We start from the raw sequence: 144,179 nt of genomic DNA on the forward strand, positions 1-144,179 counted from the left end.
TGATTGGTTAGGATCTTTGGGATTTCTACTGGGCTTAGTACTTATCCCACGTGTAGACAAACTTTTCAGGTACAAGGCTGGCGGATTGTTCATGACTTGAAATCTATTAATTGTTGGCCCCGGGGCCCTTTATTTGTTGGCCAAGTGCCACGTATTGTATAAGGGTAAATCCCTTTTGTTTATTTTTATTGTTATTCAATGTAAGTCTAAGGACATTGTACCATGTCTTATTTATGTATTATCATCATTGTCGTAAGAGAATGTTAGTACTTATTTTGTACCTGTTCCTGAATGGATGCAATCTTTTAAAATGGTAATAATGAAAGGATTTGGTAATGGATTTGGGTAATAAAAGACAGTGCGTTTCAATTTTTTTGAACAATAATGCCACGATGTGTTTCTGTTTCAGTTCCAGTATCATCACCAATGATTATCGCTGCAACTTCTTTGCAGTTGGCCTAATATATTGTCGTTCAACTCTGGAGTTTAAAATACACATATGTAGATTCAATACATTACGATCCCACAACAAATCTCTGGTACTTCGGAATATTTTCACATAGGGATTAACTGCATTTAACATTTCTTGTAAACCTTCCAATATTGACAAATTAACGTCCGAAATATTTGTATTGGTTTGACCCATCACATCAAGATGATTTTGTAATTCATGTTCTGTATTATATATATACAGTTGGGTAAACTTAGGTTTCTAACAAGGAGTTGGTAACAGTGACTCTATTTTATGATAATTTTCCCCGCTAATCTAAAATGCATATGGACCTTTTCTATTTGAAACTGAACGATCTACTTTTCCATCCATTGATGTGAAAGACAACATTGAATTATATATTCTAATATTTTTCATAAAACTTGCATCCTCAATTGTGCATCTAAGAAGTCAGGAGCGTGTAACAATAGAGGCAAAAGGACCTCCCCGGCTTGACAACATAATGTGAATTTTGGATTAGTTTTAGAACTATCCTTTGTTTTCTCATCTAGCTACATGATGACATGACATTGAGGATATATGAATGTTTTGTTACTAAAGTTCCATCTACTCATTACGCGTTGTTTTCTGCGACGTGCAACAACTGCAACATCTAACAAATATAACATATGTAACATAATTACATGTGCCATATAATAAATATGCCAATAAGTCAATGAATTGATAATAATGTTGGTATATCCTTTTATAGAAAATAATTCCATTAAACCTTTAATTATTGATTATGCCAATAATTTCTTAATCTAAGACCATTCGTTGTTACTAAATATTTTTTCCTAAAATATAATTGTTTTCCTTCAAAACTTAAAAAAACAAATAAATAAAAAAAATAATAATAATTTAAAGTGGTTGCAATGAGGCCATCAACACATAAAGCAATTAACGGTTATCTATTTTAAACCCATGTACTATACTTAAAAGTTCTTGTCATAATGGTTTGTTTATGAGTTTTTAAAAAAATACAGAAAGCGCAAAGTAATTTGAAATATTACAATCATAATGACAATGAGAAAAAAGTTTAAAATCTAACGTTATTTTTAAGTAGAAAGATACAATCATTTTTTTTCAAAAAAATACAATCAATTAAAAAAACACAAGTGCAAATTTTTTAAAGTGATTATTATATATGTAATGAGATAATGTATATTTAAATTGCAGAAATTGACATTATTTTTTCAAGCTAAATTATTATAAAATAATTCTTACCTTGTTGTGGAACAATATTATTATTTATCGTCATTGCGGCTTGTGGCACATCTTCATGCAATTGAACGCCCTCGGATATGGGATTTATGACTATTTTATCATTAAAAAATCATAGTAAAATATAAAAAATTACAATTCCAAAACAAACTTATGTGAAATAATACAACGAAAATATAATGAGATAATTATAAAATTGTGAGTCATGTACAAATAATACGTAAAAATGAATAACATAATAGTTTATTCATTCCTTATGGTGGATGAATATTAATATTTGTTGTCATTGTGATTTTTGAAACATCACCATGCAACTAAATATCCTCAGATATGGGAGGCATGACTATTCCATCATCTAAAATTTAATTGAAAAATAATTAATTTATAAATTAATATTTAATTTAAAGGTTCATGAATTTCAAATATTAATATCTATATATATTACGATTTACCTTTTGGTAGGACAATATTATTATTCACCATCTTTGTAACTTCCGAAACATCTTGATGTATGTGAACATCCTCAGATATCGGGAACACAACAATCCCTTTATTTAAATTTGCATGAATAAAATATATAATGTCAAATCATTTATTATTTGAAATAGAATCACCATGTGATTGTATTCAAAAAATATAAATATAATATTTTTTTTTTCAAAAAACACAGATTAAATGAAATGTAAAAAATCACAATTAGTTAAAAAAATAAAATCACCGTGTGATCAAAACAGAGTGCAAAAACACACAATCACATATTTTTTCATATATATATATATATAATAAATTAAAAAAAAGTATTGAAGTCAATTGGTAATTAAAAAATACAATTATTTTTCTTCAAAAAACATAATGAGTTAAAAACTCAATCACGAATTAAGTTAATTAATAGTTAAAAAGCACGATCATTTTTTTTATAAAAAAAATACAGTGAGTTAAAAAATTAAATTACAAAATATAATCTAATCTAATCATTATCATCAATAGTGCGTACTTTATGTGAACCTAATGAATACAATCTTTTTTTTTTTTATTTCAAAAATTATAGATTAAAAATACAATCACCGTATTAAAAAATAAGTTTAGTCCAATCACAATCACAAAATACAATCCAATCATTATCACAAAATACAATCCAATCATCATCAATCAAACGGAGAATAAAAAAATACAATCACATTTTTGCTCATAAAAAAAAAAAAAAGCAATGAAGTCAATTGGTAATTAAGAAATACAATTTTTTTTTTTTCAAATAGCACACAAATTAAGTTAATTGATAGTTAAAAAGCACAATCTTTTTTTTTTTTTTTCAAAAAATACAGTGAGTTAAAAAATCCAATTACAAAATACAATTTAATCATCATCAGTAGTTGGTACTTTGTGTGAACCTAATAAATATAATCTAATTTTTTTTTCAAAAAACATAGATTAAAAATACAATCACTGTGTGATTGTATTCAAAAAATATGAATATAATCTTTCTTTTTTTTTCAAAAAACACAAATTAAATGGAGCGTAAAAGAACACAATCATTTAAAAAAATAAAATTAAAGTTTAATCAAAACAGAGCGTAAAAAAACATAATTACATTTTTGCTCATAACAAAAAAAATAAAAATAAAATAAAGTCAATTGGTAATTAAAAAATACAATTATTTTTTTTTTTTCAAAAAACATAACAAGTTAAAAACCCAATCATAAAAAAAATACAGTGAAAAATGGATACAATCTATTCATCATCATCAATAATACAAACCTAATGAATACAATCTATTTTTTTTTTTCAAAAAACATAGATTAAAAATAAAATATTGAAAAATAAATTAAATCCAATAAAAAAAATACAATTCAATCATCATCAATCGTTAGGATTTTATATGAACCTAATGATTACAATTATTTTTAATCAATTTAAAAATATAATCACCATATTAAAAAATAAATGATTTACTTACATATTTTGAAATGTTTTTCTTCCAAGATTCTAAAAAATAAATTAAGTCCAATCACAATTAGAAAATATAATTCAATCATCATTAATAATTAGTACTTTATGTGAACCTAATGAATACAATCATTCTTAATCAATTTAAAAATATAATCGCCATATTAAAAAATAGAGCAAATTACAAACACCTCCCTCGAGGTTTGGTGAAAATACAGATTCTTACCTGAGGCTTGAGAAATTACATCCCGCCCCCTGAGGTTTATATTTTCATAACAAATTGTCCCCTGAGGTTTTTATTTTCATACAGATTCCCCCATAATTTCTCCTAAATTGTTATGAAAATTTGACCATCAGGGGGCAATTTGTAATTTCTCAAACCTCAAGGGGAATCTGTATTTTTACCAAACTTCGAGGGGAGTGTTTGTAATTTGCCCTAAAAAATAAATAATTTGCTCACAGACTTTGAAATGTTTTTCTTCCAAGATTCTGTCTTATTCTCTTCTCTAAATTGTTGCGTAATACTGCTGTCGCTGCATAAGGCTACTACGTATTCTCTCTCTCTCCCAAACTTTAGGTTGTCGTGATAGGGTTCAGGTTAATAATCTTTAGGTTGTTGCGATAAGGTTTACGTTAATAGCTAAGCAGCGGGCAAGGGTAGAGAAGTTTTTTTTTTTTTTTTGAAAATTAAAAAATTAAAAAATTAAGATTAATATATTAGAGCTTTCACAAGACTTATGGGTTGAAAACACTTTTTTCTTATATAACTAGTGGTCACCCGTGCGATGCACAGGATTTTAAAAAGTCAATAATTACTATAAAAAAATTTGCTATTTATTTATATTTCTTAATATTTTTATTTGGTTTGTGTATATAAATCTTATTTCACATAATTAAAAATATTTAATATTTCACATTATTGAAAATTTTAAAAAGTATCATACATTAGTAAATCATCACATATATAATAGCTAATTTATCTAAGAATTACTTCAGAAAACCAAAAGTAGATTAACAAAGGCATATTATAATTAATCAAAATGACTAATATATTAAATAAAAGTAACACTAATTTTGCTTAATCAATAGTAGATATTACAGTAATCATCTCATATAATATAATAAATTAAAATAAAATTAATTTTAATTCCCATTATATTTAGTTAGTGCGTGGTAAAAAATTTTTACATGCTATTTGTTTTTTCGTTATATTGATTCATTAAACACAAATAGGTTTGAAATGATTATAAAAAATTTCAAAAAAAAATGTTTGAAAATGCATTATACTTGAATTGACAAACATAAAGAATATAAATATTTAAATTATTCAAAAAAAAATTAACATTTTAAATATGAGATATCTTCCATTTACTCAAACTCTGAATCTAAATAAATAAATAAATAATTTAAACAAAGAAGAAATTTGTGGTTTAGTTCTCAAAGGAAATGAGTAACTAAAAATAAATTTAATCATGAATTATTTCAATAGGATAATCAACAATAAAAAATCAACTGATGAATACATTTAAAGTATAACCCATATCCAATAAATTTTGATTCTTCATTTTCAATCTAACATCTACAATAAAAAAAAATTAAACACAAATAATCAATAAGTGAGAGAGTTATAAATTGAAAATAGCAGTACTTTTATAAATATAAAAAAAAAGAATAAAATCTCAATTAAATGACAAATTATTAACAAAAAGAAAGAAATAAAGAAAAAATACAGATTGTAACAAAAAAAAAATTTTAAAATAATAATGTTCATTTATATGAACTCACTTTCTTAACAAATGCAAAAACTCATGCAAGTACACATTTCAAATGTAAAGTAAATATTTAAGATTTTTAGGCACCGAAAATGGATTAGAAATGGCTCAATGTTGATTGTTTTCCCCCCAATTTTCTGTCCATGGTTTCTTTTGCAGGAACTTGTTTTTATATTAAAAAGATTGTGTTTAAACAAAAGATATATATGGAATTTTATCATGTTTAAAATTTGTATGGATAAGTAATTGATGATTTTAATAGATAAAATATTAAGTTCCACTTAAAGATAAACTTTAAAAACAGTAAGTTGAAATATATAGAAATTCTATAACAAACTAACAAAAGGTAAATATAGATCGTTAAAAAAATTATCATCTTTTTGGGATATTTATATCCCAATCTTATTCTTTTTTTTATTTAAATATTTTGTTATCTTTTATTTGAATTTTCATTAAATAGTTATATTTTTATTTTTGTATATTTTTTCATCTATATTTATTTGTTATTCATATATACATAATTACCTTTTTATTTTAAAAATCATTTGACTCGTAATATTTTTTTATTTAAATTTTTTTTAATTGTTCATATATAAATTGTTAACTTTTTTATTTTTATAATTAATTGACTCGTAATATTTTTTATTTATTTATTTATTTTTATCTTTTATTTGACTCTTTATATTATTTTGTAGTTGAAATTTGAATAGTTATCTTTTTATTTTATTTATTTTAGATTATGTTTAAACAAAAGATATATATGGAATTCTATCATGTTTAAAATTTGTGTGGATGAGTAATTGATAATTTTAAAAGATAAAATATTAAGTTCCACTTAAAGATAAACTTTAAAAAGATTAAGTTGAAATATATAGAAATTCTATAACAAACTAACAAAAGATAAATATAGATCGTTAAAAAAATTATCATCTTTTTGGGTTATTTATATCCCAATCTTATTCTTTTTTTTATTTAAATATTTTGTTATCTTTTATTTGAATTTTCATTAAATAGTTATATTTTTATTTTTGTATATTTTTTCATCTATATTTATTTTTTATTCATATATACATAATTACCTTTTTATTTTAAAAATCATTTGACTCGTAATATTTTTTTTATTTAATTTTTTTTTAATTGTTCATATATAAATAGTTAAATTTTTTATTTTTATAATTAATTGACTCGCAATATTATTTATTTATTTTATCTTTTATTTGACTCTTTATATTATTTTGTAGTTGAAATTTGAATAGTTATCTTTTTATTTTATTTAGTTTATATTTTTATCTCTACCTCTTTGTTGCTCATATTTAAATATTTATCATTTTATTTAAATATATATAATCCTTTTGGCTTTTGAGATTTAGATAATTGACAAATGATTAAAAATTAAGAAAAGTGGGAGGGGAGACTTGAAAAGTGACACATAGGAGAGAGAATCCGTAAGAATTTAGTATTAAGAGTTTGGAGAATTCTCATACTCCACTACATTTGTTTATATATATAATATAGATATATAAATTTGATACAAGGATGCTGCTTGAAGAACCGCACCAATGATATGGGAGCGTCTCTATGAATAGGAATTTTAACTCTAAAGTAAAGCTTCCTCAATCTTTAAAACGTTTCTTAGAAGAAGACAACAGAAACCCACAAACAAAGGAGTTTAATGCTTTCAATATTCAATCACATGTTTACTATTGACCCAAAAAATACTCTTCTTTCTCCATTCACTTGGTGGCAAAGAGAAGATTACAAATTATAATAAAATACTGAATTTATTTATAAATAATACATTTGAGACAAAAAGAAAGAAAATTTTCGAAATTAAAAAGAAAGAAATCATGTACCCAAATTAAAGTGCATCATTATAAAATCATCAATGAGGTCCGAATATCCGTCCCAAAAACCCTTCGATAAAAAACCCTCAATTGGATTTGGATGCCCATGGCCCATGAGTTGGAAATTTGACAAAAGATCACCACACCATTAGCTAAATTAAAACATTAATTAAGGAGTTGAACTTTTGGATTGTATACGTTGTTTGCATGTGACAGGGTATATTGGAGATTGGACCCGTGACAACCCATTTCACTATTTTCATTATGTTATAAAAAAGCAAAGCTTTATAATACAAGCAATCAAATTTATTGGGAATAACAATAATGGGATATTCATTTCCATTGCATTAACATAATGAGAACATCATAAAAAATGGGTTTGTGCCTCAATTTGAGGAGCATTATGAGATCATTTTTATGATCTAAACCGTTTATTTTGTAAAATTTATTGAGTACTTTATGTCTACCAAAAATTATATTAATCGGATATCAATAACTATATGATTGATAATCAAAAAAATAAACATTAAGTTTTTCTTTTGAAAAATAGCATAAAAAATATGCAATTCGATCATATAGTTATTGATATCTGATTAATATGATTTTTGATAAGCATGAATTACTCAACAAATCTTATAAAATGAACGGTTCGGATCATAAAAAAATAAGCTCATAATACAGTTCAAAATGAGGCACAACAGTCACTACTGTACTGATCCCAATTCCCACAAATGGATCATCTTAGTAGAGAAGGGAATTTACTGCTCTCTTTACTTATTAGGGTTTAAATATCCTATCATTTAAGAAGAAGTTCAACGGTATAGATGGATCAATTAGTTTCTCCTAATTTAACTTGTAAGAATGATCCTAAGGTCCTGTCTTGGGGACATTAAAAAAAATGATAATATTATTTTTATAACAAATCAAAACACATGTATGTAATTATCAAATAGGGTTAGTCCATAGTGCATGCTAGTCAGCTGGAGCATTTAGAGACGGCTAAAAATGCCAGATATTGCGCCCTACTTCGTGGACGGCACTATTTACACTGATTTTTGTGGTTCTCGTGAAGTCTTCGCCTACCCACCACCAGGTACCCACTTATACAAACTTATCCACGATCCCATCACAGTCATATAAAATTGATTCTCTCGGTTACATTTGTTCAATTAATTATTTATTTAAGTACAACCTTAAATGGAAAGCCAAATTATGATCCTTGACTTGAGAAATTTGAGCATTAACTCCTTTGGTATTGTGCTGAGTAACATTGCTAGTTTTTGTTTTTAAGGATCAATAAGTGTTATTAATTAGATTTATTTATTTATAAATTTTATTGATAAATTTATTACTGTAAATTTATTCATAAAAATAAAAGAAATTGATAAATTTATCAATAGAACTTAATGGTTAATAAATTTTAAAAGTAAGACCTATTAGTAAAAGAAAAATTATTATATTAATCTTTCTTGAGATTTATATATATAGTAACTTATACTAATTTAACAATATATATCACATTCCCTACATATTTGAATTCACATAACATTCATCTCTTTGTTCATCAATAATTTGTTAATATTATTTCTTTTACATGAAGACATATTTGTCCTTTTTTATTCTTACATTTTTACACCATCAGTATTAATTTCAATTCCTTTACCATTACTACAAAAGAAATTAGTATAATTTTGTTAAAATTGTAAAATTTGTTGAATATTTCCTAAAGTTTAGTGGAGATCAATTTAATTTACCCCTTTTTAAGAGTGGAAGGACTGACGAGAAGTGATCACCAAAAAGAGAGAGTGGTTAGATGGGATGGTCAATGGGTGGAAGAAACAAATCAAATTTTGATTTTATTTATTTATTTTATTTTTTGATGAAAACATGCCTTTTATTATACCAAATCGCTTCCAGCATTTGCTCCACCCAAAAAAAAAAAATTTAAAAAAATAAATAAATAAAGAAAAATGATTAGAAACTTTAATGGGAGTGAATCTCACAGTGATGTGATATTTTGACCTTGAATTTATTTATTTTATTTTTTTTATTCTCTGCCACATTATTAGAGCTCAATTAGAACTCTATGCTCCAAAATTAGAGGGATATCATTGCTCAAAAAAAAAAAAAAAATGAGAGAGAGAGTGAGAATAATACAAAAGAAGGAAAGCAAGGTAATGCTCTCCTTAAAATCAGAAAGTACTTGCAAATACCTCAATCAAATACTTCTGTTGTCATCAACCTTATCAGGAGAAGTCATCGGCAAAGGAAACAAAATAAAATAATCATCTTAAAGAGTACCCAGAAAATTAAGATATCTATGAAATTGGATTACAAGAAATGAAATGAGAAGTGATTACATGGTTTCTTGGTATATAAGCATGCAATGGATTTGTTCAATCTGTTGCTAATTATCATTTCAAGAAACAATAAAATAGATTCACATTGAAAGAGAACAAAGATCGCCAATTATACATGAGTCAAGTGTCCCTTTTAGAGGATATGTATCTACTATGATTTGTGATCAATGGCTAAATGTTAAAAACTACACTTGTCCTATTGATACTCACTCTCTATCCACTTCCAGCAATCTTTTTCTTCAAAGCTTCAATTTCATCAGCTAGTTCCTTTCTGCTCGACTGAGAAAAACATGTTCACTTGTCACAATGATATACCTCATGCCAAACATCATTGTGAAATATTTAAGTATCAGAATATCCCATGTCTAAATTTATAACCCATCAAGGTTGCCATACTCACAAGCTCTCTACTAATTTTTACACCATCCAATAGGGTCTGAGCATCAACAGTCTGTCAATCATGGAGCTTAAACTAGATTCAAACATACACATTGCTAAGTCTTTCATATCCCTACTTCTGGGGAGATACTAAGGACTTGTGGGATTCTGGTTTTACATGCCCTCGGCTAGAAACAATCAGAAGTAATAGCCAAGAGAATATAAAAATATCAGCCGAGTAAAAGATGATTTTGCAGGAATTCTATGGAAACTAGTTTGGGGAAAAGGCTACATCTTGAAGTATTTGTAATATCAACTTGGAACAATGAAAATTGTTTCACAATATCTGCAATGTACTGTCCAATTCGTGGACTATCAAATGAAATGAAATAAATTGGGATGCACGTGCTTAATGAAAAGACATCACTTAATTTGAAATATGTAAAACAGGACAATTAACTTTATTCAGATAGATGGCAATCGGATAAAGTAATTTGGACATGAAACATGTTAATTTGTAATGAGTTAGTTTTACCTTAAAGAGAAGGTACCGGTAGACAAACCATCCAGTATATCCAAGCCCAACCAATTCCATGATTTTTGGAAGCTGGTTTTATTTCATAATAGAGTAATAATTTAGAACAGTTTAGTGAAATATCCAGAAAGAAATTTGACTAACAAATAAAATTTTGATTGCAGAGCATGGGAAAAGCATTCATCGTAATTTGCTTCAATTTATTTACCATGAAAAATTTCTTTAATTTAAAATTAAAGGGTGAACTCAATCAAATCACTTACCAAAGGGACTGAGTTGATAGAATCAATAATGACGGAAGACAACCAAATAGCAAATATTGCCCCACCTCCATAGAGAATGAGTGCAGACTTGTTTTCAAGTGCATCCCACTGTCAAATTAAAGAACAGAACAGGATTTGAATGACACAATGTAACCAAATGTTGAAAAAAATGAATATCCAACCAAATGTTGAAAAAAATGAATATCCTCTCTTGAGTCAAATCTGTTTGCTAATTTCTCAAAGAACACAGTTTAATAAAATTAACAGGCCATGAATTGATCAAGGGGTGAACATTGAACCCATGATTTTTCTCCGGACATCAATCAAGAACAAAAACTGGAGTATTTATGGGTCTACATTTTTAAAGAAATAAAAGCAGTGTTCCATTGTACCATGACATGGGTAATGTGATAGGAGATCAGGTAACTGTGAAGAGTGGAACAAGTCGTCTCTCACCAGTGATAACTATCAAACATCCCAGAAATATGAACTCTGATATGACACACCATGGTTTATACAAACAGATTATGGAAGGAATGGGAAGCTACCTTTTCCTTCAAGTCCAAGAACACCTCTCCCACTTCACCAGAACCAGATGTCTCCTCTGAGGAGGATGCTTTAATCTGGAACAGAGCCAACCTGTTGGAAGCTGTTTCAGAGGAAAATTAACTTGTGCAAACAATTTTCAACAGCCGACATTCCAAGACAATTGTGGAGTTCCATAATCAAAACAGTTAAAAATCGCATGAACAATAAAGTTTCCTGTCACAGTAAGAGATTTAACATCCAGAGTCATCCTATTAACATGGGCTTATGCGTCCTATCTAGGAAATGGAACCACATCAATAGTTCATTTGATTTTTGGTCAGTCAGCAAAGCAAGAAAATAGACCAGTGCAGAAAGTTTGCATTGAAAATCTGGCTGTTAAAAATTGGATTTCAACTTTACTGATAAACATAAGAGTTGAGACTAAGCAGAAGCAACAGCACAAAAGGCCACAGACAAGCAGATAACCAACTACATTCATACACTGATGCCCAAACATATTTAATTTAAGGAGAAAAAAAAGCATAATTATATTTCAGTTCAAGCATCAGTGCACTTTTAGCCTTCATTAGACAGCTTGATTTTTATTCTTGTTTGTATTATTCTAGTCTTCAAACTTGATTGGCACTGCTCAAATATATAAATTTTAAGAGTCAATTAATAAGCTTATGCCATAAATGAAAAACCTACCATCCTATTCATTGAAGACCAAAGATAAATAATTTTGTGGTGTTTGAGAGAGGAAGACTGGAACATGTGGCATAATTAAATCAGTCTCCCAAACTTTAATGACAAAAAGGTGAATTGGTATTGATGGAGGCCACTAGGTGCAAAATTCACATCTCTTAGCATATCCCTAAAAAATCACATGCCCAAGGTTCCCAAGGTTTCTATAAAATTGGAGGCATCTAAAGCCAACACACAATCAATAAAAGTAAAAAATACCCTGACATGTTTTGAAGTTTAGACATGGCTTATAAAAGGCAGGAAGAGCATTATATGATTCGACTTTCCATGCTCAAATAGATTCAGATAAGGACTTCATAGACAAGAGCAACTAACATTTAAGTTAGGCTACAAGACTGGTGCTCATAATTCATGAACTGCACTTGAGCCTTAGCTCCACTGCGTTCATCTAGGATGTGTTTCTTAAGACATGAACCTGATGAATTGTGGGGCTGCTGCAGCCTGCCGACATTTATCAAGATTGGCATTAATTGGGTTAGGCATCCACATTGTAAACTGCAGTTCCATAAGCCTCCTCTTTTGTTTTATTTTTTTGTTTTTTAATTTTAAATTTCATGTTTGTTTGTGGTAAAAGCTCTTGAAAATATCATTATGACATCGGTTCAGTTTTGCAAAGACTGAAAGCTGTGAAGAATTTGCACTTGTTGCCAGGGGTGGAACTCGGATTTCGACATGGGAAGGACCAAATTAAGAGAAAAATATTTTCACGAACTAATAAAATGTTTATATTTCCAACAAAATATGAACATGTTTTATAAGTTCAATCAAGTGAAACATATTAAGATTATAGATTAATTTACTTCATAAAAAGTGAAAAATAATCAACTTTAACAAAAGATGAATAAAAGAAGTTTAATTTCGCTTTTTAGCTTGATCACATATCAAAGTGCAATTCAACGCTCTTTCAAATCTCAAAAATCATTTAAGATTGATTCAAAGATAAATTTCATTACAATTTTTCTTTCAATGTACAAAATCGACTAAGAGTTGAGACGGATGATATTAATGTTCAAAACCACATAGTCAAGACAGCTAAATTTCATTAAACTTCCCATTATGTGCCTCACAAAATGATAGTACCGTGATAAGTGAAGCATCCCATCCATCATCTTACAATTTTTAAAAATGATCTTTAGTTGATGAAACAAGACAAATGACATTTAAAATGCCTTGAATTTTCTGACATTTAAATCGACCGGATGGGAGGTAAAAAACTGTGTAAAAAGAAAGATGAGGCGGAGTTAGATTTTCTTTGTGTGTATGTTGCTCAAATAATATGACTATGATAATCACATTATTTTACCATATTTTATATACCATGTGATGTGTCACCACTATATTTTTTTTATCTGATGTGTCACCACTACATCGGTAACAGATTTAAGTGGTGGGACCCGTTAAATTAATGAAATGATAACATAGATGGTATACAAAATGTGATAAAATAATACAGTCATCATAACATTATTGGTTCGTAAAAATGGAACCAAAAAATGATCGAGGCTTTTTATCTTTGATAAACTAAAAGATTAGAGCAATCACGCGAGCCTAGCTGCTGAATCCTCCTTTTGGTTATTTCAGGAAGGCTCAAGACTAATAATTAGCTCCAACATACTTGATAACGCCTCGCCGATTTAATTTTCTGCTACTGTAGCTCACTTTTTTTAATTATTTTATTCTTCTTCATTTCTGTATTCATCTATGACAATAGTTTTGAGGAAAATTATTAAATAGTTTAGAAGACCATCTAGCATTGTTTATGTGGTGCTCTTACCAAATGAGCAATGACAAAACACATCATGTAAGTTACTTTTTGCCTCTCAACAATTTAACAAAGGTGGATCAAATCCTCTCATCCATAAAATTTTTTGCTATGCTTTTAGTTGGGAGCATCATGTTAATAATACTACATGATATTCTAGGACTGTTAAACATATGATAATTTTTTTAAAAAAATAAAATAACTGTTAAGAAATATGACTGTTGAACAAATATGATTGTCAAGAAAATATAACATTGTAATATTTGAAAAAATAAATAAATAAAGAAAAATAAAAATATTTGAAACAAAGATAGCCAGAATAGAGAGAGTTGTTGGTGTGTATACTGAAAAATGACTAGCTAAAGTAGCTTTTTGAGCTAGCATTGTTGGAGGCCACTTTAAGGAACTCTATTTTTTACATATATATATATATATATATGGTTATGCGAGCCCCTCAATAGTTCCGCACCGACCTTGCTTGGCCAAAGAGCAATTGTAAATAGCTCTTATGTTTAGACACTATAAGGAATCTTTCGATAGGCAAGAAAAAAAGGATATGATGAACAGGTTTCTGGCTAGTTAGTGATGGTCATGACTCATGATGATTTCCTATTGCTGGCTAGCTCAAGTTGTTTACTGTAAGTCAAAATGGAGCATACGCCATGGCATTAGGCTAGTTCATTCATGCAAAGACAATGAGAGAGAGAGAGAGAGAGAGAGAGAGAGAAGTTTCTCCATGTTATCAAAAGAAAGAACAAGACTAACTTTTAGAAGTTCATGAGTCCTATTTCTATGGCAGTTGGAGCTGAAATCTTTAGGTAGCGCCTCTATGTTTGGTTGGAGGATTTGATGAAGGAAATGGAAAGGGATTGGAAAATAAAATGGAAAGGAAAAAGAATTGATAGAATTCCAGAATTCCAATTCCAAGCTATGTTTGGTTGAGTTGGAAAATAGAGGAAGAAAAGAGCCTAACTGAACCAAAAGACAAAGTGGGATTCACTCTCACTTTCTTTTCCCTCCTCCCTTGCGTTTTCCATTATAATCAAACAAACAAAAAGTAATGGTCCAACCAAACACAACCTAATTCAAGATTTTATAAAAGAGGAACTCATTTCAGGGTGCTTTCAGGATCAATTTAATCACATGCATTATCGAAAAAATTTAGTTGAAGAAAAGTTCAATAAAACGAATTGAGGGAAAAATATATATATATATATATATATATATATATATATATATATATATGAGGAGACATCCAGAAAACCTATTTAGCTCAAAAGCTATGGTTGAAATGCAGAAAATTTTGAATTGTTGACATAGATTTCTCTCTCAATAGCTTGAATTGGAATTCCAGGTCTATCATTCACAATTCTTCCCAATGATTTGAAGTTGCAATTAACTTATTCAAGACTTAGAATTTGCGAAAGCAATGCATAGAAAACGCAGTGTATATATAGAAATTGTGTGTTGGACGTTGTGAATTGCCGTTTGATAGGGAGGGAAAGAGCTTGTAATACCTGAGAAGTGGATAAAGGAAGCTGAGGCTGAGGCTGAGGCTGAGGCTGAGGTAGACAAAGGAGGAGGAAGAGAGCGAGAAGAAAAACAAGGGAAAGCAGGGCGGTGTGAGTGTAAGGACTTGCTGGTAGTAGAGAGCCGACGCACTGACACTGCTTCTGCCATAGAACAAGCCCCTCCTCCTGCTCCTCCTGCTGCATACGCTGTTTACAATATGTGAAAGATTTATATTAAAATTTTTATATTTTTTAATATTTGGTCTTACTGAACAACCAATAAGCAATTCTAAATAAAGCCGTCAAATAAAATCTATAAGTTAAGATTTCATTTGGATGCTAAACGTTTTACATTTTGGAATATGAGCTGACAATTTTGTAGATCCAATTTCACTTCATTCTGGACCATTAGAGGAGTTGTTGGCCAGATTCAATCTGTTCTTTGAGTCTATTGCGTTCCAAGTTGTAAAATCATTTTACTAAGAAGTTATTTATCTCAAGGAAATAATTTACTTAATTTGCGGAGATTATAAGAAATTATTTAGTTCTCTTGCAATAATGTTCTATTCCAATACAATACAAAAGTAAATTTTTATAGTTTGAAAAATGCTACGTCCCTCCTTATACAGTAGAGAAAAGTAGGGTAGACACTACTCCTATTAAGTTAAGGCCTGTATAAGCTCCAGCAATCAAACTAAAGTGCTAACGCGTCTTATCTTATTAGTAAAGCAACCTTTCACCGTTATTGAGGAGATATAAAACAATCAACCTTACTAATAAAGCGGCAACAAGCACCTTATTTCTCAAAGTCAACTTTCTCGCTTCTTGCTTTAGAAAGATTGTAGCTAGCGCGCTTTACTAATAAGATAGAAAGGGCTTACGGTGTCACACACATCTACTCAGAATTTTTTGAATAGTATGTTTGTATTGTAGAAATTGAATTGATGTAGTGTAGGTCCAAGTATAAAATAAATTAAAATCATAAATTGATATTTTTAGATAAAATTCGGATAATAATTTTAGGACCGTAGTATTACTATTATAGTTTAGATTAATGATTATCAATTTGAAACACCTCTTGGACTTGCTTTAGCAACCCTCAATAATTTATTAGAAATTACCATTCACACTACTAGGATAATTGCAAGCCACAAAAATGTGGCAGATTGAGAAACTAGTTAACAAGACCTGAATTTTTTATTTAGCGGAGAATAACTCATATTGCACAAACTACATGAAATTATGTGCTCATTGCCTAATGTATGACGTGACTAGCACATTGATGATACCACATGAGTAAAGTTAACTTTGCTTTGAATTACAAAATGATAACCATTTGTTCAAGGAAGCAAGTTGACAATATATTATTGATAGCTCATGAACTAAGATCAAGAGAGCAAACTGAGGAAAGAATCTAATATATCTCTTATTAAAACAATATTTTGAAGTACACGGAACCATATAAGCCTAGTGATACAACATTTGGAGTTATGAAAAGTTAAAAATGTTAATATTTAATACCATTTTACAGTGGCATTCCATCTAAATACAGAATGGATCAAGAAGTAAACTCTAATGCATAAGATCAGCTAGTCTTAATGTATGCCTGTCATATTACATTGGCACAAGCATGAAAGCTAATTGTTATTACATGTAAATTTATGGGAAAAAAAACAAATATGTATGCAATTCCCTATCCAGGCAAATCAGCAATGTTGCTGTGGAGTATGGACCTAGCTAGCTAGCATCACCAATCATCTTGAAACAATGCCTTAGAAACAGAACCAGAGGGGTTACTCTCATTATGTTTCTTCCCCATCATTGGGGTCTCACAGACTATATCATGGTTTCCCCTGTGTCGTTCCTTCCTCTTTGATTGCTTCTGCAGAGACTCAGATTTCGCTCTCATTGCCTTGGGCTGCTTCGGGGCCCAAACCCTCTGCAAATCTGGCACCCAAGTTCTGAAAGAAACAAACCTGCGAGCCCTTTCTCTCATCTCCTGAGCCTCACTTAACTTACGGGCATGATCCTCTCTCTTAACATTGCAGGGACTGTCCATGTCATGTTCCAGTGGTTGGGAAGACTCATCTTCTGCTGAGATTGATTCATGAATTCTAGTAGTTTTAGCTGTTACATACCTGTCTTTATCTCTCCACGAGTGATTGCTATCCTCACTGTTGAGTAGCAGAATCAAGGATTCATTCTCATCAACATATGGCAACAGATCCATTTGTGCATAGATTTTATTTACCACATTTCCAAGAACATGATGATACCTGAAAATTTATGCATTCAAACATCATTTAATATGACTGGTTCTAACTTCAGGTAATAATGCGATGCTCATACTGTTGCACAATTAAAATATAAAAGAATAAATAAATGAAGCTCCTCTTCATTCTGAAATAACTAGAATGAATAGAGACTAAATTTTGGCTGTAACTGCTCATATACAATCATAACAATGACATTGAATATCTCTAGGACTGTAACATCAGTGTGCTTTAGCAAGTATTGGCAGCATATGAAGTGAATGAAATATGAATAACCAGCCCATATGCAGAAGCAGCAGCTAGTAGAACCAGATGCATCCAGAGTGCTTTTGAATTGAAAACTACAAATTTGTTTTAAACACTATGCTTTCAGTAACAAAATTGCATGGATTACAGTCAGTTTGGGTTTCTAGAACCATTTCTCATGTGAAACAGAAATATTTTTATCATTTCCTCATTGACTAGCTCTTTATCAGAGCCACTTCTACATCCAAGTTCCACAAGATCCACATAAGAAAAAAAAAAATAGTTAGCTCTTTATACAACTCATTTAACATGCGGATCATTTAGCTCTTCATCAGATCTTTGGTTAGCTCTTTCTCAGACCCATTGCTCTGGCTCATGTGAAACTTGGGTGCAGAAATGGGTCTGACAAAGAGCCAATCAAAGATACTGTGACACAGAAATGGAGAAATAAAGAGCTGAGCAGCAGACCGGCTGAAACATAAATATACCAGCTGAAGCTGAGCAATGAACAGAAACTTGGGTGTAGAAATGGGTCTGATAAAGTTCGTTTCTGTTACTGTTGTTACATAGACAACATAATTTTATTGATAAATGCTAGAGACCCACAATTTTAGACCCACAATAATGTGTCAAGGGAGTTGGGCACTATATGGTTGAGTGTGTGACAAATCAAAAGTTGACACCTATCATGCCACATCATTATGAGTCAAATTAGCGGAACTTTTTTAGGAGGTCTCAAACATTTTAGACTTATTTTGAAATTGCCCTCACTAACTCTTAATGTGAAACTAATTGTAATCAATAGATCAAGTTTCTACATTAGATCAAGTTTCTACATTCAGAATGCATGTATTTCTCTATATCTATGTTTGAAAGCATTATGTCAAGTTTCTACGCTTACATATGTGTAAAACACATACATATGTGCTTGTGTGATTGGTCTGTCTTCGAAAAAGAATGAAATCTCCAAGTGAAGGTATTAATATCAAACTGATTTTAACAAAACAAAATGAGAAAGAGATGCTAATATATGCTTGCAAACCAATGTGTCCCTACAGAAGTAACAAAATGAAAAAGAGATGCTAATATATACTTTATCTGAAAACAGCTATAAAATATGGTAGTATAATTCTAACAGAGACTATGGTGCTTTTTCACTTTATACCTCATTTTGATGGTTTTTTCGACATAATCATAAAGGCTCAAATGGCCGTGAAAGCCTCCTTCCACAAGGTACTGAATGATTTCTAAGAGCAAGCAAATCTGCTTCACAAGCTTGCGTTTTGTAGAAGCTTCAACATTCTCTGCAACCTCTGACCGGAGTATCTCCATACGAAGCAAAATCTGCAATTCATGTCTTGCACTAATTAAGGAAAATGCCACAGCAAATGGAGCTAAATTGTTACCTCCAGAGAACTTAGTTTCTTAACAAAGGCACCAATGCATGATAAATAGATATAAAAATTAATATAGTATTAAGATAAATATATATATATACATAAAAAAGATTTTAAGGATACTCTCTAACTATAATTTCCGAAACAAAACTGGTAGATCCTGGATCAGATGCTGTAAGGGCTGGATCATTATCCTTGTGCTTCTCCTTCAATTCCTTGGGCTCCTTTAGCAGAAGTTTTATTAGATTTCCAGCAACTATCTTGCCAGAAGAACCATCTGATTTTACCAATGGGGTTTGACTCTCCATGCTATTATCTGATTCATTCCTCTGGTATAACCAATAAATGGACAAGTTCACAATTCTCTCTGCCAAGATCTGCAAGTCCACTCCTTTGGATTCAAGACCATCTTGAATCTTCTTAGGAAGATTACCGAAAAAGGCTTCCAAAGTTTCTGAACAAGAAACTAAAGAAGATCCCTCCTGTATTTTAGAAGGTCCAGTTGGAAAATATGAAGGGATTGGTTGTTTGCTTTCTTGGTCTGTTCCAACTAGTCTTTCACCTATCTCTCTTTCAATATGTTGACATGACTTGGATTCATCAGGTACGGTTAAGCAACCATAGCCAGACTTCTTCATCTGTTTCATCCAGCACTTCAAAAACTTCAACTTCTTTGATTTACTAAATCTTCTGGCAAAGTAAGCCTCCTCCAGCTCCAATTCAAAGAATTCAAATGCTGCCTTACAGAAGGAGATCCAGGTGAGGTCCTGGTACACATATTTTTTGTTCTTTCTTCTATTTTGATCACTTAGCGGGACATTATTTTTTGATGTCAAAGCTACTGATCCACGAAATTCAGGTTCCATCACATGCCAATCATCCATAATAGAGAGAATAGCCAAATGAGCTGTAAAAGGCTTGAGCATACCCAAGAATGAATCCCCATTTCCTTTTGAAAGAGACACCAAAGCTGTGTAACCTTTCCTACAGAGAAAACTTAACAGAATTTGCCATATAGGTATGGTTTTACTATCAATGAACTGACCCGTTTCACTCGATAGTACTTCAAGAACCCTATCAGCAAAGAAACTGCTACAACATTTCTTTCTACTTTTCCCTAATTCTCCTGAGTGTCCTCGTATTAAAATGAGATTAGACAAGCAGCCCTCACTTCTCACATTCTCATTACATTTCTGAACAGATTTAATATGAAGATTTGTAATTCCATCACCAAAATGATGCCAAAATCCTTTATCTTGTTCAAGTGATTCACTTTCCGAGTTTCTAAATTCAAGGGTATGCATAATATCAGCAGGCATAAGTCTGGGTAGCTCCTTGAAATTGAGCAATTCAAGATCAGAGCACTTGCATTCTAAAGGCTTTCCACTCACATCCGAGATCTCAAGAGTCAGCTGTGCATGAATAGGTTTACAAAAATCAGTAAAATGGAGACAATTGAATGAAGTTCCAATCATTGGATAAATCAATCCAAATGGAATAAGAGCAGAACCCAAAATGATCGAGTCAGTAGAACAAAATCCCCAACCTAAATTCCTAATCCCATTCTCGAGAAAATTCTTAAATCCAAATTGCAACACAGATTCATCAATCTCCGCATTTTCTTCATTACACTCCACATCAAACTTAACATCAATCCAACTACAGTGAATATCTCTGTTAGCGTACGCATCATTCACAGCACCAAAAAAATCATGAAAATTCTTACAGAATGAATCTACATCACTCAACAATTCATTATCCATACCCACATTCATAAATTCAGATAAACATTTCAACGATCTACCAATCGGCGACAGCAAGAGAACCAAATTGGATCGAACAGAGGGAAAATTGTTCAACCTACCTGAAAGATTTTCACTTTGTGCATCCCAGGCATAATCGTGCGCGACCTGAAGCAAAGAACCGGCCACATGCGAGGCACGAGGAGGTGAAATCGCCAATTCAGTAGAAATTGGGGAGTTAGAGAGAGAAATGAGGGTTTTGGAGAGAGAATCGAGTGTTTGAGAAGGGCGGCTGAAGGAGAGATGGATGGTGGAGGGTTTGTGGAGGAGGCGGTGGAGGGAGGAGGAGGAGAGGAGAGGGGAGAGAGAGGAGAAGAAGAGCTTGAAGGCGAAGAGAGAGGAAGAGAGAGAAGGGAAGAGAAGGAGGGTTTGGGAAGCGGTGAGGATGCAGGAGAGATATGGGTTAGGGTTTTGGAGGTGAAGTAGTGGGTAGAGATCTATGAGAAGGACTATGCGCTCTGTTCGAGAGTAGTTGTAGTAGTCTATGGTTTCTGCCATTGAAGAGGAGATCTGGGATTTTCAACTGTTAGGTTTGAAATCTGGCAGCAGATTGAATAGAAAGGAGGAGGGTGGTAGAGAGAGAATGGGATCAATCAGAGTTGAGAGAGAGAGACAGAGAGAGAGAAAAGAGTTTGAATGATGTTGTTTGGCGGGAAAGCATAGAATTGCGCGCCGGCCAGCACGTGATAAAAAAAATTAAGGTAAATTACATTGGCACCCCTTGAGGTTTAATCTAATTACTACTCATTTCCTGATGTTTTGAAAACGACAATGCTACGTAGCTCAAATTTTGTGGTTCAAAAGTGGCTCAAATGGCCAAAACGACGTCGTTTTGAGTAAAGAACAACATAAAAATGGCCAAAACGACGTCGTTTTGGCCATTTGAGCCACAAAATTTGAGTTATGAGACATTTTCCTTTTGAAAATTATATTTTCATTCCTGTGATTAATAGTTTCATTTCACAAACCCTTGCTTATATAAAAGGTTGTCCTAGTAGAAAAATAGAGGAATTTACATTAAAAAAAAAAAGTAAAGGAAATGCAAAAAAAAAAAAAATGATAAAGTAAAGCAAAGCAAAAAAAGAGAGAATGTATGAGTTCAATGTATTCATTCGGTCTAAATAATTGCAATGACGGGGGGTTAGTGTAATTTCTCAAACGTCAGAGGGTGATATGTATTAAATTCAAACCTCAAGGGGTGTAAGTGTACTTTACCCAAAAAATTAAAATAAAAATAAATAAAATAATGCTAGGGATCAAAAGTTCATGGGTTAGATTAGAAGATTTTGGAAGGAATTTAGAAAGAGAAAGAGAAAATGTGTGTGAAATTAGATAAAATATAAATATATTTTATTTATATTTTACCTACTTTTTTCGTTTCACTTTTTAAATTCCTCCTCAAATCTCTCAATTAAACAAGCAAAATTTTTATCAAATATTTTACATAGATATGGGATTCGCATGAAACTTATAGGGTGTGAGTCACACATCTATTTGGACACATTTAGTAAAAATTTTAATAAAACTTTTAAAATCATTAACATTTTTCCCAAAAAAAGAAAGAATTTGGAAGACTTTAGAAATGGAAATTTGAAAAGATACTAAAAAATGAAAATCAATCAAAATTAAACACACGACTTTTCATAATAAATAAAAAATAAATAAATAAATAAATTATATTGGCTTGTTTGGGAATAGCTGCTTATTTGATTTTTTTTGTCACAATATCATTTTATTTTTATATATATCTTTCTGTAAAAAATTAAAAAGTCACTAATAAATAAACCAACCTTAAGACCATCTCCAATTGTTCACCAAATCTATCATCAAATTCAAATTTGATGAAAAAGATGTGTTTTCTGTACTCCAACGGTTGCACCAAAACAGTATCATATTGAGAAAACATCAAACGTTTTCACCAAACTGAGGATGACTTGCCCCTTTCAGCACTTTACTGTGCATAGCCGTTGAGTTGGACCCACCGAACGACCCGTCGGATGTCCAGTTGGATGTTCCCCCATATGACCACTTTAAAGCAAAAATTTGTGAAAATTTACATTGACAGGTCGACCCACAAGGCGACTACTGTGCATTATTTATTATTATTACTTTTATCTTTTCATCTTTGAATTGGAAAGCTTTTTTTTTTAATCGCCAAAAAAAGAGAAAAATATAAAAATAAATACATACAATAAAGACAAATAAAGAAACTCAAGCTCAGATAAATTCCCAAAAGCAGGTGAAATTGATCTATGGAGGTTATTATAAAAGGCTCAAGTGCTTTCATAAACTCACTCATGACTTCCAAAATGCTTCCATCAATGTCTCTCTTCTCTCTGCTACTAATTAGAAGTGTAAAAATGGCCCGTGGGCAGCCCGAAACTCGCCCGCGGGCCAGACTGGCCCGACCCGTTTAGACCTGGGCCCAAGCCCAGCCCGAGGCCTTCGGCCTGGGCTTGGACCATCGTTTTAAAGCCAGGCCCGGCCCGTGGCCCAACCCATCGGCCCGCGCGCGAGGCCCAATGTTATTTTTAATGAAAAATAATAAAATTTTGGTGAAAAAATCAAAAAAAAAATGTTTAGGCTCACCCAAAGACCGAGCCTAGGCCCAGGCCCAGCGACTCGGCCCACTGGCCCGTCCAAAGCCCGAATATCCCTAGGACTGGGCTTGGGCCTGGGCCTAGTTTTTTGGACCGTGGACCGGGCCAACCCAACTTGATTTTTTGCCAGAGCCCGCAAGGCCCAATATGGGCTCGACCCTGCCCGAGCCCGAATGGTCCGGACGGGGCCAAAATTACACCCCTACTACTAATACACCCTCTGTTTGGTTCCTTAGAAAATTCAATTGAAAACAGAAAGAAAATTGTTAACTTTTGTATTTCTGTGTCGTTTCCCTTTCATATCTCATTCGCATTTTTTTCATAGCGAAATAGATAATAAAGATTTAGTGTTCCATAAGATTAAGATTTGGATTTGGATTTGGATTTTCTCTCTCTGTCTCGCACTGAAGAAAATTCAAGAAGATCAAGACGAGGACTGTGAATCAGTGGATTAATTCCCATTGGAGAAGCCTTTTTCTAATGTGGGTATTCCAATAGTTTTTTATTTCATGCTCAGTCTTTCTGAGCAAACAAACAACAATGGCAGAACACAACAATGGGAAAAAATTTAATTTTGCGCTTGGCGGTCGACCCCCCGAACGTTTGTGGTTTGATGAAAGCACCGTTGGAGCGTTTGATATCAAATAAAGAAATTGGTCATATTTTTACTCAGATTTGATGAAATGTTTGGTGAACCGTTGAAGATGCTCTAAACCAATCCAATCAAATACCACTACAAAAATTTCAATTTTTTGCGACGGCAAAATGTCGTCGCTGATACTCCTAATGTTGTCTCAAAAAACTTTTAGCGACGGTAAAGGGGGGTCACAACAAAGGACGTTGCTAAAATGTTTTAACGATGGCAAGATGCCGTCGCCTTTTTTTTTGCGACGGAAAATATTGCTTTTTGCGACGGCATGTTACTGTCACTTATGCTATGTAAAAAATTTAGACCTTTTGTGACGGCAATGTTGTGCCGTCGCTAAAATTTGTATTTGAGATGGCAAAAAAGATGCCGTCACCAAAAAGGTTTTTGTGTTGCAACGGCATGACCCCTGTCACCAATATCTTTTGCGATGGCATTGCCTATGTCGCCAAAAAAATACAGTTTTAACTGTAATGTTTTTTGAGATGGTGTGGTGCCGTTGCAAAAAAATAAATAAAAAATAAATAAATAAAAATTGTTGTAAAATTATTAAATATATTCAAATTACCTGTATTAAATGGAAAAAAAATATTGAAAAAAAACCCAATAATTGCATAAATAATACAAAAATTCCTATATAGAAATAACAATCTCTCCATAATAAAAATATTCTTGTATTCATAACTACACATCAACAAAATTACCCCATTATATAATGTTGCATAATACATATATAATGTTTAAATACATAATGTTGTTCACAATTCAAAATAACATAAACCTAAAACAAAAGTTTTCCTCATCATTCCCCGTGGATAACAAAAACAAAAGTTAGTCGCATTCTTCATAGGCATGCATTCCACAAGAAGCAAACTCCTACACGAGAAATATCTGAAAACAAAAAACAAAAATAATTAATAACAATATAATTATGTGTTAATATGTTAATTACAAAAAAACATAAAAATCTAACTACTATACAATTACAAAGATAATTAAGTAAATAATTTTACCTAGACTAAAGTCTGGTTCTAACTCCTAAACCAAGAACCCGATTTGAGTCCCGTCTTCTCCCACAAGTCTCTCGTGCCAAGGCGGTCGTGTGTGCCAAGTTTTGTGCTAATCCAACGTCGTTTGGTGATTTTGGGGCGTCAACACGTCGAATTCTAAGTTTTTTAATAAACTAGTTTGTCTAGACCGAAATCCAGCTCTAACTCCCAAATTGGGAACCCGATTCAAGTCTCGTCTTCTTCCATAAGTCTCTCATGCCTAGACGGTCGTGTGTGCAAAGTTTCGTGCTAATCTGATGCCGTTTGGTGATTTTGGAGCATCAACACCTCGAATGCTAAGTTTCTTAAGAAACTAGTTTGCCTAGACTGAAATCCGACTCTAACTCCCAAATCGGGAACCCAATTCAAGTCTCGTCTTCTCCCACAAGTCTTTCGTGCCAAAGCGGTCGTGTGTGCCAAGTTTCGTGCTAATCCGACGCTATTTGGTGATTTTGGGATGTCAACACCTAGAATTCTAAGTTTCTTAATGAACTAATTTGCCTAGACCGAAATCCGACTCTAACTCCTAAACCGGGAACCCGATTCAAGTCCTGTCTTGTCCCACAAGTCTCTTGTGCCTAGGCGGTCATGTGTGCCAAGTTTTGTGCTAATCCAATGCCGTTTGATGATTTTGGGGGCGTCAACACCTTAAATTCTAAGTTTCTTAAGGAACTAGTTTGCCTAAACAGAAATCCGGCTCTAACTCTCAAACCGAGAACCCGATTCGAGCCCCATCTTCTCCCACATGTCTCTCGTGCCTAAGCAGTCGTGTGTGCCAAGTTTCGTGCAATCCAACGTTGTTTGGTGATTTTGGGGCGTCAACACCTCGAATTCTAAGTTTTTTAAAGAACTAGTTTGCCTAGACCAAAATCCAACTCTAACTCCCAAACCGGGAACCCAATTCGAGTCCCGTCTTCTCCCACAAGTCTCTCGTTGAGGGGTTTTTTTTGTCCATGATGGGACGAGGTTTTTTTTTTTATCGTTGAAGGGTCTAAGTCTATGGCTTTAAAGTTAAAAAGGGTAAAATGATATTTAGTGATAGTTGGGAATTTTTGGGTAAAAGATATAGGCTTTTTCTTCCTCATGCTGCTTAAGTATCTATGATCTTTCTCATTCTGTATCTGTAGGTAAAATTTCAAAATTGGATCAAACAAAATTAATACCTAAAATATTTAAACTTTTTTCATTGTAAGAACAAATTTATCACAGTAAACTAACCCTTGCAATGCCTTCAGGAGATGGCATTCCCAATAGATCAGTCATCAAGTCCAATTGATGGACTACATTTTTCCGGGAAAGAGAGGCTTTCCAGTTAAAAGTTTTGAAAATATGCAACCAATGCTCCATATATCTATTGCAGGAGTGTACTAAAAACAAGATAAACCACCATACATAAGCGTCAAAAACAAAATTCATCATCCAAAAAGTTCTTCAAAAGAGAGAGAGAGAGAGAGAGAGAGAGAGAGAGAGAGAAACTTTAAAAGGGGGTTGCTTCAAGGAATTGAAAGTGGCAATAACTCTTACACCTTAGAAAAAAGGATCCATACAATTCAGGAGCCCTATACCATCTTGTTGCCACATAATCCTATGAACAAATCAAAGAAGGCAATCAACAACAGAGAAATTGCTAGCAAACCTTTGCAAGTATATTTGTACATGTTATTAGCTCGGCCTATAAGTAAGTACAAGTTAATGGGGTTGAAAATTTAATCAAAGAAATAGATACGAAACTTCCAGTCCAAAATATAGCAGTGGGGGTATCATTAAAGGCTACTCTTGCAAGACCAAAGTCACATATCTTAAGTTTGCAATTAGCATTTGCTAAGATGTTCTTTGGTTTTAGATGTCGGTGAAAGACATTTGTTGCAAAACCAGTCATAAAAAGTTCTAAGTCAGAACTGGGAATATCATACAAGTTATTATATGTTCTATATACAACCAACTATGTAAAGGAAGTCATAAAATTGGTTAATGAGTGTAGACGTCCCTGAACGTCCCGGGAGGGGAATCCCGTTTTGTTCATTTGGGCTCACTACAGTTCAGGACTCAATGTCACGGTCCTGTATCTAATCTCACAGAGTGCAATGCAAGACCGATGAGTCATCAAAGAGTCCAAATCTGGCAAATCGTTTTTGAAAACAGATTTTTTTTGAAAAAAGTGCCAAACATGGACTGCTTTGTCAGATACAGAGTCACCACCTAAATATTTTATTTTGGAAAATTTAGGAAACTCTGACTCATGCCTAAGGCCACGTGTCCGTCATCACCAAAGTTGCCTCGGCTCGGGAACTTGGGTACGATTAAGGAAGGTCACTTCGTGAGCACCCCCGCTCGCCCGATCAAGGATCGGCCTTTACTAACCATGATATCGAGTTTTGAAAACATTATGTGCTCTTATTCCGGTTATTAGCCTAGATTTACTACGTGATGCACACAGCATACAAGTATAGACCGGATCGCTTGAATTGGAACAAAACATTTCATGTTTTTTTTTTAAAGCGGTTTGCTATTCGCAAGTAGGCTAAAAGTGCAGATTTTGCCACCCTCGAGTGGGCTTAGAAAAGATGGTTTTGCCACTATCTAGTGGGCTTAAAACTCACAGTCAATGCATTATCTCAATTCAGATAATCCAACCTTCACCCACAGGCATTTAGGCAGATATATCACATAAGCAGTTAGCCGCATCGTAATCATGCTATCATGGAAGTCACTCACACGCATGCAAGGATGCTAAAGCATAAAACTTACCGAGTACTCCAAGCCAAACAGAAGCTGATTAGAAATCATGCATGAATCCTAACTATGCTGGAATGCCTAATGCAACACATGCAAAAATGCAACTACAATAAGCTCGGTTATTCTAAAGATGGCATGTGAAATGCTACAACTAACAAGTATTCAACTCGGAATTGAAATACAATACAGTTAGTATGATGCACCGAGCCTGGTGCATGCAGGACAGATGAATGAATGCAAACATGCGAGCCTAAGTATGCTAATTGAAACATGCCCTAATCTAACCATCATAAGCTGATAAATAAAAGGGAGAAAGACGTGAGGTTAGAAGACATACATCACACACACACACACTTATTACAAAATTGCCCTCCTCGGAGGGTCCGAATAAATAATACAATCCGAATAAATAATTGCAGTTCGAATGAATGATTAAATATTACAAAACCCTAATTAATTAGCAAATTAACTAGGAAAGCAAATAAACTAGCATGTAAATTCATGGACCGCCTCAGCTCTGTTCCGAATGATGAAAGATGCATGCTCAAGTTGCCTTGTGCAGAAATCCATTGCGATGCCCCGATTCGCCTCTGTTTGCAATTAATCCCAGAATACTGTGTAAGGCTTTAGAAAGTTGATGATTTTTGATTTGCTGCAACAGAGAGCAAAAAAGGGGGGCATGGCAAAGTATTTTCACATATGTATACACACCTCGATCCTCGTGCCACCAATCACGCATCTTGATGCACGATGGCCGAGGAGTCGAATTGCACGACTCGATGTGAAATGAATGCACATATAAACACAACAAGGCCTAGACTCCATCATGGTTAACCCGAAGTGCCGGCGACCGGGAATTGAGACACGTTCCGTCACTTGGAGTACGAAACGTCCCTCGTTTCTTATGCTCAGGCTAACTCCTATCCCAAACACAATGCAAATGAGATGGCATACACAATGCGACTAACATGTAACCTAGCATACGCAATGTCATGGACTAAAATGGCATACACGATGCACATGATGTAACATGGCATACACAATACTCTAACATACGCAATGCTATGGACTAAAATGGCATGCATGATGCACGATGGACTTACACCAACATGAGTGGACCTCAGCCACACCCACATCAGTGGCCATATGATGGAAATTAGACAACCGAAACACATGCAAACATGCACAATGCAAGGGATCGATCCTAAGGCATCGAATGCCATTCTACCAAAGCATGGAAAAGGATGCAATATGGCATACAAACACACAAATTTCAGCTCTAAAACATGGTATAAAATGATCCCGAAACATACAAACATGGCACACAATGCAAGCTAGGGGGCCCGGGTACCGAAACTAGTGAAGTGCGTTACACTAGAGGTATCTGAAACAATGCACTAATGGAAAAATCAACCCCAAACAGACCCTAGGCATGTCTGAAATAGTGGGGAAATGGCCTACAATGATGGCTCAGAATGCAGCGAATTGGAGCTTATTCAATGGTCGGTGTAGACACCCCATTTTTGACCGACCTTAAGACTCAGACATCACCGATTGAACGCCCAGTGACGTTGCATATCGTGCTCGTTCAGAAGTCTCAGAGTCGCGGCCGTGAGCCCTGCCTCCGGATTTCTGAACCCTCTTCTGTGCCTTGTCTCGGTTTGCGAACCAGACTCGGTTTTCTCTGTTTCTTTTCCCGCGAGGAGGGAGAGGTCCCGTAGACCATCTCTTAGTGGCCGTGGGCTACATTTTGTGGCCGCAGGCCATTTTGCCCATTTCGGAGTCCGGTTTCCGATTTTTCGGGACCGTTGGCCGTGTGCCTCGGTTCGGGACTGCTTAACCATCTCCATTTGCTCTGATTTTTGGCATACATCTTATTTTCTCCCTTTTGAGGGACACTGGGGTCTGAGAGACCCACTTCGTGCCCGAACGCCACTTTCGGTGCTTAACAGGCAATTTTCGGGACCCCGAACTGCGCGTTTTGGCCCCCGAGCATTCGTTTTGCATCGGTTTTTGTTCATTTTTGGCAGGTACCTCTGTTTTATCACCGGGAAGGCTGTAGAAGGGTGAGAGGCCAGCAATTGTTTCAACAACCAGTTTTTGCTCCTCCGGCGCCCTCCGACGCCTGTTTTTCTCACTTCCGAGCTAGTGTTGAACACCCTTGGGCCACTTTCTTGAACTTTGAACCACATATTTGTGATGTACACACATGGGAGGACCCTAAAAGTTAGTGGTCGGCCACTAATGTTTCTTGACCCTTTTGAACCCCTCCTTCCGAGCCAATGTTGAACACCTTGGAGCCATTTTCTTCAACCCCAAACCACATATTTGTGATGTACACACATGGGAGGACCCTAAAAGTTTATGGCCGGCCATTAATTCCATTTGAACCTTTTGACCACCTCCTAGAAATGGCTTGTTCTCTCTCCTGTTTTAGAGTTTCCAAATTCGAACCACAGGGCTGTGAAGAGGAGAGTTGGGAGGCCACCTTTTTGTGGTGGCCGGCCACTAAGTAAACTTGACCCTTTTGACCCCTAGCCGGCCGGCTAGGGGGGGTGGCCGGCCGGCCACCTGCAAGCCCAAAAGGTGGCCGGCCATATTCCTTGAGTTACACACTTTACAGCTGTATAGCTGTTTCCCCCAGAAAAGATCTCAATCCGGGGGATATTTTGTGGGGGAAAGCCTTGGTCCTTTTCCCCCACCCTTTCCTTCCATACTCCCTCTCCTTTTGATCCTTATAACCAGCCTCCAACACTTGTATTAGGGGTTAGAAAAAATCACCTTCAAGGTTGCATACAAAGATCTCCCTCCATCCCTCTCTTTCAAGCAAGAAACTCCAAGTCCTACACCACCATTTCTTCTACACCACCAACCTCCACCCTTCCATCCTCCATTCCAGAAGTTTGAAGGTGTTCTCCAAGGCCTAAGGGTGCTGCAAACTCAAGCCAAGAAGCATCCAAGACTTGTCTTCAAAGGTAAGTCCTATTTCTCCTTTCTTGGGTCCATTTCTTGTATCATTTGTAAGCCATACATGCTTATTGTTTTGAGCTCCAACCAAAACTGAAAAGGTCATTTTTTTGAGCTCATTTTCTTGTTTCATTGAGGGCTCAACCCTGTTTGAGGCCCCCATATTGCACTTGCTTCAATATCTCCTTGAATGCTATTTTCTTGCATACTTTGGCAGCCCATTATGCTTCCATTTTTGGGCATTTTACAGAACTAAAAATAGGCTTATTTTGAGTCCCTCTTCAACATTGAAGAAGGACTCAACACTATTTGGGACCTCCATGCTATACTTGCCTTTATATCCCCTCTTTGGTCCCCATTTTTGCATGTTTTGGTATCCTATTATGATTTGGTTTTTGGCCATTTTACAGAGCTAGAAAAAGTCTTATTTTTACCTTCTTAACATGTTTTATTAAGGGTCTTTGCTCATTTGGCGAATGTTTTGTATATCTCATGTTATAGTCACTTTTGAGCCTCATTTTGCATTGCATTTCTAGCATGTTTGTATGCTGTTTTGGGTTTTTTACAGTTCTGTAAATATGCTTATTTTTGGTCCCTCTTTAATTTTTTAGAAGGGAATTTTTCATTTTGGGCTGTGCATATACCACTTGCCTCTTTGGCCACCTTTTGGCCCATTTTCTTGCATAAGAGCTTAGCCATATCTGTGATTGTTTTTGGGTTTTTTACAGTTCTGTAAATATGATTATTTTTGGTCCCTCTTTAATGTTGTAGAAGGGAATTTTTCATTTTGGGCTGTGCATATACCACTTGCCTCTTTGGCCACCTTTTGGCCCATTTTCTTGCATAAGAGCTTAGCCATATCTGTGATTGTTTTTGGGTTTTTTACAGTTCTGTAAATATGCTTATTTTTGGTCCCTCTTTAATGTTGTAGAAGGGAACTTTTCAGTTTGGGCTATGCATATACCACTTGCCTCTTTGGCCACCTTTTGGCCCATTTTCTTGCATAAGAGCTTAGCCATATCTGTGATTGTTTTTGGGTTTTTTACAGTTCTGTAAAGTGGCTTATTTTTGGCCCCTCTTCAATGTTGTTGAAGGGCTCTAACCTATTTGGAGTTAGCAGCTATGAGTTGCTTCATAATCTCATGTTTAGGGCCATTTTTGCATGCCATTGTTGCCCTATCTTTGCTTACTGTTTGGCCATGATTTGTACTGTAAAAATGATCATTTTGAGGCTGCCTTGCTTCTGTATTTTCATCTCGTGTACCAATTATGCATGCTTTGTATAGCTGTAGTTCATTCTATGCGCCTAATTTGCATTTCGGGAGAGATTCCATGCATCGGGTGTGTTTTCGCCTCATTTCGAGGCTGTGTTTCCCCCACATTTTATTGCTGAAAATCCATTATCATGCTTGCATATCATTTTCCATGCTATTGCATTGCGTATGCCATTGCCTCGATTTGCGTGCCCGTGTGCACGCGTTTCGAGGCACTTCATTTTCATCCTTCGACCTCTTATGTGAGTGTAGCTGAGGCTCTCTCATGTTAGTGTAAGTCCATGTTGCATTCTATATGCCATTTTAGCCATATTGCATTGCATATGCCATTGCCTCGGTTTGCGTGCCCGTGTGCACGCATTTCGAGGCACTTCATTTTCATCCACCGGCCTCTTATGTGAGTGTGGCTGAGGCTCTCTCATGTTAGTATAAGTCCATGTTGCATTCTATATGCCATTTTAGCCATATTGCATTGCATATGCCATTGCCTCGGTTTGCGTGCCCGTGTGCACGCATTTCGAGGCACTTCATTTTCATCCATCGGCCTCTTATGTGAGTGTGGCTGAGGCTCTCTCATGTTAGTGTAAGCCCATATCATATTTTCATGTCATTTGCATTGCGCATGTCATTTTCTCGATTTGCGTGCCCGTATGCACGTATTTCGAGGCATCTCATTTTTACAGCATAGTGCATACTAGGTTGTATCTTAGATCACATTCAGTCATTTTCTCGATTTGCGTGCCTGTGTGCGTGCATTTCGAGATATCTCATTTTCATAACATTGTGCATATTGGGCTGTATCTTAGTTGTATTCATGCATATTGCATCGTGTTCGGGATAGAAGTTAGCCCGGGCACGGGAAATTAGGTACGTTTCGTACTCCGAGTGACGGAACGTGTCTCAATTCCCAGTCACCGACACTCCGGATTACCCATGATGGAGTTAGGTTCTTGTTGTGTTTACACGTGCATTCATTCTATATTGAGCTGCACATTTCGACTCCTCTGCCATCATGCATCGATATGCGTGATTGGTGGCACGAGGATCGAGGCATGCATATATCTGTGAAAATACATTGCCATGCCCCTTTCCTGCTCTCTGTTGCAGCAAAATGAAGAATCAGCAACTTCTTGGAGATTGGCGCGCATTTCAAGAAAAGGTGTAAACAGAGGCTAATTGGGGCATCCCAGTGGATTTCCGCGCAAGGCGGCCCAGACATGCATCATTCATCAGGAGCAAGGCAGTCCCTGGCTTGCACGCCAGTTTTACAGCTTTCTTAGTTAATTTGATTAATTAATTAGGAATTTGTATATTATTTGGACTGTAACATTTGGACTGTAATATTCTTTTATTCGGGACTGTATTATTTATTTGGACCCTCTATGCGAGGGCATAACTGTAATAAGTGTGCGTGTGTGTGTTGTATGTCTTCCAACCCCACGTCTTTCTCCCTTTTATTTATCCGCTTATGGTGGTTAGATTAGGGCATATTTCAATTAGCATACAGTATGATAGCATGTTTGCATTTCACTCATCTGTATTGCATGCACCGGGCTCGGCGCATCATACTAACTGCATTGTATTTTTCAATTCTAAATTAAATACATGATAGTTGTAGCATCTCATATGCCATCTTTTAGAATAGCCGGGCCTACTATAGATTGCATTTTTGCATGTATTGCATTAGGCATTTCTGTATACTTAGGATTCATGCATGATTTCTAATGTAGTTTCTATTTTGGCTTGGAGTACTCGGTAAGTTTTATGCTTTAGCATCCTTGCATGCGTGTGAGTGACTGCCATGAATAGCATGCTTACCATGAGGCTATATGCTTATGTGATATATCTGCCTGAGTGCCTGTGGGTGAAGGTTGGGTTACTTGGATTGGAATAAATCATCAACTGTTTGTTTTAAGCCCACTAGATAGTGGCAAAACTATCTTTTCTAAGCCCACATGCGGGTGGCAAAATCTGCATTTTAAGCCTACTTGCGAGTAGCAAACCATCTTTCAAATAAATAAACATGAAATGTTTTGTTCCAATTCGGGCGACCCAGTCTATACTTATATGCTGTGTGCATCACATAGTAACCTAGGCTAATAACCGGAATAAGAACATACAATGTTTTCAAAAATAGATATCATGGTTAGTAGAGGCCGATCTTTGATCGGGCGAGCGGGGGTGGTCACGAAGTGACCTTCTCCAATCGTACCCAAGTTCCCGAGCCGAGGCAACTTTGGTGATGACGGACACGTGGCCTTAGGCAACGAGTCAGGGTTTCCTAAATTTCCCATTAAAAAAACATTTAGGTGGCGACTCTGTATCTGGAAAAGCAGTCCATGTTTGGCACTTCTTTCAAAAAAATCTGTTTTTCTCAAAACGATTTGCCGGATTTGGACTCTTTGGTTCAGACTTAGAACCGAGACAAATTTGAGAGTCCTGAGCTGTAGTGACCCCAAAATGAACAGAACGGGAGCTCGTCTCTCCCGGGGCGTTCGGGGACGTCTACAGTTTCTGGCGACTCTGCTGGGGATTTAGAGAACTTGACTCGAACTCATGATATCTGTTTTTGACTACACTTGTGTGTTTCTTTGCATTGCATTTGCATTGGTGCGCCTAGGACACCGTGTTCGCCATCTGCTATTCCTGAACGGTTTGCCGGAGGCTTGTCTTGTCAAGGCATGACCATAAGGCTGACCGGTTGTGGGCTCTGCCAGTATGGGAACACAAACCCCGGTTCTACAGGAATGCATGTATCAGTTTGCAAGTTTAGGCATCAGGCCTGCGGGCATTACTATCAGTATTTAGGAGTCAGCTTTACCTGTGGGTATCAGACTCAGATTTGGGGCAGAATTCAGTAGAGAGTACACTCACTCAGCTTTGCTCATGTGGGTTATCGTGAAATCAGGCTGAGGTGCTGTCTGTTTTCTCTTTTGCTAGGTAGTCTTGGAACCATAGCTTCAGAAGGCTTCGATATCCCCCGGGTACATTGGACTAGTGCCAATAGACTTTGTTAGGTCAGAAATTCAATTCAAGGGCAACCAGTGTTCTTTTGCTGAGGCGAGGTAAAGAAAAGCCGGTCAGGGCTCATTGGTTCATCTAATCCGTCAGTCGCCAGTCACATCACCTTTGTTCAGGCTCAGCAGACCGTGATGGCACAAGGTTCGGAAGAATTTGTGGCCGTGATAGCAGCGCTAAATCAGGGAACTGCCATGCAGGCCGAAACCAGTATTGAAACGCAGCGCCCATCTGGGGCATCTGCCTCACATCCAGCTTTGGGACCCCAGCCGAACTTTGACCCAATTCCGCCAGTTGAAGATTTGCAGGATCCAAATCCTCGAGAAGGGTTGGCTCAAGCTCAGGTGCTCAGACCCCTAGTGCAGCCTAATGAGAGAACTCAACCCTTTCATGTTGATGAGTTCAATCTGACTGCAGTGAAAATTGCAAACCTTGAGAAGCAATTCAAAAAGGCACAGGGCCTTAACTCCATTCCTGACATTGAGGATGGGCACACCGAGGCTGCCATCCGGCTCTTAGACAGATTCAAAATGCCATATATCGACCGTTTCGACGGGTCTGGAGATCCAATGGTACATATCCGACTTTTCTTAGATGTCCTAAAGCCGATGGGTCTGACTAAGCCACAGAAACTCTCTCTGTATGGAAGAACCCTGTCGGGTGTAGCAGCCACTTGGTATGCCAAATTGGAGGATACAGTGAAGCAAAACTGGGAAGAACTGGCTGAGGCCTTTGTCGATCAGTATTCCTACAATACCCAAGTTGAAATGACCATCCAAGAGCTCGAAGCAACTCGCCAGAACCCAACAGAGCCTTTTGTAGAATTCATTGCAAGGTGGAGAGCAAAGGCAGCACAAATGACAGATCGTCGCCCTTCTGAGAGGGATCAAGTGCAGATGATGGTCCGAAACCTCGAGCATGATATGTTGCAAAAGTTGATAGTCACTCCACTATTCACTTTCAAAAGTTTGCATGAACTGGGGGTTCAAGTCGAGAATGCGTTCAACAGCGGGATCATTCCCAGGACAAGGGAACTGACAAAGAAGGTGATTTCAGGGAGTACCAACGCTGGTAGTAGCGCTATTCTCAAACCCACCGAAATCAATACAGTCACCACAGCCAACCCTTTTGCCAAACCAAGCATAGAAACAACCGGCCCAGTCCGAGCTCAGGGTAGAACTTTCACCCCCCTCTATATGAGCCTGACTAGCACACTAAAAGCCTTGATGGAAAAAGGGCATCTCAAACCCCTCGATCCTCAACCTCTTCCCGACCCACTCCCAGCCAGACATAACCCCGCCAAGTACTATGTGTACCATCAGCAGCGCGGTCATGGCACTGACCGTTGCTACCGCCTTCGTCATGAGGTCCAAAATCTTATCGACAACCGGACGATAGCTCCACCTTCAGACCCTAATGACCAAACATCTCCTGCCTACCTCAATCACATCCACATACTGCCGTCCACCTTTGACCCCAGCATATACATCACCCCGGCCCATCTACCCAAGCCTGAGGTGTTTATCCCAGAAAGCATGGACTTATGCATGATGGGTGCACCTGAACCTCAACCATCTCAAACCCGTGAACCCACTACTTCTGAGTTGATGGGAATGATTAAAGATCTTCAAAAAACCGTGACGGATCTGGCCTCCGGGACATTGGCTCCATCATCGACCACACCACATACCGGGAACTTCATGTCAAAAGACTCCCCGATGTTGGGACGGGCTGCATTTGAGGAAAGCCAATCCCTTGGCGGAGTGGAGGTGAGTGGAAGGAACAAGATAGGGGCGGACATGGATCCCAATGAACGTCTTCTGTTGGCTGTTGAGGCCTTGAAAGCCGAGGGACTGAACAAAGAGCAAGTCCTCGCAGTTGTTGCAAAAGCTGTGGATGACACTTTTGCTGCTCAAGTTGGGGGCGGTCCGAATCAAAGGGAACATCGGGAGAAGGACTGTCATACCAGAGACAATCCTGCTATCTCTAATCCTCCACTCGGAAGAGATTGGCAAACCAGGCCAGCACCTGCCAATCCCTTTGCTGGTGCGCCCAGTAAAAATCCACAAACCTCAAAATACCCACCTCGAGGCCAGAGGGTGTTCGCACCACTATATATGTCTCTATTAGCGGCCTTTAGGATCTTGATTAGAGAAGGGGATTTGAAGCCCCTGGAGCCGCAGCCATTACCAAAGAACCTCCCTCCCTCGCACAACCCAGCCAACTACTGTGCCTTCCATCAGCAAGCTGGCCATGACACTGACATGTGCTTTCGTCTCCGCCACGAAATACAATATCTGATCGACAACGGGGTCATCCCCGCACCAGGCCCTACGAAGTCTATCGGCACTTGATCAGTGAACTTGGGGGATAATGTGATGTGATTGGAGGGATGAACCACCTGCGGGCGGCGCTCAGTTTACTCCAGATATGGTGGATGGCATGCACTGTTTTGAGCATTTGCGAATGCTAGCTTTTGTGCTTTCTGACCTGGGTATTGGGTCAGTCTTGTTGTTTTGTATAGAGTCAGTCTTTTCTTACTGAGTCAGTAGGGTTTGTCTTGTTGTATCGAGTTAGTCCTGTTGTACAGAAGTCGGATGATTCCGGGGGTGTTACCTCGGATATCATTATTTTGTTTTGCGTCTGTCTTTTCGCTTCCTTGTGAGTCTGTTTCTACCTTGGAGCCAGTTGTACCAACAGATTTGAATGAAACAGCAGTGGTTTTTCACGCTTTGTGCTTGCTTCTGCTTTGTGCCAGTTGTGCTAGAAAGTTTGAATGAAACAGCGGTACTTTTCGCCTACTCTTCTGCACCCCAAAATCATTCCATTAACCTAAGTTTTTCAAAGTTTTTGAACACTACGGTGAAAATGAAGAGGAAGGGATTCCTCGGGTTTTGCAAAATTTTGATCAATTGAGAGAAAGAGAGGCATGCTAAGCCCTTAATGAATGAAATCATGTTTGTTAACGTGAGTACTGGGAAGGATCCTGGCTTGATCCAGATTGGTTCTACACTATCTTCAGCGCGAGCGATTTGTCGCTTTCTTAAAAATTTTCAAAAACAAAATGTTTTGCGCGGTCCTGCGAAGACTTGTGCGGAATCGCTCTTGAGATTGTGCAGCTTAGGATCGCTCTCAGCCTCGAGACTCGAGCCCTTGCTTTCAAACCTTGGGCCCATTCAGAACGTTCAACGGTCAACTACAATGTGAGGCCTGTGTGGCCAGATTCAAAGCAGCCCTCGAACAAGAGGCAAGGAAGTCGGGTCAAGAAGATCAGGTCTCATCAGAAGAAGTTTACGAAGCTAGAACAGCAGCCATTCTCCTGGATTCAGATGACTTCGGAATCTCAAAACCATTTGACATGGACTTGTTATACTTTTACCCCTTGAGAGGCTCGCTGGGCCGAAAACCCGGAAGGGCGACCCAGGCAAAAGTTAGAGCAAGAAAAAGAACAAAAAGAAAAAAAGAGAAAAGAAAAATGCAAAGAACAAAAAAAAGAGAAAAAGAAGAAAAATGAAGAAAATGAAAGAAGAAAAAGAAGAAAAAAAAAAAAGAAGAATGAAAAGATACAAAAATTGAAAAAAGAATAACAAAGCTCGCAAGGTCGAAAACCCGCAACGGGCGCCTTGGCAAAAGTTAGAGCCTAAAAAGGAGAGGTTAATACCCGAGTGTACCTTAACCCCGAACTACGTAAGGCTTGATTCCCATCATTGGGATACGTAGGCAACTTCATTCTGAAGTCCAGCCCTAAAACACTTCAAATTCGATCATGTCCATGTAATGGTTCTGATAATCTTTGCCTTCTCTGTATCCGAGAGTTCGGTTGCAATTATCACTTCGAGGACTGATTATAACGCGCTGCGGTGCCATTCAGACAAGGGACAACTTTCCGTTGCCGTTCAACGCGCTGCGATGCCGTTCAAACAAGGGGCAACTTTCCGTTGCCATTCAATGCGCCGCGGCGCCTTTCAAACAAGGGGCAACTTTCCATTGCCATGCAGCTCTCTTCGAGCAAGGGGGCAATTTTTGTCCAGATCCGAGGTTGTACGTCTCAAGAGTAAGTTCCGCGCTTGTTAAAGCATCGGCCGTTTGCGAAAATAGTCTTTGAGAATTTTTACTGAGGTTGACTAATTTTCTCGAAAATTATTTTATCTTTTCCAAGAACTGGACCATTTCTTGGACCAAAAAAAAAAACAAAACAAAACAAAAACAAAAAAAAAGAGGGAAAAATTTTCAGTGCTCATAGCCTGACTTGCATGATTTTCAAATCAAAAATTGAAAAAGCATGTTAATCTAACTTTCATGATTGGTCAAAATTGTTTTAAAACCAAAATAAAAAATGGTCAAAATGATGAAATAGGGGCACAGTTGAGTCAGATGTTCTGTCTTCCTCCTGTTGTCAACTTACTTGCCAGAAAGGGAACTCTACTTGCCGAAAGGGCACCATATTCGCCAGAAAAAGGCACCACCGAGGCTGATCACAAAACGGCTGAAGGTTCCCTCATCCTCCAAGCAACAAGGTATCAAGCCAAGTGCGAAGCACGAACCGGAATGGGACAAGATATTCCACTCCTTTATCTAGACAAGTCTGATCACGTCCAAACTCCCCAGCAGAGCATCGTCAACCGATGTCAACAGCAGATTTGCTACACACCCAATTGTAGCGCAGCCCTTCTTTGGAAGAAATTCACTGTTGTGAACAAGAATCAAAAGCTGGTAGAATACCAGGGGCAAGGGCCCACGACTTCCTGTTTATCCATCAACCGCCCAGGGGAGGGTTTGAAAAAAAAAAAAAAAAGAGAGATTGAAGAATAGAGAGATGTGCGATGAGAGGAAAAGTGAGAAGAGGGCTTTTTCAGAAAAACAGAGCTTGAGGGCCGAGTGATGTGAGAACCACAAATGAGAAAGGGTGGGAAACACTACCCGGCGAAACAGGCTCCATGTGCACATTTGAGTCTTGTGTTTTATTTTGTCTGTCTCGATTCTTGTTGTGAGTCGCTTCGAGTGTTACTCGATGTGTTTAGGTTGTTTACCTTTTGTTTTCCGTTGCTGAGTCTTTTTCACTGTGCGCAGTCGTAGGCTCAATACCCGGTCGAGAGCTCATTTATCAATTTCAAAAAATAAAATCGTTTTGTGCTCCGAGTGCCGTGCTGTTCTCCACATTTGTGCAAAACAGAATTGGTTCTTTCATAAAGTCGCGGGGTTCAACCCAGGTCATGTCAGAACAGCAAAACTAGGACCTATTTGAAGCTATATGAGTTCCGGACTGCAAAGCAAAAGAAAATAGGGAAAATTTTGAGCATCTGAGTGTGTTTCACCTTCAGAAAATTCTGAGATTGCATTCCATATGTACCTCTTCAGGCCTTGTCAGTGCTCTGAAGAATGAGTGTGCCTCTACTCCAAGCTTAAGCATGCTTCAAGCCAGAACGGCAATTAAAGCAGCAGCAGCAGATGTTATCTCTCGTCAATATGAATAGGGTGTGCCCTTTTTGAGCTGAGTGTGTTGCAAAATCCTCTAAGAGGTAAATCAGAGGCACCAGAGTACGTATTTGATGCTCCTCTACTACATAGAATGTGCACTTTCATATACACTTCTGTGACATGCGTGCCGCGCATCGTTATGATTCATACATAGAATATGCTTGCTTTTGATTTTGCATAGAATTTGCTTTCAATATTGCATAGAATATGCTCCTATTTCTTGCATAGAAAATGCTCGTATCTTTTGCATAGAAAATGCACTCTTCCATACTTGCATAGAAAATACACCTCATTTGCATAGAACATGCATTCACTCGCACTATCTTGTGCACTTACACTTTGTATCTCACTAGCACTGTTTAGTGCATTTCAAAATCAATCGCGCTGTTTAGCGTATCGCACTGTTTAGTGCATTTCAAATCAATCGCGCTGTTTAGCGTATCGCACTGTTTAGTGCATTTCAAATCAATCGCACTGTTTAGTGCATTTCAAAATCAATCGCGCTGTTTAGCATATCGCACTGTTTAGTGCATTTCAATCGCGCTGTTTAGCGTATCGCACTGTCTAGTGCATTTTCAAATCAATCGCACGGTTTAGTGCATTTTCAAATCAATCGCACTGTTAAGTGCATTTCAAATCAATCGCACTTTCTTGTGCATTTCAAAATCAATCGCGCTGTTTAGCGTATCGCACTGTTTAGTGCATTTCAAATCAATCGCACTGTTTAGTGCATTTCAAAATCAATCGCGCTGTTTAGCGTATCGCACTGTTTAGTGCATTTCAAATCAATCGCACTGTTTAGTGCATTTCAAAATCAATCGCGCTGTTTAGGGTATCGCGCAGTTTAGTGCATTTCAATCGCGCTGTTTAGCGTATCGCACTGTTTAGTGCATTTCAATCACACTGTTTAGCGTATCGCACTGTTTAGTGCATTTTCAAATCAATCGCACGGTTTAGTGCATTTTCAAATCAATCGCACTGTTTAGTGCATTTCAAATCAATCGCACTGTTTAGTGCATTTCAAAATCAATCGCGCTGTTTAGCGTATCGCACTGTTTAGTGCATTTCAATCGCGCTGTTTAGCGTATCGCACTGTTTAGTGCATTTTCAAATCAATCGCACGGTTTAGTGCATTTTCAAATCAATCGCACTGTTTAGTGCATTTCAAATCAATCGCACTATTTAGTGCATTTCAAAATCAATCGCGCTGTTTAGCGTATCGCACTGTCTAGTGCATTTTCAAATCAATCGCACGGTTTAGTGCATTTTCAAATCAATCGCACTGTTTAGTGCATTTCAAATCAATCGCACTTTCTTGTGTATTTCAAAATCAATCGCGCTGTTTAGCGTATCGCACTGTTTAGTGCATTTCAATCGCGCTGTTTAGCGTATCGCACTGTTTAGTGCATTTTCAAATCAATCGCACGGTTTAGTGCATTTTCAAATCAATCGCACTGTTTAGTGCATTTCAAATCAATCGCACTGTTTAGTGCATTTCAAAATCAATCGCGCTGTTTAGCGTATCGCACTGTTTAGTGCATTTTCAAATCAATCGCACGGTTTAGGGCATTTTCAAATCAATCGCACTGTTTAGTGCATTTCAAATCAATCGCACTTTCTTGTGCATTTCAAAATCAATCGCGCTGTTTAGCGTATCGCACTGTTTAGTGCATTTCAATCGTGCTGTTTAGCGTATCGCACTGTTTAGTGCATTTCAAAATCACTCACGCTTTCTTGCGCATTGCACTGTTTTGTGCGCCTTACTTGCATTTTGCGCGCATTCCATCGCGCTATCTTGCGCATCTCACCTGTACTTGTTAGTTCATTGTATCGCGCTATCTCGCGCACCTTATCTGTTTAGCACTGTTTTGTGCATTCACTCTGCATCGCACTGTCTTGTGCACTCCCTGGTCTAGGAGACCTTAAATCCTCTAAAAGTGCAATTCCTTTGGTGTTTGTCGTGCTCGAACGACTTCCGGTGGTCCGGTATAGCCACCTGCCTGTGCTTGCAGTGAGTTCCTAGGAGACCAACTGCGACGGTGGAAACTAGAGTTCGAATGGCTGATGCCTAAAACGTAAAGGTTCGGGATTTCCGAGACTAAAGTCTGGTTTAAATACCCAGAGGCGTGTCCTCGGCTTGAAATCTGTATGGAAGCCCCATAGGTTGAGATAGCGTGTATGCACCTCAATTCTGGATACTGAACCAACCTAGTCTGTCACCCCGTTGGAGAATAGGGAAAGCTGCGACCATAGTCAGGGAAAAGTAGTACCTGTGGTTCAACCAAGAAGAAGTGGGAGATCCCCAGCACCATCAGGCACGATATTGTATGTACGGTTCATTTGAGGCTGGTGCGACCAGACGAATCGCGCAGGTATCGTATCTTCTCCGTGTAAGACGCGACGAGGATTGAATAATTCTCTGCATTCTTAACTGTATAAATTGTAGTTGTTGCTTTGCATTCTTGCTTAAAATTGTTGCATCTACTTGCGAATACTTGCTTCATTACAACTTGCTGCATTTGCATGATCACAAGTTATGATCAGCTACTTGCATTGTCGGTTGCATTTTGCCCCTGCCTGCGGGCATGCCTGTGGGCACATTTCTTCGCTGTTTTGTATGTTAGTCTAAGTCTTCGGCCTTGTCAAAAATGGGTCGTCTCTGGGCTTTGACATTCACTCCCGTCACTTGTGACTTTCGAGTTCTGTCAAAGAGGGGCAACTGTAGACACCCCATTTTTGACCGACCTTAAGACTCAGACATCACCGATTGAGCACTCGGTGACGTTGCATATCGTGCTCATTCAGAAGTCTCAGAGTCGCAGCCGTGAGCCCTGCCTCCGAATTTCCAAACCCCCTTCTGTGCCTTGTCTCGGTTTGCGAACTAGACTCGGTTTTCTCTGTTTCTTTTCCCGAGAGGAGGGAGAGGTCCCGTAGACCATCTCTCAGTGGCCGCGGGCTACATTTTGTGGCCGCAGGCCATTTTGCCCATTTCGGAGTCCGGTTTCCGATTTTTCGGGACCGTTGGCCGTGTGCCTCGGTTCGGGACCGCTTAACCATCTCCATTTGCTCTGATTTTTGGCATACATCTTATTTTCTCCCTTTTGAGGGACACTGGGGTCTGAGAGACCCACTTCGTGCCCGAACGCCACTTTCGGTGCTTAACAGGCAATTTTCGGGACCCCGAACTGCGCGTTTTGGCCCCCGAGCATTCGTTTTGCATCGGTTTTTGTTCATTTTTGGCAGATACCTCTGTTTTATCACCGGGAAGGCCGTAGAAGGGTGGGAGGCCAGCAATTGTTTCAACAACCAGTTTTTGCTCCTCCGGCGCCCTCCGACGCCTGTTTTTCTCACTTCCGAGCTAGTGTTGAACACCCTTGGGCCACTTTCTTGAACTTTGAACCACATATTTGTGATGTACACACATGGGAGGACCCTAAAAGTTAGTGGCCGGCCACTAATGTTTCTTGACCCTTTTGAACCCCTCCTTCCGAGCCAATGTTGAACACCTTGGAGCCATTTTCTTCAACCCCAAACCACATATTTGTGATGTACACACATGGGAGGACCCTAAAAGTTTATGGCCGGCCATTAATTCCATTTGAACCTTTTGACCCCCTCCTAGAAATGGCTTGTTCTCTCTCCTGTTTTAGAGTTTCCAAATTCGAACCACAGGGCTGTGAAGAGGAGAGCTGGGAGGCCACCTTTTTGTGGTGGCCGGCCACTAAGAAAACTTGACCCTTTTGACCCCTAGCCGACCGGCCACCTGCAAGCCCAAAAGGTGGCCGGCCATATTCCTTGAGTTACACACTTTACAACTGTATAGCTGTTTCCCCCAGAAAAGATCTCAATTCGGGGGATATTTTGTGGGGGGAAAGCCTTGGTCCTTTTCCCCCACCCTTTCCTTCCATACTCCCTCTCCTTTTGATCCTTATAACCAGCCTTCAACACTTGTATTAGGGGTTAGAAAAAATCACCTTCAAGGTTGCATACAAAGATCTCCCTCCATCCCTCTCTTTCAAGCAAGAAACTCCAAGTCCTACACCACCATTTCTTCTACACCACCAACCTCCAGCCTTCCATCCTCCATTCCAGAAGTTTGAAGGTGTTCTCCAAGGCCTAAGGGTGCTACAAACTCAAGCCAAGAAGCATCCAAGACTTGTCTTCAAAGGTAAGTCCTATTTCTTCTTTCTTGGGTCCATTTCTTGTATCATTTGTAAGCCATACATGCTTATTGTTTTGAGCTCCGACCAAAACTGAAAAGGTCATTTTTTTGAGCTCATTTTCTTGTTTCATTGAGGGCTCAACCCTGTTTGAGGCCCCCATATTGCACTTGCTTCAATATCTCCTTGAATGCTATTTTCTTGCATGCTTTGGTAGCCAATTATTCTTCCATTTTTGGGCATTTTACAGAACTAAAAATAGGCTTATTTTGAGCCCCTCTTCAACATTGAAGAAGGGCTCAACACTGTTTGGGACCTCCATGCTATACTTGCCTTTATATCCCCTCTTTGGTCCAAATTTTTGCATGTTTTGGTATCCTATTATGCTTTGGTTTTTGGCCATTTTATAGAGCTAGAAAAAGTCTTATTTTGACCTTATTAACATGTTTTATTAAGGGTCTTTGCTCATTTGGCAAATGTTTTGTATACCTCATGTTATAGTCACTTTTGAGCCTCATTTTGCATTGCATTTCTAGCATGTTTGTATGCTGTTTTGGGTTTTTTACAGTTCTGTAAATACGCTTATTTTTTGTCCCACTTTAATGTTGTAGAAGGTAATTTTTCAGTTTGGGCTGTGCATATACCACTTGCCTCTTTGGCCACCTTTTGGCCCATTTTCTTGCATAAGAGCTTAGCCATATCTGTGATTGTTTTTGGGTTTTTTACAGTTCTGTAAATATGCTTATTTTTGGTCCCCCTTTAATGTTGTTGAAGGGAATTTTTAAGTTTGGGCTGTTCATATACCACTTGCCTCTTTGGCCACCTTTTGGCCCATTTTCTTGCATAAGAGCTTAGCCATATCTGTGATTGTTTTTGGGTTTTTTACAGTTCTGTAAAGTGGCTTATTTTTGGCCCCTCTTCAATGTTGTTGAAGGGCTCTAACCTATTTGGAGTTAGCAGCTGTGAGTTGCTTCATAATCTCATGTTTAGGGCCATTTTTGCATGCCATTGTTGCCCTATCTTTGCTTACTGTTTGGCCATGATTTGTACTGTAAAAATGATCATTTTGAGGCTGCCTTGCTTCTGTATTTTCATCTCGTGTACCAATTATGCATGCTTTGTATAGCTGTAGTTCATTCTATGCGCCTAATTTGCATTTCGGGAGAGATTCCATGCATCGGGTGTGTTTTCGCCTCATTTCGAGGCTGTGTTTCCCCCACATTTTATTGCTGAAAATCCATTATCATGCTTGCATATCATTTTCCATGCTATTGCATTGCGTATGCCATTGCCTCGATTTGCGTGCCCGTGTGCACGCGTTTCGAGGCACTTCATTTTCATCCTTCGACCTCTTATGTGAGTGTAGCTGAGGCTCTCTCATGTTAGTGTAAGTCCATGTTGCATTCTATATGCCATTTTAGCCATATTGCATTGCATATGCCATTGCCTCGGTTTGCGTGCCCGTGTGCACGCATTTCGAGGCACTTCATTTTCATCCACCGGCCTCTTATGTGAGTGTGGCTGAGGCTCTCTCATGTTAGTATAAGTCCATGTTGCATTCTATATGCCATTTTAGCCATATTGCATTGCATATGCCATTGCCTCGGTTTGCGTGCCCGTGTGAACGCATTTCGAGGCACTTCATTTTCATCTATCGGCCTCTTATGTGAGTGTGGCTGAGGCTCTCTCGTGTTAGTGTAAGCCCATATCATATTTCCATGTCATTTGCATTGCGCATGTCATTTTCTCAGTTTGCGTGCCCGTATGTACGCATTTCGAGGCATCTCATTTTTACAGCACAGTGCATACTAGGTTGTATCTTAGATCGCATTCAGTCATTTTCTCGATTTGCGTGCCTGTGTGCGTGCATTTCGAGACATCTCATTTTCATAGCATTGTGCATACTGGGCTGTATCTTAGTTGCATTCATGCATATCATGCATATTGCATCGTGTTCGCGATAGAAGTTAGCCCGGGCACGGGAAACGAGGTGCGTTTCGTACTCCGAGTGACGGAACGTGTCTCAATTCCCAGTCACCGACACTCCGGATTACCCATGATGGAGTTAGGTTCTTGTTGTGTTTACACGTACATTCATTCTATATTGAGCTGCACATTTCGACTCCTCTGCCATCATGCATCGATATGCGTGATTGGTGGCACGAGGATCGAGGCATGCATATATCTGTGAAAATACATTGCCATGCCCCTTTCCTGCTCTCTGTTGCAGCAAAATGAAGAATCAGCAACTTCTTGGAGTTTGGCGCGCATTTCAAGAAAAGGTGTAAACAGAGGCTAATTGGGGCATCCCAGTGGATTTCCGCACAAGGCGGCCCAGACATGCATCATTCATCAGGAGCAAGGCAGTCCTTGGCTTGCACGCCAGTTTTACAGCTTTCTTAGTTAATTTGATTAATTAATTAGGAATTTGTATATTATTTGGACTGTAACATTTGGACTGTAATATTCTTTTATTCGGGACTGTATTATTTATTTGGACCCTCTGTGCGAGGGCATAACTGTAATAAGTGTGCGTGTGTGTGTTGTATGTCTTCCAACCCCACGTCTTTCTCCCTTTTATTTATCCGCTTATGGTGGTTAGATTAGGGCATATTTCAATTAGCATACAGTATGATAGCATGTTTGCATTTCACTCATCTGTATTGCATGCACCGGGCTCGGCGCATCATACTAACTGCATTGTATTTTTCAATTCTAAATTGAATACATGATAGTTGTAGCATCTCATATGCCATCTTTTAGAATAGCCGGGCCTACTATAGATTGCATTTTTGCATGTATTGCATTAGGCATTTCTGTATACTTAGGATTCATGCATGATTTCTAATGTAGTTTCTATTTTGGCTTGGAGTACTCGATAAGTTTTATGCTTTAGCATCCTTGCATGCGTGTGAGTGACTGCCATGAATAGCATGCTTACCATGAGGCTATATGCTTATGTGATATATCTGCCTGAGTGCCTGTGGGTGAAGGTTGGGTTACTTGGATTGGAATAAATCATCAACTGTTTGTTTTAAGCCCACTAGATAGTGGCAAAACTATCTTTTCTAAGCCCACCTGCGGGTGGCAAAATCTGCATTTTAAGCCTACTTGCGAGTAGCAAACCATCTTTCAAATAAATAAACATGAAATGTTTTGTTCCAATTCGGGCGACCCAGTCTATACTTATATGCTGTGTGCATCACATAGTAACCTAGGCTAATAACCGGAATAAGAACATACAATGTTTTCAAAAATAGATATCATGGTTAGTAGAGGCCGATCTTTGATCGAGCGAGCGGGGGTGGTCACGAAGTGACCTTCTCCAATCGTACCCAAGTTCCCGAGCCGATGCAACTTTGGTGATGACGGACACGTGGCCTTAGGCAACGAGTCAGGGTTTCCTAAATTTCCCATTAAAAAAACATTTAGGTGGCGACTCTGTATCTAGCAAAGCAGTCCATGTTTGGCACTTCTTTCAAAAAAATCTGTTTTTCTCAAAACGATTTGCCGGATTTGGACTCTTTGGTTCAGACTTAGAACCGTGACAAATTTGAGAGTCCTGAGCTGTAGTGACCCCAAAATGAACAGAACGGGAGCTCGTCTCTCCCGGGGCGTTCGGGGACGTCTACAGTCGGTAAATGAGGCATACATGCCCGACTCTCAAACGCATTTAAAGAGTATAAAACATGACAATATGGCATTCAAACAAGCTCTGAAATATGATGTATAATGGGTCCAAAACATGAACACACCTCAGTATATGCATGTAATGGACCCCGAAACTCAAAGCTAAGCAAGTGTATTGAACCACAAGCATGCAAAACAAACACCATTCGACCATGAGACCCAAAAAAAGAGCTAGGGCAGTCCAAAATATGCACAAAATCAGTTTAAGGCATGGCCAGAATGTGCTAGAATCAAGGGTCAACAAAGCATGCAAAGAAAGCTAGTGAACCATGATTTACACTATAGCTATATGAAGCACATGAGGGCTCACCAAACCAGCCAAAAACAGAAATATGCCATGCTAAAATATGCCCAAATAACCACTGAAACTCAGTCAATGCATGTTAGAATAAGGTGCTCCTTTGAGAGGCCAATAAGAGGGTTGTTCAACACATGCATGATGGACACATGAAATGGAAAAATGGCCTCTGGAAAGAGGTTATGAGGGTCCTAAAACCCACCAAAAAGACCCTGAAATTAGTCTAGGAAGCATGCAAATGAAAGCCCTTTGAAGGCCTTGGATGAGATTGCTCTACACATGCAAAATAGACACTTCATATGGAAAAATGGGCTCTGGAAAAAGCCAAGGAAGACCTTAAAACTCACCAAATAGGGCCTGAAATGTGGCTTCACAACATTCAAGTAGGAGCCCTTTTGGAAGGCCAAAAGGGCCAACAAACAAGACAAGGAGAGAGGGGGTCACCCCCCTCTGATTTTGGCTCTCAAAATAGTGTGCTAGCCACTAAAAATCCACTGGATTTCAGTGGCTAGAAGGCCAAAAAAAGCATGAAACAAAGGCCTAGATGCAAGGCTCAAAACAAGATGCAAACAAGCATACAAGGGGGTAGATGACCTTAAATAGAAAAGTGTCCTCAATCAAACTTCAAGAGGGGCTCAAAATAAGACTCTTTTCAGTTTATGACAAATCTCAAAAATGCTTGCAAGTAAGGCTAAGATAGGAAGCAAAATAAGCCTACAAAGAGGGATAGAGCATACAAGGAGGTAGGTGACCTTAAACAGAAAAGTGTCCTTAATAAAACTTCAAGAGGAGCTCAAAATAAGACACTTTTCAGTTTAAGATGAAACCCAAAAATGCTTGCAAATAAGGCTAAAGAATGAAGCAAAACAATGTCAAAATGGGAGAAATAGAGACTTACCCTTGTAGAGAAGACCTCCAGCTCTTCTGGACCAAGATGGTGAGCCTTCAACCTCTGCAAATCAGTTCAAAGATGCTTGGATGGATGGTGGAGGTGTTGTGCTAAGGGTTGGTGTGCAAATGGCCAAGAATAATGGAGTTTAGAGCTTGGGATGGAGAGATATGGAGAGTTGTATGCAAAGTGTCTTAACCAAATTCTTCAACCCATGCAAAGGAGAGAAGACCCTCTCTTATAGAAGACAAAGGGCCAAGGCTTCTTGGAGAAACCTCAAGTAAAGGGTGCAAGCTTCTAAAAGAAGCTAACCAAAAAGGTCAAGCTTCTTGAGGAAGCTAGACCAAAGGGGTCAAGCTTTCTCAAGAAGTTTGACAAAAGGTCAAGCTTCTCTTAGAAGCTAAGCAAAAAAGGCCAAAGCTTCCTTAAGAAGACAAAAATAGGGTCAAAATCTCGGAGGATGGGTCAAATGCTTCACAGCTGGCACAGTTGTGTTGCACTCAAGAAGGCCAAAAAGCAGAAGGTAGACCGACCAGTTCAAGTGGTCGGCCGACCAGGGTTCAAAAGGGTCAATGTGAAATGCTGGTCAGCCATACTAGAAAGGTGGCCTCCCAAATGAGTACAACACAACTGTATGGTGGGAGACCAGAAATTGTGGCTTAGGAGAGAGAAAAACCAGCTTTCTAGTGAGGTTCAAAAGGGTCAGGATGAGAAGCTGGTCAGTCTACCCATATTGGTGGCCTCCCAGATGAATACAACACAATGGTGGTATGAGAGACCAGAATTTATGACCTAAAAGTGAGGAAAACTAGCTTTCTGTCAAGAAAATCGGCTGAGGAGAGAGAAAATGGTCTCCAAAAGAATTGCCAGTCTCCCACTATAGTACCACCTTCCAAACAAAGAAAATAGGGTTCATACCAAAAATGAACCCTAACCGATGCAAAACGAGGGTTCAGGGGCCAAAACACACAGCCCGGGGCCTCGAAAACAGGTTGTTAGGAACCGGAGGGGGCGCGCGACCACGAAGGTGACCTCTCAAGCCATAGTGTCCCTCAAAAGAGAGGAAACAAGGTGTGTGCCAAAAACCGGAGCAAACGGAGGTAGTTAAGCGGTCCCGAACCGAGGCACACGACTGACGGCTCTGAAAACCGGGAACTGGTCTCCAAACGGGAAAAATGGCCTACGACCATGAAACGTAGCCTACGGCCACTGAGAGATGGTCTACGAGACCTCTCCCTCCCTTTGGGAAGAGAGAAACAGGACCTGATTCGCAAACCGAGGCAAAGCACAAAAGAGCCCCGAAGTCCAGAGGCAAGGCTCGCAGCCGAGACTTTGAAACCTCAGAACGAGCACAATATGCATCATCACCAAACGCTCAATCGGTGACGTCTGAGTCTTAAGGTCGGTCAAAAATGGGGTGTCTACAGTTGCCCCTCTTTGACAGAACTCGGAAGTCATAAGTGACGGGAGTGAATGTCAAAGCCTAGAGACGACCCATTTTTGACAAGGCCGAAGACTTTAGACAAACAGGCGAGATAACCAAAGATGTGCCCGCAGGCAAGGGCAAAATGCAGAATGATATGCACCAAGCCGGACGTAACTCATGATCATGCAAAGCAGCAAGCTGTAATGAAGCAAGTATTCACAATAGATGCAACAGTTTTAAGCAAGAATGCAAAGCAACAACTACATTACATGCAGTTTAAGAATGCAGAGAATTATTCAATTCTCGCCACGTCTCACACGGAGAAGATACAATACCTGTGTGGCTCGTCTGGTTGCACCAGCTTCAAATGAACCATACATACAATATCGTGCCTACAAAAGAGAGAGACTAAACAAGCACAACATAGTTAGCAACATATGTTCAACGCTATATCGAACGCAAACGATCATGGTGCCGATGAGAAAGTGCATCGCAATGCAAGAAGAAACGTGTGTGACAACGCAAGTTAAGCATGAAGGCATAGCAATACCAATAAAACGTGCACAACAATGCAAGTGGTGTGCATGAGAATGCAAGTGACGTGCATAACAATGCAGGATAAGTACAACTTCGAATGCACATTTGACACAAAACAACGGGCAAAGAAATGCAAGTTTCGACGAGGGTGACTCAATTGCAGCCTCCGGTTTACCTGCCGGAAGGGTCACAACGTACTCAAAAAGGATACATCTTGCTTTTGACAAGTAACGATGAAACACGCATCGAAAGTTGGAGTTGAAGTTCCCGCGGAGGGATTTCGCGACGAAAAGTGCACTTTTCTCATACTTTCTTGGGTGCCGGGGACTCCGATCACTACCAAAATTTGCAGAGAGCTCAAAGAGGCATTGGGGACCATCTTGGGAACACCACCGACAAGGTTTGGAGGCCACCGACCAAGTTTGGTGAAGAGAGTGGTCGGTCTACCAGAAAAGGTGGTCGGCCGACCACCTAGCCCAAAACAGGGGCAGTTTTGTCCTTTCACCCTTGTTTCCTTAAATACACACGGCCAAACACTTTTTGCTCATAACCTCAAATCCGAAATCATCTCCCCTTCCTTCCTAGACCATTTTCTCTCTCAGATTTGCGCTCTATATGCGTTTTCCAACGCCCCATGCAAAGTTGTTTCGCGAAATCTTTCAGTTTTCTTCACTTTGGACCGATTAAAATTTGATTTTGGAGCTTCTTTCCCCATTTTCACCACTTGAGGTAAGTTTGTCTCAATATTTGGAACATTTTCTCGGGATTTGACTTTTGTTGACTTTTTTCCTTTTCCCGAGAGTTGACTTTTGTTGACTTTTTCCAATTTTGGCTCATTTTGCTTATTTTTGCTCCTTTTTGCAAATTTCTTGAGATGGTGGGTCATTTCCCTCATGGCGGAGGTCCTCCAGGTGCAGGGGGTGAGCCAGATATCATGTCTTTGGCTCTGAGGGTTCAGCCATTCGATCCCGAGAGGTATCACCCTCGGGAGCATATCCTTCCCCGGGCCGTCTTCTACCATTTTACCGATTTTGATGATTGAGCACCTATGGATCTTCTATTACGGGAGCCGGAGTCCCACCTTTCTCATCAAGCACGGGAGGTATGTACTTCACTTTTACGTTTTCCGCAATGTATTATGCATTTTCTGTGCATTTCATGCTTTCGCTATGTTTATCTGCTCATTTTAGCACACAGCTTGTTCTGAACACTTAGTCTATCACATAGTATTCCGTTTGCATCTTGAACACACAGCATAATCACTTGAATTTTTGAACACGCAGCCCACATATTGATTGTGAACACACAGCACACACTCGTTGAGAGTTAAACACGCAGCCCAAACTGTTGAATTTCTGAACACACAGCCCATTGTTGATTGTGAACACGCAGCACACACTTGGTAAGAGTTAAACACGCAACCCAAACTGTGAATTTCTGAACACGCAGCCCATTGTTGATTGTGAACACACAGCACACACTTGATGTTGAACACACAACTCGAACTTTGAGATGAACACACAACCCACTATTTCTGAAGTCTGAACACGCAGCCCGAAACACTTGATGTTGAACACACAGCTCGAACTTTGAGATGAACACACAGCTCACTGATTTTGAAATCTGAACACACAGCTCACACGCTTGACGTTAAACACACAGCTCAAACTTTGAGATGAACACACAGCCCACTGATTTTAAAATCTGAACACACAGCTCACTGATTTTAAATGAACACACAGCCCACACTTGATGAAAGTTGAACACACAGCCCAAACTCTGAGTTCTTGAACACGTAGCCCAAATTTGAGGTGAACACATAGCACACACTTGTGTTTGCACGTAGCTCATACACTTCCATTCTGAACACACAGTTCATATACTTCATGTTGAACACACAGCTCACAGCATTGTATCTGATTTGGTTTGCACACAGCTCATACATTTTATTTGCACGCAGCTTATTCATTTCATTCTGAAGCTGAATACATGTGTTGATTATGAATACAGGTGTTTTCTAGTGTTACACGAGGATATGGCTCCATCGTTGCGAGGGAGTGGTACACAGAGCTCCCGGAGGCCGTTCGTGATTGGGTTGACCAGGCAGGGTTCGGACCCTTCTGCACGGAGATATCTCGTTATCCTGCTAGCAGGACGTTGATGGGCACCCTTGTAGAGAGATGGTGGGACATCACAAACTCCTTTCATTTCTCCGCTACCAGGGACATGACTATGACCCCGTTCGACTTCGCTGTGCTGACAGGCCTTGACGTGGGAGGCTGGTCGATCCCTTATGACGAGGACATGGGCGAGTGAGAGGCTGCCTGGATTTATCTGTTGGGAGCTCGCCCACCGATTGACAGATCATCGGGCAGGGTCTGGTACACTTGGTTTTCCACACATTTCAGGGGGACCGAGCCCGAGACTCCCGAGGAGATAGCGCAGTACACTCGAGGGTTCTTGATGTTCCTCCTCGGGACCACTTTGTTCTCCGATAGGAGGAACACCATCGGACTCTATCTGCTGAGTGCTCTGGTGGACCTATCGCAGGTCAGTCGGTATGACTGGGGTGGCGCCGGCTTGGCTACCTTCTATTGCTACATGAGTGCGACCTCCCGCGGACGGGGGAACATAGTCGGCGATTATTGGAGAGCCTGGGAGGTACTTTTCTGCCCTCATGATTTACATTTTTGCTTTTCATTATCTGTACACTGCACACACGGCACACTTTACATTCTGTACTTTGCATTCCGCTTTCAGCATTTCGCATTCTCTGTACATTCTGCATTCACATTCTGCACTCAACATTCTGTATTCTAATGGCTATTGCCCTGTTTTCCACAGCTGTGGATTTTCGCGTACTTTCCGATGTTGGCCCTGGAGCTCGAGGTGGCGGTGCCTCTCACGATCTCTTACTCGCTTGTATTCGAGGGCCAGTATAGGCCGAGGGCCCGAGAGACTTTGCCCTACCTGCGGCAGTATTTTGACACAGTGCGGACGACCGAGGTAATTCAGAACTCTCAGTTCTCCATGTTTTCATTTTTGATTCATCTTGCACATTTATGATTTCTAATCGGCTCATGCATTGGTTATCTGCAGATTACATGGCAGCCCTGGGCGCCCTTGGGTGGAAATACCCGATTTCAGCTTGCTAGGGGGTGGGCCGCTTCCCGGTACAAGATCTTATTTGAGGGGCCCGTTGGTAGGGCCTGGTTTCTGGGGGACCGCTTCATGCGTCAGACTATGGGCTACCCCGAGCAGAGTGTCCCCGCAGCACCTCCAATCGATATGCGGTCTACTGAGGGGCTCACTTCCCAGGATGTTGAGTCGGCTATGCTGGGCACAGATGTACTTCTGCATTTGGAGGAGGGGGAGTACGTGACCTACCGTCATACATACTTGATGCCTCCATTGACAGGTGTCTGTACTCCTACGAGGAGGTCTGCTGGCATGCCATTATCGAGTCGAGCTCGGGCTGTAGATATCCCTTCTACTAGCAGGGCTGGTACATCTAGAGGTGGGACTGGACTGGTTCCCCTGATTCCCTCGACGTATCATCAGGCCAGATGGCCAGATATCCCGACTGAGTTGACAGGATGGTGATACGGGACTTCATACCCGATTCTGATAGAGCCCCCTATGCTCGATCACCGATACGTCAGTGATCCTGACTCACCACCGGTATGTTCCACTGCTTTTTGTTTACCACTCAGGTACTTAGGCATTCATGTACTCATTGATGACTTGAGCTTGTATCTGCAGCCTACCAGGGAGTATACGGAGGGGTTACTCGGTTTAGTAGCCTCACTCGAGGGCATGGTCCTGCGGAGAGAGACGCAGTTGTCCATCGTCGGTGTCCCTGTACTCTTTAGTTTTCTTGCATTTATCATACTTCTGATGACATGCTGAACTTGAATATTTCACTGCATTGATTGACTGTATGTGTAGAGCACATCCGACACACACCACATTCATGTACTGTATCTGCATATACCCACTCTTTGTAGCTTTCTTGCATCTACATTTGATATACATACTTTGGCTGATGTATTCAAATTGCGCTCTTTCTTTTCAGATGCCTCCGCTACATACTGGGCACAGGCCGGGCTATCCAGGCCTTCTCGGAGAGCTGGGAGAGGGGGTTCGACTTGCGGCCAAGGCGGACGCAAAGCACCTATCATAGAGGAAGAGTTCAGCGAGGAGGAGGAGTTTGCACATCCCCAGTCAAAGACATCCGCTGACAGAAAGGATGACTCTGGTTCCGGTTCCAGTAGTAGAGATGATGCCGAGGAGGATTCCGAGGGCGACGACTCCGATTTCGATGATGATGATGGTGCAGAGGTTGTTCCGCAGAAGAGGACGAAGAGGGCCTCTTACTCCTGTGCTTGATAGTTGTTCCTGCTTTATTTGCCTTTTTACTAGTAGTTGTAGCATATTGTACACTTTTAGGCAGTTTTATTTTCTGTAAAACTTGTACCCTTGTTGTAAAAAGTTGTAACAAAGGAAGCATGATGGAATGAACAGCTTTTTGAAAAAGTGTTGCATTTTATGTTCTTAGCATTGTATCGCATTATTTTGCATGAAAATGAGATTGAATGGAATTGTGCACTGAAAATTGCCAAGTCAGGTAGTGAACCGACAGAACAAACTAAACAACTTAACTTACTAAGAAACAACAAAACCTTAGCAAGTTTACAACTCAATAAGCAAGACACAACAATGTTGATTAAACAGAGAGTAGCAACTCGATACACGAAACTCGATGACTCGATAAACAAGACTCGATAAATAAAACAACTCGATAAACAAAACAACAACTTGATAAGCAAAACAACAACTTGATAAGCAAGACTCAACAATAACTCGATAAACAAAATGCATTTCGGACGATCGGAGTGACGGAACGCATCCGAAACAGAGGAAAACTCGCACCTTCAACACTCCCGATGCATGGAAATGCTAGGAACCTTCTTCTAGAGGCTAGGGCAAGACCAAAGCCCCACTTCTCTTCATGGACGACCATCAGAGGGAGCTGGCCGACCAGCTTTTTTCATTAGAAACCAAAGGGGTAGTCAGTCTACCAGAAAAGGTGGTCGGCCGACCACCTAGCTTGGTAACCACCAAATTGTTGACACGTGTCCCCCGAACAGTGCCTTATCCTCTTTAAAAGTCCTAGCTTCGTGGTTTATTCATTTCATCTCAGTTTTGCATCAAAATGGAGGCGTTCCTCATCCAAAATCTCACAGCTTGGATTGTTTCTCTTGATGGCTCGGAAAAGTTAAACTTCTAGAGCTTCGGCTTGAATGCACTATTCATGCTGGGCCGTACTCCGCTGCATCTTCCTTTTCTCCATGCCGCGGCAAGGTTTTGGAACCCGGTAACACACGTCTTTAGCTTTAGCGGGCAAGAGATGTGTCCTACTTTTGAAGATTTCCAAGTTTTGATCGAATCCGAGCGCAATGAGGAGATCTTGCCTCAACTCCGATTTGGCCATGTCCAAGCCCTAGGACGAATGTATGGCCTCACTTTGCATGATGCCCGATCATTGGTTCACGATGGGGAGCTGGACATCCCAAGCTTGGTTCACTGGTTTTCTGATGCTGGTGACCGCGGCAACCATCATTGGCAGGGCTATCGGCGACACGCGTTTTGCCTATGCTTGCTATCTCATTTCTTGCTTGCCCCGGGCTCCAGTGGATTCAGTGTCCAATTGATCGAGGTTGCCCAAGGTTTGAAGGAGGGCAAGAGCTGCATCGCCATGACATTGGCTCAGACATTGATGGGCTTAGATGCTTTTCACCGTCGGGAGACGGCTAGGCTTGCGGGGAGCCCACTACTATTGCAGGTAATGTTTCCCACCCAATCTCACATATGTGTAGCTCACATCACTCGACCCTCAGGCTCGGTTTTTCTCACAAAACCCTTTTATTTCTTTTCTCTCATCGTACATCTCTCTATTCTTTATTCTCTCATTTTTCATCTCTCCCCAGGTGTGGTTGATGGACAAGTTACAGATTGTGGAGTCTTGCCCAACATACTCAGCTCGTGGCTACTTTTTCCGACAACGCCTGGTCGATGCCCTGGATGAGGGGGTGGTGGTACAACTGGATGTACAGTTTATCTGCAAACCGTATCGCTTGGTGCTGCCCTTGGCTCAACCTGCCGGTAATGAGTTACAACATGACCCGTCAACTTGGGATTCAATTGATTGGCATGACACACTGTGTCTTCTATTTTCCGTTTCGGTTCTGGCGCCAGTTCGGACATGATCAGACTTGCCCGCCAGAGGGGATAGAGTACCTTGCTGCATTCCCAGTCCGAGGCGCACAGCTTGCCCAGTATGCCACAACATGGAGGACTAGAGAACTTCTGGCCCTCGCTCCCACTTTCAGTTGCACTTTGTCTGATGAGTGCTTGGATTAGCTCAATGAAGAGGCACAAGAAGGGCCCACTTTGGCATCAGAGGCTTCGACCAGCTATGGGAGGGGACGCAGGAACACCTGACTTATCTATGTCCCGGATTTATTGCTTTATTAGTACTTTCAAGTTTTCTTTATGAATGTAATAAAAAACAACTTCAATTTGTATGCAAGAGTAGGAGAACTCTGTATTGAAATCAATGAAATTGAAGGTTGTGGGTACTGAAAATTTTCCACTTTGGTCAAAAAATGGTCTAAGTTGTAAAAAGATTAATTTTGAACAGAGTCAACTTTTATTAAAACTTTTCAAAACCATTTTCGATATGGATCAGAACTGGACACGCCTGAAACCTGTCACTGAGATGCACAACCTCGGATCCTAGCAATTGGAAAGTTGCCCCTAGTCTGAATAGTACCGCGGCACTGCACAGCAACGGAAAGTTACCCCTAGTCTGAAAAGCACTGCATCGGGGATCATAACCGAACTCTTGAATGCTGAATAGACAAAGATGGCTGAGATGATCAAATGGACAAAGTTGATCGGGGAAAAGTTTATGGCTGAACTTCAGGATGAAGTTGCCTACGTATTCCAAAGATGGGAATCAAGCCTTATGTAGTTCAGGCTCAGGTTCACTCGAGTATTTTCACTCTCCTTTTACACTCTAACTTTTGCCAAGGCCGCCCTTTGCGGGTTTTCAACCTTGCGAGCTCAGTTTTTGTAATCTCAAATTTTCTGTGCTCTAACTTTTGCCTAGGTCGCCCTTTTCGGGTTTTCGGCCTAGCGAGCCTCTCAGGGGTAATATTTCTTCAACTTGTCCATGTTGATCGGCTGTGAGAACTCTAGGCCATCTAGGTCCATCAGAACCACAGCTCCACCTGACCAGATAGACTTGATGATGTAAGGGCCAGTCCAATTAGGTCTGAACTTGCCCCTAGGGTCGTGGATGGGAGCTCGGTTGTCCTTGAGCACCAAATCTCCTTCTTTTAGATTCCTGGACTTAACCTTCTTGTTGAAAGCCCGGGCAATTCTGCGCTAATAACCTTGAACATGGTACAGTGCTTTCAGTCTTCTTTCATCAAAGAGCATGAGTTCCTCAAATTTGCTCTGCTGCCAATCTGCTTCGGCTATCTGACACTCAGCTAGTACTCGGAAAGACGGAACCTCGATTTCAATAGGTAGAACGCCCTCCATCCCATAAACCAATGAATACGGAGTCGCTCCAGTAGAAGTTCTAATTGAAGTCCGGTAGCCCCACAGAGCAAATAGCAGCTTATCTGGCCAATCCCGGTAGGTTTCCACCATCTTCTGCAATATGTGCTTGATATTCTTGTTGGCGGCCTCAACCGCTCCATTGGTTTGCGGCCGGTATGTGGATGACTTATGAAAAGCCACGTTGTATTTCTCTAACAAGTCAATCACTTCCTTCTTGAAGTGGGAACCATTATCTGAAATGACCTCATTTGGGACCCCATAACGACAGATGATGTTGTTTCTGATAAACTTTGCAACGTGCGACGCCTTTAACACCGCATAAGATTGGGCCTCAACCCACTTCGTGAAATAATCTATCGCAACTAGGATGAACTCATGCCCATTCGACCCCTTCGGAGTAACAGCCCCGATCATATCGATTCCCCAAACCGAAAATGGCCATGGCGAAGTCATATTGTACAGCTTCGACGGCGGAATGTTCATGCGGTTTGCATGGATCTGACACTTGTGGCATCGCCGAACAAAGCCGATACAATCCTCCTCCATGGTCGACCAATAATAACCTCGTCAGAGGATCTTCCGCGCTAGCATTACCTCGTTCATATGCACATCGCATTCCCCTCCATAGATGGCCTCCATAAGGCGCTTTGACTCTTCAACCTTAACGCACAGCTTATGCATTCCCAGATGACCTCTTTTATACAATTTAGCTCCGCAGATGATGAACTGAACGGCCATTTTTCTGATTTGCCCTTTTATCCTTGGCATTTACCCCTAGTGGATATGCTTCCTTCTCTAAGAAATTCCAAATATCGTAATACCAGGGGTTCTCATCTTGAAGCTCATCTATAGCAGTAATCGACTCGTACGCTGGCACAAATTTCTGGTCGATAATGACTGGATGCATCCGGACTCCAAACGGGATGTCTATCATAGAAGATAGAGTTGCTAGTGAATCTGCGAACCTATTATTTTCTCTTAGTAGATGAGTGAAGTTTAGCTTCTCAAACCGAGGAATCAGCAGGTCCAAGGTTTGGTGGTACATTATCATCTTTTCCTCTTTGACCTTCCAATCCCCCTTAGCTTGGGATATAACAAGGTTCGAGTCCCCAATGACGTCCAACTGTCTTGCCCCTAGTTCCAGGGCTGCTTCTAAACCAACAATGCATGCTTCATACTCTGATTCATTGTTCGAGACTTTGAATTGGAGTTTAAATGCTAAAGGGTTACGGGAATTATCGGGTGCTATCAGCAACACCCTTATCCCATACTTATACTGGTTCGACGCTCCGTCAAAGTACATCGTCCAAAACTCATCTTCGATATGAAAAATGGCCTCATCTGGGAATAAGTACTCAACTGCTTCACCTCTTTCCACTGGATGATCGGCTAAGAATTCTAATACTGCTCTTCCCTTAACTGACTTGCGCGTCACATTATTCAGATCAAATTCGGAAAGCAACAGCAACCAATGAGCTAGCCTACCCGTAAGTGCCGGTTTCTCGAAGAGATATTTGATGGGATCTAGTCGTGAAACCAACATTACGGAGTGAGCTAACAGGTAGTGCCGCAGCCTCCTAGTAGCCCATACCATGGCTAAGCAAGCCTTTTCCAACGATGTGTAACGAGTCTCATACTCTAGCACCTTCTTGCTCAGATAGTAGATGGCTCTCTCCACTTTGTCTTCAGATTCTTGCGCGAGCATGCAGCCCATTGTAGTCTCAGTTACTAAAAGATACAAAATTAACGGCTTCCCTGGCTTAGGTGGTGACAGCACAGGTGGGTTCTGTAAGTATTCCTTGATCTGTTCAAAAGTAGCTTGGCATCGGCCATCCCATTGGACTTTCTTTCCTTTCTTCAGGAGGCCAAAAAGTGGTTCACAAGTCAAGGTTAATTTTGAGATAAACTGTCTTATGAATTGCACTTTACCTAGAAAGCCTCGCACCTCCTTTTCAGTCCTTGGTGGTGGCATTTCTAGGATGGCCTTGATTTTGGAAGGGTCGACTTCGATACCTCTCTGTGTAATCAGAAACCCCAGCATTTTCCCTGCTGTAGCACCAAACGTACACTTCTGAGGATTTAGCCGCAATCGGAATTCTCTGATCCTTTGAAAGAACTTTTGCAAGGCAGTGTAGTGGCCCTCTCTTTCCTTGGACTTGACAATCATGTCGTCCACATACACCTCAACCTCTTTGTGGATCATGTCATGCGATATCGTGGTCGCGGCCCGTTGATATGTAGCTCCGTCGTTCTTTAACCCAAACGGCATCACTCTGTAGCAGTATGTCCCCCAAGGGGTGGTGAATGTAGTCTTTTCTCGGTCTTCAGGTGCCATCACTATCTGGTTGTAGCCCGAAAAACCATCCATGAACGAAAGCAAAGCATGCTACGCTGTGAAGTCCACTAACTCATCGATATGTGGCAAGGGGAAGTCGTCCTTTGGACTAGCTCTATTCAAGTCCCTGAAATCCACGCATACCCGGATCCTACCATCCTTCTTTGGTACCGGGACGATGTTGGCCAACCAAGTTGGGTATTCGGATACCAGCAGGAAGCCTGCGTCAATTTGCTTGGTGACCTCTTCCTTAATCTTGAGAGCCCAGTCCGGGCGGATCCTCCTGAATTTCTGTTTAACAGGTCGGGCCTCGGGGTCAAGAGGGATCCGGTGTTGTACAATCTCAAGATCGATTCCAGGCATGTCTTCATAGGATCACGCGAAAACATCTTTGAAATCTTTTAATAAAGCGACTAAGCGCTCGCGTTCCTCTGAAGACAACGTGGACCCGATCTGGACCAGCCGCGGGTCCTCCTCAGTACCAATATTCACAGTAGTGATTTCATCCATTAAGGGTTTGACAAATCTTTTCTGCTCTTGTTCAATTAAGCGTTGCAAAACCGGAGGAATTTCTTCCTCATTGTTTTCATCAAAATTTTGAAAGTCTAAGTTAATGCAATAAATCAAGGACACAAAAAAGTACTCAGAAATCACAGCCACATCATTCTCATTAAGCACATCCAAATTGTCTGATTCTTCGGTTACAATAGACTCAAAAGAGAAAGAAAAAGACGAACTGGACAGGACTATGGTATCCGGGTTATCACCCCTAGGAATACCGGACTCAGACTCAGTCGAGCTGGAACCTGATTCCGACTCAACAGACTTGGTGGAATCCGATTTCGGCTCACTACCTGACTCGGTGCTGCTTGACAAAAATCCCTCTTCATACTGTCAAATGAGAGAGAGCGCGATAAATGTATCCAAAATGTTTGCTGATAGGCTCGTAGCCGTTTCATTCCCGATCACGCATACCAAGAAGTTATCCCCCAGGCACTTCTGTTTGATCGGAGGATCTGAAAGTAGACACGCCAGCGCTACCCCCATTTCACTTTCGGCATCCTCAGACTCCACTTTCTTGCTCTGCTCAGCCTCAGCTAATGGGTTTGTCTGCTCTTCGGCAACGTCATCCACGGATAACTGCAGGTACTTCCTCTCCGCGTTCAACCATGGTTCCAGGAAGCCACAAAATGGAAAGTCCTCCCCCTTCCGGACAAAGCGTCTGTTTAGGGTACCCTGGATGGGCTGGTGCATTAACTCATATGGCTTCCTTGCCTTTTTTGCTCTGGCTCTCCCAGCTATCTCCTTACCTTTCCTTATCCAATCCTCTTTGGTGGGCAGATAACCCAAGCCAAAGGTGTATGGGTTGTGTGGCACTTCGGCCAACGCTGCAACGCCCTTCCGGCCGCTCTTTCCCAATCCCATCACGGGGATGTGTTGAAGCTTGTTCATGAGGTATACTGATTGAGCACTGACATACACCCCCTCATTAATAGCCAAAATGTTCTGCACGACCCGGGCCTCAGCCAGAGTGAAACCGAATAAGAACATATCCTCCATGCCGTGCTCAATTTCCAGGACCGGTGTAGACACCTCTGGCGGTGGATGGATCGATGAATTCCCAAAAACAATGGCTACTCCCTTCCTATGGGGGTATTTCACCATCTGATGTAAGGTGGACGAAACTATCTTTACCAGGTGCAACCACGACCGCTCCAAAAGTAGATTGAAGGTCGCAGGAACTTCTAAGACGTAAAAGTCTATCTCATGCTGTCCCGGCCCAACCTTGGTCTGAATTTTCACAGTCCCCATTACTTCTCTGCTTGTGTTATCATATGCTTGAATCACCTGGGCTATCGGCACAAAGTCTGTGGTCTTCAAACCGATTGCATATACAGTCCTTGCCAGGCACACATTGAAGACGGACCCTGTGTCGACAAGCACCACGGGTATCCATTTATTTCTGCACTCCACAGAAATGTAGAGTGGCTTGTTATGGTTCGCACCCTCAGGTGGCAATTCTTTGTCGGAGAAAGTCAACATCGGGGTAGCCCCTGCCAAAAAAACTAAGCCCACCAGCTGTTCGGGCGTGGTGTCTATTGAGAGCTTGGCCTTGTCCATGGCCGATAAGATAGCTTGTCGATGCACTCGCGATGCCATAAGAAGTCCCTAGATGGAGATGTCTGCTTGTATCTTTTTCAACTGTTTCAGTACAGCCTCTTCTTCGAGTTGTTTCTCTTTCTGTTTCTCGGCCTCCTTATCCTTCCCAGACGCCTCTGGCTGTCTAGATGTGGGGTCTTGAAATACTGCCTGCTTCTAATCATATGATCGACTTCGCTAATGTACCAGGTATTGTCTGGCTGGTTGCTTCCCCAATCCTTATCCGTGTGGGCAAGACATAGATCATCGTCCTCCCACCACATTCCATCGGCAACCAATAGACACCTGTCTGGCTCCGGTACAATTATACTCGTAGTACTTTCCGTCCACATGCTCGCAGCATTCTCTATCCTCATGCACACAGCATTTTCAGTTCCCTCAGGGGCCTTGGCTTTTCTGATTCTCTCAAACTCTTCGACTCCTTTTTGTTCCAACTGCTTCAGTACAGCTAGTTGCTCTATAATTCCTGTATTCAAAATGCCCAGATCCTGAGCAAAATTCTTAGCACCGGCGCTCTCCGGCGATGCATTCTGATTTCTGGCCCTTCCGGCCACAACTGATGTTCTTGCCTCTGCCGGGCCCTGTTCCAACTGAGTTTCGTCGACAACATCTGGTGGGTCATCTAGCTACCCGGTTACCTCTGCTGACTCCTCAAAATCTAACTAGTTGACTATCATGCTCTCTAGATCTTGTTCATTGAAAAATTAGAGGTTAGCGAAGTCCCCTTTCACAACTGCCAAGTCATCTATCCTCTGACAAGATTCATCCCCCTGTATCACACAAAGCTTTGCCCCTGCCGGTAATTCCACATTTGGCCCAACCTGGCCTACTGATAGAATGTAGTCACTCGGACTGTATACCTCCTCAGCAAAACTCCCAGATTCCTTGAATTCTGACTCAACAATCCCATTCTGCCCTGAAATCTCCCATATTCTGTCTTTGACAGTCACCACCATTGGTCCGGGTTAGGTTCCGGAGATGTCCAGCATGCACAAGTCAGTGCAGTCAGGAAGGAGCACCCCTGGCTTGGGTAGGTGAGATAGGGTGATATATATGCTAGGATCGTAAGACACGACCACAGTCTGGATAAAGTTGATACGTTTGGGGGGTGGAACTTGGTTGTGCGACGGGAGAGGGTTTATTGTGACATTAGGTTTTTCGGGAGGCACAATCACCTGCTTATCAACGAGATCCTGAATCTCGTGACGCAATCTAAAACATTGGTCAGTGTCGTGACCATGTTGTTGGTGATATGCGCAGTATTTTGCTGGGTTATGAGAGGGAGGGAGTGGATTTGGCAATGGCCTCGGCTCCAGGGGCTTTAAGTGCCCTTTCCTGATTAATAGCCCCAGAGCCTTGGACAGGGGCATATATAATGGGTAAAGGTCCTCTGGCCTCGAGGTTGGTATTTGGTGGTTTGTGTGTTACTTCCGGACGCACAGGAGAAAGGTGTAGCTACCATGGGTCTTGGAGGGGGAATGGTGGTCACCATGCTTACTTCTGAAGCTCTAGCATTTGCGGCATTGCTGGTGCCTGTATTGTTGTTGCGGTTGAAGTTTCTTCTGGGTTGCTCTCTGTCATTATCAATCAAGCCTTGTTTCAAGGCATCCTCAATCTGTACTCCCATCTCGTGTAGATCTGAAAAGGTAGGGAAGGGGAGCACGATCATTTTCTGCATCAGCTTAGGCTGGAGATTGCGCACAATCATCCGGATTTGATCTTTATCGGTAGGCCTTAGGGTCATCATTGAGGCCTTCGCCCTCCACCTGGCTACGAACTCCGAAAAGCTTTCCTTAGGCTTCTTCCTTGTTGTCTCAAGATCACGGGTTATAATCTCGATTTGTGTATTATAGGAGTACTGTGCAATGAAAGCCTCGACCATCTCATCCCAGCTTCGCTTAACATCGTCTTCTAATTTTGTGTACCAGATAGCGGGTACACCCGACAGGGTCCGGCCGAATAATGAAAGCTTCTGCAGTCTGGTGAGGCCCATCGGCTGTAGTACATCTAAGAACAACCGGAGATGCACCATGGGATCCCCAGATTCGTCAAAGCGGTCGATTTGTGGCATTTTGAACCTATCTGGCAGCGTCACAGCCATGTCGGTGTACCCGTCCTCAATGTCCGAGATAGACTTCACCCCTTGGGATTTCTTGAACAACTTCTCAAGCTTGCTCAATTTCAACACGGTAGGGTCGACCTCGAACTCGAAGGGAGAGTCCGGTAGATTGGTAGGTGTTTTAGATAGCTGGGGTAAAATTGGGGGCGGAGCCGGCCCTACCAAAATGTCCGTACCTTCCTGGACATTGGGTGTTTCCCCGAGTGTCTGAACCCCTGGTGGTGGAGGAGCTTGGTGTGAAGTAGATGCCCCGGTTTGTTGTTGCAGCCTGGCAATTAACTCTGCCTGCTGAGCCATGATCTCGGCCTGTTGTTTGCCAAATTCATCTCGACGAATAGTGTCCTGTTGCATGGCTCTCATGGTCACCTGCATCTGACGCATCATTTCCTTAACTCCTGTCGTTCCTGCCATACTGCCTTGATCTATCTGAACTACCGATAGGTCTAACTCTGAAGTAGCCTCCGGAAGCGTGACCTGACTGTTCAAAGTCCACTGATCTGGCAATCTCTGCTCGGATACACTGTGTTTCTCGGCCTCCGTCTGATAACCGGGGGTAGAGAGTGGAACACTGGTTGTCCGTCGACCGGATCCTCAGATCGATTGAGTCGGCGACCTCTTGTCCAGAGTGCTTGGGGAATATCTGTTTGGTCTGAGGCAATTGTGCTAAACTACCTAGCAAAAAGATAAATAAAGCAATAATAAGGAAATAAACAACTAGACAAACGGACAACATAACGGCTTTAAATAAATACACAACACACAGTCGATAAGCTGAAAATACTGTTCTCAAACACTGATCATTATCCCCAAATCACTGCCTCCAAAACTGAATTTCAAACCCGCAGATAGCTGATTCCCAAAATACTGATCTGGTGCTCGCAGGCCAGATACCCAAACTTGCAAACTGATACATGCATTCCTGTAGAGACACACTTTAAAAGCACATAACAAGCAAGTGAGAGCCAAAACACCCCTATGTTGGGGTAGGGTTTCCCTGTCCTATTTTGTCAGGAGCTAGGGTTTCACTACGCACGCAGCGGTTTCAAACAACCTATAATCGGGTAAGCAACCTGTCCTAACTTTGGAATGGTCACTATGGATTCCGAATATGCACTAGGTCGAAGGTCAAAAAGGGTGCCCTGGTAAAACCGAGGTTTATGTTCCCGTCGTGGCAAAGCCCGCAACTGGTCAGCCTTATGGCACGCTTCTCGAAGCGAGCCTTCGACAAACCGTTCAGGAATAGCATACGGCAAACACGGTGTCCTAGGCGCACTAATGCACATGCAATGTAAAGAAACACATAAGTGTAATCAACACAAGATATCATGAGTTCAAGTCAAGTTCTCTAACCTCCCCAGCAGAGTCACCAGAAACTGTAGACGTCCCTGAACGTCCCGGGAGGGGAATCCCGTTTTGTTCATTTGGGCTCACTACAGTTTAGGACTCAATGTCACGGTCCTGTATCTAATCTCGCAGAGTGCAATGCAAGACCGATGAATCATCAAAGAGTCCAAATCCAGCAAATCATTTTTGAAAACAGAATTTTTTTTTAAAGAAGTGCCAAACATTGACTGCTTTGCCAGATATAGAGTCGCCACCTAAATATTTTATTTTGGGAAATTTAGGAAACCCTGACTCGTGCCTAAGGCCACGTGTCCGTCATCACCAAAGTTGCCTCGGCTCGGGAACTTGGGTACGATTAGGAAAGGTCACTTCATGAGCACCCCCGCTCGCCCGATCAAGGATCGGCCTCTACTAACCATGATATCGAGTTTTGAAAACATTATGTGCTCTTATTCCGGTTAGCCTAGATTTACTATGTGATGCACACATCATACAAGTATAGACCGGATCGCCTGAATTGGAACAAAACATTTCATGTTTGTTTTTGAAAGCGGTTTGCTACTCGCAAGTAGGCTAAAAGTGCAGATTTTGCCACCCTCGGGTGGGCTTAGAAAAGATGGTTTTGCCACTATCTAGTGGGCTTAAAACTCACAGTCAATGCATTATCCCAATTCAAATAATCCAACCTTCACCCACAGGTATTCAGGCAGATATGTCACATAAGCAGTTAGCCTCATGGTAATCATGCTATCATGGCAGTCACTCACACGCATGCAAGGATGCTAATACATAAAACTTACCGAGTACTCCAAGCCAAAACAGAAGCTGATTAGAAATCATGCATGAATCCTAACTATACTGGAATGCCTAATGCAACACATGCAAAAATGCAACTACAATAGGCTCAACTATTCTAAAGATGGCATGTGAAATGCTACAACTAACAAGTATTCAACTCGGAATTGAAATACAATGCAGTTAGTATGATGCGCTGAGCCCGGTGCATGCAGGACAGATGAATGAATGCAAACATACGAGCCTAAGTATGCTAATTGAAACATGCCCTAATCTAACCATCACAAGATGATAAATAAAATGGAAAAAGACGTGAGGTTGGAAGACATACATCATACACACACACACACACACACACACTTATTACAAAATTGCCCTCCTCGGAGGGTCCGAGTCTGAATAAATAATTACAGTCCGAATGAATGATTAAATATTACAAAACCCTAATTAATTAAAAAATTAACTAGGAAAGCAAATAAACTAGCATGCAAATTCATGGACCGCCTCAGCTTTGTTTCGAATGATGAAAGATGCATGCTCGAGTTGCCTTGCGCAGAAATCCATTGCGATGCCCCAATTCGCCTCTGTTTGCAATTAATCCCGGAATACTATGCAAGGCTTTAGAAAGTTGCTGATTTCTGATTTGTTGCAACAGAAAGCAAGAAAAGGGCATGGCAAAGTATTTTCACATATGTATGCACACCTCGATCCTGGTGCCACCAATCACGCATCTCGATGCACGATGGCCGAGGAGTCGAATTGCACGACTCGATGTGAAATGAATGCATATATAAACACAACAAGGCCTAGACTCCATCATGGTTAATCCGGAGTGTCGGCAACCAGGAATTGAGACACGTTCCGTCACTTAGAGTACAAAACGTTCCTCGTTTCCTGTGCTCGGGCTAACTCCTATCCCAAACACAATGCAAATGAGATGGCATACACAATGCGACTAACATGTAACCTACCATACGCAATGCTATGGACTAAAATGGCATACATGATGCACGTGATGTAACATGGCATACACAATGCACTAACATGCAACCTAGCATACGCAATGCTATGGACTAAAATGGCATACACGATGCACGATGGACTTACACCAACATGAGTGGACCTCAGCCACACCCACATCAGTGGCCATATGATGGAAATGAGACAACCGAAACACATGCAAACATGTACAATGCAAGGGATCGATCCTAAGGCATCGAATGTCATTCTACCAAAGCATGGAAAAGGATGCAATATGGCATACAAACACACAAATTCCAGCTCTGAAACATGGTATAAAATGGTCCTGAAACATGCAAACATGGCACACAATGCAAGCTAGGGGCCCGAGTACCAAAACTAGTGAAGTGCGTTACTCTAGAGGTACCCGAAACAATGCACTAATGGCAAAATCAACCCCAAATAGACCCCAGGCAGGTCTGAAACAGTGGGGAAATGGCCTAAAATGATGGCTCGGAATGCAGTGAAATGGAGCTCATTCAATGGTCGGTAAATGAGGCATACAAGCCCGACTCTCAAATGCATTTAAAGAGTATAAAACATGACAATATGGCATTCAAACAAGCTCTGAAATATGATGTATAATGGGCCCAAAACATGAACACACCTCAGTATATGCATGTAATGGACCCTGAAACTCAAAGCTAAGCAAGTGTATTGAACCACAAGCATGCAAAACAAACACCATTCGACCATGAGACCCAGAAACAGAGCTAGGGCAGTCCAAAATATGTACAAAATCAGTTTAAGGCATGGCCAGAATGTGCTAGAATCAAGGGTCAACAAAGCATGCAAAGAAAGCTAGTGAACCATGATTTACACTATAGCTATATGAAGCACATGAGGGCTCACCAAACCAGCCAAAAACGAAAGTATGCCATGCTAAAATATGCCCAAATAACCACTAAAACTCAGTCAGTGCATGTTAGAATGAGGTGCTCCTTTGAGAGACCAATAAGAGGGTTGTTCAACACATGTATGATGGACACATGAAATGGAAAAATGGCCTCTAGATAGAGGTTATGAGGGTCCTAAAACCCACCAAAAAGACCCTGAAATTAGTCTAGGAGGCATGCAAATGAAAGCCCCTTTGAAAGGCCTTGAATGGGATTGCTCTACACATGCAAAATAGACACTTCATATGGCAAAATGGGCTCTGGACAAAGCCAAGGAAGACCTTAAAACTCACCAAATAGGGCCTGAAATGTGGCTTCACAACATGCAAGTAGGGGCCCCTTTGGAAGGCCAAAAGGGCCAACAAACAAGACAAGGAGAGAGGGGGTCAACCCCCTCTGATTTTGACTCTCAAAACAGTGTGCTAGCCACTGAAAATTCACTGGATTTCGGTGGCTAGAAGGCCAAACAAAGCATGAAACAAAGGCCTAGATGCAAGGCTCAAAACAAGATGCAAACAAGCATACAAGGGGGTAGATGACCTTAAATAGAAAAGTGTCCTCAATCAAAATTCAAGAGGGGCTCAAAATAAGACTCTTTTCAGTTATGAAAAATCTCAAAAATGCTTTCAAGTAAGGCTAAGATAGGAAGCAAAATAAGCCTACAAAGAGGGATGGATCATACAAGGAGGTAGATGACCTTAAACAGAAAAGTGTCCTTCATCAAACTTCAAGAGGAGCTCAAAATAAGACACTTTTCAGTTTAAGACGAAATCCAAAAATGCTTGCAAATAAGGCTAGAGAATGAAGCAAAACAATGTCAAAATGGGAGAAATAGAGACTTACCCTTGTAGAGAAGACCTCTAGCAACTTCTGGACCAAGATGGTGAGCCTTCAACCTCTGCAAATCAGTTCCAAGATGCTTGGATGGATGGTGGAGGTGTTGTGCTAAGGGTTGGTGTGCAAATGGCCAAGAATAATGGAGTTTAGAGCTTGGAATGGAGATATATGGAGAGTTGTATGCAAAGTGTCTTAACCAAATTCTTCAACCCTTTCAAAAGGAGAGGAGACCCTCTCTTATAGAAGACAAAAGGCCAAGGCTTCTTGGAGAAGCCTCAAGTAAAGGGTGCACGCTTCTAAAAAAAGCTAACCAAAAGGGTCAAGCTTCTTGAGGAAGCTAGACCAAAGGGGTCAAGCTTCCTCAAGAAGCTTGACAAAAGGTCATGCTTCTCCTAGAAGCTAAGAAAAAAAGGCCAAAGCTTCCTTAAGAAGACAACAATAAGGTCAAAATCTCGGAGGATGGGTCAAATGCTTCACAGCTGGCACAGTTGTGTTGCACTCAGGAAGGCCAAAAAGCAGAAGGTAGGCCGACCACTTATCCTGGTCGACCGACCAGGGTTCAAAAGGGTCAATGTGAAATGCTGGTCGGCCATACCAGAAAAGTGGCCTCCCAAATGAGTACAACACAACTATATGATGGGAGACCAAAAATTGTGACCCAGGAGAGAGAAAAACCAGCTTTCTAGCAAGGTTCAAAAGGGTCAGGAAGAAAAGCTGGTCGGCCTACCCATATTGGTGGCCTTCCAGATGAATACAACACAATGGTGGTATGGGAGACCAGAAATTATGGCCCAAAAGTGAGGAAAACCAGCTTTCTATCAAGAAAACCGGCTGGAGGAGAGAGAAAATGGTCTCCAAAAGAATTGCTGGTCTTCCACTATAGTACCACCTTCCAAATAAAGAAAATAGGGTTCATACCAAAAATGAACCCTAACCGATGCAAAACAAGGGTTCGGGGGCCAAAACACGTGGCCCGGGGCCCTAAAAACAGGCTGTTAGGAACCGGAGGGGGCGCGCGACCACGAAGGTAACCTCTCAGGCCACAGTGTCCCTCAAAAGAGAGGCAACAAGGTGTGTGCCAAAAACCAGAGCAAACGGAGGTTGTTATGCGGTCCCGAATCGAGGCTCACGGCTGATGGCTCCGAAAACCAGAAACTGGTCTCCAAACGAGAAAAATGGCCTACGACCACGAAACGTAGCCTACGGCCACTGAGAGATGGTCTACGAGACCTCTCCCTCTCTTCAGGAAGAGAAAATAGAGAAAATAAGACCTGGTTCACAAACTGAGACAAAGCACAAAAGAGCCTCGAAGTCTGGAGGCAAGGCTCGCAACCGAGACTCTGAAACCTCAGAACGAGCACAATATGCATCATCACTGAGCGCTCAATCGGTGACGTCTGAGTCTTAAGGTCGGTCAAAAATGGGGTGTCTACAATGAGATAGTAGCAACGTATGATCTGTGTGTATGTACTTCAAACCTCGAAGAAGCTAATAAAGAAAAAACTGATATGTTCTGGCGTCAAATCATCATTTGCTTTAATAACCTGGTGCAAATCAGATTCCATGAGTTCAAAAACAACATATATGTCTTTGAATTCCCTTCTGGAAGGAGGCAACAAGATATGTTTGATTTCTCTTATAGCTTTAAAAATCTAGTTTTTCCATTCCATTACATTTAGTGACATATACGAACTTTTGTACTAGCAATGCAACTCATATGATATGTAAGATAACTTTCCAGCTTTGACAGACAAATTCATGGTGAAACTATTTGGTTTACTTGGTCTACTATTCCAAATTAGCTACAATAACTCAAACAACAGACATTAATACCTTGGTATTAAGCAAAAAATATATCAGTATCACAATTTTCTATTTAGAAAATAAAATAAAATAAATATAAATGAAATTTAGGGCCAAATCAATGTAAAATGTCCTGAAAATTAGTACAAGGGCATCAATGCTAGTCTCTAGAAAAAGGTAGATGCATTTACTACATGATTGGGAGTTTCCATTTAAGGAAGTAATTTCAGAAGAACATTGTAAAATTGGTGGTGGAAATTAGTAACTCAAGGCTAATTGGGAACAATCAATTTCTCAAAATTGATAGGGTAAAAGCTTCAGTTCATAGAGCATCCTTGACAGTCCACAATGTGAAAAGTTGCATGGATATGCAAATATGCATCTCTCCCCAACTTTCAACCACCAGGAAAGAAGAACTAGGGCATCAAAGTTGAAGAGAAAAGGAAAAATCATAAAATATAGTTCAAACTAAAACAAAAATCAGTTACACCGCCATAAGGTTTGCCCACTTGTGATACACATGATATGCACTTCTTTTGTTTTTTTTTTTTTGATCAACAACATAAGAAACAAATAAAATGACATTATCTATAATGAGATAGAAGTAAACACCAGAACGAATATCAAATGATGATATATTAGGACTCATTAACTCATGTAAGAGATCCATTCACACTCAAAATTGGTTTGAACCAAATTCAATTTTTACTTCTTGTGGTATGATGACTTTGCCCTTGAATGTCGAAATTGATTTATAATTGCCTCCTCTCCAAAAAAAAAAAAACAAAAACAAACAAACAAACAAACAAACAAACTCACAACTACACTTAGAACAAATATTAAGTTGTTTGAAAAAACAACGAAACTATTGCGAAATAAGAAAATTTTAACACAATGATGCAAAAGCACCTTTGTGCTTGGAGGGGGGGAGGGGGGAGGAGAGTGGAGGATTCAGTGTACTTTGAATTAAAAAATTGGGTTTGGAGGTTGTTAATATATATGTGGTATATATTCCTAGATATATTTGTATTGCCATAGTTAGATTTTTTATAGGATACTCTTTCTCAACCTATATATACAAGCCTTCTATTGTATAGGATCAATTCATTGAATACAATACATATTATTTCCTCTCTCTCTCTCTATTATTCTAACATGGTATCAGAGCTATAAGTTAAGCTCTTGGTGTTCTTCGTCTTACTAGCGGGAGACAGCCTTACCTTGGCTGCCCGCCAGATCTCAACCTATTCTGCTATCATATTTTCTTGTTAGTATCGCTTCGTGGTGATCTCTTTCTTTGTCCGCTGATTTATTCATTTCCCAAATATCTCTGTTATATATATATTTTTTGATGCACCCTATCTTTCCATCTGCTTCAATCTCAAATAAGTTTCTATCTTCAAACTTATTTGAGTTTGAGAGGGGATATTATATCTATATTATGGCGAACATGATTATATACCATGCAAACCACCTAAGCCGACACGACCATAAACTCCACTCTCTAAAGGCAACATGCCATCGCCTCCCGGCATTAGTTCTAGCCTCTGATCTATCTCAAGAACCTTTACTCTCCTGTTCGAACTTTGCATTCTATTTGCTTTTTATTTATTTAGTTTTATTTCATATGTTAGTTTTTCTCTCCAAACTCAAGATGTTTATTCTCTTTAAGTTTGAGAGGGGGATATTAATGTATATATAGTATATATTCCTAGGTATATTAGGTAGTAGTTTCCTAGATATATTTGTTTTGCCATAGTTAGATTTCTTGTAGGATACTCTTTCTTATAATTAGGTTTCTTATAGGATACTCTTTGTCAACCTATATATACATGCCTTTTATTGTATAGGATTAATTTATTGAATACAATACATATTATTTCTTCTCTCTCTCTCTACTATTGTAACAGAGGTCAATTTGGTCTAAATGTCTCTTAAAACAGTGGATTTAGGTAATGGTCTCTCTACATCAAGTCCAAGTAATGTTGATCATTTTAAGAGTCTCCAAATTTGAAGCTAATAAATATAACGCATCTTCGTAAAATATATTTCTTCAATGAAATATATCAAAATTGTGATGAAATTATTCGAAATAGAGACAAATATTTATTTGACATAGAGAGAAAAATATCCCTTGCCAAAGGCTTACAATAGAAGACCAATTCCCAGTTCTGGTATGCAAATGGATGAAGTTTATGCATTATGTGGTATGTAGGGGTAGTAGTAGGGTGTAAAGTATATAGTGTTGCTAATAGAGAGAGGTGGGCTGTATAGTTATATGGTCATGAGGCTATCTATTTTGTGACTGCTCTGCTAATTTGTGAAATGCTGAACTGATATGGTGTATTTGGTTCAGTATGGTTTCAATATTTTTATAGGCAAGGGAGTTGATTCCAGCCCTGTCATCTGCTATCTGCTTTCAATGGTTGGGTGTGGCTGTTGCTGGTCTTGGATGTTTGCAGTGATTTCTTTGATTGTTTGACTCCAGCCCTATCATCTACTGTCTGCCTTCAATGATTGAGCTGAAGCTAGATTCAAGTTGTTGTTGCTTCAATGGTTGCACTGCTGCTGGTAGGGTGTTTTGCTCGTGTTGGGTGGTCTCTTTCTCCACTACAAGAATCTGCACTTTTAGCGACCACTTTTCGCGACCAATATAAAAGTTGGTAGCTAAAAGTTATCTTTTGGCGACCAAATATGAATTAGTCGCAAATGATCATTATTTTTGGTGACCAAATATGAGTTGGTCGCAGAAGGTCATATTTTGGCGACCAAAAAATGAGTTAGTCGCAGAAAGTGGTATGCTTTTGGCGACCAACTACAAATTTGGTCGCGGAAGGTCACATTTTGGCGACCAAAAAATAAGTTAGTCGTGGAAGATTAAAAATAAGTTGGTTGTGGAATTGGCAACCAAAATTTTAGTCGCAAAAAACTTATTTTCCCCGACCAAAAATATTTTAGTTGCCGCATATTAAGTTTTGGCTACTAAAACAATTTAGTCGCTGAATGGAAAATAAATTTTTTTTTCTTTAACTTATTTTCAGCGACCAAAAAAAATATTCGCCAAATTAGTACTTTTAGCGACTAATATTTTAGTCGCCGTTGATTGAGATTTGACGACTAAAAAAGTTAGTTTGCGAAAGTACATTTTCTGCGACTAATTTGGCACTTTGGTCGCCAAAATTTTGGGAGGGAAATTTGAAACGTGGAGGCGGGAATTGAAATTTTTTTGCGACAAAAATTATTTGGTCGCTGATTGTAAAATGACGACGTTTTGTACCAAGGAAAAAAAAAGAAAAAGAAAAGGCCCTAATCTCCCGTCTTTAGCTCGGTCTCTCTGTCTCTATGTTGGTCCGCCCTCTCCCTCTCTGTGTGTTCTCTCTCTCAATCGGTGCCCACTCTCTCTAGCTCACCGAAGTTCCTCACCACTGTGAAAGCAAAACAAGCTGAGACAGAGCTCACAGTGCCGAATAGAGAGAGCGCCAATTTAGTTAGAAACAGAAGCAGAAGAAGAGGGATGACCAATCCACCGTCGTCGGAGACTCTCCGGCCAACCGAAACCCTAGAAATTGAGAACAGCCTCTCTCTAGTCCCCCGCATGAAGCTCCTCCTCACTATCCACTGCACAGACCACTCCATCAAGCCCCTCGACGAGTGGCAACTCAAGCGCTCCCTCACCGACTTCCTCAAATCCTCCTTCTCCCTCACCCTTCCCGAAGACGACATCGTCGTTCGCAGATTCAAGGACCTCAAGAAGCGCAAGCGCAATGATCCTTATTTTTTATGCTTAATTTCGGTGTTGTGTTGCAGAAACGTTTCACGGGATCGAATTTTGGGGGAGCTAGTGGATCATATGACATGCTTACTCGGTTCTGTAAGTGTTGATTCAAATGTACAGTTGTTGCATTTTCTTACTGGTGACGAATTTTTTGGCGGATTGATCAAGGTTAGTGCCTTGGTGGATTGAACAGGATGCATTTCTTCGGTCCCCTGGTTTCTTCTTCTTCTTCTTCTTTTTTTGGTTGATTCTCCTCTCTCATCTCTCTTTGATTTTGATTTTCATTAAGGTGTTAGGAACTCTCACAAAAGATATGCACTGGCTCAGCTGTTCCTTTTTTTCTTGATTGGTCAATAATTAATCAATTTTGAAAGCATTTTTTTTTTGTTTTTTTTTTTCTAAATGTCATAAATGGTGAAGCAGCTTGTATAGAAACTCGTCTTACCTCTACATTCTTTTGAACTGATGTCGTCCAACTACTTGATCTTGATGTGGTTTTATCACATTCAGTGTTGTAGTGATCATTTAGCTTTCTTTCTAGTTTCTGTCTTCACCATCTGGGGACACTCACTCTTGCTCAAATTTGAGGTTGTGCTTCATTCACTTCTCACCCTTGCGCACAAATTTTATACTAGTTTTCATTTCACTACTCTCTGATCAATATCATAACGTTGTTCTGTGATAAGAATTGATTTGTGCAGTGATGGCTGGTGGATCAGATACCTTATCATGTGCTCAATGTGGCAAACCTGCCCATCTTCAGTATGATATTATATTTATTTATTCTCTTCGATTTTATTCTCAACCATACATTATACATTACATACACACACAAACACAATTCAATGTATACTTGGATTGGGATGTTTTTTGTTTTACAATGTTGAGCAATCAAGAAACAATTAGGGCATTTAGGAGGATTGATGGAGTTTTTATTACTCAGAAATTAACTTATGGAGACCCTCTTTCTTACATCCCCTGATATTTGAGAAAAATATAGTTAGCATAATTACACTCAACCTCCCTTTTGGTATAGTTAAAGCAATCAAAACTATTGCTAATGATGGGTACGCTAATTGAAGGATTGGCCTATGTTAGTTACCTGGAGTGCTTATATATCGTTCCGGTACGAGGGACGAAAACAGACCGTGGTATGCCACGTGTTCTAAAATGTAGTACGATGGAAGGTAGACACTTCTATAAAGTGCACAATTAGATTTTTAACACTTCTAAATGTAAGAGATATTCTCTTTTAATAATTAGACATTTAATAAAGATTATAAAATATAGTTTTATTTTTTCAATTGATCATGTAAGAACACAATTCTAGGAAAATTATAGGCTATCATTTTTTTTTTTGGTCTCCCCAAAACTTCACTCCATAGGTTTTAGTTCATTATATTTGATTTTTTCCACCTTTAAGAAATTTTTAAAGAAAATATTGGGGATCGTTTTAAATTGCTAGGCATAAATTCCAAGGGTATTTATTAATGTTTTCTTGTAACACTGAGATTGCCATGTTCAGATTGGCAATGCTCATGAGTTATTGAGCTTAATTGTGGCATACTCTAGAAAGCTTAATCGTGAATTTATCAGCACAAGGCCAAGTGGCCGAGTCTTTTACCTCTTCGTACTACAAGTATGATATACTGACAGATAGTAGCATGGACTAGTTCATGTATGGATAGCACTATGCTCACTGCATCCATCTTAGCTCTTCTCTTGGAATGGACAATGCTTGTTGGTAAACCTCTAGAAGGGAAATAATGGGCAGTGGAAGATTCAAAATTTTCTAATGGGGCAAATCAGAGGACATAAAATTATTGATTTAAAACATTTGGGGCTGATGACAATATACCCCGTGATTTGGTGTGTAAACCGCAGTTCCGGACAGCATTAGAAGACTAGGAAATCCAGTTTATGAAGACTTGCTTTAGCATGCTTTATAACACAGATTTAGTGGGGTGGTCAGAATGGTTTGGTTTTGGGAGTTTCTAAGAATGTAATGTTTTCTGATCATTCCTTCTACCCAAATTTGGGTGGTTTTTGTGGTTCTGGAGAGGTATTTGTAAAGTAGGGCCCCTCCTAATGTTGTTTTTTTGCCTGGACTACAACTCTTGAGGCTATTTTGGAAGTTGATAACCGTAGGATGAGGCACAGGATATTGATTGAGTAGTGTTGCATGTGTAAGTAGGCACGGGAAATTGTTCAACATCTCCTCCTTCACTGTTTGGTGGGCAGGAATTTGTGGAATTTGATTTGTTCCATGTTCAGGGTCCCATGAGTGATGATGTTGTTCTACATGGGAGAGTGATATTGTTCCATTCTCAGACTCTTCTTTTGTCTAGTTTTAGGTGATCTGCACATGCCTATGGATTTATAGATTTTGGGCTTCGGCCGATTGAGTATACAAGTTTTTCTGCCTTACATGTTTTTTTTTTTCTTTTACAATGTTACTTGTCCAAAAAAATATTACAACAAAAAAATTAAAAAGAACAACAAATTTATGTTGTAGATACTTTGCATTGTTCTCATGACCCATTCTTTAATATAAATCCTGAAATTTGTTGTTTTCAAATATGTTCCCTTCAGATTTCAAGGGAGATTCTGGACGCAGCTGCTCGTGTTATTCAACCTAGTGTGACTACTGATGAAATTGATGAAGTGGTTCATGAAGCAACAATTGCATCTGGTAATGTTGACTCCATCAATGAGCCAGTAATCTGGCCATTTGTTTTGTGACTACTAGAGGTTGGATTTGCTAACTATTTATTTGATTTTACTTGCTTCAGTTGGATATCCGTCTCCAGTAAAATATAACTTTTTCCCAAAGTCATTATGCACGTAGGTACTTTTTTATGTTCACTACATAGTCTGATATAGATTAAGTAAATATGTTATGTTCGTCTTATGTGTTACAGTTCAGTTAGTGAAGTAATCTGCCATGTTCTTCCTATGTGTTACAGTTTAGTTAATGAAGTAATCTGCCATGTTCTTCCTAGAGGTTGGTGCCTTTCAAATTTATTTATTTATTTATTATTATTATTTTTAATGAAAATAAAATTCCTCTCTTCAGTTTTTCTAATGTACAAACACTCACTAGTCTGTTATAATAAAAATTTTGCCTATTTTCTAAAACTTATGCTTTGGGGACAATTGGTGATGCAAAAATTTGATCTTTGTTCTTTTTTGTCATCAATCTTTCAAGGTCTATGAGAGATCTCTGTCAGGTTCTGGTGCTGGCCCAAATACAGCTGCTGCTGCTCAGTTTGTGAGAGCTGAAATGCTTCCAAGTGCCTGTTTCATTCGGCCATGCAAGGGTGAAGGGTCAATTATCCATAAAGTTGATATGTTGGTTTGGATCAGCTGCCAAACAAGTTGATATGTTAAATCATTAAAGAAGGTGAAAGACTTCAAGTTTTGTGTCATGTTGGACTTCAAAGAGGATATAGTTTTTGAGAAGACATGCTTACTGTACGGGGAGGAAATAATTCTCCTCGTATAATCCTGTTGACCAAGTCCACGCTTCTCCGTACGACGTCGCTTTATCACCTGAAAACACAAACGTGAGCTAGCCGGCGGGTGTGTGCCGGAAACCTCTCCGATGCCTAAGTCAGAAAACTTGACAAATAGACAAAGCTCTAAGTTCTCAGAAAGATTGTGTTCAATTACCTCCTCCAAGGTGATGCTTGTAGGCTTTTATAAGTTTCCCGTGGCACAATCCTGGTAGGACTTGTATTTCTCCATGCAGAGTCCTCCTAGGATTCATACTCCTAAGGATAATGCTTATCCTTTTACACCCTCCCCCACTGCTTAAACCAAGTGGGATGGTTTTCTCCATGGCCGAACTACCACATGACCGAAATAACACTGGCTATGCTGAGCCACACAGAAGGCCGAACTATCCTTAGCTCGGTCTTCTCTTACTAACTCGTTACTTCGGCTGCCCTTGTTCAACCTTGGTGCGATTAGATCAAACTTCCAAGTAGCAAGTTCTGACTGACCTAACCAGAGTATGTCGCGACCGGACTAATTCTGTAACCGGTCTCCCCAGAACATACTGCGACCGGACTAACTCTAAGACCGGCCCTACTCCGAGTTGTCTCTGGACCGGAGTAGCCTTACTCTTCCTTGAGCCGAAATAAACTCACCTCCTTGGGCCGAAGTAACTTTGTCTCCCCAAGGCCGGAGTAACCTTGCCCTCTAGGCCAGAGTATTCAGTACGGCCTTTTTACGTAGTCCTTCGCGTTTTGGGCCTCAATGCCCAACTCTCAGCTCGGCCCAATTTTTCCCAAAAATTACCCTCTCAATTGCCCCTTAATTCCATCTGTGCAACATGATTGGGATTACCAGCCTTTTGGCCGAGCTAGAGTTCGTTACGCTTTTTCAGCCGAGCTAAAAAACCCTTTTAGCCTTTCCAGCCGAACTAAGTTTACCTCGGGTATCACTATGTCCGGTCAAAACGTCTCTTCAATCATAGTGTCTGTAACGCTTCCCATTCCAGTGACACGTGGCAGGCTCTGATTGGCTAAGGACGGCTGTCACGCCGTCTTCGTGTTTTGAGATCTTGAGACGGTTCCCGCCCAAATTTTGGGCTCTCTAACAAAAGTGAACCCTGAGGCTAGGGTATCTTCACTTTTACCACCCTTCATACTCTCTCTCTGCTTTTTTGGCTGCTCGAGTTCTTGAGCTTTGAGCTTACTGTGTTCGTGTTTCCGTTGCTGCTACTGCTCCATCTTCAACTTCTTCTTCTCCAAACTGGTAAGTTTTGAGAAAACTTGTTGTTGTTTTGCTTTCTTCATTTCTGTTTTCTCTATCTGGGTGAAGCATGCTCGTGTATTCCTTGTTTTTGCTTCTGTACTTTCATGAAAAAATGAATAGAACTTGTATGTGTATGAACTGTTATGTAGAAAAACAAGCCTTAGATCCAAAATCACATTGCGACCGAACTAGGATTCAGTTTGCCCCTAATACGTAGATTTCTGTAGTCAATAACCGAACTAGAACTTGTAGGAATGTCAGTAGTTTCTTCTGAACCACTCTAGCCAAGATAAGATTACCGAACAAGCTTGCACATACCGAACTAGGTACTTCGGTCTCCAACCGAGCTAAGACCTTGGGGCCAAGCCGGCTTTCTTAGTTCTGAAACCGAACTCAGAAAGCCGCCCCTAGGGGCTCAGCCGGAGTAACTCTCCTCACACCGCAACCGATTTAGGCCTTGGGACTAAACCAGCTTTCTTAGTTTTTTAGACCGAACTCAGAAAGCTGCCCCCAGACGTTAAACCGGTCTAAACTGCTCAAAACCGAGCTAAGAAACCTTCTGATGAGCCGAGGTAGAACCAGCCCACTAAACCGAAGTAGGATTTGTATACCTTGCTTATAATTTGTAGCGCGGTCCAACGATCTGTGCTTAACCCCTTTGTTTTCTACTTTGCAGACTTAGGTTGCCCAGGCACTCCTGCGTGTGCTCAACCGAGCTACTGAGCCTAGTTTTTGTACCGAAATAATTTATTCATAAATTATACAATAAATGGGTAAGTATAGATATTTAGTCGAAACCCCTGGTGGCCTGGCCGAATTTAGGCAAGATTACCAGATTCCTGATGATGTCCATCTGGCGTTGGCCGAAAAAGATGCTACCCCCTGGAACAATGAAGGCTTCGTGCCCTTTACCCTTCAATCCATAATAGAAACCGGACTACGGTTTCCTGTCCAACCGCTAATCTGCGAATTTCTTAGACAGACTAGGTTATGTCCCACCCAACTATCCACCAATACATACCGTATTATAATGGGGATAGCCGCATTAAACCACCAAACCGGACTGAATCTTGGTCTAGCCGAGATCTTTCATCAATACTCTATCGGCTCAAAGAATGCTGGGTGGGTCTACTACCTTAGAATTCGCCGTCGCCGAGAGAAGATAATCAAGCACACTCCGGACAAAGATCTTAACGATGATGATTTCTTTTGGGTCTCTGGGAACTTTGAGGATTTTCAAGCTCAAATTCCTGGCCGACCTATAAATTGGAAAATGGGAGAGCCTGGTAATTTTACTTCGGTCTTCTGCTTTGTGTGTTATCTCGGTTGTTTAGTCTATTAGCCGAACTAACACTTCTCTCTTTTGTGCAGATTTCGCCCATCTCCATTCCTTGTATAGCTATCCCAACCTCGGAGTCTTGCGAGCCGCATTTCGGATTAAAGAAAGAGATTGGGTCAAGCTTTTAAATTTTGAGCCGACCTATCGCTACAGCGGTCGCCGAAAAGCAAGGGTGACTGACTTCCTTCTTGAAGAGGCACCGGAGCCGGACCCAACTTTGCCCGAGATAAGACTTGTCCCTCTAACCGCAGAAGAAGAGATGGCGAAAAGGAGCAGAGTCAGGGCCCTTCTCACCGAAACAACTAGGCCCGAAGTGGCGCCTCCCAGCCAACCGCAGCCTGCTGTTGTCGCCCTTCCTTCCCAACAGCCATCCTCTTCCCGCCGAACCAAACGTGCCCGAACTTCCGAACCCGAACGAGTTTTGATTGATGAAGAAACTCCTATTCAGCCAAGCTTACCACCGAGCCCCCAACCGGAGTCTTCCGACCGAACCATCGGCTGCTGGGCACCGAAATTAACCTTCAACGACCGAGACATTCTAGACACAGACTCGGTCGTTGCTGAGAAAGACCACCTGTTGGCCATCAACCTGGCCAAGAGCGTGTGTCTGCCCAGAGACATGGAGCATCACCAAAAACAACTAACCACCGAGCTGAAGTCCATTCGGTCTGCGACTAAATCGATGATTCTGGTTAGTAACTTCGGTCGAATTTCTATTTTTTTCTCTTTTTATTTTCAACTTTTTCTTCGGCTAAAAGGAAGTTGCTTTGTCAGGCCATTCAAAAGAACCAAATCACCCACAGGAGAGTACTGGAGCTGAGGAAAGTGACAAGGCAAGCGGCGGCCGAGGCAGAGGCGAAATCGGCCGAACTAGAAGAAGCTAGAAAGGAACTGGCCGAACTCCGAGGCGAGGTCGGCCGACTGACCGGAATGGTTAGCTCGGCCGAAGCTGAAAAACAAAAGACTGCCATAGTTCTGAAGGACAAGTACTTGCGCGAGTTATTAAAACTTGAAAGAAAGAAGGACGCCGAAATAAAGGAGAAGGTTAAAGAGGCTGATAAGCAGGGCTTCAAGAGGGCAGAGGATGCTTACGCCCAACAATGTAATGCTGCCAAGGATCTTTTCTTTAAGTGCGGCTGGAGGGGAGCCGTTGAGAAGCTCGGTCATGATCCTCAGACCGAGGTTTTCAACCCTCCAGCCTACTTCATACCTAACTCCTTGATGGAATATGCCACGGCCATGCAACAGCAGTTCCTTGAGGGCTCAGATGATGAAGATTCTGATGAAGACTCTGCCCCCGGGGATACTTCGGTTGTGAATGTGGATCAGATAGATCGGCCCGAGTCCAGAGTGGAAGATCTGACTATTGAACAGCCAAATGAAACTGTGGCTCCGGTCGATACCACTGTTGTGACTGAAGGAGTCCTGCCGCCAGAGACCGGTCTTCCAGCTGATACTGATGCTGCCTTTGATGCCGAGATAGATGAACTTTTCTCTTAAATTTGTACTCTTTTCTCTGTAACCGAACTAAGCCCCCTTGTAATGACTTCTCTTTGAATGAAAATTTTACTTCTCTTATTCCGGTTATTGTGTGTATGCTTGCGTTTGTAATGTCTTCCTTTCACTCCAAGTGTTATTTCGGTTTTTGGTTGGTTAAACTATACTTACCAGCCAACCACTCCTTAGCCGACATAATTACTTCGGCTGAGGAGTATTAAGTGTTGGTTTATTCCAGCCAACCACTCTTCAGCCTTACACTTACTTCGGCTGAAGAGTAACAAGTGTTGGTTTATTCCAGCCAACCACTCTTCAGCCTTGCACTTACTTCGGCTGAAGAGTTACAGGTATTGGTTTATTCCAGCCAACCACTCTTCAGCCTTGCACTTACTTCGGCTGAAGAGTAACAAGAGTTGGTTTATTCCAGCCAACCACTCTTCAGCCTTGCACTTACTTCGGCTGAAGAGTAACAAGAGTTGGTTTATTCCAGCCAACCACTCTTCAGCCTTGCACTTACTTCGGCTGAAGAGTAACAAGAGTTGGTTTATTCCAGCCAACCACTCTTCAGCCTTGCACTTACTTCGGCTGAAGAGTAACAAGAGTTGGTTTATTCCAGCCAACCACTCTTCAGCCATACACTTACTTCGGCTGAAGAGTAACAAGAGTTGGTTTATTCCAGCCAACCACTCTTCAGCCTTGCACTTACTTCGGCTGAAGAGTAACAAGTGTTGGTTTATTCCAGCCAACCACTCTTCAGCCTTACACTTACTTCGGCTGAAGAGTAACAAGTGTTGGTTTATTCCAGCCAACCACTCTTCAGCCTTGCACTTACTTCGGCTGAAGAGTAACAAGAGTTGGTTTATTCCAGCCAACCACTCTTCAGCCTTGCACTTACTTCGGCTGAAGAGTAACAAGAGTTGGTTTATTCCAGCCAACCACTCTTCAGCCTTGCACTTACTTCGGCTGAAGAGTAACAAGAGTTGGTTTATTCCAGCCAACCACTCTTCAGCCATACACTTACTTCGGCTGAAGAGTAACAAGAGTTGGTTTATTCCAGCCAACCACTCTTCAGCCTTACACTTACTTCGGCTGAAGAGTACAAAGAGTTGGTTTATTCCAGCCAACCTCTAAGTTAGTTTTTCCAGCTAACTTAGAATAAAGTTTGGTTATTCCGACCAAACGTCCTGCAGCCTGGATCCTTATCCTGGGCTTAGGAGGGGTGTTGGTTTATTCCAGCCAACCTCTAAGTTAGTTTTTCCAGCTAACTTAGAATAAAGTTTGGTTATTCCGACCAAACGTCCTGCAGCCTGGATCCTTATCCTGGGCTTAGGAGGGGTGTTCGTTTATTCCAGCCAACCTCTAAGTTAGTTTTTCCAGCCAACTTGGAATAAAATGCTTACTATGTACCTAATCTTCACTAAAGCTAACTTTTACAGAGAACAACTCATGCTGAAAAGAATCGCTTGTTTTATTGAAGAAAGAAAAAATTACACGTCTTTGAAAAAGAAAGAATAAAATAACTTGAGATTGGCCGTGTTCCATGGCCTAGGGATTGCTTTGCCGTCCTTGTCTTGGTGGTATGCCCCTTTGTCTGTTAACCAAACCACTTTGTAAGGACCGTCCCAGTTTGGCCTTAACTTGCCATCTCCTGGTCCTCCACTGCTTTCCGATCCGCCGCTTTTCCGACATCTGCGAATAGCTCATTACTCTCCGGTTCTTCCACCGAATGAACATATCCTTTGGCGGCGCGGCTGCCATTCGCCGTGACGAAGCATTGCTTTGACATGATCTGATCTCCATAGACTTCTTCAATTATGCCGGTGTTGTTGGGGAACCGCATTACTTGGTGGTAGGATGACGCCACTGATCGCATGGCATGCAGCCATGTTCTGCCTAAGATGATGTTGTAAGTGGAGGGGACCTTCAATACCCAGAACTCCACTTGTTTTGTCACGGTTCCTGCTCTGACTGGAAGAATGATTTTGCCGACGGGCCATTCTGGCATGGAGTTGAACCCAATTAGGGGAGATACGGCAGGTGCCAAGTCTTTGTCTTGCAGCTTCAATTGCTTGAATGTCTCGTAGTACATGATTTCACATGAACTACCCTGGTCAATCAGAATCCGCTTGACGTCAAAATCCTTGACTCGGAGAGTGACGACCAGAGCATCATTGTGGGGGCAGTAAATTCGTTCCAAGTCTTTGTCAGAAAAAGTCATGACGTTTGTTGCCTCCGTCTTCCCTTTCTTGATGGCTGGTTGGGCACTTAGTACTTCTCTAAAGTGTTCTGCCTTTTTGATCGATCCCCTGAGCTCGCATACACGCTCAGGTTCAAAGACTCCATGTATGACATTGATGACGCCTTGAGGCGGGGCGTCTATTGGCATTCCATTGGGGTGGTTATTATGGTCCTGGGGGGCTGGCTGCGTCCCTCCTTCAATGTACTTATCCAAGTGTCCTGCTGCCACCAATTCTTCCAAGTGCTGTCTCAGTGGCGTGCAATTCTCAGTTCGGTGCCCTTTTTCTTGGTGGAAGGTGCACCGTGATCTGTCGTCGTAGTCTTTCTGGGCTTCTCCTAGCTTGGCTGGCCACTTGACGAAAGGCTCATCTCTTATTTCGCTCAGAATCCGATATATTGGTTTCTTGAACACCGTTGTTATGGCAGTGCGGATTCTCAACCATTTTTTATCTGGATCTTCTCCGTTATCTCGTCTGCCGCGTCCGTTTTTATTCTGTCGATCTACTGTATTGACCTTTGCTGAGGTCTTCTTTTCTGGCATTGTGGTTGTACTAGATTTTGCTTTTGCACGTGCGCCATCCTCTTCTACCCTGATGTGCTGATGTACTCTCTCCATCAGGGCCTCCATGGTGAGGGGTGGCGTCAATCGAATCCCTTAGTCCGTTCCCTACTGGAAGGCCTCTTTTATACTGCGCAATGGCTAGATTGGTGGGGCAGTCTCCAATTTGGTTGAATGTCTCCCAGTAGCGACTGTTGTAAGATCTGAGGGTCTCTTTTTCACCCATGTCGATGGAGAGTAACTGGTCTATCTCCACCGGTGTTTTAGTATTTGTCCGAAACCTTGTTACGAACGCTTCTGCCAATTGGGCCTAGGAGGCTATACTGTCCTCTGGGAGCTTTTCGAACCAAGTCAAGCCTAGGTCGCCAAGACTTGACGGGAAGAGTATACACATTAAGGCCTCGTTTCGCCTGTACACAGCCATGACTTGGCGAAAGTGGCTCAAGTGTGAATACGGGTCCGTCTTCCCTTCATATGTATTGAATTTCGGCTGAAGGAAGCCTGATGGTAGGGGCGCGTTTTCGATCGCTGGGACAAACGGCGAAGTCTGTAGTCTTGCCAATGCCTTGTCCGTTGGTTCGTAGGCCGGTCGCGGTATTGGCATTCCAACCTCGACGCTTCCATGCGTCCGAGGAGCCAACCGTTGTAAGGCCGAAACTCGGTGTGGATCCCTTGCCCTGGCATCCTCCTTGCATCGTGCTTTTTCTTCTAGCACGGTTCGTAAGTCGGATGACCTGGGCAGCTCTGTTTGTCTGGATCTGGTTTGGTGTGAATGTGAAGGCCAATACGTGCTTCCTTCAGTGTATGATCTTTCGGACCTCGTCCTCTCAGACCTGGAGTGACGAGTCCTTGAAGATAAGGAGTGAGTGTCGCCTGTCCTGAGGCTTCTGTTCTCTCCTTGGGAGGGTGTAGTATTCCTACTACGACTCTCTGAGTGGCGAGGGGGCGTCTTATGCTTGCGCCCCTCTCCTGTCGCCACATCTTTAGTCTTCATCTGGCGTTTTAAAGCCCCCATGTCCGCCGCCATCCTTCGAATTAGTTCATCTTGTTCCTTCACGCGATCTTTCAGGGCTTGAGGATCAATCCTCCTCCTTTGCCTGTCAGGACTCTGAGAGTGACGAGGGCTGCTATTCCGCCTTCCCCTGCCACTCCTCCTGGAGTTATGTTGTTGGGGCTCCAGATCCGCCATAGGAGGGACAGAGGGTAATCCTTCGCGCCTTGCGCCCCCCTCTGGAGTTAGTCCGTCGACGGCGGACTGCGGCAAGTCTTCAATGTGTGCCATTGAATGAGAAAAGGAGAAGCTTAGTCAAGAGGTTTTTGTTCTTGTCTGTCCTTCCCACAGACGGCGCCAATTGTACGGGGAGGAAATAATTCTCCTCGTATAATCCTGTTGACCAAGTCCACGCTTCTCCGTACGACGTCGCTTTATCACCTGAAAACACTAACGTGAGCTAGCCGGCGGGTGTGTGCCGGAAACCTCTCCGATGCCTAAGTCAGAAAACTTGACAAATAGACAAAGCTCTAAGTTCTCAGAAATATTGTGTTCAATTACCTCCTCCAAGGTGATGCTTGTAGGCTTTTATAAGTTTCCCGTGGCACAATCCTGGTAGGACTTGTATTTCTCCATGCAGAGTCCTCCTAGGATTCATACTCCTAAGGATAATGCTTATCCTTTTACACCCTCCCCCACTGCTTAAACCAAGTGGGATGGTTTTCTCCATGGCCGAACTACCACATGACCGAAATAACACTGGCTATGCTGAGCCACACAGAAGGCCGAACTATCCTTAGCTCGGTCTTCTCTTACTAACTCGTTACTTCGGCTGCCCTTGTTCAACCTTGGTGCGATTAGATCAAACTTCCAAGTAGCAAGTTCTGACTGACCTAACCAGAGTATGTCGCGACCGGACTAATTCTGTAACCGGTCTCCCCAGAACATACTGCGACCGGACTAACTCTAAGACCGGCCCTACTCCGAGTTGTCTCTGGACCGGAGTAGCCTTACTCTTCCTTGAGCCGAAATAAACTCACCTCCTTGGGCCGAAGTAACTTTGTCTCCCCAAGGCCGGAGTAACCTTGCCCTCTAGGCCGGAGTATTCAGTACGGCCTTTTTACGTAGTCCTTCGCGTTTTGGGCCTCAATGCCCAACTCTCAGCTCGGCCCAATTTTTCCCAAAAATTACCCTCTCTGTCAGGTTCTGGTGCTGGCCCAAATACAGCTGCTGCTGCTCAGTTTGTGAGAGCTGAAATGCTTCCAAGTGCCTGTTTCATTCGGCCATGCAAGGGTGAAGGGTCAATTATCCATAAAGTTGATATGTTGGTTTGGATCAGCTGCCAAACAAGTTGATATGTTAAATCATTAAAGAAGGTGAAAGACTTCAAGTTTTGTGTCATGTTGGACTTCAAAGAGGATATAGTTTTTGAGAAGACATGCTTACTATATTCAATTTGACTTGAATATGCTCTGTGATGCACTACGGTTATACATTTTCATCTTTATTTTAAATGGAATTCAATTATTGTTTGATGATTTAGTGAAGTTACAAGAAAGAAAATTTGTTAATTATTGGTCCGAAGCTTTTTTTTCTTTTTTAAATGCTATTGTTCCTTAATTGTGGTTGGGTTGAATGAATTTTATTCGATATTGGATTGAATGTTTATAAACAAAAATTGATTGTTCTCAACAAACAAAAAAAAAAAAAAGAAAGAGATTTGGCGACTAAAAAATTGGTTGGCAAATTCTACACTTTTGCGACTAAAATCATTGGTCGGAAATTTCTAACCTTTTGGCAACTAAATTGTTAGTCGGCGATTCCTCGACTTTTGGCGGCTAATCTGTTTGGTCGTAGAATGTAACAATTGGCGACCAACATATTTGGTCGGGAAAATATCACTTTTCATGACCAAAGTGTTTTACCGACAAAATGGATTAGTCGCAGTAATGATATATTTAGCGACTAAAAATTTAGTCGGCAAATCCAACTTTTCCCGACCAACAAAAATTTTGGTCGCGAATTACTTTTGCCGACCCTCAATTGGCGACCAAAGTAGCGACTAAAAAAATTGGTCGCGGATAACTTTTGCCGACTAAAAATGGGCTTTTAGCGATCAATTTTTTGGTCGGCAAAGGTGTTATTTTTTGTAGTGCTCGTTGGTCTCTCACCAACTCTGGGGGTGTTGGTAAATGATAGGATGAGTTAGATGATGCCAACCTCGTTGGAATGATTTAGCCCCTTATGATGCTTTTGCACCTCCCTTCTTTATTGATGTAATTCGTTTTATACTATGTACTTGTTTATTCCATCAATAAAATTCGTTTTTTGCCGATAAAAAAAAAAATAGAAGACCAATTCTTTTTTTCTCACGAGGAATCATCTGCGACAACCATTTAGCAATGAATTGTGATGAAAATTATTTGAAATAGAAACAAAAATAGTTATTTGATATAAAGATAAAAATATCCCTTTCCAAAGGCTTACAATAGGCGACCAAATTCTTTTGTCTCACGAGGAATCCTCTCCCACAACCATTCAACAATGAAGCGGATGACATTTTTTTTTTATCGCTAATGCTTTTAGCGACATTTTTTATTTTATTTTTATTTATTTAGTTCTTAAGTAAGTGCTAACCCTGTGGGAAGGGGCTAACTCATGCGTAAAAATATGAGTTTGGTAAACACTACTTAAAAAATAAAATAGAATAGAGAACTAGAAAATTTGGAGTGAGATCATAGCTCTGCTATACATGCTATACAGCTTTGGTTTTTAAATAATTGGGTAAAACATAAATATATTTTCTGATATTTGTTTAAAATATGTTTATTTTTTACAATTTTAAAAATTATAAAAATCCTATTGTTAGAATTTTTCATTTAACAAAATTAATAGAAAAAATAAAAAAATTTAACTACTCTTTTATATAATAAAAAAATTACCTGAATTGTTAATTGAAATATATTTTTGAAATTAATAAAATCGTTAATTAACTTGGGAATTTATTAATTGTTATATGATTAAAAATTTGAAAGGGCGGAAGATGTAATTTTCAGAATCATAGTGAGTAACCTGTATTTTAAATAAATCTCGTAGGACAATATTTATAATTTACCGTAAAAAATAAGGGAGGCTTACGTGTAGGTCCTAATAGGTGAATTTATTGTTCAATACATTATATGGTAATTAATAACATTTTTTACCAAATATTATTAAAAAGCGTCTAATTATTAATTTTCAGCGACAATTTAAAAATTGTCATAAAAATATCATTAATTATAAATTTTAACGACAATTTAACAAAATCGTCACAAAAATGTCACTAATTTTTAACTTTCAGAGACAGTTTAAAAAATTCGTCACAGAAAAACGTCACTAATTATAAAATTTAGCGACAATTTAAAAAAACTGTGACAAACAAATCACTAATTGTCAATTTTTAGTGACATGTAAAAAATCGTTATAAAAAATTATTTTAGCGATGATTTTACTATAACTTAATTTTAATAAGATTTGATAAGAATTAAATCTAATTATTAGGACTTATTGATAATTTATTTATTTATTTGATTTTGTTATGTATGAATTATTGAAGTGAAGAGTGCTTTGACTTCTTTCTATCAATATAACAATTCTTGATGCATTTGTGTTAGGGGCATTAATTTGGCAATAATGTAAACAGACAAAAAAATAAATAAATAAATTGCTTGGAGAAGGGGAAGTTAATGAGTTTGACAGGTTTGTCGTGGGGTGGAAGTGTCTTGGTGAGCAAGTCAACATTAATGAGTTTGACAGGTTTGTCGTGGGGTGGAAGTGTCTTGGTGAGCAAGCAGGTCATATGGTTCGGAATTTTTATAAATGATAGGTTTTTTCATCTCTTGGTCTCTTATCTTGCACAGCCAAGACGACCCTTTTTCTTTCTTCTTCCAATTCTCAGTAAGTAACACCATTGATTCATTCATTCTCTCTCTATATTAGTGGGATCATAAATTTTCTGTTTTGGGGTTTATTATTAGATGAGATACGATAATGAGATATAAAATTTAATATGTGTTTTAGATTTATTTAAGATGAGTTTGTAAAAACAAAAATAATAATTTTTTTTTCTTCTCATTGTGTTATTTAGATACGAGTTTTTTTCTTTTTGCTTATAATTATTAGTTATTTCTTGTGTTAATAGTTATAGACTATAGTTATTCAGTTTGATATTTCAATCTGATATAATTTTTATTTTGCGTGGTTATCACTATACTTAAAATTAATTTAGATCACACATTAATTTTTATGCGTACATTTTTGTAATTTTTGTGCATGTAGCTCATTAATGTTTATTGTATAATATCTTTCAATTTCATTGACCAATCTCAATAATCAAATATTGATTGAATATTTACAGTCAATACCCCAATGTTGAATTTTTTATCCTTTTATCTTATGAAAAAGCTCAATGATGAAAAACAACAACAACACAGATCCTCCTAACACTTTTTCTCAACATTGGATGCAGGTGAATATGGAGGTGTTGGAAGCTGACTTCATGCAAATGGTATTGAAGGAAGAAATTGAAGCCCAGAACAATTGTTTGGATGATGAGAAAGAGTTTGGGCCTATATCAAGGTCAAGAGATGATCATCATTTAATACAAGTAAACTTCACAAAGGATATTCATGATACTGAGAAGCTAATTCAGAAGAAAAATGAAGCTTATTCTCAAATTGCTGAAAAATTACTAGAAAGGAAGGTATGCCAACCCCGTATAGCTTTTATCATTTTTACTTTTATTTATAAGTTTAGAGAGAGTTGGTATGTTGTTGAGTTTGAATCTTATCATTATGCCATATGGTTTATCTTTTTTCTCTCCTATTGGTCATATTATTTCTCATTTCATACTAGTCCATATATGTTGAAATTATGTAGTTATGGTTATAGAATCAATATGTTGTGGGATAATATGAATTTGATCATCGTAAGTGGACAACCACTTTTAAAAACTCATTATAGGCTTTACAAAATAAGCTTTATCATTATCTTTTGAGAATGAGATTTTCCAAGCTATATGTAGCTGTCATGGACGTGAGGCTCTTGCCTCAGATGGGTTTAACTTCAACTTTATCAACCAAGGGGAAAAAAAATGGAATTTGATTAAGGATGATGACCTAAAACATAATTAATTAGTTGTCAAAATGGTTTCTAACCTTTTATCTTTTTTGAATTACCAAACAGGAGGATTGGAACCTTGTAATTTTAAAATTACAACATCTACACAGGAACTATTCCAAATATCCTATATCATGGTGGAGGAATGAAATGGAGACTTTGCAGGAATGCTTGAAGGAATTTGGGCCTTCAAAGAACCCTAACCCTAGCCGAGGGAGAGACTCTCAGAGAGTTATAATTGGTAAAAGCCCACCACCTGGATACCGTGTTATTTCAAAGTTCAAGCACCAACCACTACAATATTCAAATAGTTTTTGGATAAGGAAGAACGAAGTCGAGAATTTGCAAAATTGTCTCTTAGAGCTTCATCATTCGAAGAAACCCATCTACGTAAGGAGAGCTATTGGAACATACTCTCAAGAGGAACAACTCAAGTGCTTTGTAAGTTATTTAAGCCTAAGTTTATTATCCAATAGTTCTTATCATAGTTAATGAAATTTTTCATCGAATACTATTAAAAAAAATGTTACTAATTATTAATTTTCAACGACAGACGTCATAAAAAATGTCAATAATTATAAGTTTTAGAGACAGTTTAAAAAAAATTGTTACAAAAAAGTCACTAATTTTCAACTTTCAACAACAAATCGAAAAATTCATCACAAAAAAAGTTACTAATTGTAAGTTTTAGACAATTTATAGAATCTGTGACAAAAAGTCACTAATCATCAAGTTTTAGCGATGCATGCAAAAAATCGTAACAACAAACTATTTTTTGCGAAGATTTTATAAATACTTATATTCAATAGGACTTGATGGAAATTAAGTTTAACTATTAGAATCTATTAGTAGTTTACCTTTTTAAAAAAGATAAATTACAAAAACAACCTTCAAATTTACTTAAAATATAGATTGCTCATTATTGTTCTACAAATTACATTACGCTAGTTCAAGTTTTTAATCATATAATAAATAACTCATTTTATTGATAAATCATGAAATCAATTAATAATAAATGACCCTTTTTTTTTTAATGATATTAAAAATATATTGAGCCACCAATAGAGGTGGAGTTTCTTCCTAATTGAGCTAATTTTAATGTTTAAAGTAATAAATTATTTTTCAAATGTAAAATAAGGAGTGGACATGAGCCCAATAACTAGCTGAGCCCGTTCAAGCTTGCTCATAATTTATAGCGTTTGGGATTATGGGTTAGGCGTCTAAGGTTGGGTTGGACACTTTTTTAGGCTCAGTTATAATGTGGACCAGACTTGAGAAGAGTGCTTCAAACACAGCAAATCTCATTTTTAAATTATAGAGAGTTTTACGTGTAGATCTTATTTATTATTTAATAGATTTTATGATAATTAATAATATTTTTTATCAAATATTATTAAAAAACATCAATAATTATTAATTTTCAGAGATAATTTAAAAATTTTATCACAAAAAATGTCACTAATTATAAATTTTAACTACAATTTAAAAAAATTATCACAAAAAATCATTAATTTTTAACTTTCAACGACAGTTTGAAAAATTCGTCATAGAAAAAGGTCACTAATTGTAAGTTTTAGTGACAATTTATATAAAAAAAAACTAAATTGTCAATTTTTAAAGACATAAAAAAAATGCCATAAAAAATTATTTTTAACACCGATTTTACTTGAAATTATTTTTAATAGGACTTGATGAGAATTAAGTCTAACTATTAGAACTTATTGGTAGTTTATCTTAAATTTTATATTATGCAATATATTTTTATAAATATGTATATTTATATGTACCCAAAAGATTAAATTAATTATAATTTTATTTTAAAATATGAAAATAATATTTATATTAAATAATGTCCGGACCATGTGGCAACTTGTGATTTTTATTTCATTTTTGAACAAACTTGAAAATAAAATATAGGCCCAATCTCAAGGTGATCCAATTTAAGAAATGATTTCAAGTATGATTATGTAAAACGGGCCTGGCCCAAACCCACCCAAGCCGAACTTGAACCCATGTTCACTGCTAAAATCTAGTTTGTTATAGTTGTAATTGAGCTAATTATAGCATATAAACTAAGAAATTATATTCCAAACAGTAATAAAAAAGATTAAGAAAATCATTGGCAATTTTAAGTAAATTTGTTTTGAATTTAAAAAGGAATAATTACAAAGACATTAAATAATGTGGAATTATGAATTGCAGGTAAAGAGTTTGAACTATAAGATGCAACACGGCAGTAAGAGTCTTGCAGAGGAGAAGAAGCTTCTTAGAGAGATAAAACAGAATGAAGCAAAAATGGATAATATTAAACTTAATAATAATAGTACTAATAATAATGTTAATCATGCTTCAGGAGCTGCACAGATTCGATACTATTTGGGCTCCATAAAAGATATTCAGGGTTATATTCGGGTAAGATATTTTTGTGAAGGGTTGTTTTATTTTTAAAAGGCATTACAAAATAACTTAAGGTCAGAAAATAAGTTAGAAACTATTTGAGTTATGGAAATTTTATTTTAAAATGGCTTGAGTTTTATGAAAAAGTCTCACATGTATATATATATATATTTGTTCTTATTGTAGTTTATACGCAATGAATTGGAAAGACTGCAGAAGGAAGATCGAAAACACACCGTAAACATTCAACGTCAAAAGCGAGAATTAAAGGCTATAGAAAGTAATATCAGTTCTCTGCAGAATAAACTGGAAGATATAAATAGAGAGAAATATGAAGCATATGAATGCATTCTTCAACTCAAAAAGAAGGGTGGTGATATGTTATTGTAATTAATATGAAGCATGTGTAAGCAATTGTAACTTTTATCTTCAATAAGCAACTCGAAATCATCTTGTTCATCATTTGTCAAAAGGCAAACATGACAAAGGCACTTGAAACTTGAAAGACCGAAAAGCTGGAGATTGAACAACTCATAGTGTTTTTTTTTTTTTTTTTGGGAACGCAACGACTTATAATGTTGTCACACAAAAATTCAAACATGGCTTAAAACAAGTACCAAACAAGTGCAGATTTTACATTTTTTGGCTTCTATAAGCAAGTGAATAGCGAATTATGTAGTAGTAATCGTAGGTCAAGTATAATGCATCTGTGTAAACAAGGGTCATAAGTATACAGGCAAGCCACATCACCCCGAAATATGAATTTATGAATGCATCCTTTATAATGAAAAATTAGAATAAGAACGTGAGAAGCAAGTGGCATAGAACAAGGAGGTGGTTGCAATAAAAAATTTGAAAATCGTTGCTATTGAACCATGACAATTGCACTAAAAGTTGAGTTCCAAACCCGATAAAGAAGCAACCAAACTTCCTCCAATGCAAGACATGAACAACTGCAGATCTCGTTGTCCATTTATTGCTTTTGTGAAAAAATTTGGTAGGCCATTTTCTTGATCGAAACCACCAGGGATAGTAAAAAGTGCAGCGTAATTGACGGTGCCAATTATAGTGGAAACAATCATGTCAAGCTACTATTAATATCTTTGATTGCTTTCTTAGTTTCCTTCGTCATGTCCTGTACTCTTCCTCAAATACTTCTTTTGCTATCTTCCAATCAATGTTTCGATGATGTATCAAATGTGGATGACAGTCGCTCTGTACACGCAGTGGAAATCCAAGGAAACCGAGCAAGAGGACAATATTAAAAAAGAATTGAAGAGTTTCTAGCATTAATGCTTTAGATTGTAACTTATCTCAAGGTTAATTATAACAAGACCTTTTCAACTATTAACGAATATTACTTTGATCTCTTATCTATGAACTTATATATTTTTATCTCATCAGTTATAACAAATCATACAACTGTCTCCTCTTTTGGAGGGGCTAAAAGTGACATGCATTTTTGTAGTTGAGACGATCAAAATATACAAGTTCATAAACAAGAGGCAAATAATAATTGACAGAGAGGGTTATAATGTAATTAACCCTTTGTGTTACCACACCACCACTACTACCTGCACTACTACTATTATTATTATTATCCAATGCATATCTACTACTGGATCAGGATCCTGTGTCATAAGCCTCTCTGTAATAATCTTGTTGTACTAATCTAATGGTTTATGTTTAAAATTTAGGGTGTGTGGTTTAAAAAAATATGATATAATGTCATTTTACTTTAATTTTGAACTCAAGTTGTTAGGGTATGTATTTTGCTATAATTAAAAGCACAAAATCATTGTAGAAAAATTATGGTAGAGGATCCTTGGATCTCTACTACTAGCTAGCTATTGCTAGTATTGCAAGTTAATATATATATAGCCCAGGGAGAGTACCCAAAACACATCCCATGTCATTCGGTTTACAGGTCCGAAAGGATCTCAAGGAAAATGATCTTTTTTGTACTTGTAGGCTGCAAGATACAAAATAGTGTTCCCAATGATTATCAACATCGGCCATCATTCTATCTGTGTGATTAACAGTCTTCTTCAAGTGGTCATAGAGAATTCTATCTTTCAGCTGTGCTGCTATGTGTAGTATATTTCTTCCATTCTCATCAAATGTAGTCGCAACATTAGGGAATTTTTCAAGGATTTCCTCTACCATCTCATTGATGCATGTGTTTCCTCTACCATCTCATTTCTTCTTCTGCTTCGGTGATGAAGTGGCATCTCCAAAACAGTGGACTGCATACATATGTAAATTTCACAATTTATGTAATCAATCCAACCATTGTCTTTTTCTATTAGCCTTTTTGTTAGCTCTCTTGCAAGCACATGCTTTTGCTTTGCATCATTAATTGGTTTAAACCAAGCACAAGCTTAATGAGAAAAAAAGAAGACAACAAAGAAGCATTAAATAATAATAATTACTTGATATACATTTAGTAAAATGATAAGCTAGGCAAACCATCAATTGTCTAGTGGATTTTTCTTTAATTTCTAGTGAGGACTGATGACAAACAACAGAAAGCAAAGTCGGCAATGATTCATATCAGGATCATAGCCATTTTTGTTCCGTAGTCTGATATCATGCGTTTTGTTCAATTATCCACGACACTCTTGCTCTATCATGTTTCTTTTCTCTACAAAATTTATTGCTTATCTAAAAAATAATAATACCTGGCATTAATTTGGATAACAAAGTCCCAATTCCTTGATTTAGAGAGATCATGTAGACTCTCACGCGGGTCTTCCACGTCACCAGCAGTTTTTGAAACAATAACCATAGATGGAATACCTGCTCAACAACAAAAACAAATAGTCATCCCCAGATGTCTTTTCAATTCAAAACTTTAATTGTTAAATCAATTTGAAATAATGAACCCGTTTTCATAATCATAATGTGGAGACTACAAAACATAGTATTTAGAAGCAGATCATTCAACATCTTTTTCATCATTAGCACAAATAAATAAATAAGTAAATACAATAAAATAAATAAGAATACACGTATATTGTATACATAAAAGAAGAAAGAAGATATTAAGCCAAAAAGTGGAGAATTGGTGGAGTTAATTGAAATAAGGGATGCTTTCGGGGTGAAGTCGTTTTATTCTAACTGAATTTGCAGTAGATGATTTCATTCTCTTGTTTGTTGGTATTGAATTTTCTGTTTCTTGCTCCATTTTTTATTTTTTTATTTTTGCAGGTGTTGTTTCATTCTCTGACTGAATCCTTAGTAGATGAATTTTTATTTTTATTTTTCATGGGTAAATTTCACTAGTAGTCTATGTAGTGTAACCCATGCTTCAATATATTCCCTATTATTTCAATTTGTCCTCCAATTTTTTCCATGTTGTATCAATTAAGGACAATTAATAGCAGGCAATCAAATTCTCAACGGAAAATGGTCCCATGCATGTAAGTGACCAATTTGCAAGGGCATAACAGTCATTTTCTCACCTTAATCTCTTTATCTTAACAAATAAAAAATGTTCATCTTGTCTATCCATGTCTTTGCCACACCAAATCATTCCTTCCTCTCACTCTTCCTCACCCCACAGCCACAACCACCCCTTCCTCATCCATGGCCAACTAGCCTCTCCTCATTGTCCAGCAACTACCCACCTTATGGTCAACCATCTCATCCTTTTGTTAGCCAATGACCGCACACCTCCTCCATGGCTGACCACCCCCACATTCTTCTTGGCCATCGACCACCCCTTCTTCCTTAGCCAACAACTACGCACTACCACCATCCTACCTCTCCTCCACCACCCACCAACAAGCCTAAAACATCTGCCACCCATCAACTAGCCACCAACACCATCGACTACCACATCTCTATGCACATGATCACCTCTAAAACCCCTTTCCATTGCCATCGAAACAACCACTACCAATCAACCAATGATCACAACAAACAACTACCAGCTGCTACATTCCCCCTTCCCTAGCCGCCACCCCCTCCTTCCCATGTCCCCATTCCCCTAGCATTACCACCACTACAACATTGAACCACAACCATCAACCAAACCCACAAGATGTCACTAATAAAAAAGCCTCTAACATAATCAATTTTGTGATAAATAAATAAGTCTCTGGCATAATCAACTTTAGGCAGCCGACCCCATTTGATGGGACTTAAGACTTGGCTTGATTTGGTTTATAATCAACTTTACGCAGACACCCAACTCCATATTCAAGACATGTGAAACTACTGGAGGTAGGCAACTTCGTTCAAGACTAAAGGGTGTTTGTTGTGCTACCTCATCAATAAAGATTTTAATTTTATCATGGGAATGGAACATTAGTTCTTCACACCCAAATTTCCAATGACAATACAGCAATAGCCAAGCTTGTCGTCATCACTCACTAAGAATGGAAAACAAGATTAAGCAGAAGATTAATAATTTCATTTTTTTCTTTCTTTTTTTAAGATATTTCTCAGCAATTAAAGGGAGATTGAGAAAAATTATACCTAAGTTTGGGGGTGTTGGCTTTGGTTCTGGTGACTAGACCACATGTAACCCCAAAACCCTAGCCCAATCTTGCAAGCATTATTAGCTCTGGGGTTGAAGTGATGAAATGGAAGAGAGAGGGAGAGAGAGAGAGATTGTAGGGGGTAAGTGGTGAGGAAGATGATGGCTGGACTCATGGTTGTTGTAGGTGGTGTGGAAGATGTAAGTGAATGATCAAGAGATGTAAATAGGTCTTACACTCCGTTTGTATAGACTGATTTGGCGAGAAAAAAGAAAAATGTTGAGAAAATTTTGGTTTATGAATTTGGGAAAATTTTAAGAGGGGAAAGAGAAATGCGTGTGTAATGTAACTGGAATGAAAAATGATTTGTAGCTCAAAAATCTTTCGGCTCGAATGGTCCGACTGCCCAAAGACGTCGTTTTGGGCAGTGTTTTTTTTTTTCCTATTAAATCTCTAAAACAGGGACAAAATAGAGGGACGAAGAGAGAGGGAGAGAAAGAGAGAGAAAATAGAGGAAGAGAGAAGAAAGAGAGAGAAGAGAAAGAGCTCCACTAGAGACTTCACTGAGTTTCTTCTTCTTCTTCTTCATCTTATTCTTTTTTCAGGGTTTGAAATCGATCGATTACATCGAAATAGATGGATATGGATTTTACAAAATCGATAGATGTTGATGACGATAATGATGTTGATGAAGATGTTGTTGTTGATGATGAAAATGTTGTTGTTGATGATGATGAGGTTGATGAAGATGTTGATGATGATGATGTGCTGATGAAGGTGTTGTTGTTGATGAAGATGATGTGTTGTTGTTGATGAACCAGCTTCCTCTTCTCTTTGTGTTCTTCATCTTCAAAGAGAAAAGAGGAAGAAAAAAAAAAATTCCAAAACGACGTCGTTTTGGACTCGGGCCATTCAAGCCGTCTTCTTTTCAAGATACCAATTAGAACTGAATTGGAATATATTTATATTTTATTTTCTTAATTATAGGCTCGTTTGATAAGTGACTTTTTTAGTCAAAAAGTCAAAAAATTACTAAAAAAATCAAAAAACCAACAACTTATATAAAAAAAGTCAAAGATTCCTTTTTCTCTCTATTTTTTTGCACATCTTTTCATAAAAAATCAAAAAGTTATCCCAAACATATTAGTTTTTTTTACATCATATTTTAGCCAAAAAGTCAAAAAGTTACTAAAAAAGCCTGTTCCTAAACAAAGCCATTTGATTTATAAATTTATGAAGAGATTTAGAAATATAAAAAATAATATGTAAAATGTAAGTAAACTATAATTATATTTCATTTATATTTTATTTGCGTTTTTTTTTTTTTTTTTTTTTTAAACTTTTCAAATTATTATCCAAATTTATTAACTAAATGAGTCTTAGCTATTTGGATGCTTAACTAAACGGTAAATTACTACCGGGGTTGGTGGCGTAGTGGTGAAAACATTGCCTTCCCATAGTAGTGAGTTAAGTTCGACTCCTAAGGGGCACGAAATTCTGGATTTATTGCATATTTCAATCAAACCTTGGCCCTGCTAGGGGGTGGTTAATGATGTCACGACCTAAATCCGCCTCTATAGATTTTGCATCGTAACCGACCAATAATCTTGGGATTACTCAAGGCCTCTGAATAGATTAACTTAATAATAAGGGGCTGCGGATACAGATATAAAAACGTATGTAGTCTATAGAGCTATGCAAGCATTCATGATATGCATTTTTTTCCTCCAAAACATGATCAACTGAGATGTTTGGCACCAAAACATGGTGAATTCTTAAGCATAGCCAAGGTAAGAACTTGCATGTGAGAATTTCTTAGAAAACATGCTCCAGATGCCATAAGATGCACATCCATGCATGAATTGGTTCCCAATTCCATCCTTTAAGCTCAATTCCCATGTTAATTCACCTCATTCACTTGATTTCACATACTTAACACCTCAATTACATAACTAAAGGGTTGAACTCTTACCTTTAAGTCTTAATTTGTAAGAATTCCTAGTTGTTCCTCCCAAAATTCCTTGTTGGCAATGCAAACATCGGGCCACAAAATCTACAATGTTTTTCTTCATTCTAGGCCATCAGAAATTCTGTTTCAAATCATGATGCATCTTTGTATTCCCCGGATGCATAGCAAATTTAGAATTATGAGCTTCAGTCATAACACGCTTTCTCAAATCAAAAAAATCCAGCACACAAAGTCTATTATGAAATTTCAACACATCGTTTGCCAATATAAATCTCGGCCTTGGTTTTGAGTCCATCTCATCCACAATCTTTTTTAGAAATTCATCTTGCAGTTGCTTCTCTGTAATCTCTTTGATGATTGTAGGCTGAGCAGAAATAGCGGCTAAGATCCCACCCTATTCATGCATCACAACCTCAATCTCATTCTTTTCCAGGTCACATAACAATTCCTTCTAGTCGGTGAGCAAACATGACAAATTCCCAATGGATTTTTGGCTCAATGCATCTACAACAGTATTTTCCTTTCCTGGATGATACAAAATTTGCAGATCATCGTCTTTGATCAATTCCAGCCATCTTCTCTGTCTCATGTTCAGTTCTTTTTGGGTAAAGAAGTATTTTAAACTTTTGTGATCGGTATATACCTCACAAGATATACCTCACAAGTTACACTATACAAATAGTGTTGCCAAATTTTCAATGGATAGTTCTTTTTATGTGGTCGGAGTTGCCGAGAAGCATAAGCAATCACCTTACCATTTTGCATTAACATACAATCCAAACCTTTGTATGATGCATCACTGTAAATCTGAAACCCATCAGTACCATTAGGCAAAGTTAAAATCGGTACAGTTACTAATCTAGTTTTCAACTCTTAGAAGACAAACTCTCTTTGATCGTTCCAATCGAATGATATATTTTTCTGAGTTAACTGGGTCAAAGGCATAACAAGTTTTGAAAAGTCTTTCACAAATCTTCTGTAGTAGCCTGCAAGTCCCAGAAAACTTCTAACTTCTGCCACATTAGTTGGTCTTGGCCAGTCCACAATGGCTTCAACTTTCTGAAGGTCAACAGGGATACCGTTCTTATTGATTACATGTCCCAAAAATGTCACACTGTTAAGCCAGAATTCACATTTGGACAATTTTGCATACAACTTCTTTTCTCTTAAAATCTGTAAAGCAGTTCTCAGATGATTCTCATGTTCTTCCCTGCTTTTAGAATAGATTAGTATGTCATCAATGAATACAACAATAAATTCATTAAGAAATTTTTTGAACACCCTATCCATTAAGTCCATAAAAGTTGCAGGTGCATTTGTTACTCCGAATGGCATGACCAAAAATTCATAATGCCCGTATCTAGTTCGAAAAGCGGTTTTCTCGATGTCTTCTGCTTTCGCTTTTAGCTGGTGGTATCCGGATCTAAGATCTATCTTAGGGAACACTTGTGTCCCCTAGAGTTGGTCAAACAGATCATCTATTCGGGGTAATGGATATTTGTTCTTCATGGTTACTTTGTTCAACTCACGGTAGTCAATGCACAACGTCAAGAACCCTTCTTTCTTTTTGACAAACAACACTGGAGCTCCCCAAGATGAGGTACTCGGACGGATAAATTTCTTGTCTAAGAGTTCTTGGAGTTGGCTTTTAACTCCTTCAGTTTAGAAACTGACATTATATAAGGAGTCTTAGAGATAGGTTGTGTTCCAGGTACTACATCAATAGCAAACTCAATTTCCTTATCAATTAAGTCCCCGAGTAGGTCATTAGGAAACACATCAGGAAATTCATAAATCACAGGAATAGTTTCCACATTGGCACTATCCGAAGACACAGTCAACATACTACACAAGTAGCCCCGACAACCTTTTCTTAACAATTTTCTGGCTTTCATAAATGAAATCAAGTATGGTGGAGGAACTACTCCATTCCCAGTGAAAACAAACTCAGTCATACCAGGTGGTTTAAACATGACGGTTTTATTCACACAATCAATAGTGGCACAATACTTCAATAACCAATCCATGACCAAAATACAATCAAAGTGGTCAATGCTCAAAAGTAGCAAATCAACGTACAATGTCATATTACCAATCAAAACATCACATGCCGGATATATATAAGTACACATCATAGAACTTCCCAATAGTGTAGACACAGATAGTATGCAATTCATAGGTTCTAATGATCTAGTCAACTTCCGAGAAAAAAACATGTGATACAAATGAATGCGTAGAACCAGAATCAATCAGCACATAGGTATTTTGTGCACAGATAGAAATTATACCTAACACCACTGGCTCAGTATTTTGTACATCCCTGGGTCTAGCGCGAACACTCTCCCCTGTTTTAGCGTTCCATTCCTGATGTTACTCTTGGCATTAGTTTTTGCATTGGCCCTGGTTACAGGAGTAGATCTGGCTGAACTTATTGCCTGATGGTTTGCATTGTCGAACATTATTGGACAATCCTTAATCATGTGACCGGTTTTGCCACACTAAAAACATGCGCCCGATACACAATGACACATGCCTTTTTGCTTCCTTCTACATTCTGAACAAATTGGCATAGACCCACTCCTTTGGCTTGAACTGCTTGAAGATCCAGTATTTTGCTTTTTGTTCGTGAAGAATGAACGGTCCTTCCGAAAATTCGATCCAGGTCTTTTGTTTCTCTATTCTGTTGTTGGTGCCTTAGCTTGTTTCATTGCTGCTAGGGTGACTTCCGTCATTATCGCTCTGTTTAAAACTTCCACATAGGTAGGCAATTTTAAGACGCCTACGTGGTCAAACACTTCCAAATCCAAGCTGCCTTCAAATTTTTGTTCTTTTTTGTAATCAGTATCCACCATATGTGGAGCAAACCAAGCTAGTTCGGTGAATTTGGCTTTATACTCAGCTATAGACATCCTACCCTGCTTAAGTTCTTGAAACTCTGACACTTTCTGATCCCTGAAGCATTGGGGAAAGTACTTGTTGTAAAATATCTCATTGAACTGAGTCCATGTCATGTTTCCGTTATTATTTCGAACCAACAACCACCATCTCGGGCTTCATCTTTTAGAGTGTAGGTGGCCAAGAGTACTTTCTGAGTCGCGAAGCAAGGGAACACTTTAAATAACTTTTTCATTTCAAGCAACCATGTTTCTGCCTTTAAGGGTTCAATACCACTCAAGAAAGTTGGCGGTTTCATCTTCATAAACTTCTGGGTTAAGTTGATTATATCATTGTTATCTGGTTCGACTTGCACCGATGGAGGTGGAGGGGGCAAAGGTTGTTGCCTCTGTTGTTGTTGAGCCATTGCCTCAGTTAAAGCTACAAGCATTTGTTCCATGCGACTCATTCGAGCCTAAGATGATTCAACTATTCCATCATTTTTTGTATTTTCCATTTGCTATAGGTGAACAGAACATTACAAACATAGGCAAATAATCTTTTTTACAACATTCAAATAATTTGTTTCCATATCATGTGGTCGTGATCATATTTAGTTTTCACTTTCAATGAACACACACTCACATATGCAGATGGAATGCCTCTACTTCTGACTAGGGCATTCTAAGCTCATATGGACTCGTGTGTGTGGTAGAACACGTGCTCTGATACCAATCTGTCACGACTCAAACCCGCCCCTATAGGTTTAGCATCGTAACCGGCCAGTAATCCTTAGATTACCAAAGGCCTCAAAATAGAATGACACATAAGTAGGGGCTGCGGAAGCAATATACAGAAATATACATGGTTAATTGAGTTGTGAAGACGTACATGAGATTGATAATCTTAAACTTTTTAAACATACGTGCAACATCAAAAGATACGGTAGTTACATGTCACCCCATGCACTGTACATATAACAGAAATTTTGTCCGTAATTCAAGTAAAAAAGAACAAAGTCTTAAATATTTACAAGAATATGGCCACAAGACTTTACATGATCCGGAACCTCCTCGGGAGGCATAAAGGGTAGCTGACAAACTCAAAACTCTTCAGGCATCATCTTAAGCCTGGTCGCACTTGGTCACCTACATATATAATATAAATAGTGCGCGAAAGTCCAGTGAATAATAACAGAGTAAAGGGTTAAACGAATGATGTCCCATAATTAATTCAGAAACTAGAGTTCATATCGAAGACGGATTCACATTCTTATTCTTGTTCTGAACATACACAGAAATCAAAGTTCATGCTTAATTTTACATGGCTTATCTGTTAGCGCTAACAAATCATGTACAGAGCATCGAAGATCATACTTGTCAGTTCCATAAAGGAACCTCCGGCCAGGTACGGATAACTTGTCAGTTCTATAAAGAAATCTCCAGCCGAGTGTAGATAACTTGTAGTTCCATAAAGGAACCTCCAGACCAGGAACAAAAAACATACTCGTGTCACAAATACTTATCGAAAAGTGGACAATAATTCATAGTACAAAACATAACATTTCATAAAACAGATCTTAATTCATATACAGAAAAGAATTTAACTTGAACATAGCTTTACTAAATTATTAGTCATAGATATCGAATGGCTACAAGTAAATAGACAGAGTAGGCAATTCAGATATCTTGTGGCGCGTGACCTACACAGATACAGAATGAATACATACCGAATTACACACCCGGAATCATTAACTTAGTTCTTTCTTGTCTTGGTGTGTTTCTACTTCTTATCCTCATTATTGTGTCCTAATCTTGACCTAGAAATGCCTAGGATGCAATGAGGATGCTAAAATGCACTTGAAAACACTTAGCAAAACTTGCTAAAATAGGGTCCTCGCTCGAGTGCAAATTCCTTTGCTCGAGCGGACATGTAAAATGTGAGTGGTCGCTCGAACACAACTTTTGTCGCTTGAGCGGTCTGTAAACTTTTGTAAAAGTGCTGGTTGCTTGATTTTCACGCTCGACGGACACTTGATGGTCACTCGAGCGTGTGACTCAGGTCTTCGCTCGAGTGCAACTTTTGTTGCTCGAGCGTTCTGCAAAACATATGAACTTCTGAGAGCATGCATTTTACACTCGAGCTAACTTCTGGTCGCTCAAGCGGAAGTACAGGACCACATAGTGGTCGTTTGAGCATCGGTTCTATCGCTCGAGCAAAGGGTGCGAATTCTGGAATTTCCAAATTTGCCTTCAAGCTTCAAAACTCAAATTCAAAGTCACAAATCATATTCCTTTGGGCCAAAAACTCAAGAAAACATGTCTAACTTGAAAAACATTGAGAATTAAATATCATTTCATGAAATCAAGGCCCATTAGCTTGTCCATTTGAGCAAACTCAAACTTGAATTTTGCAACATAATATAATATAACATGCATGTATTACCTTGACTTCAAAACTTCTAAGACATAATCTAATGACACAAATGACATGAAACTTGATGAACTCTTGAAACTAAGGTGAAGTAGTAACATGCATGAAGAGATTCTTGGAAAACAACTTCAAAATGTTATAAAATATGCATGCATCCATGGTTTGAGTTCATCCTTCAATTCTAACTCAATTCTCATGTTAATCTATTTAATTCTCTTGAATTCATGAACTTACCAACTCAAAAGCAAGACGAAAGGCTTGATGAAAGGCTTGAATTTTTACGTTAAACTTTGAATTCACAAGTGTGAAGGATTAAACTTCAAAATTCTCTCTAATTCTCAACAATCCTAGCAATTCTCCTCTTTCCATTGTTGATTTCACTTGTTCTCTCTCTCTCTCTCTCTCTCTCTCTCTCTCTCTCTCACTCATTTGGAGTCTCAAGATGAGGAAGTAAGAGTGTGTAGGTGTGAGTGGGGTCATATAAGCCTTATACGGCCTTAATTAAGAGTGAACTAATTAGACTTTAATTAGTCTAAGCAATGGCCATTAATTATTTGAATTAATTTGTTCTGAATCGAATTTTAATTAAACTCACCATAAAATTCTAAAAATTCCAACGAACACATAAATCAAGTTAATTTCGTGGTCGGCTGCTGATAAGGCCTTTAATTCATAGAACAAAATAAAAACGAAAACAAATATTTCTACGATGAACAGATATCAGCACAATAAGGCAACACACACATGTAATAAATCTAGAATTTCACCTTAATTACTGATTAGGTTTATTTAACCATGAATTAACACAAATCAGAGGTCGGGGTTATTACAGTTTGGGTGTGGTTTTGGCTATGTCTGGAATTGGTCTTCTTTGTTTGAGATATTTTTCGCCGACGCTTGATCAATAATGGAGTTGATCTTTTCGGTCTAATTTGACAGTTTAATTTGCAATTTATAGTGTTGTGGTGATATTTGAAAATAAGACCAATCGTAAACCACAGAAGATGTCGAAACTCCTTTTCAAAAAACACCATTGCTCTCTACAACATTGGCCCCGTTTGGTGTAGCTGTTAAAACAGCTTATAGATTATTGCTTAACAGATTATAGATTATGACTTTAATCAGAAGTTGTTAATCTGTTTGGTGTAGATGTTGAATTATAGATTTAAGTTGCTGAGTAGTGTTTGTTAAATAAGCTGTGAAATAGTTTTTTCAATTAATTTTTATTTTTTGTCTGTCTACATTTCTCATAAAAAATAATAATAATAATCTATAGTCCATTTGAGTCATTTTTTATTTTTAAAAAAATAAAAAATAAAAAAATTTAAGAGTATAACCATAAATTAACATGTCCACAGCAGAAGCTGATAATCAGAAGCGAGGGGTGAGCAGCTTCTCAGAATCAGCTTTTTTGAGTTAAAATAAGCTGTTAGAATCAGAAGCTGTTTGAAATAAGTTTAACCAAACAGTCCAAAATAACTTTTTCAAAGCTAAAAGCCATAAGTTGGCTCTGAAAAGCTGAAACAAACACCCCCATTGTGCTTGATTTTGTTTAGTTAAGTTCAAATTTGTATTTTAGATCTGTATTTCTTTACTTCTGTTTTGTATCTTCGTCGTTTAGATATGTATTTTCACCGACTTCTTATTCGTGGTTTAGATTTGTGTATGATGATGATTTTGTTGTTATTGTTGTTGTTGTTGTTGTTGTTGTTATTTTTGATGTTGATGATGAAACAGATTGCAATAGATAGAGAAAAAGAAGATAACCAAACCAAACCAAACTAAGCCTTAAATCCTATCAAATGGGGTCTGTTACATGAATCCTTCTTCTCCACGCGGCCCTATCAAAGGGTTTGGTGATTTGGTTTGGCTTTGTATTTCAAAATATTAATAAATAAATAAATAAAATAGGACATATAGAAAAATTTGAAGAAAAAAAAATTAAATAGATAAGAAAATTTAAACAGATAGAAAATTCACAAAGAAAAAAATTTGGTCAGGTAGAAAATTTACACAAATAAAATTTGGAAAAATAGATAAAATTAAACAGATAGATATAAATTTGAACTAATAGTCAAAAAACTTAAACAGATTGGAAAATTTTTGAACAGATAGGAAAAAAACTTGAATAGATAGTCAATGGATAAAAAAGTCAACAGATAAATTAAGGGTAAAATTAAAAACAAAATGTCTTTTAAAATAAACAAAAATACTTCTTACTAAATTATTTCATAAAAAAAAAATCTCTCACTAACAAAAAAAATAAAAATAAAAATAAAAAATCCACTCAACTTAGTGTCTTATCCCTCATTAACTTGAACTTTTCAGTAATCATTCCCAAAATAAATCAAATTATAAAAATAAATTTCGTGGTGAGTTGGAGAAAACCTAACGACATGGTTTAATCTTGTTACTCAGCTAATCAGAGAGAGTTTGGACCCTTGACGTGGTCACTTAAAATGCATAACACCAAATAACGATAAAGTAGTAGGCATCACATGAAATTACAGTACAAGCAATCAAAAATTTCTGCCCTGGAAGTGGAAGACACAGTTCTTAAAGTCATAAAATAAAATCACTACAAGAAACGACACTTTTAGCTACTAAAATGTTGGTTGCCAAAAGTCCGATATTTGGTCGCTGAAACAATTCAGTGACTAAAAAGTTATGTCGCCAAGTTCGTCGCCTATACCCTGTCGGCGATAGTATTGGTGACTAAACTTTTTTTGGTCGCCGAAAGTGAAACATTTGCCTACTAAATTTGTTTTAGTCCGCAAATGTTATCTTTTCACGACTAAAACCTTTAGTCACCGAAAGTTACTTTTGGCTACTACCGTTCGTTTGGTCAGGGAAGGTGTTCCTTTTTGCTACTAAAGAATTGGTCATCCAAAGTTAACATTTGGCTACAATGCCTTAGTTAGTCGGGAAAGGTGACATTTCGGCAACTAAATTTTTAGTCACTGAAAGTTCTACCGTAAAATTTTTTCCAACTAGTAGAGACTAAATATTTTGGTCACCAATAAAATACATATATTTAGCGACCATGGAATTTTGTCGTTGTGACTTTTGCCAACTGCAATTGATCATAGCCAAAAACCTCTTAAGTTTCACTTCAATATTTTTTGCCACTAAACGTTTTAGTCGCCAAATGATGCCGTTTTATTCCGTGACTAAAAAATTTAGTGGGCAATAGTTTCTTTCTCTTATTCTCAATTGTTTTAGCTACTAACTATTTGGTTGCAAAAACTTATTTGGTTATGTTTTTGCTACTAAATTATTAGTCGCCAAAACATTTGATTACGTATTTGGCTACCAAAATATTTGGTGGCCAAATATATATATATATATATATATTTTTAAATTTCTGAACAACCTGTATCCATGATTAGAACAACCTATATCCATTATTAGTACAACCTGTACCCTGTATAAACAATATAATCTATTAACGCTAAATATATTATCAATCATTCAACAACGTGCACACATTTCATTTCCAACCATCCAAAAAATTAATATTGAACGTCCAATTCTATATATAATACAAATTCTATACGAACCAAGTCTAATCCAACGTCAATAATTTAATTCCATACATAATACAGGAATAACCACATTAATTAACAAAAAGGACATATGTGCCACAACAAAAATTTAATCTGTACTACCCTAAAACTATTTTGTACGACGTGCTATGCTAATTTTTACCATGCCAAATTAGCTGATATTTGCCACACCAAAAAAGTAATTTGTATGAACCACTATATATACAAATAGAGGTATAAAAACAATGCCCTCTCGTACTTGTCAAAAAAATTCATATCCACATTTGTATGTCCAAAACCAAAAAATAAATAAATAAATAAATAAATAAAATCGTTAGTTTGGTGCCTATAGAGGTACTTTTGGACGACATATAGCAACTGTATTAATTTCAAACATTAAAATACAAGGACATTAATAGCTATTAAATAATGAAAGACACCCAAACATGGACTGGTAGACGAGCATTGATTCTATGAATTAATAACAAAAGTTATGTTTATGGCAATTAAAAGGGCCACAGCCAACAAAAGCACGAAACAATTTATCAAAAATATTGTTCTACATAAACTAATAAAGAAAGAGTTAAACAAATTATAGTTTAAGATGGTATAACGAAAATAGTTACCCACGACATGGGCATTTCCTGTTCTACCACATAAATACATTGTCGCCCCCCAAGTGCTTTTTTCAACTATTTTTATGGCATTTTCAACTCTAACTCCCAACATAGGTGTCCTATTTACGTACCGTCTATCCCTACATGTCACATTTGGCACCAGAAAGCTTCCTGTTACGTAAAAATAGTGGTTCAGGGGGTGTTTTGCATTTTCGCCCCCCGAACCCCTTTTTTCGACTAAATTTATGACATTTTCAACTCTAACTCCCAACGTAGGTGTCCTATTTACGTATTGTCTGTCCCTCCATGTCACATTTGTCACCGGGAAGCTTTCCGTTACGTTAAAACAGTGGTTCGGGGGGTGTTTTGCATTTTCACCTACCGAACCCCTTTTTTCGACTAAATTTATGACATTTTCAACTCTAACTCCCAACGTAGGTGTCTTAATTACGTACCGTCTGTCCCTACATGTCACAGAACAATTCATAAAAATATTTTGAACCCTTTTTTATATGGAAATTTTTGCCTGAAACTAATTCCGATGACCATTCGAGGCGATAAATTAAGTACTAAAATATATCATAAAACAGTGTGCGAAAATGGATCAATAAATGAATAATTCAATTAAGATATGTCATGACTATACAAACAAATCAGTCCAAAAACCCAATCTATCAGAGTTTTAGCCCATTCATAAAATGCTAACAATTTCATAAAGATAAATAAGCATTCCATTGCATCTTCCACAATTGAAAGAATATCATTCTTGGGGAAGTTTGTAAACTTATAGTTATCAATTCTTCAAAACATATATTCATTGTTACACAGACAACATGTTTTTGGTTAATCTTATGTTGCTTATCCTGCACTAGAAAACAAAATAGTTGAGTAATGGGGGTAAATAAAACAGTACCACTTCGATTTTCCCAAGAGCAACATCTAGCTTCTTAGAGAGCTCAGAATTTTCATTTTTTAAGGCTACAATTTGCAATAACTTAGAAACAAGGAAATAAGGCCTCGTTTGGGAACAGGCTAACTTAGTAACTTTTTTGCTATTTGGCTAAAAAGGTAGGTAAAAAAAACTTGTATGTTTGGGATGACTTTTTGGCTAATTACGAAAAGATGTGCAAAAAGTAGAGAGAAAAGAGAATCTTTGACTTTTTGGTATGGGTTGTTGGCTTTTTGGCTAATTGGCTAAAATAACCTCTTGCCAAACGAGGCCTAAGATTACAGATTTGTGAAGAACAAAAAGGCACAACAAGGCACAAAAGAAATATAACCTTCTTTTGTGAGTCAATATACAAGCTTTTGTAGTTGAGATCAGCAGAAAAGCTGTCACATTGGAAGTGTCTCTTGGGTGCCTGTTAAACATTTTGATGAAAACACACATACAACAAAATAAATAAATAAATGAAGAAAATATTTTAATAAAAAACTGAAGAATAATGGCGAAAGATAATGAGGTTAGTGCCAATTAATTAAATGCCTTAGACTTCAATTCTTCTACAGCTTGAACAAAGATGCCGAATATGGATATGCAAATATGCATCTATAGTTTGAGAAAGAGAGAGAGAGAGAGAGAGAGAAAGAGAGAGAGAGATGATGATGGAAGAAAGAAAAAAAAAGATGCCGAATAATACAGAAAAAGAAGAAAAAATAGCAGCAAAACAAAGAAACATAGAACCATTACCGGCGTCAGTCGGTCACTCACTCGCCGCCATTGTTTGCTGCTCGCACCGTCGTTGGTCACTCCCCGCCGTCGTTTGTTGCTTGCTGTCGTCGCATGCTGCTCGATGTTGTCGTTTGTTGCTCGCCGTTGTCTGCCGTTGCTCGCCGTCTCTCTATCTCTCTCTCTCTCTCTCTGAGACAGAGACAGAGCCGTAAGAAGAGATTACGGATTTTGGTTGAAGGGGATTTTGGTTCAACAAATTGGGGATTTTTAGTTAAGGAGGGGAAAATCGAGCGGGAATGGGAAAAAAAAAAAAAAAAAAAAAAAAGCTAAGCTTCATATTTTGGATATTTTTTTCTTTTCTTTCCCTCACAAATGAATATTTAAACAACAAAACGACGCCGTTTAACTCTTTTTTTTTTTTGCGACGGGGGTTTGCTGTCGCCAAAAAACTTTATTTTTTGTTAAAATAATTTTTTTTAGTTGATGAATTTTTTTTTTCATTTTTTTAGTTACTAAAGCTGAAAATTTATTTGTTTCATTTTTATTTTAACAAAAAAAATTATTATTATTTTTATTTGGTAGAAGTAGGGGTAACATTTTAATGAAAAATATTTTCTATTAAAATAAAGTTAATTTTTTGTGGTCAATGAAAAATATTTTTCTGCGACCCATTTTTTTTGGTTACTAAAAATCAGGAACTAATTTTTTGTGGTAGAGGAGATGAAGTGGCAGTAGTGGTGGTAGTGGAGTGGTGGCGATGGTAGTAATGGTAGTCGTAAAGATGGAGTGGCAACAATGGTAATAGTGGTGGTAATGGAATGGCATTTGCAGTAGTGGTGAAGATGGTAGAGGAGATAGGTGGTGAGAGAGAGAGATGGGTAAGAGATAGATAAAGGAGAGAGAGAGAGAGAGAAACAGAGAGAGAGAGACAAAGGGATAAGCGAGAGAGAAAGAGACAAAGTGGTCGCTAAAAGTGCATTTTCTTGTAGTGAATTGATAAATCGAGAGGGAGCTCAATAAATAGAGAAGATGAGAAGGAGAGAGTGAGCAAGGCGAACACAGTAGAGGAGAGAGAGAGACAGACAGACAGACAGACAAACAGACAGGCAAACAAAGAGAGAAAGAGACAGAGACAGAGAGAAAAAGAGATAGAGAGAGAGAGAAACAAGAGATGAGCAAGAGATAGACAAAAACAGAGAGAAAGAGAGCGAAAAGAGATGAACGAGAGAGAGACAGAGAGAGAAGAGAGATGAGCAAGAGAGACAGAGAGATAGAGAGAAGAGAGCTGAACGAGAGAGATAGAGAGAGAAGAGATGAAAGAGATAGAGATAGAGAGAAGAGAGATGAGCGAGAGAGAGAGAGAGAGACAGACGAACATACAGACAGAGAGAGAAGAGTGATGAGAGAGAGACAAAGACAGAGACAGAGAGACAGGAAGATGAAAAAATGGGTGAAAAGAGAAATGTTATATCAAAAGAGTAAGACGACGTCATTTTAAAAAAAAAAAATTGCAACAGAAAAATATCGTTGCATTTATTCAAACCATTTTGTGACTATATATATATGAAGCCGTCTTAAAGCCACAATATATATATATATATATATATATATAGTTTGAAATGGTACCTATTACAATCGCAAAAAACTCACTTCTTTTTTTTTTTTTTGTGACTGCAGCTGGTGCCGTCACAAAAACTCTATTTTTTCGCGACAGTAATCTTTGTTGTCACAAATACTCTTCTTTTTTTGTGACAACAATTTATGTCGTCCCAAATACTCTTCTTTTTCGTGACAGCTTTTTCTACTGTCCCAAATACTTTTTTTTTGCGATAGCAAATTGTGCCATCGCAAAAACTCACCTTTTTCACAACAGCAAATTGTGCCGTCGCGAAAACTCACCTTTTTTGCGACAGCAGGTTGTGCGGTTGCAAAGTCATTTTTTGACACGGCAAGTGTGCCGTCGCAAATGCTTCCATCTTTTAAGCCCACTTTTTTGTAGTGTACTCTCAAACATGTCATTCACTTATTTGGAGGAAAATTCTTAAGCCTTCTAAAATATTAATTCCAAATTTACTCGTAATATTTTTATATCCATCAGTTAAGATAATTCCTTAACTACCAAATCTATGATTCCAAAAGAAGGGAATGGGAGTTCCTGTTGTCTGTGAAGCATGGCAGGCACTGTTGTGTATGCTTTAAGGTGTATTTTGAATTTTATTTTGTCAAATTGAATTGTTTATTTTTTTTTTAGTATACATCGTATAGAATATACGCAAAAAAAAAAAGTTAATTGAATATTGATAACTTTTTCATTAAAATATATTTATATTCAAAAAAATGAAAGATAAGTTTTATTTTAAATATAAAACTGCATACAAATATATTTTGATAAAAAAATAATTCATATTTGATCAACTTAAAATTTTACATGTATATTCCACACGATATATTTCAAAAAAATGAGTAATTTCCATTATAAAATAAGATCTAAAATTCTACCCATCAAATGGGGACAACAATGCACAAGAAGACCCTAAGTAATGTGGATAAGCCACATCATCAAAGCAAAGTCACATCACTTTTAGCTTTCCCTCATATATGGGTAATATTATGGTCAGCGACAAAAGGATATGTATCATATGTAAGTTGTGACATTTTATAGGTTTAAATACTATAAATGTCATAACTTAATTCTATGGGGAAAAATAAAAAAGTTACAATCAAAGATCACATAAGACATAACCAAACAATTCTTGGATCATAATTAAAATTTTGTTATAACCAACATCACAGTGTGTCATAACTAGGGCAGCAAACAAGTCGAGCTGAGTTTTAGTATGTTTGGACTTGTTTTTTAAGATTTTTAGCGAGTTCGAACTCGAACTCAAACTCAAGCTCAATAAAAATTTAACGAACTGACCTTTTTCTTATCAAAAAAAGGAATATCAATATTTCCTTTTTTCTGACCATTTTGCTTGAGTGTTACCATTGTATTGTTCAAACACTCTTGCAGAAAAGAAGTTGAATTTTGAAAGTTTATAAATTTCTGGAATAACAACTTCTTACATTTTTTTTAATTTTGCTAATTCTTCGTCGGTAAAAGTTTTTTCTTCTTCAATTACATCTCCAAGTCGAATGGCTTGTAATTCTTTTTGAGATACACTATCTGCTTCTTGAAATATTTCTTGACCATTATTAGTCATCATGAAGATTAGTTTTTCATCTGAACTTTCTTTGTCACTAGAAATTTTGTATAAAATTTCTTCTTCATCAGAAATTTCTTCGCCATATATTATTTCAAAATCTTGTTCCTCAAGAACTTTGATCATTTTCTTTGCACTTTTTCCTCTTTTTGGGCATTCGGGTGCATAGTGACCGGTACTTACAATGTTAGTATCATTTTAACTTCATTTGTTTGAATAAAGTCAAAAATTTCTCTGTCTCCCCATGTGCCAAATATTTCGGGATCAATTGGTTCTTCTGTCTTTCTTTTCCCTTTATTTATTTCTGGTGAAATATCTTGATCTAATGTTTCTTCAGATGAGAATGATTGGCTGCCATCATCATTAGTTGACATATTAATATCATAATTAAAGTATTGTAAAAGGGCTTAATGTTCTAGGTAAGTTTCTCTTATCTGATTTAGTAGCCTATTTCTTTCATCAATACCTAAATCTGGATCTTTATATAATTTTCTCCAATAATCCAATATTTCAACAATATTTTCATATTCACTCTTATTATAGGTATTGGTTTGAAGTACCATATTATCTTCTGTACCATCAAATAGCCTAGGAATTTAATTATCTCCTGGACTATTCATTCCATTATTGTTTATGAAGGATACAGTTTCTAATTTTGTCACCAAATTGTATATTTGGTTTTTTGCTTCTTTGTTTAAGTCAACATTTATTATAGAACCCAAATTGTCTATTTTGGATTTCATAGACTCAACTTTGGTTTCTAGATAATTTTGATTTTTTTTTTATTTTTATCTAATTTAGGAAATCAAGAACACATAATATCAGTAATATTATTTAAACTAGAACACACTATTTATATTTGCAGACTCTTTAGTAATATGCAAACTATGGTCATATTTATTATTAACAGTATTTTTTGTATTTCCAAAGCATATATTGGTACCTAAGACCCTCCTAGTGTATTTATCCAGTGTCTAAAACCTCTTTACGATATTAAAGACTTAATTATGACCAATAGTCAAAGGATCTTTGAAAAATCTAGAAATCCCCTAAATGTTGATTTGTGATTATGTATCAATTTTAAGCAGTATATAACAATCCCAATCAAATAATCAAGACAAATCGATACAACGATTTTACGTGAAAAAATCACAATTGGACACCTCCAATTGTGATAAAAAACCACAGGCAACAGCCACAAAACAATCCACTAAGAAGATATAAAGGAATTACACAGGTATACTCTCAATTACCTAGCGAATCCACGCCCAAATTGAATCAACCTTTATGTGTCTCTTCCAACCCCGTCTTCACCTAGGAATTGTCTTGACGATGAGCCACTCCGGAATCCACCAAAGCTTCAGGCTCGAATTCTTCAGAATCCACCGAAGAACAACTCTCTCTTTTGTGTAGAACAAACAAATAATCCTTTGATGTATACTCTTTAAACCATGAGTTGAAGACTCAATCAAAACATCAAAGAAAACTAGCAAAATATCTCCAGAGATAAACCTTAATATCCAAAAAGAAGATCTGGAGAAGTAATCTTAAAATCTAATAGAAACCCGTACTTATAGAAATCTGAATCGCGATGCTCGCTCGAGCGAAGACTCTCTCGCTCGAGCGAGGAACCAAAAACGCGTGTTTTCCATAAGTGGCTTCGCTCGAGCGCACATTAATCTCTTTCAGGTTTTTAGCCAGACGCAGTCTTCGCTCGAGCGAGCACTCCTTTGCTCGAGCAAGCAAGGGCAGACATGCAACTTCGAATGCAATTTTGCATTTTGCTTTGGGGGCGCTGCCCCTCGACCCCGCCGTAGCGCTGCCCCGGACCCGCCGTGGCACAATTCAGGTTGGATTTGCATCTAATCACTCATAGCCTCACTGAAATAAAAAGTGTGAAAACAAATACAACTTAAAGGAGTTTTGTCAAACGGGGTTGCCAAGAATAAAAACCTAACAATCTCCCCCTTTGGCAATGCCGTGACAAAACACACCTAACAAATACAATCCTAAACACCCCAACCCTTACAGCCAATAAAAACAAACTTCTTTCTCAGGGTCATGATCTGCAAAACAACTATTAGTGCCACAATCTCCAAAACAACTATTAGTCCCACAAGAATATATGAAAAAGCAATAGACATATGACACGATTATCTTGAAACATGAGATAGAAGACATGAATAGATGAAAACTAAGACTCATGAAAAACAACTCTCAAACAACAAAAACAAGATCATAAACCACACAAGCAATGATATGACGATGTAAATACCAGGAACATGAATAAGGAAATAATTAGCAAACAGTGCATAGCAATATACAAAACAACTATAGCCAATCTCCCTTACCAAACAAATCAAAGTGTTCATGCTAACAAACTCTTGTAATGATAAACCAAACTCCCCCTCACTAAAAGCAACCACAAACACTGAAAACAGTGAACAAAAAGCAAATGACAAAAATAATATGGTGGAGCAAGCATGGAATTTCAGATTAGTACCTTAAAACACACAAGACTATCCAAGAAGCACAATTACTAGGAAACACAGTGTGCACAGTCTGTAGAAGATTTCTCATGAAAAAAAATGATGCATTATGTGAAAGGCATAGATCCCATGATAAAAGTGTGTGTGTGACTCTTGGAGTTCGACAAACACTAGATTCAATCCTAGTAGTGATCTGATAGCTGGACCTCCGACAAGAGAATCTAAGCACAACAAAGGAAAGTCAAACCACTAGGAATCAAGGGGTATTTGGTGAGTAAAGGCAGAGGCTCCCCCTCAATCAATGAATCTTTTCTTTTTTCTTTTTTTTTCTTTTGCATATTTTTTCTTCTTCTCTTTCTTTTTCTTTTTCTTTTGCACACTCATTGGCGGCTGACACTCTCAAGAGTATGGAAACCGAACCAGAGAAGCATGGACATAATAAGGATGGCCTAGTTGGTGACTCTGAGGTAGCCTTTTCCTCATGGCTGGACTACAAAGAATAGAGGGGAAAAGCCGTGGAGATGCAAAAAGATGGAAGGTGGTTAAGAGACTCAACATCACCCATGATATGCTAGTATAGGTCAATTCCTCTATAAAAACAAAAGATATCATGCCAGAAGTCCATAAAAAAAATAATTACTAAGGCGGAAGACTCCAGAATTTGCTAATCCAAGAATGTGTATAGAATGAGACATACTAATCAAAGAACACACACTCTAAAATGAGAAATGAGTAATTACTACAGAAAGCACACACATATTAACATGTAATGGATATTTTCATCAATTCCAATATGCACCAAGGACCACTCAAAAATGCTTGCAAAACCATACTAAGAAAATCTTTTTGTTTTTTTTTTCATTTTTTTTCCTTTTTCTAAATAAAGCAAGACAAAAAAATGAACAAGCACACATGTAATGACAAAAAAAAAAAAAAAAACACACAAAAATCCAAAAACTAAAATGACAAAACAAATTAACACAAGTCAAGTTTTCTCACCCAAACTGCTTTAGTACGAACAAAGTTGTGAGAATTGTGGTTCTTGGGTGGTGTCTTGACGTTGTGGTTCCCTTCCCTTTCAATGGGAACCTGTCTCGACATGGTTTCCAACTTCCTATTTTTAGGTCTAGGCAAATACACTTTCCCATGCAACTTATAACAATAAGGGCGAATATGATCATGCATACCACAATGATGACAAATAAAAATAGGGTGTACCTTCTTTTCTTTTACCTTACCAACTCTAGGAAGTTTGAGAAATCCATCCTTATGTTGATTTTTTGTTCTTCCTTTCCTTGAGTTCTTGTATCATGAGATGTAGATGCACTCTGTTTTTGCTCTTTGTTATCACCAAATCCAATGCCACTCTTGTCAGAACAAATTTGTTGAGACCCAATGATATTGTCCAAAGTCTTTGATCCTTTGTTCCAAAGACCAATGGTAGCCATAGCACACTTGAGTTCTTCCTCTTTCTTGATCATTAGTTCTTCCAAAACAACTTGAGACCTCTCGAGAGTTTCAATTTTTTCTTCATATGTTGCATAGATTTGTTGTAGCTCATTCCTCTCTGTCTCACAAGTCAAGAGTTTTGCACAAAGAGCTTGTCGATCATTAGCTATCTTGATGGCATCAATCCTAGCCTCGGAATCTCCTCTTTTAGTTTGACATTCTCACTTTCACATGCTTTGAGTTTCATAGTGAGTTTGTCATTCAATTTGGATAACTTAAGAGATTCCTTATACAACTTTTCACAAGCTTGCTCAAGCTCTTCATCATCACTTCCCGAGGATTCATCATCAGTGACATTCTCAACCGGGCTTTTCAGATACTCTGTTTGTCCTTTAATTTCAGAAGCCGCCATGAAAGTAAGGAATTGTTTATGTCCCTCTTCGCCTTGATTTTCGTTGTCACTTTCATCTTCATCAGATTCTGATTTATCATCTCAAGTGATAGCGAGGGCTTTCTTCTTCCTCAAACGAGTAGGGCATTCTGAAGCAAAGTGGCCAAATCTTTGGCATTCATAGCATTGGACTCTTTCAGAGTTCCCTTGTATCTTTCCTTTCTCCTTCTTGGCTATAGAATTAATTTTGAGTTTATCTTTGCCTTTAGATTTATGGGTATGAGTAGATTCCAAAAGATTAGGATTCTTTTTCAAAAAAGCTTTTTTAAATTGTTTAACAAAAGCAGCCGTAATCTTGGAATCTATCTCACAATCCTCATCAGAATCCTCTCCAACTCTATGAGCACTACTAAAAGCAATATCTTTTTGTTTCTTTTTGAAATTTCTATGTGCCTCATAAGTTTGGAGATTTCCAACTAAGTGATCCAGCTTGAGGTTGTCAACATCTTGAGCCTTCTCAATAGCCGTAACTTTTGGTTGGAACCGTTCAGGCAAGGATCTCAAAATTTTTCCCACAACTTTGGATTATGGTATTTTTTTCACCTAAAATGAAGCTGGAATTTACAATGTCACTCAACTTCACATAAAATTCATCAAAGGTCTCACTATCTTTCATTGAAAGGTTTTCGAAACTAGACGTGAGCCTTTGAAGTTTTGAGCGTTTAACAGAAGGAGTGCCCTCATGAACAGTTTGTAAGATATCCCAAGCCTCTTTTGCGACTTCACAATTACAAATTCAACTAAACTCTTCAGGTGTGACAGCGCAAAAGAAAGAATTGATAGCTTTACTATTCCAGTTACTATTTTGGTAATCAATTGTGTCCCACTTTTCAATTGGTTTGGAGAAAGTTACTCCATCAACGGTAATTGTTGGTTCAGTCCACCCATTCATGACAGATTGCCAAACTTTTTCATCTATAGATTTCAAAAACGATCTCATTCGAGCTTTCCAAAAAAAATAATTGGATCCATCAAGCAGGGGTGGTCGAACCATAGAATTTCCCTCACGTATTGAATCCATTATCACAAATCAAACAAGATCTCATTCTAAAAGAATATTTTTTATAAAAAATATAACGACCTGCTTTGATACCAATTAAAAAATCTAGAAATCCCCTAGATGTTGATTTGTGATTATGTATCAATTTTAAGCAGTATATAACAATCCCAATCAAACAATCAAGACAAATCGACACAACGATTTTACGTGGAAAAATCACAATTGGACACCTCCAATTGTGATAAAAAATCACGGGCAACAGCAACAAAACAATCCACTAAGAAGATATGAAGGAATTACACAGGTATACTCTCAATTACCTAGCGAATCCACACCCAAATTGAACCAACCTCTATGTGTCTCTTCCAACCTCGTCTTCACCTCGGAATTGTCTTGACGATGAGCCACTCCGGAATCCACCAAAGCTTCAGGCTCGAATTCTTCAGAATCCACCGAAGAACAACTCTCTCTTTTGTGTAGAACAAACAAATAATCCTTTGATGTATACTCTTTAAACCATGAGTTGAAGACTCAATCAAAACATCAAAGAAAACTAGCAAAATATCTCCAGAGATAAACCTTAATATCCAAAAAGAAGATCTGGAGAAGTAATCCTAAAATCTGACAGAAACCCGTACTTATAGAAATCTGAATCGTGATGCTCGCTCGAGCGAAGACTCTCTCGCTCGAGCGAGGAACCAAAAATGCATGTTTTCCATAAGTGGCTTTGCTCGAGCCACGCAAGCTTCGCTCGAGCGCACATTCATCTCTTTCAGGTTTTTAGCTAGACGTAGTCTTCGCTCGAGTGACCTCTCGTTCGCTCGAGCGAGCAAGGGCGGACATGCAACTTCGAATGCAATTTTGCATTTTGCTTTGGGGGCGCTGCCCCTCGACCCTGCCGTGGCACAATTCGGGTTGGATTCGCATCTAAACATTCATAGCCTCACTGAAATAAAAATTGCGAAAACAAATACAACTTAAAGGAGTTTTGTCAAACGGGGTTGCCAAGAATAAAAACCTAACAATCTTAATGAGTATATGGGTTTTGACATACATTAAGCATATAGGTTTGCGACAATTATAAATGAAACAAATAATTATGAAGATAAAAAATACAAAGGATACACAATTAAAAACTTTGACGAAGAATTTTTTCTTTTTTTTATAACATAAAGCACACCACACACACTTATATATATCAAAAATTTAGACGTAGAGAGAAATACTTACATAGCTTGATTTTGCTTTCAAAAGCTCTTCACCAAGCTCTGATACTAATTACAAAACAAAAAAGGAAATGAGCTTTCTATTATTTTTATTATGGAATTATGATGGAGTTATGGAGTTAAGAGAAGTCAGAGATGAAGTTGAAAGCACAAAGATGGAGAGAATTTACATTGTTTGTTATGTTGGCTTCAAAGCCAATTTATAGACTACATCTTACATATACAAACAAAAAAGTCATCAAGCCTAGCCGTAGGGTTTTTTTTTGATTTTCCAAAGGCTAAAAGGAAAAAAAGTCTAACATAATAAATGCATTAGATACAGCAATAATGATAAGGACTTTTTAGTTCATATCTTCTGACAAGCTTCTACAGTTTTTACAATTATATACACTTCTACAATTCTGACAAGCTTCTGCAGTTTCTACAATTATATACACTTCTGCAATTATATATTTGTCTACCCTCCCTGGTTTTCAAAGAGATAGATTGTTGTAGATAAGCTTTGGCTAAGCTGATTTGTCGTGTAGCAGCGACTAAAAGGATTTGTCTGACCACTTTCTGCCTAATAATGCAGGTTGCTCCATATGTCCTGGATAAGGTTGGAGTCGATCAGGAGACAGCTGCATGTGATAGTGGGGTCCACTATGCTTCCATCCTATTGATGAGATTGTGATATTCTTCATCAATCTTTGATGAAGGAGAATCAGGATCCTGGCTGTATTGCTCATTTCGAAAATGTTCTACATCATTCGCGATCATGGCTAGTTCCAACGGAAGATCCAAATTATTTCTCTTTTTAAGATTGAATAACATGTCAAGAGTCTCATTAATTTGTGTAGGAGACCTTTGATATGTTATAGGAAAATGGGTTACAAATAGTATTCTACCATCCGTGACCATAAATGGCAATTTTGTTGAGCCATGGATATTTGACACTGCCTATGAAATGGATATTAGACTGTCTATCCAATATTCTGTCAAAGAAAGTTTTTGAATATTTTCCAATTGCTCTATTTGGCGATCTTCATCCAAATAATCATCTTCAAATTCAAAATCTTTAGTTTCTTTAAGATACCAAATATGGTATGGTTAGAAAAAATGTTCTCGTTCTTGCCAACCAATAGTGCTGGAGATCTAGAAAGTAAAATATTTGCTCCATCGGAAGCCTTTTACTACCCATGAGAGCATTGCTTTGATGATCATTGGATATTCTATCCATTGGATTGGATCTAAAATTTGGAAAATAACTTGATTAGTTATTCCCCAATCTATGTCTTCAAAAACCACATGTCATGGTTTGCCAGGATGGTAATAATGATGGACAAGGATTGTGCCCAATCATCAATTGCTTGTTCCTAGGACTAGAGTGAGGGCTTCTAGTTTCTTCGATTAACTTTTTGTCTAAAAGTTCTTGGAATTGAATATCAAATTCATCTATATCTTGTCTAGTATAGATCATTAGTCTTACTCTAATGATAATATTAGGGTCTTTTAATTTTAAACTACAATAACGTGGACTACGTTGCCATAGTTTTAATGAATGTTCACTAAAATTTTCTTCTAAATTTTATAAATCCAATGTGAATCTTTGATAATGGAAGTCAAATCACCATGCGGCACGGGTACAAACTCTTTATCACAAATATATTTATGTTGTTCTAATAAGGGAATATGAATTAAGACATTGTTTATGCTTAATGAAATGGCTTTTTCCTGTATTTGCATTGGAAGATATTTATATATAAAATTGGTTCCAAGAAGGAAATCTCCATGCATATACAGAAAACATAAAATTTTTAGTATAATGAACTTATAGCGATCCCGGTTTTCCCTTTCTTTGTGTATTGTACTCCGGACTTGGTTCCGTGGTTGTGTTGTTGTCTCATTCTCATTTCTATCCCTTACTCTTTGTATTTGAGTCTTGGGTTGTGTTGGGCAGGTTTGAAACAGGTTGGTTGTGCTTTGAAACCAAAAGTTGATGCCCAGAATTTAGCCTTCACGCTCGAGCGAGGCTTTTGACGCTCGAGCGGGCCCTTTGTTGTTGCTTCTCCGTTTGAGCGGGAGTTTTGACGCTCGAGTGTGAATTTCCATCTCCCAGTATTTTTCTCTGCAGGTCTTCGTACGCTCGAGCGGGTGTTTTAACGCTCGAGCGTAACCCTTTGATTTTGTTCCTCCGCTCGAGCGGGGAGTTGACGCTCGAGCGGAGACCATCGCCTGCAAAACTTCTGGAAATGTGCAATCGACGCTCGAGCAGCGCTTTTGACGCTTTAGCGTGAGTCTGTCTCTGACGCTCGAGCGGGGAGACTTTTATATCAGTCCGAGTTTCACATTTTTGGATCACTTTTTGATTTCCTTTCTCTCTCTTACTTTTCGAAAACCACCATTGGAGAGCACCTCACTCTAAAACTCTACCTTCTCTCTAGGGTTTGATCTAGTAGGAGTGACCTTCTACCCTTTGACCTTTGTAAAAAGTGTGGAGTTTGTTGAGGGCTACATTTTGATCCGAAAATATTGGGGTTTGGAGCATTTCGAATTTCTTCATCTTCTTGCTTTAAGCTTTGAATTTGAGGTAGGGATAACTACTCATTTTTATGATCTTTGACATAAGTATTTAGTCATTTTGATTTAATGTTGAAGTTGGGTGATTTGGGGTGTTAGGGTTTCTAAAGGTATAAAAAGGGGTTTTGTTATTTTGGCTCATAAATGTGTATTTTGGGTCTTAAAATGATAGTATTGTTGTTATTGAAGTTATTTCAGGGCTTTGGGTCAATATTGAGAAAAGGGGGAAAAAGCCCTAAATTGTTATGACAAATTAATCCATGCAATTAATTTGGGAAATTATGGAAACATGAAATTAAGTTGGAATTAATGAAATTGGCATAATATGAGATGGAATAGTGGAGTTGGATTTATTAATCACTCACCTTTGAAAATTGTTGATAAATTATCTGTTGATGTAATTATTATCTGTTTAGAAATAATTGCTTTGGGCTATCGGTGGAGGATAGTTTTGATTATTGTAAACAATGCTTGATGATTAGGTGAACTAAAACTAATCAATCAAATATGACGGTTGGAATAATATATCAAATTTGTGTATTGATTGATTATGTATATGATATGTGTTTATATACATTATATTGTGTGAGAGGAGATAGGGGATGTACTCCACGGTTTAGGGGAAGATAGGAGATGGACTCCTAAACCAGATATTGTTTGGGAGGAGATAGGAGATGGACTCTATCGATACATCAAATACGTGTATCTATTGAAGTATTGATACAGCAAATCTGTGTATCATATGTGAAGTGCGGAAGTGTTTTTATTTGAGATTGATATAGCAATTATGTGTATCTATTGTGAAGTATGAAGTGTTTAATTTGAGTTGTTATCTCAATTGAAATGGAAGTGCTGTTGATATGAGATGTAATCTCATTTAAATTGTTTGGCTAGGTTTTGAGCCATAGTTATGAATTGAGAAATTAGATAAGAAATGGAAAATGAAATGAAACATGGACACATTTGTCATGTAATTGGAATGGGTTATGAATTGATTTATGTGAGTTAAACATTTATTAAATGCTAATGTTTTAATTATTGCTCATATTATGTTCAGTATATCTCTACTGGGCTTTGGCTCACCCTATATGGGACATCTTTTTCAGGTACAGGTGTTATGCCACCTCCAAGGACGTAGCTTGAGAGGCTTGAGGCTGTAGACATTTTTGTTGTTTTTGTTGTATTACATGTACATCAAGCCAAGGGCTTATTTTGTGTAGAGTTAGTACTCTCCTTTTGTAACCAAGTGTTGACTTGGAAAGTTTTAAGCCTATAGGGCATTTACTTTTGTTGTCAACATGTAATACTTTTTGTAAGAATACTCTGATGATTGCAATATGAAATCTCTTTTCTTCATCGTGAATGTATGTTATTATGGGTTTATTTTGAGGGCGTTACAGAACTTGCTATCATTTAACCAAATATGTATATTCTTAGCCTTGAATTGTATGGAATTATGGTTGCCATCAATTCCAATAACCAAAATTGGATGTTTCATTAATGTCCATTTTTCTTTTGGTATGACATTCCATTTACATGAGCTGACTGTAACTCCTATATCTATGAGAACATTGAGGCTATAGGGTTTATAACCTACAAAATTAAATATTCCCAATACATATGTGTATCTTCTTTTTCCTTGACTAGGAGAAAAAAATAATATCATCATTTTTTGTTTGAAAATGATACATATATGCAGATTTAATATGTTCAAGTTGTCTTCTTGTTCCTGGGAAAATAGAAATCTTAATATTGTTTGAAGTAATAGATTCTTGATTAGAATTATTATTTGATTCTTCAATGCTTAATTTTGAAAATGATTTTTTAGGAAAATCTTTTTCAAATACAGAAGTTGATCTTTTAATTTTTGGAACTGTATTTTCAATATATAAATTTTTTCCTGATGCTTATATTTGTAATTGTGCAGGATTTTTTTTTTGTTTGTTTTTGTTTTAGAAGATTCTCCTTGTCCTACTAGGTCATGGATTAACCATTGTTGAGGGACTTCTAAATTGCTCTAATTCATTAGACGAGGTTGTATTACTGTGTCAGATGGTTTTGGTTCAAAGATTTCTTTTTTTTGGGTAAGTATGGTTCAAAGATTTCAACGATTTTATTATCGTTTGATCTTGTTTTTGTTTTAGGAAATTTAGTTAATTCGGGAATTGTTTTCCAACGAATAATTGTAGAAGTGTATATAATTGTAGAAACTGCAGAAGCTTGTCAGAATTGTAAAAGTGTATATAATTGTAGAAACTATAGAAGCTTGTCAGAAGATATGAACTAAAAAGTCCTTATCATTATTGTTGTATCTAATGCATTTATTATGTTAGACTTTTTTTCCTTCTATCCTTTGGAAAATCAAAAAAAGCCTACGGTTAGGCTTGATGACTTTTTTGTTTGTATATGTAAGATGTAGTCTATAAATTGGCTTTGAAGTTAACATAATAAATAATGTAAATTCTCTCAATATTTGTGCTTCCAACTTTGTCTCTAACTTCTCATAACTCCATAACTCCATCATAATTCCATAATAAAAATAATAAAAGCTCCTTTCCTTTTTTGTTTTGTAATTGATATCAGAGCTTAGTGAAGAGCTTTTGAAAGCAAGATCAAGCTATGTAAGTATTTCTCTTTACGTCTAAATTTTTGATATGTATAAGTGTGTGTGGTGTGCTTTATATTATATATAAAAAAAAATCTTCGTCAAAGTTTTTAATTGTGTGTCTTTTGTATTTTATATCTTCATAATTATTTGTTTCATTTATAATTGTTGTAAAACCTATATGCTTAGTGTATGTCAAAGCCTATATACTCATTAAGATCTTTTGACTATTGGCCATAATTAAGTTTTTAAAATCATAAAGAGAGGTTTTAGGCACCGGATAAATACACTAAGAGGGTCATAGGTACCAACAATAATCTATAATAGCAATTAACCCTGAATATATAATATGCTTTGGAAATACAACAAATACTGTTAATAATAGATATGACCATAGTTTGCATATTACTAAAGAGTCTGCAAATATAAATAGTGTGTGTTCTAGTTTAAATAATATTACTGATATTATGTGTTCTTGGTTTTCTAAATTAGATAAAAATCAAAAAATAAATCAAAATTATTTAGAAACCAAAGTTGAGTCTATAGAATTTAAAATAGACAATTTGGGTTCTATAATAAATATTGACTTAAACAAAGAAGCAAAAAACCAAATAAACAATTTGGTGACAAAATTAGAAACTATATTCTTCATAAACAATGATGGAATGAATAGTCCAGGAGATAATTACATTCCTAGGCTATTTGATGGTACAGAAGATATTATGGTACTTCAAACCAATACCTATAATAGGACTGAATATGAAAATATTGTTGAAATATTGGATTATTGGAGAAAATTATATAAAGATCCAGATTTAGGTATTGATGAAAGAAATAGGCTACTAAATCATATAAGAGAAACTTATCTAGAACATGAAGCCCTTTTACAACACTTTAATTATGATATTAACATGTCAACTAATGATGATGACAGCCAATCATCCTCATCTGAAGAAACATTAGATCAAGATATTTCACCAGAAATAAATAAAGGGAAAAGAAAGGCAGAAGAGCCAATTGATACCGAGTTATTTGGCACATGAGGAGATAGAGAAAATTTTGACTTTATTCAAACAAATGAAATTAAAAATGATACTAACATTGGAAGTACCTCCAATCCTACACTTTAGCTAGTAATATCTAGAAAAGATAATAATCATAAGTATCCAATAGCTCAAAATGATACTTATTTAGACTTGTCTCATGTTTTATTTAAGGATCAGGAACAATCAATTGATGATTGAGCACAATCCTTGTCCATCATTATTACCAATTATAAAAATAGTCGGTCAAAGGAAAAGTTCCTTAATTATATTGCAACAACTCTCCAAGGAGATGTGTTGCAATGATTAAGACAGTGGGAAAAATCTGAAATTGGAAAAAGTCAAAAAACGGCTTTGTTGACAAATTTTCTCACACTTGACACAATTTTAGCTGAGTTTGCAAAAATCATAAAAGAAAATTTATGTGATTTTGCAAGAGATACTAATTTGCAAGCAGATGCAAATTATATTTTAACTAAATTAGAATTATGTAATATTTATCTTTTTGAAAACTATGTTCAAACTTTTAAAAAATATTATTATCTTATTGATCCACCAGGAAATCAACCCTAGTTAGATCAATTTTTTGATAACCTCCCTAATCTATGGGATGAGTTATGTATTAAAACCTATCCTGGATTTCTCAAAAAAATGGGGAAGGAAGAATATGATAATTTTGATTTTCGCATTAATTATGTTCTAAGACTGATAACAGATCAGTGTTTAGAAGCAAAGACGAAAAAATAAATAAAAAATTAAATTTTCAACTCACAATACAGTCAAAAATGTTGTGATAAAATTTTAAAAGAAAATTAGAAAATTGATTGTAATACATTTCCTAAATGAAAAGGATTTTTAAAAAAATGCAGAAAATATAAATGGAAACCTTGGAAAAAAAAACAAAACTTTTTCAAAAAATAAAAAGTATATTCGAAAAAAAAAACCAACAGGTGTTTCAAAAAAGAAAAATTGTAAATGTTACATTTGTAACGAAGAAGGTCACTATGCACCCGAATGCCCAAAAAGGGGAAAAAGTGCAAAGAAAATGATCAAAGTTTTTGAGGAACAAGATTTTGAAATAATATATGGTGAAGAATTTTCTGATGAAGAAGAAATTTTATACGAAATTTCTAGTGATGAAGAAAGTTCAGATGAAGAACTAATCTTCATGATGACTAATAATAGTCAAGAAATATCTTAAGAAGTAGATAATATATCCCAAGAAGAATTACAAGCCATTCGACTTGGATATGTAATTAGAGAAGAAAAACTTTTACCGACGAAGAATTAGCAAAATTCGAAAAAATGAAAGAAGTTGTTGGCCCAGAAATTTATAAACTTTCAAAATTCAACTTCTGTTCTGCAAGAGTGTTTAAACAATACAGTGGTAACAATCAAGCAAAATGATCAGAAAGAGGAAATATTGATATTCCTTTTTTTGATAAGAAAAAGGTTGCAAGATGGAAAAAGAAATATCTCGAAATTCAATACATTCATATTGGATTAATTTAAGTAACCATAATAACCTTATTTCGCCAAGGGATAGATACTCCTATTTTGGCAGTAATTTTTGATAAATTTTTTTTGACCCAATGAAAGCAATCATTGGAGGAATCCAATCTAATTTGGCTAATGGAGTAATTTGGTTTAATGTTAGACCAAATTTCTTTATTTTCATAAATGATCATAATCTTGAAGACACAGTTAGAATAAGAATTAAAACATAAGGATTATGAATGAAATCAAATTCCCATGATTTGGCTATTTGTTGGAAAACAATTCATGAATTAACCAAACTTTTTGAAGCAAAAACAAGATCAAACGATAATAAAATCGTTGAAATATTTGAATACGAGCCGAGTTGGCTCAGGCTTGACTTGAGTTCAAATTTGTTCATGAACTTTAACGAGCTAAAGAAATTACAAATTCATACTTGCGTATGAAATTAAAATTATAATTATACAATTATATATACAATATATTAAAAGAAAAATCAATATCTTATTAAAATAATAATATCTATCACCACTATTATATAAATATATTATCGATAGTTACCGTATTTACATATAAATAAATTTAGCTATTATTTACATTATTTAAATATATAAATAGCATATTTATCCTATTTTTATATATATTTTTACATTATTTAATATATAAATAATATATTTATTCTATTATTTAAATAAATGTTAAACGAGTTGAGCTAATGAGCTAAGTTTTACCATGTTTAGGTTTGTTTATTAAGATTTTAATGAGTTCAAACTCGGGTACGAACTCAATAAAAATTTAACGAACCAAGTTCGAACAAGTCCTTACTGAGCTGAACTCGAGCCTATTTACGAACGATTTTGCTCATTTGTAAATCTAGTCATAACTAACACCACAATAGTTCATAACCAAAGACACAAATGTCGTAACCAAAAGGGGTGTGTACTAAGGGTGTTCCAATTATCTAGTGAATCGAAAAACCGAACTAAACTAACCTCTTTGAGTTGGGTTGGATTGGTTTTTGAGTACATTGGTTTGGTTCTTGATCTTTAATTTTTCTAAACGATATGATTGAGTTGGTTCTTAATTTAGGCTTTACCTAAACCGAATCAACCCGAAAAAATAAACGTAGGAAGTATATATATTTAAAATTTTAATATATAATTAAAATTTTATTTATATTGACATGTTTTTACCTAATTGCTTTATTACAATGGACTTGATTATTCATAATATTTTTCACATACAAGAATTATTAAGTAAACGGAGTAAGTTTTAGAAATTTGAGTCAGATTTCACAGCTGATTTAATTTGTATAAATTGTGTTAATAGATTTAATTTGTATTAGTTATATTTAAGCTTGAATTTAATTTAATTTGTATTGGTTATATTTAAGTTCAAATTGGATTTAATTTATATTGACTTATATTAAATAATATTTTACTCTTTATTTGTGTTATGTTTAAATGTTAAAAACTTATTTATTTTAATTATTTATTATTGATTGATTGATTTATTTTTAATATAGTGGAACTACATTGGGTTGGGTTAGGTTTTGATTGATTTGGTTCTAGGTTAAAAAATTTGGAACCAATCATGATTGAATTGGTTTCAAATTTTGTACCAAACTGATCCATGAACACCTTAGCATGTACCATAGAATTTCCCTTCATATATTGACACCTTTAAATTTAAAAATTAAAAAGTAATTCTACCTTATTTAGTACTGTAATTTTGTAATTAAACTGTAGTAATTAGATATTATAAAATAAAAAAAATATTGTAGAAAAAGATAAATTATAAAAGCTATTAAAAAAAATATGAATTATAGTTGTTTAAAAACAAAAAGTATAATAGGAAGATATGGTTGTGATAAAAAATCAAAACTATTGCTTAAAAAGACAAAAATGATATTAAAAAAATAGAAAAAAAATCCAAAAGAAAGGATTGATTTTTGAAAAATAAAAATAAAAATTAGAACAAATATATTATAAAGAAATTTAATAAATTCACAGAAAATATGAAACTTCCATGTCCAGAAAGAAAATCTCTTACGTTGTACTTGGTTGGGAGATTTGAGAATGAATTTAAAAAGGAAAATAAAAAAGTTGTGTGAATCTAAATAAAATGTAGGTATATTGTATTACGTTTCACCTATTTTTTCTTTTTCCCTTTTCAAATCTCACAATTAAACACAACATTAAAAAATGCAAATATTAATTTTGTAGAGGAAGTAGACCTTTTACAAATAAATGTACTAACAAATAAAAAAAAATATGTTAAATAAATTTTACTTTTTTAAGACAAATAGAAATCCATATGGAAATATATGAAATAGAATGTGATAATGAAATAAAAAAATTCATGTCAAAATATGAATGAATATTGGCGTTGTTTGGGAGATTGGCTATTTTAGTAGGGCATTTAAATTTTTGACTATTTTAGTAGGTTAAAATAATTATATTTGGAAAGATGGTTAGATATTTTTATAGTTGGATGTGATATTTGTGAGAAAATAAATAAAATGATTATAAATTTGATGTGACATTTTATTTTAAGGCACTCGACTGAGAAATCCAATTTTAAATTTCCTTGGTCTAAAGATCCAGCACTGATTTTCTTTGCCTATAAAGACAAGCATATGTAAATTGACTAATACACCCTTCTATATATAAACCATATACAACACTGTCCAAACCTTAAACATTCACACTCCTCTCTCTTTCTCTCTTCTTTGCCTCACACGGCGACAACGACACCGACTCCATTGCCTCAACCCCCCTCTCTCTCTCTCTCTCTCACACACACACACACACACACACACACACACTTACTTACAAGCCCTAATTTTCTCTCTTTAGAAACCCTAGTTCTGGCATGGAGGCTTTCGGATCAGAAGCACTCAGTGGTGTCGACGGAGCGGAGAACGACAATGAGAGAGCAGAGGACCCCTACCGTTGGCGCCCAACGCCACATCGGATCACCGTTGATTTCAGTGACGAGATCGCCTTCGTTGTCAAGGCAATAAGATCATCTTTGCTTTCGTCGTCGATCTCAACAACGAGATCCACCACTACTTCTGCCCCAGCAACGCTGTGATCTCATCGTTGGGCTACGCTGTCGCTAGCTGTTTCGAAGCCATCGAGATCTACATACTTTTCTCTCTTTATACATATGTTCATAGATTGATAGGCTTTGTTTGGTTTGTTTCTCAGAAAAATTTTCTACAAACAAATTTTCAAGAGTAATCAAACCAAACAAACTTTTCCAACAAAAATCTCAAAATTTTGTTTGGTTACCTACTTTCCAAAATCACACACTCTCTCTCATACACATCAAATCAATCATTTTTTTTAAAACTCTCTTCCCAAAATAATTTTTTAAAATCATTTTTGAAAAAAGACAAACCAAACAAGTTTTCGTACTTTTTATCTCAAAAACTACTCTACAAACCAAACACACCCATAGTGTTTGAGTTCAAGATTTGGTCATATATATATATTTGGTTCATAGATTTGATCAGATACAATTTTCCATGCAAAACCATATATTATTTATATACATGAAATGCAATCTGACTTTTTCCCAGATTTGTTAATGCTTAACTTATGAAGAGGTATCTCAGTAACTTGAATTATATGTGTTGTTGGGCCCAAATCGAATGATAGCAATTTTAGTAAATGAATTTTTTTCACTCAATGCTTCACCAAGTCTTTTATCAAATTCAAATATTGATCCATTTGTATGTATAGGTATTGTTGTTGTTGTGTGTGTATTTCAACTGTTTGATGATTTGTATTTGAATAGATAAAAATTTGATGATGATGATGAAACAAACATATGCTTTTTATTTGTGCAAACCAAATTTTTGCAACTAAAATTTTTATAAATAAATGGTTGCCTTTGATTTGTCCAAATTAAATAGGGATTTTTTCAAGAGAGAAATAGATACGGGAAAAAATAAGAAATTAAACAGATAAAAAATAGAATAGATAGTGTACGGGGGGCAAATATTCCAGCAAGCCCGTACTCCTTTCTTCCGAGCTCCGTTTTTGTCCGATCACCTGCGAGCAAGTAACGGTGAGCTACCCGGCGGTGTGTGGCCGGAAAACCCCTCCGACGGTCAAGTTAGCACACACCTTAGGATAAAGAGAGAGAGAGAGAAGAGTGTTAGAGTATAGAAATTCCTTACAGAATGTTCGTCTCTCGTGTATGGGGGGCGCAGACATGCTTATATACCCTCTGCGCTCCATATCCACTCCCAGTCATCTCCTGACACGTGGCTCCGCTATCCCATCTGTCAGCATAAACCTCGCTGAACATCACCTAATCTCAACTGCCTGCCTTCTCAGCTGGAGCTCGGCAGCCGAGCTTCTCTATCCACGGCCGTGCTATGCTTCATACCCAAGCACTTCACTGGCTAAGCCCAAGGAGGACCGGGCTAGGCGGCATCTCGGCAAAGCCTAGCCCGGGGCACCTCCTGTGGTCGGCCTTCCTGCCGATCAAACGATTACCTCGGCTGACTACGCCTTTCCGGGCGCCAGTCACTCAGCTTGACTGGCTCCACCATCGCCTGATCAAGCAGCTCGTTCCAACCGAGCACTGCCTTGCCGAGCAGCTTCTTTACGGTCTGGGACGGCACATACTTGGCCCAACTCCTGCTCGGCCCAAATCCTGGCAGCCCATCTCCGAGCGGATCGCCGGTCATCTCGGCCCCATGCACCATTAGGCTCTCAACCTGCTCGGCCGTTGCCTCGGCCCAATTCCAGATCATAAATCTCCCTCTCAGATAGAAAAATAAATTATAAAAATTCAACAGATGAAAATAATTTAACAGATAAAAAAATATTTTAACAGATAGACAAAAAATTTAAATAGATAAAAAAACTTAAATAAATAGTCAACAAAAGCCAACAAATAAAAAAAGTCAACAAGGGTAAAATTAGAAACAAAATGTCATTTAAAACCAATAAAACAATTTCTCGCCAAATTATTTTACAAAAGGTAAACCTATTATCAAGAAAAAATATTCACTAGACCTACTGATTTTGACACTCTCTAAATTAAATTTATCACCATTTTTTTATATTTTATTGATTATTGTAACTTATTTTATCTTTTAATACTATTTTAATTTTAAAAAATCAAAAAAGTCTTACAAAATGCATGACAGATAAAGAAATTCAAAAAAAAATTCCTAAAAAAATATTGATAGGCGCCACTTGAATGAACACTATGGCCACGCGCTTGAAATTAGGGGTGGGCACGGGTTAGTTGCGATCATAAAAACTTTTAATTTGCCATCTGTCTGTTAGATTAGTGGATTAGAGAAAATCAATCTGTATCTGTCTATCAATTTGGCGGATATGAATTGAGCGGATTTGGTGGATGGATGCGAATCGATTCGACGGTTTAAAATTTTATAAATTTTCAACATAATTCAACTTGTATACTTTCTAAAAAAAAAATATTACAGTTAATGACTTAAAAAAATTTATAATTACTGCATGTCTCATCCACATATTATAATCACAGCATGCCTCATCCACATAAAGTATTACAATATGTGATTTTTAAAATATAAAAACAATTCAAACTACCAAAATCTTGAACACAACAATAGTAAAGATTGTATGCCTTTGTATTATTACATCTATATCTTTTTTTGAAAACAAAAACAACTAACATGTATCATCTTTTTTATTTATTATTTTTAGAGTTAGAGTTAGATTTAAAAACTAAAAAATATAGATAAATAATATATTTATTTTTTTCAATTCAAAAAATATATTCAAGTTGAAAACTCTTTTTTAATAGAATATTTAAACTCTTTTTCAATTAAAAATATAAACAGAATATCTAAACAAATTGAAAACACAAAGTCTTACAAATTACTAGGGTGCTCGCGGTTTGGCGGTTCGGTTACGGCCAAATGAATCTCAAATCTATCATCCATCCAAAACTAGGCAAATTGAAAAAAATCAATTTACAACCGCCTATTTATCATCACGCATTCATTCAAAATGAGACAAATCGATTCAGTACGGTCGATTTGAGCGGATAAGTATATTTACAATCACCCCTATTCGAGATAATCAACTCGAGATAATCAGGCAGTGACCATCCGCAGCGAAACGAACGACGTCGTATTTTCCTTCTCACTTCTTAATCCTCTCTGCTCAAAAGAAAAGAAAGTTGAGACCCTATCCCAACTCCCACTGTCTTCTTCCTCTTCTTCTAGTATGGTATGGCATGAGAATCTTAGCAGTTAATAATAATTCATAATAATCTCTTCACTATTTCTCTACCTACATCAAAATCCACGAACAAAATGTCCGCCATTTCTCTCTCTAAATTTATCTCCACACTCACAGACATCTCTCCACCCTCTTCTTCGATTTCCTCAACAACTCCATCCACTGTTTCGAGATTTTCCACTTTATACGCTTCACCTTTCGTCAAATTCCCTACTTCTTCTTCTTGCCCAGCATCGGCAAGAAGAAGGAGAAGAAAAACCCTAGTTTTGTCAAAGTCGTCCGAAGAAGCAGAGGTCTCTGCTGCAGAAGAAGACGACGAGTGGCTCAAGAGGCTACCTGACAAGAAGGAGCCTTTGTACTCTCACAGCTTACCTTGCGTTGAGGCCTGGTTGAAGCAATTAGGGTTTTTCCAGAGTAAAGACGATCGAGCTCTTTGGTTCGTCGAAAACCCCGATTGGCACGCTCATCTTTCTCTTGATGTCACCGACCTCTATATAAGGTATATATATATATATATATATATATATATATATATATATATATATATATATATATATATATATATATAAATTGTTGAAGTTCAAGTTTTTAAGGTTTTTTGCGCTTGCTTTGGTGTTGTTCAATCCATGTCTCTCTGATTTTGTGTTGTTTAGTCCCAAGTTAGTGGTGAATTTAGGATTTTGTGGAGTTTGTTTTTGCGGATTTGTTTTCGTATTATTCAGAAGAGGGCTCTGGTGGGTGATGGCTTGTGAATTTTACTTGTGTCATTTTCATGCCACAAATTACTGTTTGATTGATAGTGTGTGTAGCTTTTCACATTTCAGTGTCTCAAATGAATTAAGGTCTTGAATCGATCAATGAATAGTGTAGATAGGGCTCCTAATTTAGTCAATCAATTGCGCCCTATCTACACTATTCATTGATCGATTCAAGACCTTGACCTTCATTTCAGTGTTTTGGCAGTTGATTGACTAAATTAGGATTTTGTTTTCCAGACGTTTGCAAAGAAAGTTATGTTTTGGATTTTTATTTTTTTTTTAAATGGGAAAGAAAGAAATTTTTTTTATTGTTGGGTATTGTTGGTTGGTTGCTAATGAACTGGCTTCTGCATGCACAGTCTTTATCTACTAGAATTTGTAAATAGTCACTATTTTTATTGAAAAGTCCCTATTTTTTACCCTGGATCAATAATTTGCGAAAGTGCATGCTGATAAAAATAAAGCATGTTTTGGTCAGTAAAACTTCTTTGATCAATAATACTTATAGAGTAATGATATACAAATAGAATTTGTGTATAGAATGATGTGGCATCTTGTGATCCATGCATTCCAAATCAAAACATCCACTACATGGCTATAATTTTAAAATATGCCACTTCCACATCAATCTAAATGAGTTTTATGTATAAAATATCTGTTTGTAGATTATTTTCCATACCAACTAAGTATTTTAGTCAAAAAGTTAAAAAATCATTATAAGTTGTCACATCACTCATTCTACTTTTCTGCACATCTTTTTGTAAAAAGTCAAAAAGTTACTAAAATTGTCTATTCCCAAATGAGTGATTCAAAATTCATTGGTGGATGTATTAGTTTTGTTGAAAGATCACATAAGATGCATGTTTTTTACTATTTATGGTATCATTATCTTCATCTTCATCTTCCAACCAAAAAGATCATAACTGAGAAAAAGGAGGATGCCAAAATTTTTCTTTTTGACTTCTTGTATTTTACAAAAAATTATGCATGTTTGAGTTTTTCTTAGAAGGTTTTCCAATAATTAATTTTTGATATAATCCAGAAACCTATTAAAATCAGGTTAACAGTCTGCCGGAAGGTATGGATGGAAAAAGTATGATTGGAAACTTTAGCTTGCATAATTTTTGTAGCCTTGTTCCTAATTGCCATTGTTTGCCTGACTGGATCTATAGCCTCAAAACTCGTGTGTCAAATGGAAAATATGTGGAAACTTTGGCTTGAATCGGTTTCTAGTGTCGGTTATTGTTGTTATCGTTGTAGGTGTATATTTGTTCAGGCAGAGGCTATTTTCAAAGCCATTATGGCTGTATGATGTATCCACTACAGCCTCACACTCGCATATGTTGTCCCATATATGTGATTGTTGCCTATAGGTCTTCTCATCATGGCTATGGAAATAGAACTTCTAATTATTTTTTTAAGAAAATGGTAGGGCCAGTTTTCTTCTGGATACTAAAAGCAAACCATTGTTGCATAGAACTGCACCCCTTATATGGTCACTTAACCTACCCAAAATATACACAAGGTGAAAAAAGGTCTAAATAATCCATTTAAAAATTCATGAATGGAAAGTTTGTTAAATACTTAACTCCACATGATGAATTTATATCCTAAAAATCAGTTCTCCTTGTTTTGATTTGGTGTTTAGTTAACGTATGATATATCAGTTTCATTTGTTTATTTTTTATATTTATTTATTATTTATTGTAAATATAAGGAAACCAGGAAGTGAATATATCTTAGGGTAGCCCTATTTCCCAGGCTAAAAAATTGTGGAAGGGGAAAAGTGCCCCGCCAAGATATAATAATGTACTTGATTTGGAGCATTCTCATCATGTCACAAAATTTTCCCTGGCAATAGGCCACCCTATATCTTATTATTCATATTCCTCCAGCTTCGTTTTTAAAATTTTCACCCACCATCCAGGATTACTATTTGAAATGCAGGTACCTGAAGAGTGGACCTGGAAATCTTGAAAAAGATGTAGAGAGAAGATTCAGTTATGCACTGAGTAGAGAGGATATTGAGAATGCCATTCTTGGAGGACCATAAGGAGGATAACACGAGAGTCAATTTTTGTTTAGTATTCATGGTTTTCCTTCCTGCCATCACTAGAAAGACTCCACAGTTGCAGTGTTAGTTCATCTTTCAATATTTGTTACTTTCTGCTCTTCTCATGTAATTTATTTTGCTAGTATCAATCATATATTCAGTATGTTCCTTTTTAATCATCAATCCTGTAAAGTAAACCATGTCAAAATAAAATTTCTGGTTTATGTTGATTGGCTTTACCATAATGTCAACAGAAACACTTATTGGAAATACGGAAAATGCTTATGGAATTCAATCAATCATTTAGGATATTCTTGTTTCCTTCTAGTCGTTAATAATATTAAGTACATTGAAAATGTAATGACGGGGACCTTTTTTCAGTAGTGCTTGTTTGAAGATGTCATTACCAATTTTGTTGTGGTTGTGGGAGCTTTCTATTTATTGCAAGGAAACAGGAGGGCTCCCCAGTCCCCGCAGCCATTATTTTATTCCGTCACCTAGCTAATAATATTCTATCCTTCCCTAACTTCTATCCTGTCCGTGGTTCTTCCATCCTAAAATGAAGGGAAGGGGGAGGAATTTGATTGCTTAAGATTGGAAAGTTAGAAAGTCAGTTATTTGGTAAAAGATATGTATGGGAAGGATGGATAGGCCGATGAAAGGGCAGGAATGCTCTTTGTTGGCAGGCTGTTTCTTTTGTTATGTTTTTTGTAACCCTTAGGTTAAGAGTTTTTTCATTCAATTGTCCAAGAATGCCTGTGCAAACGTTGTCTAATAAATTTGGAAAATGTTCACAACAGGGATTATGCAGTTAATCCATAATGCCCGGTTGTTTATCAGAAATGAATATATTTAACATCAAGATCCTAGGTTAGTCTTGGGAGTCTGCTCTGTCTGTCCTATTGATTGGCTGGATCACCAAAGCACATTCAGTATATATACAATAAAAGAACAATTCAAATAATTGAGTGAAAAGAAATGTGGCATTAACAAAAGTGAGTCGGCAGAAAGCCTTAAGACAGAGCATGTAGGAAAGAGTGAGTCTGCAGAAAGGCTAAAGAATGCATTCCAAAGCAATGTTGTGTTTAAGAACGAGCATGTAGCAAAGAGTGAGTCTGCAAAAAGGCTGAAGAATGCATTCCAAAGCAATGTTGTGTTGAGATAAATGATAACCTACACTGCCTTACCAAAAATGGGTGCACAACACCCACCGAATACAGCAAGATACATTACACACAATGGCAAAATGGGATAGGATTTTCCGGTCCCCAACCTATTCCATTTTAAAAGGGTCTCCATTGTTATTCTAATACTATATATACACCCATCCCACTTGACAGTTTCTACCCTTTACTGTCCAACTTTTCCTCCTTCTGATCCCTCAAACCCAATTTAGAAAGGCTCTTGAGAGTTCATAGTTTTCACTGGCTATCTATATGATGCAAACCTTCCAACCTCAGGGCATGGACTGACTGTGAAAAGATGGGATTTTCAAACATGATACTGGTAGAATCGCCACATATGAGTACCGGCAAGCATCAATGAGATTCTGCAGAGTGATAATGAGACCAGTATTCCTTGACAAGTCGCCCAAACAGTGAACCTTCTGTTTTCATTAACTTCATTGGCTCATCATACTCTACCAATTTTCCTGTAAAAAGAATATAAAACATTGGCTTCAGAATTCCAGAAGGCTCCAAAATGAGAGTAATTGCAGGAACTGCTATTAGGTGAGGATTGATTGAAAAGGACCAAAAACACTCACCATCGCTCACAGCCAGAACCATCGTGCAATCCATCACAGTTGGTATTCTATGGGCCACGGTGATCACTGTGCAGTCCGCAAACTCAGTCCTGATGGTTCTTTGTAAAATCAAATCGGTTGCATTGTCAATTGATGCAGTAGCTTCGTCGAGCACCAATATCTTGCTTCTCCTCAATAGGGCACGCCCCAAGCAAAACAGTTGCCTCTGTCCCATGCTCCAATTCGAACCATCATCCGCAACTGAATTTAGGAAGAGAGAGAGAAAGAGAGAGAGAGAGAGGATCTGAATGTTAAATTTACTCGGAAAAGGTAAATGGATCTGAGTGTTAAAATTTTGGCTTCTCACCCAAGGAGTCTAGGCCATCTTCTTTCTCCACAACAGCATCTCTGAGCTGACACTTCCCAAGAGCCTTTTAAAATAATAAAAAATATCATATGGTTAGAAATAGCTAGCTAACACAAATAAAAAAGAAGACCTTTTCTTAATGTAATCATTGTTCTGAGTCAATAGATCGATAACCTTCCTAATGCTAATACTACACCACACACAACATGTACACAACAAAGGATTAAGAAATTACCTCCCATATTTCGTGATCGGTATGTTGAGATAAGGGATCCAAATTGTATCTCACGGTTCCATTAAAAAGAGTAGGATCTTGAGGTATAATCCCAAAACGTGACCTTAAATCATGAAGTCCAAGCGTAGATATGTCAATTCCGTCTACCACAATCTTGCCCCCTACAGGCTCCACTAGACGAAATAAAGCACCTATCAGAGTTGTCTTCCCACTGCCAGTTCTTCCAACAATACCAATTTTGTGCCCTCCTTCAAATGTGCAACTTATCCCACGAAGAACAAGCGGTGCATCAGGCCTATATCTGATCTGTTTTGACATCATGTATATATTTCTCAGTCAGTGTGCTACTATCCTTCGTCAGTTTAAATGCAAGTGCACAAAAAATTTACCTGCAAATCTTGAATCTCCACTTTACCCGCAGTTGGCCAATTGACAGGGGGTCGGTTCTCTTCTATCACTTCTGGAGCTTCACTTGGTATGTGCATATATTGGTTGAGCCTTTCCACAGAAATTATGTAATTTGCTAGAGTGCACTGGTTTTGAATGGACATAACAAAGGACATGTTCAATGAGAGACCATAGGACAAAGCCATTCCAATAAATCCTGCAAAAATAACACAAGGTAATGAGAAACATCGTATAAAGAATCAATTGCGGCCATTATATTTATTATTCTATTAATTCATTTCCAACAGATTTGCAATTTATAGAGCACACTATTTTTTTCTTGTTCATATCTATTTTTTGTCTTTAATATTAGTCTATGCTATCTATTTCCACCTTACTTTCTCTTCTTTCCCCTTATGTCTCAACAATCTATATATCTGTAAATTTGAGATTAATCCTTGCTTGGTTATCATTTTTCAAAAACACTTTTCAAAAAATTTTACTTTTTTATTTTTCGTGTTTTTTTATTTTTACTGAATTTTTTAAATATTTTGAGTAATTTTTTTTAATTTTTAGACATACCGAACATAAATATACCTAAAAAGTAAAAAAAAATTGAAAAAAACCTTTTAAAAATTCACTAAATGCCAAAAATACAAGAAAAATACGAGAATTCAGTACATTTTTTGTATTTTTATGTATTTATTATTTTTTAAAAATATTTTTTCGCAAATTTTTTACTTTTTAAATACATCTAAGTAAGGTGCATCTAAAAAAGTAAAAAAAATGTTTAAAATTTTAAAAATATTCACTAAAAATAAAAAAACATGAAAACTAAAAAATTTAATTTTCAAAAAACTTAATTCAAAAAACCCAAACCAAACACACCGATGCACCCTAATTTGTTTGGGATATAGCAATGATAACAGTAAAGGAAAATTAGATAAATACCCACCAGAGCTGAAAGTTCCGGAAGGGAGCAAAACCATGCACAGTGCTGATGAGGAGAGAACAACTGCAGTAAGTGTTTCGAGCCGCTGGATCAACCACTCATTTGCTGCAAAACTGTGGAAAAATGGACTAGCATTTACATCAATGAGGTCAAGATTCTTCACAAAGAACCGATCTTCCTCCTCAAAAGCTCTTATTGTCATGGATCCTGCTATGGACTCAGCGAGATGGTTTGCTACCAAAGACTTGGTTGTGCCATTGAGCCGCATCAATTCTTTCGCAGTGGCAAAGTAGTATCTCTGTGAATAATGCAAGTTTCCAACAATTTTAGTAGTTGAGATTTGAGATTTAACACATGCAGAGTGACAAATCCACTCATAAGGAGGAAAAAGAAGCAGCAGGACACAAGAATTATCACCTTCTGCTTCATTAAGTTTCTGCAACATTGATTGTATTTAATTTGTTTTTCTACTTCCGTTGATTCATCGGTTCACATACCAATTCACCCAACCACTTTGTATTGATAAGGGCTTGAACCGACTCAAATTATAAGCTTTGAATTGTGAGTCATGATTTTAACAACTATGATCATTAATAACACCAATTGCCAAAAAAATCCTAAATCTCCTGTCAACGCTTGCTTACTAAATTTCTTTCATATCCAATTGTCATATTATGTAGGAGATTTAAATAGCAGAAAATATTCCTTGTTAAAGAACCTCCTAAGGATTACCTGTATGCGAATTGCAAAAAGAACCATTGGTACGGAGACAAACAGGACTGGCCAAGTAACAACA

The 144,179-nt window shown here is 37.9% G+C and overlaps 5 protein-coding genes, 1 long non-coding RNA gene and 1 pseudogene across 10 annotated transcripts in view; 2 read left to right on the top strand and 5 right to left on the bottom strand.

Moving 5' to 3' along the window:
- Window positions 1–9,583: 9,583 nt before the first annotated feature.
- Window positions 9,584–15,626, bottom strand: LOC114321377 (protein CURVATURE THYLAKOID 1A, chloroplastic). Of its 2 annotated transcripts, XM_028268549.2 has the most exons (5): window positions 15,383–15,626; window positions 11,359–11,459; window positions 10,811–10,918; window positions 10,548–10,619; window positions 9,584–9,913 (listed from the first exon to the last, which is right to left on the bottom strand). In XM_028268549.2, the coding sequence occupies exons 1-5, from the start codon at window positions 15,543–15,545 to the stop codon at window positions 9,848–9,850; spliced, it is 510 nt and encodes a 169-aa protein (XP_028124350.2). In that variant the 5' UTR covers window positions 15,546–15,626; the 3' UTR covers window positions 9,584–9,847. The 2 variants fall into 2 exon arrangements, with proteins under 2 accessions (XP_028124350.2, XP_028124351.2); XM_028268550.2 differs by lacking the exon at window positions 10,548–10,619.
- Window positions 15,627–16,778: 1,152 nt separating this feature from the next.
- LOC114321375 (uncharacterized) lies at window positions 16,779–21,709 on the bottom strand. Its single transcript, XM_028268548.2, has 3 exons — window positions 19,416–21,709; window positions 19,061–19,252; window positions 16,779–17,652 (listed from the first exon to the last, which is right to left on the bottom strand). The coding sequence occupies exons 1-3, from the start codon at window positions 21,590–21,592 to the stop codon at window positions 17,124–17,126; spliced, it is 2,898 nt and encodes a 965-aa protein (XP_028124349.2). The 5' UTR covers window positions 21,593–21,709; the 3' UTR covers window positions 16,779–17,123.
- A 4,883-nt stretch (window positions 21,710–26,592) lies between these two features.
- On the bottom strand, window positions 26,593–73,473 carry LOC114321405 (mitogen-activated protein kinase 15-like; annotated as a pseudogene).
- Window positions 73,474–91,766: 18,293 nt separating this feature from the next.
- LOC114321374 (uncharacterized) lies at window positions 91,767–95,979 on the top strand. Of its 2 annotated transcripts, XM_028268546.2 has the most exons (5): window positions 91,767–91,899; window positions 92,471–92,704; window positions 93,187–93,561; window positions 95,323–95,532; window positions 95,704–95,979. In XM_028268546.2, exons 1-5 carry the CDS (start codon window positions 91,822–91,824, stop codon window positions 95,905–95,907), a joined length of 1,101 nt encoding a protein of 366 aa, XP_028124347.2. In that variant the 5' UTR covers window positions 91,767–91,821; the 3' UTR covers window positions 95,908–95,979. The 2 variants fall into 2 exon arrangements, with proteins under 2 accessions (XP_028124347.2, XP_028124348.2); XM_028268547.2 differs by lacking the exon at window positions 95,323–95,532.
- A 1,336-nt stretch (window positions 95,980–97,315) lies between these two features.
- On the bottom strand, window positions 97,316–113,428 carry LOC114321373 (uncharacterized). Its single transcript, XR_014338129.1, has 4 exons — window positions 113,130–113,428; window positions 112,720–112,800; window positions 98,199–98,316; window positions 97,316–97,763 (listed from the first exon to the last, which is right to left on the bottom strand). It is a non-coding gene; the product is annotated as an uncharacterized LOC114321373 (long non-coding RNA).
- Window positions 113,429–136,723: 23,295 nt separating this feature from the next.
- On the top strand, window positions 136,724–139,937 carry LOC114321372 (tRNA dimethylallyltransferase). The gene is made up of 2 exons (XM_028268545.2): window positions 136,724–137,386; window positions 139,593–139,937. Exons 1-2 carry the CDS (start codon window positions 136,962–136,964, stop codon window positions 139,696–139,698), a joined length of 531 nt encoding a protein of 176 aa, XP_028124346.1. The 5' UTR covers window positions 136,724–136,961; the 3' UTR covers window positions 139,699–139,937.
- A 725-nt stretch (window positions 139,938–140,662) lies between these two features.
- LOC114321371 (ABC transporter C family member 10) overlaps window positions 140,663–144,179 on the bottom strand; it is an 8,470-nt gene continuing 4,953 nt past the window's right edge. For all 3 annotated transcript variants that reach the window (XM_028268543.2, XM_082883284.1, XM_082883277.1), the window contains 7 exons: window positions 144,116–144,179; window positions 143,387–143,681; window positions 142,434–142,648; window positions 142,045–142,350; window positions 141,810–141,873; window positions 141,464–141,703; window positions 140,663–141,349 (listed from right to left, as the gene is read on the bottom strand). The exon at window positions 144,116–144,179 is cut by the window's right edge and continues 101 nt beyond it. In XM_028268543.2, the coding sequence (XP_028124344.2) occupies window positions 141,237–141,349; window positions 141,464–141,703; window positions 141,810–141,873; window positions 142,045–142,350; window positions 142,434–142,648; window positions 143,387–143,681; window positions 144,116–144,179 (1,297 nt within the window). In that variant the 3' untranslated portion in view covers window positions 140,663–141,236. The remainder of the gene's footprint in view (window positions 141,350–141,463; window positions 141,704–141,809; window positions 141,874–142,044; window positions 142,351–142,433; window positions 142,649–143,386; window positions 143,682–144,115) is intronic.

Source organism: Camellia sinensis, chromosome 1, assembly GCF_055761805.1.
Source record: "Camellia sinensis isolate YWXY chromosome 1, ASM5576180v1, whole genome shotgun sequence".
Classification (NCBI taxonomy): Eukaryota; Viridiplantae; Streptophyta; class Magnoliopsida; order Ericales; family Theaceae; genus Camellia; species Camellia sinensis.

Bases quoted from the DNA above. Each gene is read 5' to 3' on its own strand.
- LOC114321377 (XM_028268549.2), bottom strand. From the start codon at position 15,545: ATGGCAGAAGCAGTGTCAGTGCGTCGGCTCTCTACTACCAGCAAGTCC. The intron at 10,919-11,358 runs GTAGCTTCCCAT...TTAATTTGACAG, and splicing joins TCTTGGACTTGAAGGAAAAG to TGGGATGCACTTGAAAACAA. The intron at 10,620-10,810 runs GTAAGTGATTTG...AAATAAAACCAG, and splicing joins CTATCAACTCAGTCCCTTTG to CTTCCAAAAATCATGGAATT.
- LOC114321375 (XM_028268548.2), bottom strand. From the start codon at position 21,592: ATGGCAGAAACCATAGACTACTACAACTACTCTCGAACAGAGCGCATA. The intron at 19,253-19,415 runs GTATCCTTAAAA...AATTAGTGCAAG, and splicing joins TCGGAAATTATAGTTAGAGA to ACATGAATTGCAGATTTTGC. The intron at 17,653-19,060 runs GTATAAAGTGAA...ATAAATTTTCAG, and splicing joins GAAAAAACCATCAAAATGAG to GTATCATCATGTTCTTGGAA.
- LOC114321374 (XM_028268546.2), top strand. From the start codon at position 91,822: ATGATAGGTTTTTTCATCTCTTGGTCTCTTATCTTGCACAGCCAAGAC. The intron at 91,900-92,470 runs GTAAGTAACACC...CATTGGATGCAG, and splicing joins CTTTCTTCTTCCAATTCTCA to GTGAATATGGAGGTGTTGGA. The intron at 95,533-95,703 runs GTAAGATATTTT...TTCTTATTGTAG, and splicing joins ATATTCAGGGTTATATTCGG to TTTATACGCAATGAATTGGA.
- LOC114321372 (XM_028268545.2), top strand. From the start codon at position 136,962: ATGTCCGCCATTTCTCTCTCTAAATTTATCTCCACACTCACAGACATC. The intron at 137,387-139,592 runs GTATATATATAT...TTTGAAATGCAG, and splicing joins GTCACCGACCTCTATATAAG to GTACCTGAAGAGTGGACCTG.